Genomic DNA, 144179 nt, shown 5'->3' with positions numbered 1-144179 from the left:
AACTATGTTTGAAAGAGAGCATAGATTTAGTCCTCTTCATTCATTCATTCATTCATTCATTCATTCATTTCTTTAAATTTATTAGTGTATAAATGTGTATGTTTGTGTGTGTGTATATGAAAGTGTGTATGCACCCATGTATTTGAGGGTACACTGGTTAGTTATATAAAGCAAGACCATGATTTTAATGAATAATCAAAGATTATTAAATGCATCATTTAACAATAATACCTTTTGATACATATTTTTGTCTCCTCTGTGAAACTCTAACATAATTCAATAGATACTAAATAATTTATATTTGCTTGTTCCATATGGATCTCAGAGCTGTGGTGAATACTTCTACTGTGGAAGTTGTTTTCTGCTTCTGACCTGTTTTCTAGCTTATGTACTTATCTATTTGGTCTTAGGGTTTCCCTTCCTGATTGTTGTGAAAAGACACTGTGACCAAGGCAACTCGTATAAAGGCAAACATTTAACTGAGGCTGGCATTCAGTTTCAGAAGCTCAGTCCAATATCATCAAAGTAGGAAGCATGGCGTCATACAGGCAGACATGGTGCTGGAGAAGGAGCTGAGGATTCTGCATTTTCATCCAGAGGCAGACAGGAAGAGACTCACTTCTTCAGCCATCCAGGAAAAGGCTCTTTTCTGTACTGAGCAGAACTTGAACACCAGGAGACCTCAGAGTCCACCTATACAGTGACATCCTTCCTCTGACAAAGCTACACCTCGAATAGTGCCACTTCCCATGAGCCATGTCTATTCAAACCACCATACACTCTCTCTGAAGAACAGAGGTTCTCTCAGTGGTAATTAGATCCTTATTTTATGCTCCAGTTTCCTCCAGGTCTCCCTGGCCTTGTCTATTGTTGCTCAGGGCTGAGTAAGATACATGGCCTTTCAGGGTTCACTTTTCTCCCTTATAGTCAAGGTAGAAATGCGCCTGCTGAGGAAATATTTGTCTAGGCAGGAACACAGGATGGCAAAGCTGGATGTTCTTCAGAGTTTAAGGAAGTGAGTTCCAGGACAGCCAGAGCTGCACATGAAATCCTGTCTTAAAACAACAACAACAACAAAACAACAAAAATCAAAATCAAAGCCAAACCTAAACAAAAAAACAAAAACAAAAACTGAAAAAATATTACATCATTTCCCCTTCCTGGTCTTCAATTCTATCTTCCTTCCCATGTCTGGCACTCCTTCCCCCAAATTAAGGGCATCCTCTACTTTAACCATTTTATTACATATACAAATCAAAATGAATATGTATAAGTGAATTATGCTTAGACACTGCAGTGTTGCCTGCTTCTTTATGGTTTTTAAGCTGACCATGTTTGATAACCAATCAGGGGCCTCGGTCCATTACAGCACTAATTCTCTTTTAGTTGCACTAATTGACTGTAACTCTTCATCTAGGTGTGGAACCCCATTAGATTTCTCAGATCTACATTAGCATTTCAACGCTTGTTGGGACAACTCAGATTTTCTTAGGCAGTCACGTTGTAATTTCGTGGATATGGTTTAGATTTTATATATAGCCAAAAAAAAAAACCAAAGCAAAATTACTATTCTTCTGACTCTTATAATCTTTCTACCTCTTGTACACTCTTCATTGATCATTACTTTTATTCACTGGTGCTAGGCAACACACAAGAAATTGTTCTCTATGTTCTGATCAGCTGTGGCTTTCTGTAATGGTTTGATGCTACTGAGGAAAGAAACCTCTGTGTTGATAGGTGAGGTCTGTACTTACTTGTGGGTGGAAGATAAACATTTAGAATTCAGTTAGGAATTAATTAAGGGAAAAGACAACATATGTTCTCTAGTATCCATGAGTCTAGCCACATGAAATAGGCTAGGTGTACTGTACCAGCAGTTTCCCCAGGCTTACTAGGTCTTCATTCCGGATTTATGTTCATTTAACAGAATTACGATGGTGGAGTCTATACTAGACTTGCAACTGTTCTGTGTGTAACTTCTCAGTGTGATAATGGGAATCAGTGTGTTTTTCACCTTGGAGAAGTGGCCTCACATTAAAACACTCTGTTTAGCTACCCTCATTATGTTCATGGCAGTTTGGATGATTGACTGTATCTCGCTAGGCTAATCATTAGGTAGCTTTTACAGTTTACACAGGGTATGACTGATCACTCTTTGGCTCATCCAGGAGTGTGTACAACGCCTCACACAACTGCCAATGCTAGCCAATGGGGGTAAGGTTTCCAGGTCCATACCAGCTTGGCTTCTCTATTTTCTGTGACTGAAATCTGTGCTGTCTTCAGAAACACGATATTGCCTTCAAGCTCTGGAAAGTAACAGGAGCATGAGTAATAGTCTGTCATGTTTGGGGATCTTTGAGGCTTCACTGACCAACGATTCCAAAAGATGTAACCCACTTCTAGGTCTATGCTTTTTATTTGTTAGTGTCTGGCATTTTCTAGGGATATTGGCTGATTAATAGATATTGATTTTCAGTTAGATAGCAAGAATAATTTCCAGTGTCCTCTTGCTTGCAGAGTGGCTGTAGTTAAAAATAATGTGTATCTTAAAGCAGGTAGACCAGAGGATATTAAATGTTGCCGACTAGGAGAAGTGCCGACTAAGTGTTTCAGGCAATGATTCAGGCATTTGTCTTCATTTAATCAGAGCACACAGCATCTATCTTCACCAAAACTTCACATCATTCTGTGCCAGTCCGAACAGTCACAACACATCAACTAAAAAAAGAACGTTAAAATAAGAAATTAATTTGAAGAACTAGCAGCTTATGGATGAATGTCTGCTAGAATTCATAACTAGAGGCTGGAGACATGGCTCAGCAGGGTAATACTTTTGCCACATGTTCTGGTTAGCGTCAAACTGACAGTCCAGAATCACCTGGGAAGACCATTTCGATGAGAGATTATCTGCATTAGTTTGGACCTCAGGCATGTCTTTGTAAGGGGGATTCTTTATTAAATTAATGCTGTGAGAAGACATAACACACTGCAGGTAGCATCATTACTTAGGAAGGGGAAATTTTAAATTTTATAAGGAACTATAGCAATCACAGTCAGGCAAGAATCAGGTATTTGCTTCCCTATTTGTGCCTGTCTTTCTTGGTCGCTGTCTCTCTGCCTCCTCTCTCTCTCTCTCTCTCTCTCTCTCTCTCTCTCTCTCTCTCTCTCTCTCTCTCTCCTCCTCCTCCTCCTCCTCCTCCTCCTCTCTCTCCTCTCTCTCTCTCTCTCTCTCTCTCCTCCTCCTCCTCCTCCTCCTCCTCTCTCTCCTCTCTCTTTCTCTCTCTCTCTCTCTCTCTCTCTCTGTACTTTATTGCAGATGTTATATAACTAATTTTTAAATAAGTATGAAGCTAAAGTTTGCCACAAACCATTTTATCCATTCCCATGCAGACCTTAGCACTAAGAACGAAAAGAAACAGTAAATAAAATTATCTCCTACATTTTAACAGACTAACACAAAACCTTTCTCCCATGCTTTGTTTTTCATCATATATTTCACCACAGAAAGAAACTGAAACCATAATGTCACAGAAGGCTGATGCTCTGGAACCTGTTCTGACCCTGGAAGCTGTTGTGAAAGGATTCATACAACATCTGGATTTGTCATTTGACTTTCACATGCAAACTCTATTCACACACACACACACACACACACACACACACACACACACACTTAGTAAACAGAATGCTTAAAAGTTATTGTATCACATTTTTATTTTTCGTGTTACAATTACATTTATACTTCCACTTTCTGCCTTTCAAACTCTCCCATGTTCCCCTTCTTGATTGCTTTCAAATCTGTGGCTTCTCTTTTATTTAATTGTTTCTGCATGTATGCATGTAAATGTATAAAATATATTCTCAAACAGAATCTGCTCAGTTTGTACGGTCTTGCTTGTATATCTGTTTTCAGAACTGATAATTTGGTAATAGAGCGCCCACTGCTCTTCTCTTCCATGGAGAAGACTGTACCTCCCACTTTCCTTTCTGAGTGTCAGAAGCTGCACTCATAAAACTAATTTTTCAATAAATATGAAGCTAAAGTTTGCTACAAACCATTTTATTCATTCCCATGCAGACATTAGTACTATGAACTAAAAGAAACAGTAAAAAAGAAATATTAGTTCTTACATTTTAATGCATTGTATGTTGGAATGTATGAATATGTAATTTGATTATACAAAAATGAAAAGTAGTACTGCTTTCTTATGCTTAAGCCTTGTATTTTCTTTCACTATCCCATCATGCATACAATCAGAAGCCCATTCAGTAATTTGTACAGTTAAATTAATTTCATTATTGGAGAGATACCATAAATATAATTGTGCTGGGGGAAAGATTACCTACCTGTCTTGGCTGTCTGAACAACTTCCTAGTGACTTCTGGTTTCCAATAAATCAACAACCTTCCATGATAAGGTTCCCCCTTCTTAATCATTTGAACTGTCACTCTTGAGCAAAATATGATGACTTTTCAATTTGAAAATTGTCAGTAGGCTTTCTTTAGACTTAGTCAAGTGTAAATCCACCTATTACCCTCAATTTTATGGGAATATATTTTCTTGGGAAATTAAATGATAACCTAAGAATTACACTGTTGAAAGGCTCTTGACTGCTTTCTGATGAAAATTAATTCAAGCATCACTGACCTAGCTTGTGTTGTTATCTTCAATCCCCCTATAATTGCTTACATATGAACAGCTTATTTGCACAGTTACGCAAGTTAGGAGATTAGAAAAACAGTATAAACATTTAGAATAAGGCCTTTTAAAATGTCATTTGTTATGCATGAGCAAGTAATCACACTGAATAACAAACTTCAGTGACTTCTGAGGAATTTTGGTACATTTTTATTTATCAAGAAAATAGATACTACTGTAAACATGCGAAATGGCCTCTGCTCTCCTGACTTCAAGCAGAGAATATTATAATCTTGAAAAATAGCATAATAATACCAAGGAAATAAATCAATCTAGATTTAGGAAAGTCCCAGGAAATTGTGGTTAAATAATTAAATCTAAATCGATGCTTTGTTGCACAAACATGTTATTTTTAAAATTACTAATTCTCAAAATAAGGAATATAAATTCAGAAAAAGCAAAATAATTGAATATAAAGATAAATTATTCAACTGTGATAAATGTACTATTATATAGAGACATTCTTAATAGTGTTAGAATAATATTAATGTATTTAAATGTAAAAGTATTGTAACTTGCCATTTATTAAAGAATATTTATTAAGCACATATGCAATAACACACATATTTTTGTATGTATGTTGTATAAAATGTTATTATTTACTTAAGACTTTTCTATCTATAAAACATATTTAGATAGCTATGAAGATGCTTCTATTTCTCCCGATTAAGAGACTGCTTCATAGTGAAACAGCCTATTCCAAAGTTAAGCACTAGAACTATAAGCCAGGAAAACAAAGTACCACAAATATTCGTTTTTTTAAAAATATATTTAAAGAGTAACCTTCATATCCTAATGAACATCCTACCAATGTTTCTCATGACTTGCCTTGGGAAAACGTAGATGGAATGTGCTTTCACAGCGAAAATCTACTCACATGCTGTTTCATGCAGATGCTCACACAGATGGAAAGGAAGATTTATTGCGTGCTCTGGCCAAGCAGCGCAGACATTACTGTCTTACAGATGAGTAGGCATCCATAACAAACAAGTTGCAGCCTTGTATTTCCATGTAGCCGGTAATGAAAAACCATCTGTCCGCCACAGCGATTTGTCAAGACTACACCCCAGCATACCATTCCATTTTACAATGTTTAACAATGAAACGACAGTGCTACTTACAAGATTGCTTTACTTGTCTGATGAGTTTGAAATAAATACTGGCACAAATAACTTAGCAAAACCAATTAAATAAATGATAAATATTGTGGTTACTTGTGGGAAAAACAGGGGAAACATAATGCCTCCTTTTGCTCCAAATGTAAATAAGGTAATCTTAGATAAGATCTTCTCACAATCCAACATATTTCCAGAATTTTTAAAGGTTGTTTATTTATGTGTGTGTTTGTGTTTGAGTTTATGCAGTGTGGGAAAGCACACTGTCTCTGTGCACCTGTGGCAAATCTCTCCTAGCTGGAGCTGCACACATTTCCAGAATGCCTTGGCTTCTCATTTGGCTGCTGAGATGGGAGTTCCAATCCTCATGACTGTGTAACAAGTACTTCTGCCTACTGGTCCACCTCTCCAGATTCTTTTCAGAGTGATATTAAGTTCATTGAAACACAAGTAGGAAGAATTCACACACATTCTCTCTCACCTTTTCCTTACGTTTCACTGTTCTAACTTCTTGTATTGCCATGGTGTGTTTAATTGATACACAATTGGCATGTTCTTATAAGTACCATCTATAACTTGTATACTCTAGTCTTATAAATATCTTATTTCTACAAATATCTACAAAAGCATGTCATATAACTGCAATTTCTGTGTCATAGAACACACCATCTCAAAAATTTCTTAGAGGGTCACTAGTGTACTTCATACCACTCGCTTGAATATTCTCTACAAACTTTCTCCTCCTTTACTTACAGATACCCTTGGCAAACACTGATATTTTTACTGCCTCTAAAGCAGAAGAGCACATATTCTTTGTATTAATTACTTCAATATTCCAATAATAAAAGTCCATGAATGAGGCAACTTAAGGGAGCAAGTATTCATTCATAAGAAACATGAGAAAGTATGTTTTCAAATGGAGGTTGCATAATACTCTGGAAGGCCAGGGAAAAGTTGTCCAGAGAAGGCTCCTTAGAGGCCATATTTTCAGCTACAATCCGGAATCGGGTAAGACTGTAAACACTGAAAGCCCGAATCAAAGACATTCTTTTTCCAGCAAGGAAGAACCTGTATCACCTATTTTTCAAAGGTCTAATCCTGTGAAAGACAAATCACAGAACAATAGGATGGTTTTATTCAAAAGTTGAGTTGGAGAGATGATGTATAGTTCAAATCACAGAAATCATATGCAACAATAATAAACAACAAAATCCCTTATCACATTTCTAAAAAATTCTTAAAATTTTCCTCTCCCAGAATCTAAGCCCAAACTCAAGGAGCCCATTCCCCTAAGTCTTTATCTTGACACAGGCATGCCTTTGGACAGTTCACGACGCACCTCCGACAGGCACAGTGTACTCTTAGTCGATACTCAAGGTAATGACACAAAATGTAGGGAAGGTAGACATTTAAAATAAGAAACACAATGGATTTCTCTTTATTTTTTCTTTTCTTAAAACTTTATTTTTGTACAAGAAAGATAATTGAGGAAGAAGTTAGAAAGTATACTGCTCTATTACCGACCTCACCAGCCATGGGTAGTTGGTTTATAGGTTTATAGGACTGGAAATGAGTTTCCTCCTAGAAAGGGACCCTTAAGTCTAATTAGATGGCTGTTGGTTAAAGATAATATTGCCTCTACCCAACCTTTACAGATATCTTAATATTCTGGTCATTGTTGTGGTTTGAATGCTCTGTAGAGTTAATCTTGGTTTTGTTTATTGTTTGTTTGTGGCTTTGTTTTTATGACATCTAACAAGAGATCCAATATTATTATCAGGTATTTTCTACTTTTGAATCATATTGTTAGATTTTTGAGAATTCCTTAGACTGTATTTTACCACATCTGTCTCCTCCTACAACTCCTTCCAGTTGCAAACCCTATTCTCTACCTATTCAACATTGAGTCCTATTGGTGTTTTGTATTCAATTTATAAGAAACCATAGTTTCAAACAAAACTGATTCTTCCTCCTTCGGAAGCATAAGTTGCCAGTACCTTGTCCAGTGAGATTCAGATGACTCGCTCCTTTCCTTCAGCATGCTAAAGTTTGGTCTAGCTTCAGCTTGCACAGGACTTGTGCACACTGTTACAAGTGCATGAGTTCATATGTTCAACTTCACTGCCTTTTCAAGAAAATCCAATACCTGTGTCATTCACACACTCTGGCTGTTACCTTCTTCTGTCACTCTTTATTTTCTTTTGTGATATATTGTACTTTGGCTTATTTCTAGTCATGTCTAAATATCCCTGGCCTTGTATAAGACACATTAACTTTTCATTGTCAAGATCAAAGCATCACAGTGGTTATCGGCTAAGGTTAGATATCTAGGAATACGATATATCTGATGCATAGGCACACACATAGTAGATTTGTTGACAATGAAAAGTTAATGTGTCATACACAAAGCCATATATTCTTCATCTTTTACTCTCTCTCTTAAATTTCTATGCAAATATACACTACAAAATGCATGTTGAGCAAGTTAAAGCTTCCATCAACCTTCATTTCTGAAGGACTTAATGAAATATTACAGTCCTATGTAGAAATAAACACCCATTAAGCTATTTATAGCAGCAAATGGCAATGTGTGTAGGTTTTCTTTCTGTTTTCAGGGTAAATGACTATCATAAGGATGAAATTCCTAATTCATAACAAATAGTTAATTTAAAATTATTTTCATACAGAATCAGTAATATGCTTATACACTGTGGTTTGAACCAGTTACGAATCCTGTTTCATCTCATAATCTATCATACCTCTATGAAAAAAGTACACTAGGGGTCATAATTTTTATCTCTCAGGACATGGATCAATTGCGCTTACATTTCATATATATACGTTTCTTACATTTTGTAATAAAAGTTTAACTACAAGTATGTGAGTTTCTGATATTTGTGTATTTATAATGAATTACCACAGCTCACGAACCACAGAATTTATAGTCAATATATGCGATAGTAGTTCAGGTTTATTGAGATACCCATCCCAAACCAAAAAAGCCAGCTCATATCTAGGCAAATGTTGTGGGGCACTACTTATTTTATGCATGTATTCTGAACTAACAACATGTTGTTGGCACATGCATTTCCTTGCAGAGCTATATATCCAATAATTTAATAATCATAAGATTAGAATATTGAAATGGTAGACAATGGGAGAGTCAAACAAAATGAAGGGCATTTGATAAAGCCTTTGGGAAAGGTTCCCTTCTTATAACCTAGGTAAAAAGCATTAAGGCAAGTTTGAAGGGATACACAGCATATAGCTAGATAATCACAGCCCTGGATGCAATAGGGAACTAAGCATCAATCTCGGTGGTAGATGTAATATAACTCAGAAGGAACTGTTGGTTAAGGGCCTCTACGACAACATAGGCCATTGCTATTTCTCCTAGTTGCCTACTAGAGTTCGATGATGTTAGATTTTTGTTGCTACGATAAAACACTCACTGATGAAAGCCTTTGTTTTACTACAGGTTACATTCATCTTGCAGAGAAGTCAGGACAAGGAGTATCATAAACATACTCAAATTGGCCTGGAAGCTTGAGATCCAGCTTTGTTCTCCATATCTCCCTCTGTAGAACACTGGTGTGTGATGACTCACCTCCCAGAAGACTCATGCTAATCACATGCTAATCACAGCAGTCTTCCAGCCTTAGCTAAGGAGTATTTATTGTTCCAGTAAAGGATGGATATAAAGGATTCACTTTGTGGATTAAGGCCTCTTATTAATCACAACTGACACCTCAGCTTTTGTTGACCAGAAACCACAGATTCTCAATTCAAAATACCACATGAATGTCCCCAGTGTCACCTGTTTCCTATTACACCTTCCCAAGCCAAGCCTTAATCCCTGTGTTTCTTGTAACACCCATACAAAACACAGAACAAGTCCCACAGCACAACCTTGAATAATAATAGCTCTTCCAGCACCAAGTTCCAAATACTTCTACAATACTCCCCCAAACACAGTCAGTTCTCCCACAGCACTAGCCCCATTCGCTGGTACCACTCTCTGTTCTACTTTGCTTTCCATTGCTGTAATAAACATGCAGATGAAAGGCAATTCAGGAAGAAAGTTTATTTAATCTTATATTTTACAGTCTATCATTAATTGAAACCCAAACAGATACTCAATCAGGGCATTCAAGGGCTGGAACTCAAGCAAGTCATTTACTCAAGTGAAACAAACTCTAGCTTTTCTTTTTCATTTCACTAATAAAAAAACTGAAAAGATAAAATGTTTTATAAATGAAGCTTTAGAAAATTTGGTTTATGGATAAATAACAAAATAACAACCAGGAAAAATTATCAAAGATTTCTTCTGTCAGAAAAAAATAAGATTCACTTGTCTGCTGACATTGTTTTAAGAATGTTTGGGGTCATATGTACAACAATGCCAAGCAACCAGAGCTTCCAGGGACTAAGCCACTACCTAAAGACTATACATGGACTGATCCTGGACTCTGACCTCATAGGTAGCAATGAATATCCTAGTAAGAGCACCAGTGGAAGGGGAAGCCCTGGGTCCTGCTAAGACTGAACCCCCTGTGAACTAGACTGTTGGGGGGAGGGCGGCAATGGGGGGAGGGTTGGGAGGGGAACACCCATAAGGAAGGGGAGGGAGGAGGGGGATGTTTGCCCGGATACTGGGAAAGGGAATAACACTCGAAATGTATATAAGAAATACTCAAGTTAATAAAAAAAAAAAGAATGTTTGGGGTCAATTGGGGAGGGTCTGTTTTGGTTTTGAATGAAAGTTCAGCAAAAATAACATGGGCAGTAAACAAAGCAAGTCCTTGTTTATCCAAATCATGATTCTTTTGCAAACTGAGAATTCACGTTAGTAGGCAACGGTCCCAGGCTGTTTCCATAACCTCCCAATAAATGAATGCGAAGGTTATGCACTGACAAGCACGCCTGCCTCACAGTCTCACTATGCCTTCCAATCTCTCCGCTACCCTTGACTGTTCCTTTCCACCATTTTTCTTTTGTTAAACTAAAAAAAATAACATTTCATTCATTAAAATGTCTTATATGTTTTTCACTTATATGTCTACGTATAATATAAAAAAGTTCACACTGTTTCCTTTCAATCTCTGTGACCATATTTAAAATCGAAAAGAACATAAATAACTTGCGTAATACAGAACAGAATATAATAAAAGATGATCTTTTCTAAAAGGTGAGAGAATGGCAAGTGTTATGCACAAATAAGTTATTATACCCAAGATGTACATACACACACACACACACACACACACACACACATGCACACAATATATGGTGCTAAATGGCGGTAAAAGATCTTTGAAAAGTATGCTCGCCATGCTCTAATCTGTTTCTTTGTCACACAGGCTCAGAATGACAACAAAAAGCTAAGCATTCGGCTTCACCAGATCTTTTCCTGGATGAACTTAGATTTTCTTTTCTGCATTGACAAATGTCTATATACCCTAACAAAAAAGGATCAATACTTTAAGATTGCCTGTTTTTAAAGTGGAAGAGGCTTGCAAAGTAACACAGGAGTAAATCATCAAGCAATAAATACATAAAGGCTATTCATTACCATAAGAATTTAAACTATAAAGCATTAACCTTACAATGTTCATAACAGTATATTGATCCTTTAGATTAAATGCCTAGCTTCCTTCAAGAGGCCCATAAATAAAGTGACTTTAAAGTCTTACCATATCAGTATTTGTTTAGTTATATTGATTAGTTGTCATTGTATAGTTCTTAACACAAGTTAGCATACTTGAAATTGTATTTTAGTTTGAGATTTAAAGTTACCTTTGGGCTAATTTGAAGAATTGTCTTTATGGTATGCAGAAAGATGCCTCTCTACTTTCTAAAATAATTACAATTTATGGGTTTTTATATTTAAATGATGTAAATATATGTATCATGAGAACTATTGTCAATGTGTTACATTATATTGATATTTAGTCTACTTAAATTATTCCACATGATACATGTTTTTATGGTTGTATACTATAAGTCATTAAGAAACTGCCATGCTTTGTATGATGAATACAGCCCAAGGATACCACATGGGATAGTTGTATGGATTGTGAGCCTATTCCTGAAGATCATTGTCATCTGTTATAGTGATTTGTAATAGAGAGAAGAATGATTTTCGACCTCTGACAGAAGAGCAGTTTCGGTTAAAATTATGATTTCTGTCCCAATATGGTCACTTAAGCCTTGGACTTGTACTCCTTTTGTTTTTCAGGAAAACAGTCTGGATTTTTAGTCACATTGATTTTCTATTACAAAATTAGCTGTATTGAGCTTTGCTAGATTCTGACAGGTTAATAAAAGAGTTATATGATCCATTCTTTACATAAAGTAAAATGAAAATTTGGTAGACCAAGACTATGAAAAAACTTGACAATTAGTCAAATATCATATTTTGTAATTATACAAGAGGTGTACAGGCTATAATCCATACAATCACAGAGGTCAGGTATATCGGAAGGGAACAGACTTGGGTGGAGGTTGTATCTCCCTAAGAAGTGGAAAAATAATAGTTATAGAATGATGGAGTTGAGGAGGACTGAACTGAGAAGATCAAATAGAGAGCAGGGGAAAGAGTGAAGCAAAAAGAGACTATGAGAGACAGATAAAACTGAAGGCCATTTGATTGGTTATGTGTAACACTAATACAGAGATGCATATTAAAATATATATGAAGGTGATCTATATGAAATCACCAAATAATGGAAAAGACAGAACACCAACTGAACTTTTTTAATCAACAAATAAAAACTGAAGTTCCTAAAACGGGTTACATCTAATCCCGTTGTTGGCCAAAGGCATTTCGTGGGAACCCCCAAATAAGCCATAGTTTGCCAAGGCTATTGGCTGCTCTCCATAAACCTCTTGCAAAGCACTATGGCTGAAGAAACATCTACACAATTCACTGAACAGGAAGAAGTTGAGTTGACTCTTTCCTAGAGTTTTGATCCATAGAGACAAGTATTCATGGTACTGGAAGAGACACTGCATATTATCAAAAGAGAAAAGTAAAACCAACCCAGCTACTAATACGTCCATCCACAATGGTGTCCTGTCTGTAATATGTGTTAGTACAATAATGACACAAAGCTTGTGAGAGCAGTCATTCAGTATCAGACTGAGTTTAAGGCTTGAATGGACAAGCACTAGGGACTAAATACCCCAAAGAACTAGAAAAACTGTGGGGAACACTTCTAGAATTAACTTTGGCTGACTACTTGCTTGTGATTAATCATGAATGAGTCTGCTGACTTTTTGTTTGTTTGTTTTAGTTAAGACATGCCTTTTATCCAGCCAAGTTCCTCTGCTTCTGCATAAGTCCTTGGGTGACTGTCTATGCCTGAAGAAAATGGCTTTGGTCAAACATAAATACTGTGTACCATAAACTCACTGCATAAGCACTTGTGGTCATTCAACTTTCTGGAACTGGCCACACTTTCTGTTCTTTGCCTCTAAAAGGCACTGAGGAAATACACTCAACTCTGGCATGGTATTAACCAGTAGCCCTCCCTTATTCGTCTATTGTATCTTCTTTCTGTCTCTTCTACAATCATCCTCACTCCCAACATCATGGTTCTTGCATTGACTGACTAGCAGGTTCTAACAGCAAACCAAGTACTACTGCTATTCTAAAGAAATATAGCAATAACATAACTTCTAAGGATATTCTGCTATACTTATAGATCAGTGTCTTGCTTGGCTATCCTTAGAGAATCTTTTCTTCTGCAGTAGATGGGAACAAATACTGAGACCCATACTGGACAATGTGCAAAGAATGAGAGACCTTGAAATGGCCAGTCTTACAAGATATTTCCCCACTATTCCTCTCTTCAGGGCCCTTCAGGGACCAGAGTATTCTACAAAGGGGGTGGGGGGACTCAAAAGATTATTACAGCCAGAGAAGATGGAAACATAAACTTATAAGCAGGACTGTCACATTGTCTAGTAACTCATAGATGCAGCATGCACAGGGCTTGCATAAGTCTGAGACAGATGGAGTCCAGTGTGGATGAAACTATTCAGTCTAGAGGCTTGTTAACCCCTGTTGTTAGGGCCACTAACGATGTTCTGGGAACACTAAACTATTCTTAACAGTGAGGAGGCAGGGGAAGATGCTGAGTGCTAACAACATTAAAAATGAAAGATCACAGATGTCTTGCTGGATCTGTAAATAAGGAGTCACTCCGCAACGTAAATCACTCTGCAGAAGCTTGTTCAGAGATCAGACAAGGGAAAGAATGGCAGCAAGATCTAAAAGCATGTGTGCTTCCTTAAATGATCCATCAGCATAAATGTGAACTGACCGAAGAAAAGCAAACCATTTCACGTTATTTAGCCCTAATTTGGATGTCTCTTTTCTTTCTCCATGCTATTATTTAGCTCCTACTCAAGAAAAAAGAAAGAGAGAAAGAGAGAAAGAAAGAAAGAAAGAGAGAGAGAGAGAGAGAAAGAAAGAAAGAAAGAAAGAAAGAAAGAAAGAAAGAAGGAAGGAGGGAGTGAAGGAGGGAGGAAGCACCTATATTACAGTTTAACTGTGTCTCTTTCTTAAATAGTTCTGAGGAACCATATTGAACACACACTTCCTTCCTGACTTCCAAGAACAAAGCAACTGATACTTCATGGATGTGCAAAGTTAATCCTTATAGACAAATGCACTTCAGAACACTTGAAAATGATAAAGATATAATCCCATGTGGAAAAGTGAAATGTTTAAATTATTTTTCCATGTTTCTATTATAGATACTTTGATACAATATGTTCTGAGTATGGTTATCCTCCCCCAACTCTTCCCATACCCTTCCTACCTCCCTTCCCATCCAAATACACACACACACACACACACACACACACACACACACACACACACACACACACACACCCTTTCCTTCTATCCTTAGAAAACAAATAGTCATCTAGAAAATAGTAATAAAATAAAATGAAAAATAAGAGAAAACCAAAACATACACACAGACAGAAAAAAAGCACAGTGGAAAAACAGTGAAAGAAAAAACAGAAAAACACAAACAGATGCCGTGACATATACCTTCTCACATCCCACCAACCCCATGAAAACACAAAACAGAGGCATAATATGTGCTCAAGTAGTCTATAAGATAAAAATGAGAAAAAAATTCCCCAACAAGCATGAGATGAAGAATCTCAAGAGTGGTATTTGCTACTGAGTTTGTTTGTTTGTTTGTTTTCCTTATGTTTTTATTGAATTGGGTATTTCTTATTTACATTTCGAATGATTCTATTTCCCGGTTTCCTGTCCATCATCCCCCTAGCCCCTTCCTCTCCCCTTCATTATGGGTTTCCCCTCCACACCCCTACCCCCCATTACTGCCCCCAACGCAACAATCCCCTACACTGGAGATCCAACCATGGCAGGACCAGGGGGCTCCCCTTACATAGGTACCCCAACAAGGCTTTTCACTGCTACCTATGCAGTTGGAGCCCAGAGTCTGTCCATATATAGCCTTTGGGTAGTGCTTTAGTCCCTGAAAGCTCTGGTTGGTTGGCATTGTTGTTCTTATGAGGTCACAAGCCTTTTCAGCTCTTTCAGTCCTTTCTCTAATTCCTCCAACGGGAGTCCTGTTTTTAGTTCAGTGGTTTGCTGCTGGCATTTGCCTCTGTATTTGACATGCTCTGGCTGTGTCTCTTAGGAGAAATCCATATCCGGTTCCTGTCAGCATGCACTTCTTAGCTTCAAACATCCTGTCTAGTTTTAGTGGCTGTATATTACGGGCCACATGTGGGGCAGGCTCTGAATGGCCATTCCTTCAGTCTCTGCTCTAAACTTTGCCTCCCTATATCCTCCTATGGATATTTTTGTTCCCCTTTTAAAGAAGGAGTGAAGCATGTGCATTTTGGTCCTCCTTGAGTTTCATGTAGTCTGTGCATATTGGGTAATTTGAGCGTTTGGGCTAATATCCACTTATCAATGAGTGCATACCATGTGTGTTTTTTTGTGATTGGGTTACCTCACTCACAGTATTTTCCAGTTCCAACCATTTGCCTATGGATTTCATAAAGGCATTGTTTTTGATAGCTGAGTAATATTCCATTGTGTAGATGTACCACATTTTCTGTATCCATTCCTCTGTTGAAGAGCATCTGGGTACTTTCCAGCTTCTGGCTGTTATAAATAGGGCTGCTATGAACATAGTGGAACATGTGTCTTTGTTATATGTTGGGGTATCTTTTGGGTATATGCCCAAGAGAGGTATAGCTGGATCCTCAGGTAGTTCAATGTCCAATTTTCTGAGGAACCTCCAGACTGATTTCCAGAATTGTTTTACCAGTCTGCAATCCCACCAACAATGGAGGTGTGTTCCTCTTTCTCCACATCCTCGCCAGCATTTGTTGTCACCTGAGTTTTTGATCTTAGCCATTCTCACTGGTGTGTGGTGAAATCTCAGGGTTGTTTTGATTTGCATTTCCCTTATGACTAAAGATGTTGAACATTTCTTTAGGTGTTTCACAGCCATTCAGCATTCCTCCTGTTTGTTGATTCTTGATCTCAGAGCATAAGCCATTGTTGTTCTGTTCAGGAAATTCTCTCCAGTACCCATGTGTTCAAGACTCTTCCCCACTTTTTTTTTTTTTGGTTCTTTTTGTTTTCGGAGCTGGGGACCGAACCCAGGGCCTTGTGCTTCCTAGGTAAGTGCTCTACCACTGAGCTAAATCCCCAGCCCCCCCACTTTTTGTTCTATTAGTTTGATTGAATCTGGTTTGATTTGGAGGTCCTTGATCCACTTAGACTTAAACTTTGTACAGGGCAATAAGAATGGATCGATCTGCATTCTTCTACATGTTGACCTCCACTTGAACCAGCACTATTTGCTGAAAATGCTCTTTTTTCCATTGGATAGTTTAGACTCCTTTGTCAAAAATCAAGTGAGCATAGGTATGTGGGTTCATTTCTGGGTCTTCAATTCTATTCCACTGGTCTATCTGCTTCTCTCTGCACCAATACCATGCACTTTTTATCACTATTGTTCTGAAATACTGCTTGAGGTCAGGGATGGTGATTCCCCCAGAAGTCTTTTCATTGTTGAGGATAGTTTTAGCTATCCTGGGTTTTTTGTTATTCCAGATGAATTTGCAAATTGCTCTTTCAAACTCTATGAAGAATTGGATTGGAATTTTGATGGGGATTGCATTGAATCTGTATATTGCTTTTGGTAAAATGGCCATTTTACTGTATTAATAGTGCCAATCCATGAGCATGGGAGATCTTTCCATCTTCTGAGATCTTCTTCAATTTCTTTCTTCAGAGACTTGAAGTTCTTAACATACAGATCTTTACTTGCCTGATTAAAGTCACACCGAGGTACTTTATATTATTTGGGACTATTATGAAGGGTGTCATTTCCCTAATTTCTCAGCCTGTTTCTCTTTTGTGTAGAGGAAGGCTACTGATTTATTTGAGTTAATTTTATACCCAGCCACTTTGCTGAAGTTGTTTATCAGCTTTAGTAGTTCTCTGGTGGAATTTTGGGGGTCACTTATGTTTACTATCATATCATCTGCAAATAGTGATATTTTTCCTTCCTCCTTTCCAATTTGTATCCCTTTGACCTTTGGTTGTCTGATTGCTCTGGCTAGGACTTTGAGAACTATATTTAGTTAAGTAGGGAGAGAGTGGGCAGCCTTTCCTAGTCCCTGATTTTAGTGGGATTACATCAAGTTTCTCGCGATTTAGTTTCATGTTAGCTACTGGTTTGCTGTATATGGCTTTTACTATATTTAGGTATGGGCCTTGAATTTCTGTTTTTTCTAGGACTTTTATCATGAAAGGGTATTGAATTTTGTCAAACGGTTTCTCACAATCTAATGAAATCATATGGTTTTTTTCTTTCAGTTTGTATATATAGTGGATTACATTGATGGTTTTCTGTATATGAAATCATCCCAGCATCCCTGGAATAAAGCCTACTTGATCATGATGGATGATTGTTTTGATGTGCTCTTGGATTCGGTTTGCCAGAATTTTATTGAATATTTTTGCGTCGATATTCATAAGGGAAATTGGTCTGAATTGGCTCTTTCTTTGTTGGGTCTTTTTGTGGTTTAGATAGAAGAGAAATTGTGGCTTCATAGAAAGAATTCGGTAGTGCTCCATCTGTTTCAATTTTATGGAATAGTTTGGATAGTATTGGTGTGAGGTCTTCTATGAAGGTCTGATAAAATTCTGCACTGAACCCATCTGGACATGGGCTCTTTTTGGTTGGGAGACTTCTAATGACAGCTTCTATTTCTTTAGGAATTATGGGGTTGTTTAAATGGGCTATCTGTTCCTGATTTAACTTTGGTACCTGGTATTTCTCTAGAAAATTGTCCATTTCCTCCAGTTTTTCAACTTTTGTTGAATATAAGCTTTTATAGTAGGATCTGATGATTTTTTTGAATTTCCTCTGATTCTGTAGTTATGTCTCCCTTTTCATTTCTGATTTTATTAATTTGGCCATACCCTCTGTGCCCTCTGGTTAGTCTGGCTAAGGGTTTATCTATCTTATTGATTTTCTCAAAGAACCAACTTTTGCTTCTATTGATTCTTACTATTGTCCTTTTTGTTTCTATTTGGTTGATTTCAGCTCTGAGTTTGATTATTTCCTACCTTCTACTCCTCTAGGTGTATTTATTTATTTTGTTCTTGAGCTTTTATTTGTGCTGTCAACCTGCTGATGTATGTTCTCTCCGGTTTCTTTCTGCAGGCATTAGAGCTATGAGCTTTCCTCTTAGCACAGCTTTCATTGTGTCCCATAAGTTTAGGTACGTTGTACCTTCATTTTCATTAAATTCTAAGAAGTCTTGAATTTCTTTCTTTATTTCTTCCTTGACCAAATTATCATTGAGTAGAGCATTGTTCACCTTCCATGTATAGGTGGGTGTTCTTTCCTTATTGTTGTTATTGAAGACCAGCCTTAGTCTGTGGTTGTCTGATAGGATGCATGGGATTATTTCTATCTTTCTATATCTGTTGAGGCCTGTTTTGTGACTGATTATATGGTCAATTTTGGAGAAGATACCATGAGGTGGTGAGTAGAAGGTATATCCTTTTGTTTTAGAATGGAAAGTTCTATAATAATCCATTAAGTCCATTTGGTTCAAAACTTTTTAGTCTCTCTATGTCTCTGTTTAATTTCTGTTTCCATCATCTGTCCATTGATGAGAGTGGGGTGTTAAAATTTCCTACTATTATTGTGTGAGGTATAATGTGTGCTTTGAGCATTAGTAAGGTTTCCTTTATGTATGTAGGTGCCTTTGTATTTGGAGCATAGATATTTAGGATTGAGAGTTCATCTTGGTGGATTTTTTTCCTTTGATGAATATAAAGTGTCCTTTCCTTATCTTTTTTGATGACTTTTAGTTGAAAGTCCATTTCATTTGATATTAGAATGGCTACTCCAGCTTGCTTCTTCAGACCATTTGATTGGAAAGTGGTTTTCCAGCCTTTTACCCTGAGGTAGTGTCTAACTTTGTCTCTGAGGTGTGTTTCCTGTAGGCAGCAAAATGCTGGGTCCTCTTTGTGTATCTTTGTGTTAATCTGTGCCATTATATTGGGAATTGAGTACATTGATGTTGAGAGATATTAAGGAATAGTGATTGTTGCTTCCTGATATTTTTGTATTTGGAGGTGGGATTATGTTTGTCGGCTTCTTTTTGTTTTGTTGCAAGGAGATTACTTTCTTGCTTTTTCTAGGGTGTAGCTTACATCCTTGTGTTGGGTTTTGCCATTTATTATCCTTTTTAGGGCTGGATTTGTAGAACGATATTCTGTAAATTTGTTTCTGTTCTGTATCTTGGTTTCTCCCTCAATGTTAATCGATTGTTTTGCTGTATATAGTAGCCTGTGCTGGCATCTGTGTTCTCTTAGGGTCTGTATGAAATCTGTCCAGGATCTTCTGGCTTTCATAGTCTCTGGTGAGAAGTCTGGTGTAATTCTTATATGTCTGCCGTTATATGTTACTTGACCTTTTTCCCTTACTGCTTTTAATATTCTTTCTTTCTTTTGTGCATTTGGTTTTTGACTATTATGTGTCAGGAGGAGTTTCTTTTCTGGTCCAATCTATTTGGAGTTCTGTAGGCTTCTTATGTATTTATGGGCATCTCTTTCTTTAGGTAGGGAAGTTTTCTTCTAAGATTTTTTAAGATATTTACTGGCCTTTTAAGTTGGGAGTCTTTACTCTCTTTTATACCTATTAGCCCTAGGTTTGATCTTCTCATTTTGTTCTGGATTTCCTGTATGTTTTGGTCTAGGAGCTTTTGGGTTTTACATTACCTTTGACAGTTGTGTCAATGTTTTCTATGGTATCTTCTGCTCCTGAGATTCTCTTTTCTATCTCTTGTATTCTGTTGGTGATGCTTGCATCTGTGACTCCTGATCTCTTCCCTAAGTTTTCTATCTCCAGGGTTGTTTCCCTTTGTGCTTTCTTTATTGTTTCTATTTCCAATTTTGACTCCGGGATGGTTTTGTTCATTTCCTCTTCCTGTTTGGTTGTTTTATCCAGTAGGTTTGTTTTTTTTATTAACTTGAGTATTTCTTATATACATTTCGAGTGTTATTCCCTTTCCCGATTTCCGGGCAAACATCCCCGACCCCCTCCCCTTCCTTATTGGTGTTCCCCTCCCAACCTTCCCCCCATTGCCGACCTCCCCCCAACAGTCTAGTTCACTGGGGGTTCAGTCTTAGCAGAATCCAGGGCTTCCCCTTCCACTGGTCCACTTACTAGGATATTCATTGCTACCTATGAGGTCAGAGTCCAGGGTCAGTCCATGTATAGTCTTTAGGTAGTGGCTTAGTCCCTGGAAGCTCTGGTTGCTTGGCATTGTTGTACATATGGGGTCTCGAGCCCCTTCAAGCTCTTCCAGTTCTTTCTCTGATTCCTTCAATGGGGGTCCTTTTCTCAGTTCAGTGGTTTGCTGCTGGCATTCGCCTCTGTATTTGCTGTATTCTGGCTGTGTCTCTCAGGAGCGATCTACATCCGGCTCCTGTCGGTCTGCACTTCTTTGCTTCATCCATCTTGTCTAATTGGGTGGCTGTATATGTATGGGCCACATGTGGGGCAGGCTCTGAATGGGTGTTCCTTCAGTCTCTGTTTTAATCTTTGCCTCTCTCTTCCCTGCCAAGGGTATTCTTGTTCCCCTTTTAAAGAAGGAGTGAAGCATTCACATTTTGATCATCCGTCTTGAGTTTCATATGTTCTAGGCATCTAGGGTAATTCAAGCATTTGGGCTAACAGCCACTTATCCATGAGTGCATACCATGTATGTCTTTCTGTGATTGGATTAGCTCACTCAGGATGATATTTTCCAGTTCCAACCATTTGCCTACTAATTTCATAAAGTCGTTGTTTTTGATAGCTGAGTAATATTCCATTGTGTAGATGTACCACATTTTCTGTATCCATTCCTCTGTTGAAGGGCATCTGGGTTCTTTACAGCTTCTGGCTATTATAAATAAGGCTGTGATGAACATAGTGGAGCACGTGTCTTTTTTATATGTTGGGGCACCTTTTGGGTATATGCCCAAGAGAGGTATAGCTGGATCCTCAGGCAGTTCAATGTCCAATTTTCTGAGGAACCTCCAGACTGATTTCCAGAATGGCTGTACCAGTCTGCAATCCCACCAACAATGGAGGAGTGTTCCTCTTTCTCCACATCCTTGCCAGCATCTGCTGTCACCTGAGTTTTTGATCTTAGCCATTCTCACTGGTGTGAGGTGAAATCTCAGGGTTGTTTTGATTTGCATTCCCCTTATGACTAAAGATGTTGAACATTTCTTTAGGTGTTTCTCAGCCATTTGGCATTCCTCAGCTGTGAATTGTTTGTTTAGCTCTGAACCCCATTTTTTTTATTATTAACTTGAGTATTTCTTATATACATTTCGAGTGTTATTCCCTTTCCCAGTTTCCGGGCAAACATCCCCCTTCCCCCTCCCCTTTCTTATCGGTGTTCCCCTCCCCACCCTCCCCCCATTGTCCCCCTCCCCCCAACAGTCTAGTTCACTGGGGGTTCAGTCTTAGCAGGACCCAGGGCTTCCCCTTCCACTGGTGCTCTTACTAGGATATTCATTGCTACCTATGAGGTCAGAGTCCAGGGTCAGTCCATGTATAGTCTTTAGGTAGTGGCTTAGTCCCTGGAAGCTCTGGTTGCTTGGCATTGTTGTACATATGGGGTCTCGAGCCCCTTCAAGCTCTTCCAGTTCTTTCTCTGATTCCTTCAACGGGGGTCCTATTTTCAGTTCAGTGGTTTGCTGCTGGTATTCGCCTCTGTATTTGCTGTATTCTGGCTGTGTCTCTCAGGAGCGATCTACATCCGGCTCCTGTCGGTCTGCACTTCTTTGCTTCATCAATCTTGTCTAATTGGGTGGCTGTACATGTATGGGCCACATGTGGGGCAGGCTCTGAATGGGTGTTCCTTCAGTCTCTGTTTTAATCTTTGCCTCTCTCTTCCCTGCCAAGGGTATTCTTGTTCCCCTTTTAAAGAAGGAGTGAACCATTCACATTTGGATCATCTGTCTTGAGTTTCATTTGTTCTAGGCATTTAGGGTAATTCAAGCATTTGGGCTAATAGCCACTTATCAGTGAGTGCATACCATGTATGTCTTTCTGTCTGAACCCCATTTTTAATAGGGTTATTTGACTCCCAGCGGTCTAACTTCTTGAGTTCTTTGTATATTTTGGATATCAGGCCTCTATCCATTGTAGGATTGGTAAAGATCTTTTCCCAATCTGTCGGTTGCCGTTTTGTCCTAACCACAGTGTCCTTTGCCTTACAGAAGCTTTGCAGTTTTATGAGATCCCATTTGTCGATTCTTGATCTTAGAGCATAAGCCATTGGTGTTTTGTTCAGGAAATATTTTCCAGTGCCCATGTGTTCCAGATGCTTCCCTAGTTTTTCTTCTATTAGTTTGAGTGTGTCTGGTTTGATGTGGAGGTCCTTGATCCACTTGGACTTAAGCTTTGTACAGGGTGATAAGCATGGATCAATCTGCATTCTTCTACATGTTGACCTCCAGTTGAACCAGCACCATTTGCTGAAAATGCTATCTTTTTTCCGTTGGATGGTGTTGGCTCCTTTGTCAAAAATCAAGTGACCATAGGTGTGTGGGTTCATTTCTGGGTCTTCAATTCTATTCCATTGGTCTATCTGTCTGTCTCTGTACCAATACCATGCAGTTTTTTTTTTTTTGCATTTTTTTTCTTTTCTTTTTTTTTTTTTATTAACTTGAGTATTTCTTATATACATTTCGAGTGTTATTCCCTTTCCAAGTTTCCGGGCAAACATCCCCCTCCCCCCTCCCCTTCCTTATGGGTGTTCCCCTCCCAACCCTCCCCCCATTGCCGCCCTCCCCCCATAGACTAGTTCACTGGGGGTTCAGTCTTAGCAGGACCCAGGGCTTCCCCTTCCACTGGTGCTCTTACTAGGATATTCATTGCTACCTATGGGGTCAGAGTCCAGGGTCAGTCCATGTATAGCCTTTAGGTAGTGGCTTAGTCCCTGGAAGCTCTGGTTGCTTGGCATTGTTGTACTTTTGGGGTCTCGAGCCCCTTCAAGCTCTTCCAGTTCTTTCTCTGATTCCTTCAATAGGGGACCTATTCTCAGTTCAGTGGTTTGCTGCTGGCATTCGCCTCTATATTTGCTGTATTCTGGCTGTGTCTCTCAGGAGCGATCTACATCCGGCTCCTGTCGGTCTGCACTTCTTTGCTTCATCCATCTTGTCTAATTGGGTGGCTGTATATGTATGGGCCACATGTGGGGCAGGCTCTGAATGGGTGTTCCTTCAGTCTCTGTTTTAATCTTTGCCTCTCCCTTCCCTGCCAAGGGTATTCTTTTTCCTCATTTAAAGAAGGAGTGAAGCATTCACATTTTGATCATCCGTCTTGAGTTTCGTTTGTTCTAGGGATCTAGGGTAATTCAAGCATTTGGGCTAATAGCCACTTATCAATGAGTACATACCATGTATGTCTTTCTGTGATTGGGTTAGCTCACTCAGGATGATATTTTCCAGTTCCAACCATTTGCCTACGAATTTCATAAACTCGTTGTTTTTGATAGCTGAGTAATATTCCATTGTGTAGATGTACCACATTTTCTGTATCCATTCCTCTGTTGAAGGGCATCTGGGTTCTTTCCATTTTCTGGCTATTATAAATAAGGCTGCGATGAACATAGTGGAGCACGTGTCTCTTTTATATGTTGAGGCATCTTTTGGGTATATGCCCAAGAGAGGTATAGCTGGATCCTCAGGCAGTTCAATGTCCAATTTTCTGAGGAACCTCCAGACTGATTTCCAGAATGGTTTTACCAGTCTGCAATCCCGCCAACAATGGAGGAGTGTTCCTCTTTCTCCACATCCTCGCCAGCATCTGCTGTCACCTGAGTTTTTGATCTTAGCCATTCTCACTGGTGTGAGGTGAAATCTCAGGGTTGTTTTGATTTGCATTTCCCTTATGACTAAAGATGTTGAACATTTCTTTAGGTGTTTCTCAGCCATTCGGCATTCCTCAGCCGTGAATTCTTTGTTTAGCTCTGAACCCCATTTTTTAATAGGGTTATTTGTTTCCCTGCGGTCTAACTTCTTGAGTTCTTTGTATATTTTGGATATAAGGCCTCTATCTGTTGTAGGATTGGTAAAGATCTTTTCCCAATCTGTTGGTTGCCGTTTTGTCCTAACCACAGTGTCCTTTGCCTTACAGAAGCTTTGCAGTTTTATGAGATCCCATTTGTCGATTATTGATCTTAGAGCATAAGCCATTGGTGTTTTGTTCAGGAAATTTTTTCCAGTGCCCATGTGTTCCAGATGCTTCCCTAGTTTTTCTTCTATTAGTTTGAGTGTGTCTAGTTTGATGTGGAGGTCCTTGATCCACTTGGACTTAACCTTTGTACAGGGTGATAAGCATGGATCAATCTGCATTCTTCTACATGTTGCCCAACAGTTGAACCAGCACCATTTGCTGAAAATGCTATCTTTTTTCCATTGGATGGTTTTGGCTCCTTTGTCAAAAATCAAGTGACCATAGGTGTGTGGGTTCATTTCTGGGTCTTCAATTCTATTCCATTGGTCTATCTCTCTGTCTCTGTACCAATACCATGCAGTTTTTATCACTATTGCTCTGTAATACTGCTTGAGTTCAGGGATAGTGATTCCCCCTGAAGTCCTTTTATTGTTGAGGATAGCTTTAGCTATCCTGGGTTTTTTGTTATTCCAGATGAATTTGCAAATTGTTCTGTCTAACTCTTTGAAGAATTGGATTGGTATTTTGATGGGGATTGCATTGAATCTGTAGATCGCTTTTGGTAAAATGGCCATTTTTACTATATTAATCCTGCCAATCCATGAGCATGGGAGATCTTTCCATCTTCTGAGGTCTTCTTCAATTTCTTTCTTCAGTGTCTTGAAGTTCTTATTGTACAGATCTTTTACTTGCTTGGTTAAAGTCACACCAAGGTACTTTATATTATGTGGGTCTATTATGAAGGGTGTCGTTTCCCAAATTTCTTTCTCGCCTAGTTTCTCTTTTGTGTAGAGGAAGGCTACTGTTTTATTTGAGTTAATTTTATACCCAGCCACTTTGCTGAAGTTGTTTATCAGCTTTAGTAGTTCTCTGGTGGAACTTTTGGGATCACTTAAATATACTATCATATCATCTGCAAATAGTGATATTTTGACTTCTTCTTTTCTGATCTGTATCCCCTTGACCTCCTTTTGTTGTCTGATTGCTCTGGCTAGAACTTCAAGAACTATATTGAATAAGTAGGGAGAGAGTGGGCAGCCTTGTCTAGTCCCTGATTTTAGTGGGATTGCTTCAAGTTTCTCTCCATTTAGTTTAATGTTAGCAACCGGCTTTTATTATGTTTAGGTATGGGCCTTGAAGTCCTATTCTTTCTAGGACTTTTATCATGATGGGGTGTTGAATTTTCTCAAATGCTTTCTCAGCATCTAATGAAATGATCATGTGGTTTTGTTCTTTCAGTTTGTTTATATAATGGACCACGTTGATGGTTTTCCGTATATTAAACCATCCCTGCATGCCTGGGATGAAGCCTACTTGATCATGGTGGATGATCGTTTTGATGTGCTCTTGGATTCGGTTTGCCAGAATTTTATTGAGTATTTTTGCGTTGATATTCATAAGGGAAATTGGTCTGAAGTTCTCTTTCTTTGTTGGGTCTTTGTGTGGTTTAGGTATAAGAGTAATTGTGGCTTCATAGAAGGAATTCGGTAGTGCTCCATCTGTTTCAATTTTGTGGAATAGTTTGGATAATATTGATATGAGGGCTTCTATGAAGGTCTGATAGAATTCTGCACTAAACCCATCTGGACCTGGGCTCTTTTTGGTTGGGAGACCTTTAATGACTGCTTCTATTTCCTTAGGAGTTATGGGGTTGTTTAACTGGTTTATCTGTTCCTGATTTAACTTCGGTACCTGGTATCTGTCTAGGAAATTGTCCATTTCCTGAAGATTTTCAAGTTTTGTTGAATATAGGCTTTTATAGTAAGATCTGATGATTTTTTGAATTTCCTCTGAATCTGTAGTTATGTCTCCCTTTTCATTTCTGATTTTGTTAATTTGGACATACTCTCTGTGTCCTCTCATTAGTCTGGCTAAGGGTTTATCTATCTTGTTGATTTTCTCAAAGAACCAACTTTTGGTTCTGTTGATTCTTTCTATGGTCCTTTTTGTTTCTACTTGGTTGATTTCAGCTCTGAGTTTGATTATTTTCTGCCTTCTATTCCTCCTGGGTGTATTTGCTTCTTTTTGTTCTAGAGCTTTTAGGTGTGCTGTCAAGCTGCTGACATATGCTCTCTCTTGTTTCTTTCTGCAGGCACTCAGCGCTATGAGTTTTCCTCTTAGCACAGCTTTCATTGTGTCCCATAAGTTTGGGTATGTTGTACCTTCATTTTCATTAAATTCTAAAAAGTTTTTAATTTCTTTCTTTATTTCTTCCTTGACCAGGTTATCATTGAATAGAGCATTGTTCAATTTCCTCGTATATGTGGGCATTCTTCCCTTATTGTTATTGAAGACCAGTTGTAGGCTGTGGTGGTCTGATAGCACGCATGGGATTATTTCTATCTTTCTGTACCTGTTGAGGCCCGTTTTTTGACCTATTATATGGTCAATTTTGGCGAAAGTACCATGAGGAGCTGAGAAGAAGGTATATCCTTTTGCTTTAGGATAGAATGTTCTATAAATATCTGTTCAGTCCATTTGGCTCATGACTTCTCTTAGTCTGTCTATGTCTCTGTTTAATTTCTGTTTCCATGATCTGTCCATTGATGAGAGTGGGGTGTTGAACTCTCCTACTATTATTGTGTGATGTGCAATGTGTGTTTTGAGCTTTAGTAAGGTTTCTTTTACGTATGTAGGTGCCCTTGTATTTGGGGCATAGATATTTAGGATTGAGAGTTCATCTTGGTGGATTTTTCCTTTGATGAATATGAAGTGTCTTTCCTTACCTTTTTTGATGACTTTTAGTTGAAAATTGATTTTATTTGATATTAGAATGGCTACTCCAGCTTGCTTCTTCTGACCATTTGCTTGGAAAGTTGTTTTCCAGCCTTTCACTCTGAGGTAGTGTCTGCCTTTGTCTCTGAGGTGTGTTTCCTGTAGGCAGCAGAATGCAGGGTCCTCGTTGCGTATCCAGTTTGTTAATCTATGTCTTTTTATTGGGGAGTTGAGGCCATTGATGTTGTGAGATATTAAGGAATAATGATTATTGCTTACTGTTATATTCATATTTGGATGTGAGTTTATGTTTGTGTGCTTTTCTTCTCTTTGTTTTGTTGCCAAAACGATTAGTTTCTTGCTTCTTCTAGGGTATAGCTTGCCTCCTTATGTTGGGCTTTACCATTTATTATCCTTTGTAGTGCTGGATTTGTAGAAAGATATTGTGTAAATTTGGTTTTGTCATGGAATATCTTGGTTTCTCCATCTACGTTAATTGAGAGTTTTGCAGGATACAGTAACCTGGGCTGGCATTTGTGTTCTCTTAGGGTCTGTGTACCATCTCTCCAGGATCTTCTGGCTTTCATAGTCTCTGGCAAAAAGTCTGGTGTGATTCTGATAGGTCTGCCTTTATATGTTACTTGATCTTTTCCCCTTACTGCTGTTAATATTCTTTCTTTATTTTGTGCATTTGGTATTTTGACTATTATGTGACAGGAGGAGTTTCTTTTCTGGTCCAATCCATTTGGAGTTCTGTAGGCTTCTTGTATGCCTATGGGTATCTCTTTTTTCAGGTTAGGGAAGTTTTCTTCTATGATTTTGTTGACGATATTTACTGGTCCTTTGAGCTGGGAGTCTTCACTCTCTTCTATACCTATTATCCTTAGGTTTGATCTTCTCATTGAGTCCTGGATTTCCTGTATGTTTTGGACCAGTAGCTTTTTCCGCTTTACATTATCTTTGACAGTGGAGTCAATGATTTCTATGGAATCTTCTGCTCCTGAGATTCTCTCTTCCATCTCTTGTATTCTGTTGGTGAAGCTCGTATCTACAGCTCCTTATCTCTTCTTTTGGTTTTCTATATCCAGGCTTGTTTCCATGTGTTCTTTCTTGATTGCTTCTATTTCCATTTTTAATTCCTTCAGCTGTTTGATTGTGTTTTCCTGGAATTCTTTCAGGGATTTTTGTGACTCCTCTCTATGGGCTTCTACTTGTTTATTTATGATTTCCTGGAATTCTTTCAGGGGTTTTTGCGATTCCTCTCTGTAGGCTTCTACTTGTTCTCTAAGGGAGTTCTTCACGTCTTTCTTGAAGTCCTCCAGCATCATGATCAAATATGATTTTGAAACTAGATCTTGCTTTTCTGGTGTGTTTGGATGCTCCATGTTTGTTTTGATGGGAGAATTGGGCTCCGATGGTGCCATGTAGTCTTGGTTTCTGTTGCTTGGGTTCCTGGGCTTGCCTCTCGCCATCAGATTATCTCTAGTGTTGCTTTGTTCTGCTATTTCTGACAGTGGCTAGACTGTCCTATAAGCCTGTGTGTCAGGAGTGCTGTAGACCTGTTTTCCTGTTTTCTTTCAGCCTCTTATGGGGATAGAGTGTTCTGCTTTCGGGCATGTAGTTTTTCCTCTGTACAGGTCTTCAGCTGTTCCTGTTGGCCTGTGTCTTGAGTTCACCTGGCAGGTCACTTGCAGCAGAAAAGTTGGTCTTACCTGTGGTCCCAAGGCTCAAGTTTGCTCGCGGGCTGCTGCCCACGAGCTCTCTGTGGCAGCAGCAACCAGGAAGATCTGCGCCACCGTTTCCAGGAGCTTCAGTGCACCAGGGTTCCAGATGGCATTTGGTGTTTTCCTCTGGAGTCCGAGATGTGTGCAGAGTGCAGTCTCTGCTGGTTTCCCAGGCATGTCTGCCTCTCTGAAGGTGTAGCTCTCCCTCCCATGGGATTTGGGTGCAGAGAACTGTTTATCCGGTCTGTTCCTTCAGGTTCCGGCGGTGTCTCAGGTGCAGGGGTCCTGCCGCTCCTGGGCCCTCCCCCACGGGAACCCGGAGGCCTTATACAGTTTCCTCTTGGGCCAGGGATGTGGGCAGGGGTGGGCAGTGTTGGTGGTCTCTTCCACTCTGCAGCCTCAGGAGTGCCCACCTGACCAGGAGGTGAGGTCTCTCTCCCACGGGGTCTGGGAGCAGAGAGCTGCTGCGGGCTGGGATCCGCGGGTGTGGGACTCTTGGTAAACACAGGGAGTGCCCCGTCCTAGAGTAATTCTGCCTCTGTATGTCCCGAGTTCACCAGGCAGGTCACTTGCAGCAGAAATGTTGGTCTTACCTGTGCCCCAAGGCTCAAGTTTGCTCGCGGCGTGCTGCCCACGAGCTCTCTGCGGTGGCAGCAAACTTTCCAGTAGTTCTTTAAGGGATTTTTTAATTTCCTTTTTAAGAGCTTCTAGTTGTTTACTTGTGTTGTTCTGTATTTCCTTAAGGGACTTATTTAGGACCTTCTTAAAGTCCTCCATCATCATGATAAAATGTGATTTTAAATCTAGATCTTGGATATCCACTGTTTGCTTTGGTGGGAGAACTGGGCTCTGATGATGCCAAGTAGTCTTGATTTCTTTTGTTTGCCTCTTGGCATCAGGTTGTGTCTGGTGTTAGCATGTCTTGCTGTTTCTGATGGTGGCTTTACCTTCCTGTGGGCCTGTGTGTCAGCACTCCTGTAGACCTATTTTTCTATTTTCTTTCAGCCAATTATGGGAACAGAGTGTTCTGCTCTCAGGCATGTAGTTGCTCCTGCAGCTGACTTTCAACTCTCTTTGAGGGCAGCAACCTGAAGGGTCCTGCCCCTACTTCTCCTAGGTCCCTGTGCGCAGGGGGCACCGGTGGCACAAGGCATTTTCCTCTTGAGTAGGGAATGTGGGCAGAGAGTAGTTTCCTCTGGTTTCACAGGAGTGTCCACACTTCTGAGGGTCTAGCTCTCCCTGAGACAGGATTTGTATGCAGGGAGCTCTTTGACTGGTTCAGTTCAGATCTGGGAGCAAATCTAGACTGCGGGGCTCCTGCAGCTGACTGCTCCTATATTCCTGTGTCCAGAGGCATTATGCAGTTTCCTCTTGGGCCAGGGATGTGAGCAAAATGAGTAAAAGTGTCAGTCTGTCCTGCCCTGAAGTCTCAGAATTGTCTGCACTTCTGGGTGTTCAGCTCTCTCTAACAGGGGATTTGAGAGCAGGGATCTGTGGGCGGGGATCAGAGAAGTTTGGGCCACAGCCAAAAACTGAAAGTGCTTGGTCCCTGAGGACTTCTGCATTTTTGTGTCCTAAGTCCACCAGGCAGGTCACTTGGAGCAAAAATGTTGGCCTTACCTCTGCTCTCAGGCTGGCTTTTAGCCACTATTGAGTTTATTATGTATTAGCTGTATATTGCTGGGCATTGGGGTCTTCCCCTAAAAGTGGTTGTATCCACCATTCTGGAAATCAGTCTGGAGGTTCCTCAGAAAATTGGACATTCCACTACCTGAGGACCCAGCCATACCTCTCCTGGGCATATACCCAAAAGATGCTCCAACATACAATGAAGACACATGCTCCACTATGTTCATAGCAGCCTTATTTATAATAGCCAGAAGCTGGAAAGAACCCAGATGCCCTTCAACAAAGGAATGGATACAGAAAATGTGGTACATCTACATAATGTAATACTATTCCGCTATCAAAAACAATGACTTTATGAAATTCATAGGCAAATGGATAGAACTGGAAAATATCATCCTGAGTGAGGTAACCCAATCACAGAAAAACACACATGGTATGCACTCATTGATAAGTAGATATCAGTCCAAATGCTCGAATTACCCTAGATGCACAGAACACATTAACTCAAGAAGAATGACCAAAATGCGAATGCTTCACTCCTTCTTTTAAAGGGGAACAAGAATACTCTTGGGAGGGAATAGGGAGGCAAAGTTTAGAATAGAGGCTGAAGGAATGTCCATTCAGAGCATGCCCCACATGTGGCCCATACATATACAGATAAGATGGATGAAGCAAAGAAGTGCAGGCTGACAGGAACCATATGTAGATCTCTCCTGAGAGACACAGCCAGAATATGGCAAATACACAAGCGAATACACAGGTTTGCCAGCAGCAAACCACTGAACTGAGAATGGGACCCCCATTGAAGGAACCAGAGAAAGGACTGAAAGAGCTTGAAGGGGCTTGAGGCCCCATATGAACAACAATGCCAACCAACCAGAGCTTCCAGGGACTAAGCCACTACCTAAAGACTATACATGGACTGACCCTGAGTTCCAACTGCATAGGTAGCAAAGAATAGCCTCATAAGGGCACCAGTGGAAGGGGAAGCCCTTGGTCCTGCCAAGACTGAACCTCCAGTGAAAGTGGCTGTTGGGGGGAGGGTGGCAATGGGGGAAGGATGGGGAGGGGAACACCCATATACAAGGGGAGGGGCTGGGGGATGTTGGCCCGGGAACAGGGAAAGGGAATAACATTTGAAATGTAAATAAGAAATACTCAAGTTAATAAAGATGGGAAAAAAAGTGGTTGTATCCACAGTGACATTTTCAGCTGAAGATAGCTTCTAGGTTAGGGGTGTCTGCTTGTGTCTACTTCTCTCAGTGCTGAGACCTGGCACTGACCTGTGTAGGTCCTGTACATCTTACCACAGTCTTGAAGAGTTCATACATGTGACAGTTTTTTGCTCTGTAGAAGGCTATGTTTCTTCAGAGTCTTTTGTCATCTCTGTCTCTTATGATCTTTCGGCCTCTTGTCCTTAGGGATCTCTGAACCACAAAGGAGGGATTTGATATAGACCTCTCATTTAAGACTAAGTGTTCCTAGGCTCCCCTTTCTCTATACATTGTCAGTGACCTCTGTATTTGTTCCCATCTTCTGCAGAAGGAAGCTTCTCTGATGATGGCTGAGAAAGTCACTGAACTACAAGTGAACGAATGGGGATGTTGTTAGGAGTCATTATTTCACTATAGCGGAGCATAGTATTTGGTTTTTCTTAGTTCCCTAATTTACCTAGTCTTAGTTTCTTATAAATATGATCTAATTTTGTACCCTGATCTTGAGAAACTACTTTGCATTTCTGTTAAGCCTACAGAGTTACTAAAAATTGGATTAAATACAGGCAGAATGTGTGGTAGTGATGGATAAGAAGGGGTGGTATAAAGCTACTTCCTAGATAGAGAGAAGGTTGAGCTTTACAGGCTAGAAAAAGACAAATAGTTTCCCTGCTAGAAATTTTGTTATGACACACAGCAAACAGAAGATCTATTAGTCTTCTCCTTTCCCAAACTGTAAGTGCTTTATCTGTTATAATTCATAAATTATGTAGTGATTTGTTACAGCCAAAATATAATTTGGAATTCTTTCACTATTAATACATTGAATTTATAGTTCATATTTTAACCAAACACATGGGTAAAGAGAAAGAAAGAGGCAAGTCTGTAACACCACCTTAGCAAATTTTTCATTGGTGGAAACAAACAGTAAAGAGTTTGCAACATGGTCAGTTATTGCTTGTCCTATATCAAGAAGTATCTTTTCGATGTCTCCTAATCATAGCCTGCTATCCTTATAGACTGGAGCATAATTGTCATCCAGCAGAGGCTTCATTCAGTAGCCAAACAATAGAGGCTCACGAAGATTGAAGCAAGAATCAGAAGCCCTATATGGTTCTCAGATAGATTCTCCATGCATGTTGTGGTTGTATAGCCTTGTGCTCTTATTGGACTCCTAGCAGTCAGAATGAAAGCTGTTTGGGGGACCCTGTTCCTTTTACTAGGTTGTCTGACCCTGCCTTTATGATGGTTTGTGCTTAATCTTATTGTAACTTTTCATTACTTGTTTGGATGACATTTCTGCCAGGGCTGCTTTTTTGTGAAGGGAAACTGAAGAGGAAATGTCTGGTTGTGTCAAGTGATGCAGACGCATATGATGTTTTGTTGAAGCAGACTCATATGTTTTGGGGAAGCAAGACCCTTGATAGGACATGTGGTGATTGGAGGGAGCCTAAGTAGCTCATAACAGGCAGTGATGGAGTGCTTGCACTGCTGGCCATGCAGTACTTAGTTGGTCTCACATCCTTTGCTGATATTCACTTTATTGAGAGAGGCATGACAGGGAACTTCTTAAGTTTCAGCTGGTTCTGGTCGCTCCCACTGGTTGCTCCTCCTGGCTCCTGAAGAATCAGCAGAGGCTCTTTCTGCTGGGACACACCGTCACTGCTGGTTCATGTTTGGTGACTCTTGTGAACTGGACTGTTGGTATCTTGACACTACTGAATTAGGCTGCTGGTATCCTGTCAAGGAAGGCTAGAATTGTCCCAAAGAACTACTTTTAACCAGGTCCACATCCCTTGTCCTATTTACCATCTTTTCTTTCCTACCTCTGGACAGTGGATTGGAAGAGGGGGTCAAACCCTTATTAAAGTAGGTTTTAAAAACTATAACCCTACAGGAAACAGAGGAGGAAGGGCAGAGAGGAGGTGGAAAGATTTGGAGGAGCGCAGAGGGGAAAATGTAGTCAGGATGGAATATACGAGAGAATATAATATATATATATATATATATACATATGAAGTATTATTTCTAACATTCCTATAAGAGGCTGTGATGACACAATTTAAAAATGGAATTTGGGTTAATGTAAAAGAAGATTTGGGGAATGGTGGAGAAATGGCTCAGTGTTGAAGAACACTAGCTGATCTTGCAGAGGTCCTGATTTCAATTCCCAGAAAACACATGGTCGCTCACAACTATTTGTAATTGGCTCTGAAGCCCTTTTCTGCTGCATCTGAAGACAACAATAATGTACTCATGTACATAAAATTAATTGATTAATTTTAAAAAGAAGTTTTGAAAATAACATCCACAAATATACATTTCAAATTTATTAATAACTAATATTAGACATACCTGTGTGCGTACTGTATGTGCACGTGCATGTATTTGGTGGATGTGTATAGCGTGTGCACTTGTGTGTTTATATGTATGTGTGTATGTGTATATGTGTGTGTATGTGTGTGGGGGTGAACATGCCTTTATGTAAGCTTGTTTATTGAGTCCAGATGTAGACAGTATGTTTATATTTCATTGTGTTAAGTGGTTAGCTAGAATGGCTGTTTAGTTGGTGACAGTCCCGTGCAACTATGCTTAAGGTTTTTAAATGGATGTTAGGGACCTAACCCACGTCCTCACGGTGTGCAGCAGGTGTTTTACCAATTGAACCACACATTCCTCTTTGATCTCTTTCATGATATGCATATTTGAGTTTTTACTGTGATACTGTTACTCGGTCAATTATCATTCTTATAAGATTTCATTTTGTTTCTCGTGTTATTTTTTTCATTTTTTTTTGGTTCTAGTATATTTGTCTATTTTCTTTGGCTGTTTCTCTTGTAAAGAGAGAAAGAAATGGCACAGAGTTAGGGAGTAGGAGGTAGGGAATATTAGGAGAGGTTAGGTAGGGGAGATCATAAGCAAACTGCATCATGTGAAAAAGTTCAATAATGATATATAATCAAATTATTTAAGTGAAGATATATAAATATATTGTCCCTGATTAAGCCAGTTTTATATTCAACAATGCCAACATACTAACGACTTTAGACAATAAAAAGCTACAGATTTATTTCAAAGGTATATTTTTACAAAAACAATTGCTAGGTTTATGTAATACAAAACCAATTATTTGCCAAAACATTACAGCAAATCAAGAATATGTGTATTTGTGGTAGTAATATAATATTCTGATTTGAAATTTATATTTAAGGCAGAGCCATGTAGAATTTGAACCATAATAGAAGAATGTCTGTATGTCTCTATAATTTATTGCTGTAAACTGAACTTGTGTCTTTTTAATGAAAGCAGAGACTGGCTTGCTATTTGTCATAAATCTTTTAAGTCCTCCTGTGCATTAATATTTTATGGCTATAATTAATTTTTGTTTGGGGTTGTGTGCATATCTATAAGAATAGTTGATTTTGCCTGCCACAAATCTTATAAAAGCAAATGAATGTATTTACATGAAGGTGGATTCGACAACCACTTATGAGTAGCAGATGGACTGAGAATTAACTGTCTGCCATCATATTCCCAACAAAAAGCATTCTGCCAAATTTAAGGTAAATTGATGAAACTTGTTCAGCGAAGGGAGACAGTGTCATTAAAGTTTGGCTGGTGTTATTTGTCACCCACTGAAGGATATGTTTAGAATTTTATTTTGCTGTCACATGCCATCTTGAGAGAAAATATAACCAAGACAATAACAAAAATGCTTTTATTCGCACTTCTATCAAAATATCTTTGTTTCGTAGGCTGTTGCTCTTCCATACCTGAACGTGTGCAAATATATTGAATGACATATATTTATGCTTCCTGCATTTTAAAGATATTTTATTGCTCTGATTAAAAACTAAGTAACTGCAGTTAAACTAAACTGCAGTTAAGAAGAATATCAGGATTTAACACTCATGGCACATGGGAGTACAGGTTGCTGTCAGGCTGCTTCTTCAATAAGTGTCTGCCTTATTCTCTGAAAAAAATGTCTCTCTCTGAATCTGTAGTTATCAAATCATCTACAATAGCTAGTATGCATGTTCCGTGAATCCTCCTTCTCTGTTCCTTTTGCATTAGAAATGTTTGATAATAATTTTTTGCCTGGAAACAAGGCATCAACAACTGGCAACATATTAATATGGTTAACAATTTAAATTTTGAGCCATCTGCTCTATCTGTATGAGCAGTGTTCTTTTAACAAATTGATTTATGAGGTTAGTATTGGAATATTGTATATTATTTTAATAACACTTATTGAAATTAATTTTCAGTAACAATGGTTTGAAAGGTTCTAAAACAAATTTTGTATTTCAAAATTCACAAAATATAAGTTCATCTGTGTAAAAAGGAGAAAATTTACATACAAACGTTGACCTCTAAAACTCTTTGTTCAGAGAAACAAATGGTGCGTCTACCACTCATTTATTTTATAGTATAACTTGATAAATAACACATACATTATCCTGTTATTTTCCTATGCATTTATCACTTGGTCAAGGTAAAGAAAATTTAGGATTAAACATGTAAAATCGCAGGAAAATATTATAATAGCTATTAAGTGGTCAATTGATTGACATTCTTTTATATATGTATTCATGTATATAATTACATATATAATTTTAAATTTTATATTATATTTATTAAAAGTTTTATTTTATTTCAATCTGTGATTTTAGACCAGAGACTTCTAAAGACAAATGTAAGATGTCCACAGTATATAAATATCGAATTAATAGATTCTTCAAATAACTGCCAATGATATAATCATTCACAACCAGTCATAAGTAAGTAAAGACAAAATAAAATCATTGCAGTCACCTTCTGCTGTCAAATCTCCAGCTTGTCTGCTCCTCCTTGACACCACAGCCTGAAGGCATACCAGGAGTTCTACTGTACATAGGGCAAGTGGTAAGGGACCCTCCTGAAGGCCCACAGCTGCTGGGAGCCCAGTGGACTTGGGACTCAGAAACCCACAAAACCCTCACCCTCTGAATTTCACTCCCCTTCCGAACAGCACCTTCTGTCTGGGTAGATCAACATCTTGTCTGCTGCCCAGATGACACCGCCGCCTGAGGGCATCCAGGACTTCCTTTGCATACAAGGTAATTGGGCAAATGACACTTGAAGATCTCTCAGGGGCTATGCTGCACGCAGGCCATCTGACTCAACAGAAAGCCTCCCTAGCATTCTATGGCACACAGGGAAATAAGAACCACAGTCCATAGACCTCCCCAGAGAACAGCTACACACAGGGCAACAGCTTGACTGTTCCCCTGAAGACCCAACAGTTTGAAGGCCCCACAGGAGGTCTGCTACACCCAGGGTCACAGGACTACCAGGAGACCTGAAGCAACTCAGGGACAAAAGAGGCAGGCTTCAGACAGAGTCACCCAGACCATCAAACACCAGGGATAACCAGACGGTGAGAGGCAAGCACAAGATCATCAGCAATAGAAGCTAATATATCTTTGCATCATCAAAACTCAGTTCTCCCACCTCACCAAGCCCTGGATATACAAACACACCTGAAAATTAAGAAGCTGACCTAATATGATATTTCACGAAGACAATAGAGGTCCTTTAAGGAGGATATAAAAACTCACTGGAAGAAATACAGGAAAACACAGGTAAACAGGTAGAAGCCCTTATAGAAATAAATGCCTTAAAGAAATAGAGGAAAACAGGAACAGGTGAAGGAATTAAAATAAGTGGTCTAAGATTTAAAAGTAGAAGTAGAAACAATAAAGAAAACACAAATGTAGGCAACCCTGGAAATGGAAACCTAGGAAAGAAGGAATTACAGCATCACCAACAGAATACAAGAGGTAGAAGAGAGAATGTCAGGTATAGAAGATACCTTAGAAGATATTGCAACAACTGTCAAAGAAAAAATCAAAATATAAGAAACTCCTAACCCCAAATATCCAGGAAATCCAGGAAATAATGAAAAGACCAAACCTAAAACTAGTAGGAAAAGAGGCAAACAAAGATTCCCAGCTTAAAGGACCCAAAAATATCTTCAACAAAATCCTAGAAGATAACCTCCCCAACCTAAAGAAAGAGATGACCATAAATGTACAAGAAGCCTAGAGAACACCAAATAAATTGGACCAGAAAAGAAAATCCTCTTGTTACTTAATAATGCTAAACACTAAATTAATAAACATTAAATGCACAGAACAAAGAAAGAATATTAAAAGCTGCAAGGGAAAAGGGCCCAGTAACATATAAAGGAAGACCTATCAGAAATACACTAGACTTCTCAACAGAGACACTAAAAGCCAGAAGAAAGCTGGACATAGGTCATGCAGACCCTAAAAACACAGAAATGCCAGCCAAGGCTACTATACCTAGCAAAACCCTAAATTAACATGATGGAGAAACCAAAATATTCCTGGAAAAAACCAAATTCAAACAGTATCTATCTATCAACCCAGCCCTACAGAGGATTCTAGAAGGAAAACTCTAACACAAGGAGGGCATTTGAAGTTTTAGCTAGAGCAATCAGACAACAAAAGGAGTTCAAAGGGATACAAATTGGCAAAGAAGAAGTAAGGGTATCACTATTTACAGATGATATAATAGTATATATAACTGACCCCCAAAATTCTACCAGAGAACTTCCACATCTGACAAACAACTTCATTAAAGTGGCTGGATATAAAATTGACTCAAATAAATCAGTAACTGTTCTTTGATACAAATGGTAAATGGACTGAGAAAGAAATCAGGGAAACAATACCCTTCACAACAGTCACAAATAACACAAGATATCTTGATGTAACTCAAGTCTCTCAAGAAGGAAATCGAAGAAGAGCTCAGAAAATTGAGAGATCTCCCATGATTGGCAGAATTAACATAGTAAAAATTGCCATCTTACCGAAAGCAATCTATAGATTCAACACAATCTTTTTTCAAAATCCCAACATGATTCTTCAAAATCATGAAAGGAGCAATACTCAAATTCATCTGGAAAGGAAAAAACCCAGAAAAGCGAAAACAATTCTTATCAGCAAAAAAATTTCTAGGAGAATCACCATCCCTGATCTCAAGCTATACTACAGACCAATAGTCATAAAAACTGCACGGTATTGGTACAAAGACAGACAGGTTGATCAATGGAATAAAATTGAAGACCCAGAAATAAAGCCACACACTTACAGACACTTGATCTTTGACAAAGAAGCCAAAAATATACAGTGGAAAAAAAGAAAGCATTTTTCAACAAATGGTGCTGGTCTAACTGGCAGTCTGCATGTAGAAAAATAAATATAGACCCATATTTGTCACCTTTCACAAAGCTCAAGTCCAAGTGGATCAAAAACATAACATAAAACCAGATACACTGAATCTAATAGAAGAGAAAGTGGGAAAGAGCATTGAACTCATTGGCACAGGAGGAAATTTCCTAAATAAAATCCCAATGGCTCATGTTCTAAGAGCAATAATAGATAAATGGGACCTCATGAACCTGGAAAGCTTCTGTAATGCAAAAACATAGGCAACATGACAAATCAGCAACCAACACATTGGCAAAAAAAAAAAATCACTAACCCCACATGTGTTAGAGGGCTACTATCCAAAATATATAAAGAATTCAAGAAGCTAGCCACGAAGAAACCAAACAACCCAATCAAAAGAGAATGGGGCATAGAATGAAACAGGGAATAGAGAATTGACAACAAAGGAATCTCAAATGATTCAGAAGCACTTAAAGAAATGTTCAAAGTCCCTAGTGATGATGGAAATGCAAATCAAAATGATCCTGAGATTTCACCTCACACCAGTGAGAATGGCTAAGATCAAAACCTCAGGTGATAGCACATGTTGCCAAGAATGCGGAGAAAGAGGAACACTGCTCCATTGCTGGTGGGACTGCAAACTGGTACAACCACTCTGGAAGTCAATCTGGAGGTTCCTCAGAAAATTGGAAATAGATCTACATGAAGATTCAGCTATACCACTCTTGAGCATATACCCAAAAGATGCCCTACCCTACCATGGAGCACATGTTCCACTATGTTCATAGTGGCCTTACTTGTTATAACCAGAAGCTGGAAAGAAACCCAGATGTCCCACTACACGAGAATAGATACAGAAAGCATTCATTTACAGTATGTAATGGTATTCATCTATTAAGAATAAGGACAAACTGAGTTTTGCAGGCAAATGGATGCAACTAGAAAATATCATCCTAAGTGAGGTAACTCAGACCAAAAACGACATGCATGGTATGTTCTTACTAATAAATGGATATTAGCCACAAAAAAAGTACAGAATACCCAGGATACAGTCCATAGAACTCAAGTTTAACAAGCCAAAGGGCCAAGGGAGGATGCCTCAATCTGACCCAGGAGGGAGAAGAAAGCAATCATCGAAGGGGAGAAAGGGGGAGGGACCTGGGTAGAAAAGGGGACAGGGAGGGGAAGAGGAGAATTGATCTGATATCGGGTGGGTGTGGGAACAGGACTTAAGCCTGGACGGCCAGTATAAGGAATGGAAATAGGCAACTTTGGGAGGTAGGAGGTGGGTGGATCCTCTAGAATATATGACAGAACTGGGAGGTGAGAGACTCTCAGGACTCAAAAGGTCCTGATGAAATTAAATGAAATGCCCTACAGTGTGGAGAGGGAAGTTTTAGAGTCCACCTCCAGTAAAAACATGGGGCATCAAACGGAGGGACGGGGTTGCCATCCCATTGTCAAAAATTCTGACCCAGAATTGTTCCTGTCTGAAAGTACTGCAGAAACAAAAATGGAGAAGAGCCTGAGGAAAAGGAGGTCTAGTGACTGGCCCAGATTGGGATCCAGCTCAAGGGGAGGCCCAAGACCTCGCAGTATTACTGATGCTATGGTGTGCTTACAGACAGGAGTCCAGCATGGCTGCCATCCAAAAGGCCCACCAATCAGTGCTTCCCAGAAAAGATCTACAAATAGCAAAACGGAGTTGTCACAGTCCTCCCCAGAACCTCATCAAATGACTTCCCATAAAAGGGTTAATTACTAGTGTAAAGTAGGTTTTTTCTACATGTTTTGTAATAACACTTTTAAGGAAATAAATTATTTTTCTTAGGGTCTTGCTATTCCCCTTTTTAACTCCTAAATATTTGTTGAGATTTCTACCCCATTTTTGGTCGTATAGCTCTGAAGTAGAGATGGACACAGAAACTCTACAATTTATTAGTGAGCTGTAGACACTATCTGTGTGGGTTTTGAGGTACTCTAATCCTTTCACCTGTTAAAACCCACAGAAATGTCAGTCATTTGCCAATCTGGTGTCTCTGGGGCGCTTCTGCTCCATCAGCCTGCCCTCAGGGTGCACTTCCCTTGGCCATGTGCTTCTGTCTGGTCCACCCTGTCTAATTGAAGCCTCCTCTCTCTCTCCTCTTTCAAGCCCTCCTCCTCATGCTCTTTCTTGAGACTCCCCACTCAATTCTAAGTTCTGCCTTCCTATCCTTTATGCCCAGTCAAAAGGCCCAGCCTTTTACTGACCAATGACGAATTAATAGGGAGCATTCTTTATAGCACATTGGTTATACATTGTACACATGAGCCCTAACACACATTAACTGCGTTATTTAGAGTTAGCCAGAGAGCTTCTGACATAGACATGGCAGCATCAGATTTCAGCTTATCTTTGATTTATAAAAGCATGACATCCTGAAAACTGGAAGACACAAATAACTGTGCCATTAAAATGTAGAAAATATTATTCAAAAATCTAAATAGGAAAAGATCACTGTTTTATATCATGAGCAATCCTGCGTGGGCTCATGTAGTGTAAATCTTTATTATCTGGGTCAAACTATGTTAATTCTTAAGATAAAGTACAGCTTGTCTTTGCTGTTATATACAAAATATACTGCTAATTTATTTAAAAAGAGAATGTGTGCAAGAATATTTTAAGCACAGGTACATGGTAAGAAAGCTTCACCCTTCTATTTTTCTTTTTGATGTAATCAATCACCTTCAGCTTTTAAATAACGTCTTCTGGTATTTTCCAAACACGAAAAGACAGCTGCACCTGAGTTCACAGACTGTGACAGTGTGCATCATGAAGATATTGCCAGCCCTAACTGGACAACACGAGCAACGTCAAAGGCGGGCATGGAATCCACCACTATTTGAGGGTTTATTGGCATTTAATAGTTCCTGGGATTAGAGTAGTCAGTTTTCTTTAATGATGTAACCCTTGATAGGTTAACTGCTCACCCATGTCCCCGTTTCCAAGAGTAGCTGCTTAAAGCATCCAGACTAGAAATGTAACGAAGGAGTTGAAAGAGAAAATATCTTCACTTGGCAGGGAAGGTATGGAAGCATGCCGAGGGTGGGAGTAGAAGGAACTAGACGATGGAGTACATGTATTTAATAGTTTGTATGAATTTCCCTTTTTTCCTTTTATTGAAATATATTTAAAATCAATTTTCTCATCTTATATATCCTGGTTATGATTTCATAGGACAAAACAAACAAATACAAGGAAAGGAAACCAAGAAAAGACACATGAAACAGTTTTAAATATAAAGACACTGGTTTTCTTTTTTAAAATTTTTTATTGGATATATTTCTTTACATACATTTCAAATGTTATTCCCCTTCCCAGTTTCCTGTCCATAAACCCCCATCCCTTCCCCTCCCCTATATGGTAATTCCCCAATACTGCCCCCCAACATATTCCCCTGCACGGGAGTCCAACCTTGGCAGGACCAAGGGCTTCCCTTTCTACTGGTGCCCCAACAAGGCTATTCTCTGCTACATATGCAGTTGGAGACCTGGGTCAGTCCATGTATAGTCTTTGGGTAGTGGCTTAGTCCCTGGAAGCTCTGGTTGGTTGGCATTGTTGTTCTCATGGGGTTGCAAGCTCCTTCAACTCTTTCAATCCTTCCTCTAATTCTGCCCAAAGTGGTCCTGTTCTCAGTTCAGTGGTTTACTGCTAGCATTGACCTCTGTATTGGACAGGCTCTGGATGTGTCTCTCAGGAGAGATCTATATTCAGTCCCTTTCAACATGCGTTTTTTAGCTTCATCAATCTTATCTAGTTTTGGTGGCTGTATATATATATGGGCCACATGTCCGGCAGGCTCTGAATGGCTGTTCCTTGAGTCGCTGTTATAAACTTTGCTTCCATATCCCCTCATATGGATATTTTTCCCCTTTTAAGGAGTGGGAGCATCCACATTTTGGGCATCCTTCTTCTTGAGCTTCCTGTGGTCTGTGGATTGCATCTTGGGTAATTCAAGCTTTTTGGCTAATATTCACTTATCAGTGAGTGTATAGCATGTGTGTTTTTCTGTGATTGAGTTACCTCACTCAGGATACTTTCTAGTTCATTCCATTTGCCTATAAATTTCATGAAGTCATTGTTTTTGATAGCTGAGTAGTACTCCATTGTGTAGATGTACTACATTTTTTGAATCCATTCCTGTTGAAAGACATCTGGATACTTTCCAGCTTCTGGCTATTATAAATAAGGCTGCTATGAACACAGTGGAGCATGTGTCTTTGTTGTATGTTAGAGCATCTTTTGGGTATATGCCGAGGAGAGGTATAGCTGGGTCCTCAGGTAGTGGAATGTCCAATTTTCTGAGGAACCTCCAGACTGATTTCCAGAGTGGTTGTACCAGTTTGTAAGCCCACCAACAGTGGAGGAGTGTTCCTCTTTCTCCACATCCTCTCCAGCCTCTGCTGTCACCTGAGTTTTTTTTTTTTCTTTTTTTTTTCCGGAGCTGGGGACCGAACCCAGGGCCTTGCGCTTCCTAGGCAAGCGCTGTACCACTGAGCTAAATCCCCAACCCCCTGAGTTTTTTATCTTAGTCATTCTGACTGGTATGAGGTGGAATCTCAGGGGTTTTTGATTTGATTTGCATTGGTTTTCACAGTCATGAATTTCATAAAAACAGCAACTGGAAGCCATAATATGAAATGTACCCCTTGGGGGAGGAGAGAGAGAGAGAGAGAGAGAGAGAGAGAGAGAGAGAGAGAGAGAGAGAGAGAGAGAATTTCATTTTGGGTTAGGGATGGAAGCATGTGTCCAGAACCTCTTTTAGCACTAGGAGCCTATATGGTGCAGGTCCATACAGGCCAATGCATACTGACTCAACCTCTGTGAATGCATATTGCCCAGATCCTATCGATCTAGAGAACCTTGCTTATTGCTTTCCTCCACCCCTTCTGACTCTAACGCTCTTACCCTCTCTCTGCCACCTCTTCTTCAGAGTTCCATGAGCCCTGAGCAGAGGGATTCGAGGTAGTGGTTTAGGACTGAGTGCTCCAAGGTCTCTCACTCTCTGCATACTGTTTTGCTGTGGGTTTCTGTAATTTCCCCATCTGCTGCAGGAGGAAGCTTCTCTGATGATGGCTGAGCAAGTCACTGTTCTATGAAAATAATGAATGTCTTTAAGAACAATCTTATTGCTTTGTACTTTTTTTTTTTGTAGACCAGTAGGGTTTTACCCAAGTCTCTGGGCTAGACAGTCTCAGGCTCTTGGTCACCAAAGCAGTGTCAGGTATGAGTTCCACTAAGAGTTAATAAACATATTTCCTAAAAGAGCTCTACCGTCATACCATCTAACCTTGTAGTAGATTGTAGTGACTATACACAAAAGGAAATTTATTACTCTACTTAAATAATACACTTTATACTGTTTAGAAAGGTATGAAAATAATAGCCTGTAATATGATTTACTGTGGGTTTAGAGTTAAGAGGAAAGAGTTGAAGCCTGATTACCATACAGGCTAAAAACTGTAAGACCAGGCTTCTCAGGACTCCTTAGTGGCTCTATGACAGTGAGAACTGTGAACCTACATTGGACTTGCAATTATTTCCAACTCTTTATAAACTGTATTTTCATTTCAGTAAATAAAAAATATTAAAATGAAATTTTATAAAAGCATTTAAATTTCTAATTCTCTTGTAAGTAAACTTGATGGTATCAGTTTATTAATAATGCATGCTCATGATTTTATCCCTACATCCTTGAGATGTTGCAAGTAGCAAAAGGGGAAATAAATATTAAGATGAAGCAATAAAAAACAATGTATTAACAGATATTTGAAATAATTACTTAGAGAACAAATATATAACTTAAAATGTTTAGATGAATATTTTATTTCCTAGAAGTTCTATTTTTTGTCTAATGTGTTTTGGATAATATATACACAGATAATTTATGCATATTAGTTTAATCAGTGAATTATTAGCACATATATAATGTGACTTCAGTATCAGTTACAAAGACACCTTCACAGATGCATATTTGGTATGCCAAAAAATTTCAACATTTAAGAAGATAGAAAATAAAATAATATCAATATCCTGGAATATAAAAATAAACTAATGATGAGTTTATTATATGAGCAAACTTCTGTATTTTCAAATGTTTTCCTGGAGCAATAGAAAGCATAGAATCATTAAAAAAAACTAAAGGCAAAAGAGAACAGAAATCCCTGTAGATAAAGGTAACTAGCATGCATATTAAGAAAGAAAAACTAGCCTCATTCAGAGAAACCATCCCTGAAACTAGAACCCCTCACACACAGAAACGAATCTGCCTATATTAGGTAATACTATGTTTCCTAATTTGTTAAGTCCTATTATGTGCAAACGATGCCTTGTCACGGATTATGCAGCCCCTGGGTTCTGAGATTCGGAATAGCTAATCTCAAGATACATCATCCCATTCTGGTCTTTCAAAATTAGAACCACTCCCTTCCCCTGTAGCTTCCTCCTCCCTACAGTGTAAACTTTAGCGTCTCTCACGTACTGCTATACTTTCCTGGGAAAATAAATGAAAATAAATGCTCCCTCAGTATCACCAGAGTCTCGAAAGAGACCTGAAACATGATTCATTCAAACACCATCACCTTCCACTCAGGACAAGCTGGCACCCTTCTAATAAAAGAATGAATTATGGTGAGGACTGTATACTATCCAAAGCACCCTGGCATTCCTAAGAAAGCCTTAATTTGAATCTATCTACCTTACCTAAAGTGAAAAGTCACTGCCCCAAATACAATACTGCACCACCCACACTGTCTCCTGTTTATAAATTCACTCATTGTACAGTACCTTCTGGTAAATAAATTCTGATTACTAACTTATTGCTTCTATAGTCCCTTAAGTTCATTGTCCGAATGGCAATTGCCAACAGGTTGACTCCATTTTTGCCCCTTATACATTGTAACGAAACATTGCAAGTTGAAGTCTCAGATGGCCTTGATTCCCAATGTTAGGTTTCATTATCCCGTTTTCAAATAAAATTTGTTTTTGATGATTTCTCTTCACCATCTTTTTCATTTCCCGGATAGACTTTTACTGGCTTTAAATTTTACCTGAAATTCTGTCCTCAAAAGATAGCACTGCAGGATAAAGGACTTGCCAGCAACCCTGACAAGCTGATTTCAATCACCTCTATCTACACAGTAGGAAAAAAAAACCAACCTTTGAAAACTGTCCTCTGACCTTCAGATACATGCTGACAGTGTCTAAAATACGACAAAAATTATTAAACTATATATTAGGATTTCAAACATAGCAGAGCTACATCTTTGGTAAACCGTCATATTGACTGAGTTGTACGCATCAGTTCTCACAACTACAAACCTGTGTTTTGATCTGATCGGCACATGTCCTCAGTATCATTTCTTTGCGTCTCATTGCAAATTGCCATCACCAGACATCTTACTTGGTCTACTGTCTGCTAACCACTTTTAATTGGAAAGTTCAAACTCTTCCGCTTCAAAGGTCTTCCTCATCCTCTTCATTCTTCATACCCTTTTCTCCCTTCATCTTCTTTCTCTTTAAATGTGAATAAAAATCGGAAGGTGGGATCTCACGTAGGCTTTGTCCTGTGCTGCTTCCGTCTCTCTTCCTTTCTATCCATGTCTAAGTGATCTTGCTTCTTGGAGACTCACTGGCTGCATCTCTATCCTTCCTCGTTTTCCACTTTATTAGTTTGTGAACTTTGGGGTATGGTGTTGTTGAATAAATATAAAAATAAAAAGTATGGTTGTCTTTTATCCCGCTAGGTCCTCAACACAGCGCCCCAAGATACCTGCTAGCTATCTTGGCAGAAACACATCCCAGCCGCACACTTTCCTACACTCAAACCCTCACATAAAAGAACACGCAACACAATAATCTTTGACCCAATTGGTATGATATAATTGCCTACTTAAACATACAAAGCCCGGTACCATCCATCCCTTAGGAACATTGATAACAACCTGTAAATACGCAGAGCAGAATCTTAACATCACCTGCCATCTTGTCCTGCCACGGCTTCTCACCCTCTCTCTCTCCTCTCTCTTCTTCTCTGTGCTAGTCTCCTCCTCTTCCTTCAAACTTCTCTCCCGCCCATCCTTCCTTCTCCTCCAATGACAGGCCTCCTTCTATCCCGTACCTGCCCCTCACCAGTACTTTACGAATTCAATGGGGAAAAGGTTCTAGTGAAGTCACCTGAGTCCTGAGTACTGACTACGCAGCTGTCCTTGGGGCAGTGGAATTAGCATCAAAATACAGATAACTTCAGGGCAAATCACAACACTATGGTTATTGTGTTTATTGCTATAACACCATTATCAAAAACTCAGCCTAGTTTCCCTACTGTCCGTTTTTCAAATGTTTCTGACAAAAACTCAAGCTGGGAAACCCCAAAAGTATATTTTTCTATCCCCATGCAGGGCTGTGGGTGCTGACACAGTAAGTCACACAATCTTCAGAATGGTGACACCATAAAATTCTCGTGTTCGACCTTATGTCTGCCCTCAATATTGTAGGACAATCTTCCACTTTCTACATCAGCAGTCTTTCTCATTTTTTCCCAATGGCTGTTTTAAAAGTTACCTATCATTTTTATAGTTCTGACCTTACAAACTCTTCTCTAACAGGAAGTTAATAGTTTCTGCTACTAAGTTTAAAATATATTCTTATTGACATGGTTAAATCATCTTCTGACACTTATCTTTCATATGTACACAAATTTAGCAATGGAAAGAATTGAAACTTAAATATTTTACTTGTTTCTCTGGTGGAAGAAATTCTACTTCTTATAACTTTGAGTACAAGCTCATTTTTTTCTCCAACAAAAGTAATCACAATGCATGAATCTTGGGTAAAATCTGGGTTTGAAAAATGACATAAACACACTGCTAAAATTAGTAAATTTGCCTGGGGATTGTATTTAATTTGTCACTGACAAATTCAGAGACTGATAATTAATAATTGTTATTTAAGAAAACATTTGTTTACCAAGATGAATGCGTGTACTTTTTATTAAAGGCATATGAATGACTACTGAATCTAGATGAAACTATAATGGTGTTTTTTTTCTATTTTTAGTTTCAAGTTATATTTTTAACCTTTCCGAATTTAATCTAGAAATTAGTCACTCTTGACATGCATATCTTTACCTATTCTGCTCTACCGTTTTCTTTTTAACATAGAATTGTTCATATGTTTATATTTGATATATTACTGCTTTCTATTTCTGTAGGAAGTATAGAATTTAATTTCTATAGAAGGACATAAAAACTTAAAACATTTTAATTTATAGTTTAGAGGCTGACTTTAGGAGAAGCAAGTATTGAAAATGTCTTTTTTGCTGTATCCAATGGAATCTTGTCATCGATTGTGCATCTGTTGTCATAGTAACGGTTATTTGAAGTTTCTCCAGATTTACAAAATCAGAAGTAATGTGTGTGTGTGTGTGTGTGTGTGTGTGTGTGTGTGTGTGTGTTACATGTGATAAAGAGATGAATCTGAAGGCCAAAAAGATTGTAGGGAGTGTGAAGTTTAATATCTTTGAGCCAAGAGTGAAGGCGTGAATGTCAAGGCTGCAGTCAGTCCAGAGACAAAATTCCTTAGTCTTCTGTAGAAGTTGTTCCTTTATTCTTAAGGTCTACTATTTAGTGACTGAGAACATGAGATACACACAGTGTATGAAAACCTCTTTCTTTGCTTGAGTACATTTATGCAAGCATTGAACACATCTAAAAAAATAAAAATGCCTTCTGGCAGTATTAAAATGGGATTTTACTGAACATTAAGTATACATCCCTACACAAGATGACAGATAAAATAACATACAGAACATAAATGCTGGGTTTTGTTATAAAATTATTGTAATTGCTTAGGTTTGAAGGGGCCAGAGGACTTTGTTTTGTGTTGTACACAATAAATTCTAAAGTGCTTAAAATTCCCAACACAGTGTTTTACATTCTATTCTCAGAGAGACGAAATTCCAATTTGCACTTACAACCATAAAATAGTATACTTTCTCTCATTCTTATCAGCATATTTTATTAAAATCAAAATGTTTGGTTGGGTACTTACCTATAATCCCAGAATTCAGATGACTTATTGAGAAAGATTGTGAGTCCAAGACTATTCTGGGTTGTATCATCTCAGGAAACATACAAACAAAAAAAAAAACATGAAATATTTCATCAGTAACGGTAATATTAACCTTAGTTTTCTCATTTATTCAACTATTTCTGTTCCTAAGGTACAAGTTGTTCTAGCATGAGATGAACTGTGAATCTGGGTGGGACTTATATTTCTTTATGCACAAATTTTCATCTTAATCATTTCATGTTACAGTCACAATAAAACCTGTTTTTGCTCTAGGCTGCCTGGTGAAATACTCATTTCAGCTGTTAGTAAGGTCTAGAAACCACCAGAGAAACAAAATTAGCTTACACTCCTCAACATACTTACTGAATGTGAACAGTGATCTTAGTTAAGCCAAATGTCAATGAGTTTTCAAGTGAAGGACATTTCTTTGCAGTTGACACAGAAATAAGAATTTTGAGCAACAAATGTGTAGAGGACCTATATCCAGGCCCTGCAATCTCTTTGGTTGGTGGTTTAGTCTCTGTGAACCCCCACAAGCCTAGGTTAGTTGATTCTGTAGGTCTTTCTTTTCTCTTTTTTTTTTTTCCGGAGCTGAGGACCGAACCCAGGGCCTTGCGCTCACTAGGCAAGTGCTCTACCACTGAGCTAAATCCCCAACCCCGTCTGTAGGTCTTGCTTATGGTTTCCATGACCGCTGAAGTTTGTTCAGTTCTATCCCCAACTCTCATACAAGTCTCCCAGAACACCCCATGATGTTTGGCTATGGGTCTCTGCTTCTGTTTCCATTCACTCTTGAATGTCACCTCTCAGGAGTGAGTTATGCGAGGCTCCTGTTTGTAAGCATAGCAGAGTATCATTAATAGTATCAGAGATTGGCTCACTTACACGGCATGTCTTAAATTGGGCCATTCATTGTTGGCAGTTCCCACGATCTCTGCTCGTCTTTATCCCTATGCATCTTGTAGGCAGGAAAAATTTTGGATTGAAGGTTTTGTGTGTTGATGTCTCCCTCCCTCCGCTGGAAGTCCTGACTGGCTACAGCAGGTGGTCGCTTCAGTCTCCAAATCCCTCCCTGGCAGTAGCTTCAGCTAGGGTCACTCCCATGGATGCTCCCCATCAATCAATCGCCATCCTCACTTCCAGCCTCTTCCACACCCCTCTCCCCATTCATGGTCCCCATCCCCTTTTCCTCCTCACCCTCCTTTCCCACCCATTCCCTCCATTTACCTCCAATGACTATTTTGCTTTCACCTCTGAGTGAAGTTTATACATTCTCCTTTGGGCCCTCCCAAGATAAGATCTTGGCTTTCATGTGGGTCTGCTCATTGGAGGATGAGCCTTTCCCTATCTGGACTTCTTAGCTGGGCCTCAGTCTGAGAGGATGTGTTTACTCCTATTGAGACTGGACGTCCCAAGGTGGAGTGTTATCCAAAGGGGACATCTCCTTCTCTGAAGAGAAGGGGAGGACATAACAGGGGCAGGGTTTTGTAAGGGTGAGAATGGAAGAAGAATTGGGATAGGAGATGTACAGTGATTAAATAAATTGATTAATTAATTAAAAAGAATTTTGAGCAAATTATCATTACATATTGTCAGGTTAGTCTACTCAAATACTGATGCTTAAGTTTTATTTATTAGAAAATTAGTAAAAAAATTAATTCTTCTGTTTAGTTTTAATGAACTGTCCATTGGAATTAAGACTATTGCTTAGAAAACTAATAGTATATGATACAGTGTTTCTACTATGAATGGTAACTGTAAACTGACTGCCTGGTATATTATCCACAGTTACTCTCATGTATTTATTACAGATTACAAATGCTATTTATCAGCCTAATGCTACTTCTCAGTTAGCAAACATCATTGTACAATTGTTACTGAATCTTTCCATTTTTTTAAAACTGTTAAAATGGTCATTGTTTATGTTAAAGTCTAGATAACTGCTACCCATCTGGCCTGCCATTTTGTGCTAGGATTATAAGGAGTCTTTCTCATATGTTGTTATGGCTGTTACTAGGATATTCTGTGTTTTGGTGTTCTTGTAAAGCAATCACAACACAAGTCAGTTAGAACTGCTTTGTATAGTGAGCCACAATAAGCTTGACTCAATCTAACCTCCCTACCGTACATCCTGCACCTGGGGATTAAGTTTTACTGTATTAATAAAGCTTATAAAGATAGCTGTCCCTAAGATGGGCCCCAATAGAAGAGGGACACTTCCAAGGGACTCCTATTTCCTAGGGATTGAGTAAAGTTTAAGATTCCAAGACCTCCCTGGGAACTGATATCCTACATGTCAGAGAAAAGCATACATGTTGGTAAATGACATACTGGGTGGCAAGTTAAGACACGGATGTTAGAAAGGCAAGGTCCCTGCCAGAGTTGAACACCCAACCAGTGGGAGCAGGGTAAGTGTACAACAGAGACACCTTCCTAAGAAAATCCCCTATCCCTAAATCCTGATTGGTGGTTGGAATAACTAGGCATAGATATTTGTGGATTTTAGGTTTAAAATCCCTGTAGGATTTTAATTTCATGTCTTGGTTTGGCTCTGAAATCTGGCTCTGATTGATCAGTCCAGGAGCATATACTCAATAAACTACTCATGTGTGACTGTGATTAGTGTTCCTGTAGCTTGTGGGGTGATTCCTGGACTCCAACAGTTTACTCAAAAGTTCTAGGAAGAAATTGGACAAATGGATTTCATCATAGGTGATGAAATAATCTAAATCTGATATTTCAGTTTTCTGATATTGAGAGTGTTCATCCATCCAACCACCTATTCCCTCCCTTCTCCCCGCCTTAGCATTCCCCTACACAGGGGCATTGAGCCTTCATACAGCAAGGGCCTCTTCTCTCATTGATGACCAATAAAGTCATCCTCTGCCAGATATGTGGCTAGAGCCATGGGTCCCTCCTTGTGTACTCTTTGATTGGTGGTTTAGTCTCTGGGAGTTCTAGGGGGTTCTGGTTGGTTGGTATTGTTGTTTTTCCTATGGAGTTGGAAACCCCTTCAGTCCTTCAGTCCTTTCTCTAACTTCTCCATTGGGGGCCTCTTTTTCAGTCCAATGGTTGATTGAGAGAATCTGACTCTGTGTTTCTCAGGCCCTGGCAGAGCTTCTCAGGAGAAAGCTATATCAGGCTCCTGTCAGCTTGTACTGCTTGGCATCCACAATATTGTCGGTGTTTGGTGAGAGTATATAGGATGGATCCCCAGGTGGGGCCATCTCTGGATGACCTTTCCCTCAGTCTCTGCTCCACACTTTGTCTCTGTATTTTCTCCTCTGAATAATTTGTTCTCCATTCTAATAAGGACTGGAGCATCGACTCTTTGGTCTTTCAACTTCTTGAGCTTCATGTGGTCTGTGGATTGTATTTTGATTATTCTGAGTTCTGAGCTAATAGCTTATCAGTGAGTGCATACCATGTGTGTGCTTTTGTGACTGGGTTACCTCTGGATGATTTTTCTAGTTCCATTTATTTGCCTATGAATTTTATGAAGTCATTGCTTTAAATAACTGAATAGTACTCCATTGTGTAGATGTACCGCATTTTCTGTATCCATTCCTCTGTTGAAGGACATCTGAGTTTTTTCCAGCTTCTGGCTATTACAAATAAGGCTGCTATGAACATAGTGGAGCAAGTGTACTTGTAATATTTTGGAGTGTCTTTTGGGTATATGCCCAGAAGTGGTATAGCTGAGTCCTCAAGTTGTACTCTATCCAATTTTGTGAAGAAGCTTCAGACTGATTTCCAGAGTGGTTGTACCAATTTGTGATCCCATCAACAATGCAGGAGTGTTCATTTATCTCCACATCCTCACCAGAATCTGCTGTCACCTGAGATTTTGATCTTAGCCATTTTGCCTACTGTGAGGTAGAATCTCAGGTTTGTTTTGATTTGCATTTCCCTGATGACAAAGGAGGTTGAACATTTCTTTAGGTACTTCTCAGCCATTCGATGTTCCTCAGGTGAAAATTCTTTGTTTAGCTCTGTCCCCCATTTTTTAAGAGGGTTATTAGATTCTCTGGAGTCTAACTTCATGAGTTCTTTGTATATACTGAATATGAGTTCTCTATCAGATGTAGGATTGGTAAAAATCTTTTTCCAATATTTTGTTTTCCATTTTGTCCTATTGACAATGTCCTTTGCCTTACAGAAGCATTGCAATTTTGTGAGGTCCCATTTCTCGACTCTTAATCTTAGAACATAAGCCATTTGTGTTCTGTTCAGTAAATTCCCCCTGTGCCTATATGTTTGAGGCTTTTCCCATTTTCTCTTCTATTAGTTTCAGTCTATCGGGTTTTCTGTAGCGGTTCTTGATCCACTTGGACTGGAGCTTTGTACAAGGACATAAGAATGGATCAATTTGCATTCTTTTACATAAGGACTTCCAGTTGAATCAGCATCATTTGTTGAAAATGCTATCTTTTTTCTACTGGATGGTTTTAACTCCTTTATCAAATATCAAGTGACCATAGATGTGTGGGTTCATTTCTGGGTCTTCAGTTCTATTCCATTGATCTACCTGCCTGTCTCTGTACCAATACCATAGGGGTTTTTTTATTTTTGTTTTTGTTTTTTATCACTATTGCTCTGTAATACAGCTTGAGGTTAGGGATTGTATTCCCCTAGTAGTTCTTTTACTGTTAAGAATAGTTTTTGCTATCCTGGGTTTTTGGTATTCCCAATGAATCTGCAAATTGCTCTTTGCAACTAACTTTATGAAGAATCGAGTTGGAATTTTGATGAGGATTGCATTGAATCTGTAGATTGCTTTTGGCAAACTGGCCATTTTTACTTTATTAATCCTGCCAGTCCATGAGCATGGGAGATCTTTCTATCTTCTGAGATGTTCTTCAATTTCTTTCTTCAGAGACTTGAATTTCTTGTCATTCAAATCTTTCACTTACTTGGTTAGTTAGAGTCATACCAAGGTATTTTATATTGTTTATAACTATTGTGAAGTGTGTCATTTCCCTAATTTCCTTCAAAACCTGTTTAACCATTGAGTAGAAAAAGGCTAATGATTTGTTTGAGTTAATTTTATACCCATCAGTGTGCTGAAGTTGTTTATCAAGTTTAGGAGTTCTCTGGTGGAATTTTTGGGGTCACTTAAGTATACTACCATATCATCTGCAAACAGTGATATTTTGACTTCTTCCTTTCCAATTTGTATCCTTTTGACATCCTTTTGTTGTCTGATTGCTCTGGCTAGAACTTCAAGTACTGTATTGAACAGTTAGGGAGAGAGTGGGCAGCCTTGTCTAGTCCCTGATTTTAGTGGGATTGCTTCAAGTTTCTCTCCATTAAGTTTGATGTTGGATACTGGTTTGCTATATATTGCTTTTAATATGGTTAGGTACGGGCCTTGAATTCCTGATCTTTCCAAGTCTTTTATCAGTAAGGGATGTTGAAATTTGTCAAATGCTTTCACAGCATCTAATGAGATGATCAAGCGGGTTTTTTTTCTATGAGTTTATTTATATAGTGAATTGCGTTGATGAATTTCCATATATTGAACTATCTCTGCATCTCTGGGATGAAGACTACTTGATAGTGATAGATGATAATTTTAATGTGTTCTCAGATTTGGTTTGTGAGAATTTTACTGAGTATTTTTGCATCAATATTCATAAGGGAAATTGGTCTGAAGTTCTCTTTGTTGGGTCTTTATGTGGTTTAGGTATAAGTGTAATTGTAGCTTCATGGAATGCATTGGGTAATGTTCCTTCTGTTTCTATATTATGGAATAATTTAATGAGTATTGGTATTAGGTCTTCTTTCAAGGTCTGACAGAATTCTGCACTAAACCCATCTGGTCCTGGGATTTTTCTGGTTGGGAAGTTTTTAAAACTGCTTCTATTTCTTTAGGCATTATGGGACTATTTAGTTGGTTTATCTGACCCTGATTTAACTTTGGTACCTGGTATCTGTCTAGAAAATTGTCCATTTTATCCAGATTTTCCAGTTTTGTTGAATATACGCTTTTCTAGCAGGAACTGATGATTTTTTTGAATTTCCTCAGTTTCTATTGTTATATCTCCCTTTTCATTTCTCGTTTTATTAATTTGGATACTGTCCCTGTGCCCTCTGGTTAGTCTGGCTAAGGGTTTATCTATCTTATTGACTTTTTTCATAGAATCTGCTCCTGGTTTTGTTGATTCTTTTTGTTTCTACTTGGTTGATTTCAGCGCTGAGTTTGATTATTCCCTGCCCTCTACTCCTCTTCGGTGTATTTGCTTCTTGTTGTTCTAGATCTTTCAGGTGTGCTGTCAAGCTGCTGATGTATGTTCTCTCCAGTTTCTTTTTGGAGGCACTCAGAGCTATGAGTTTTCCTCTTAGCACTGCTTTTATTGTGTCCCATAAGTTCAGGTTCATTTTCATTAATTTCTAAAAAGTCTTTAATTTATTCCTTGATCAAGTTATCATTGAGTAGAGCATTGTTCACCTGCCATGTGTATGTGGCCTTTTTGTTGTTTTTGTTATTGAAGACCAGCCATATTCCATGGTGATCTGATAGGATGCATGGGATGATTTCAATCTTCTTCTATCTGTTGAGGCCCATTTTGTGACCAAGTATATCCTGTAGCTATCTGTCAAATCCATTTGGTTCATAACTTCTGTTAGTTTCACTGTGTCTCTGCTCAGTTTCTTTTTCCACGATCTGTCTATTGGTGAGAGTGGGGTGTTGACATCTATTATTGTGTGTGGTGCAATATATGCTTTGTGCTTTAACAAGGTTTCTTTTATGAATGCAGATGTCCTTGCGTTTGGAGTATAGACATTCAAAATAGAGAGTTCATCTTGGTAGATTTTTCCTTTGATGAGTATGAAGTGCCCTTCCTTATCCTTTTGATAACTTTTGGTTGAAAGTTGATTTTATTCGATATAAGAATGGCTACTCCAGTTTGTTTCTTGGAACCATTGGCTTGGAAAACTTTTTTTCCAGCATTTTACTCTAAGGTAGTTTCTGTCTTTGACACTGAGGGGTGTTTCCTATAAGCTGTAAAATGTTGGGTCCTGTTTACTTATCCAGTCTGTTAGACTATGTCTTTTTATTGAGGAATTGAGTCCATTGATGTTAAGAGATATTAAAGAGTAGTGATTATTGTTTCTTGTTATTTTTGTTGTTAAAGATAGAATTATGTTTCTGTGACTATCTTCTTTTGTGTTTGTTGCAAGAAGATTATTTTCTTGCTTTTCCTAGGGTGTAGTTTTCCTCCTTGTGTTGGAGTTTTCCATCTATTATCCTTTGTTGGGCTGGGTTTGTGTTAAGGTATTGTATAAATTTGTGTTTGTCATGGAATATTTTGATTTCTCCATCTATTGTGATTGAGAGTTTTGCCTGTTATTGTAGCCTTGGCTGACATTTGTGTTCTCTTAGGATCTGTATGACATCTGTCCAGGATCTTCTAGCTTTCATGGTCTCTGTTGAAAAGTCTGGTGCAATTCTGATAGGTCTGCCTTTATATGTTACTTGACCTTTTTTTCCCACATGGCTTTTAATATTCTTTCTTTGTTTTGTGCATTTGGTTTTTTGACTATTATGTGATGGGAGGTACTTCTTTTCTGGTCCAATCTCTTTGGAATTCTATAAGCTTCTTGTATGTTTATGCACATTTCTTTTGTTAAGTTATGGAAGCTTTCTTCTATAATTTTATTGAAGATATTTACTGACCCTTTAATTTGGGAATCTTTGCTCTCTTCTATATCTATTTTTCTTAGGTTCAGTCTTCTCCTTGTGTCCTGGATGTTTTGGGTTAGGAGGATTTTTGCTCTTTTTTTTTGATTGTTATGTCAATATTTTCTATGATAACTTCTGCTCCTGAGATTCTATGTTCTATCTCTTGTATTCTGTTGGTGATACTTGCATCTATGATTCCTGATCTATTCCCTAGGTTTTCTATCTTCATGGTTGTTTCTTTTTGTAGTTTCTTTATTGTTTCTATTTCCATTTTTAGATCCTGGATGGTTTTATTTAATTCCTTTACTTTTGGGTTATGTGCTCCTGTATTTCTTTAAGGGAATCATTCATGTATTTCTTAAAGTCATCTATCATCATCATGAGATACGATTTTAACCTGAATCTTGCTTTTCAGGTGTTATGGGATATTCAGGACTTGCTGTAGTGGTAGAATTGGGTTCTGATGATGCCAAGTTGCCTTGGTTTCTGTTGCTTATGTTCTTGTGTTTGCCTCTAGTTATCTGGTTATCTATAGTGCCTGTCCTAGCTGTCTCTGACTGTAGCCTGTTCTTGTGATCCTGGTTGTGTCAGAATTCCTCTGAGTCCAGGTGTCTTTTGATCCTGTGATTCTGGGATCCTGTGTGTATCAGGGCTCCTGGGAGTCAAGCTGCCTCTGAGATACTGAAGTCCTGGTGTGACCAAGCTCCTGAAGTACTGTTGTGTCAAAACTCCTGAGAGTCAAGCTTTCTCTGGGTGTTGCAGGAGTGACTGGGGGAAACTAGAGCCCTGAGTTTGCTCTGGACACAGATACAAGCTTGAAGGAAACTACCTCTGGAAGGACAGGGCTTTCTGTTTCCCTAGTTCCTATGTGTGTCCTGGTTATGCTGGGTGTTGGGGAAGATGTTGTGGCCTTAACTGTGACCTTAAGTGTGTCAGAGCTCCAGTGTTCTTGGGTCTGTCTGATTCCTTGGGATTCGAGCTCCCTCTATGATCCTGCGCTCCTGTGCTCCTGTGCTCCTGGGCCTGTAAGAGTCACTGTAATCCTGTGTTCCTGTGTTCCTGTGATCCTGCGATCCTGTGATCCTTTGATCCTGGGTATGTTAGAGCACCTGTGTGACGGGGCTTTCTCTGGGGGTTGTGGGAATGGGTGTGAAACCAGCACCCAAGGTCTGCTAAGGGCACAAGTTCAGACTGGAAGGGACCAGAATCACTTGCTGGGTGGGGATTCCTGGGGACCTAGTTAATCCAGGTGTTGGGAAACATGTTATGTCCTCCTCACCTGTTATCTTGAGTATTTTGGAGCACTTGGGTGACAGTTTTCCTCCCAAGTGATCTTTTCTAATGAGTCATCTTTCTAGCCCTGTGAAAGGCATATTTAATTAATGCTAGTAAATCTATTAAAACATGGGCTCTCTATATTATATTTCCTAAATTCTTTTTTTCTCATGGTAGAAAAATTATTCTAAATGTTTATGTATCCTAATTATGTATCTAGTTAAGATCCTGGATTATGAATCTAATACACCACAGCAGATTCTTATAAAAAGAATGATAGGAAAGTATTTTTAGATTATAATGATATAGTTGGCTATTAAAGTTTGCTTAGTTTCATTTTCTTTTTCTATTGGTTATTTTAGTTATTTACATTTTAAGTGTTATCCCCCTTCCTGGTTTCACCTCTCCAAATCCCCTATCTCATTCCCTGTCTCCTCTGCTTCTCTGGGGGGTGCTCTCCCACCTACCCACCCACTCCCTCTTCACTGCCTTAGTATTCCCCCATGTTGTGACATCGAGCCTACATAGAAACAAGGGCCTCCCCTCTCACTAATACCAGACAATGCCATCCTCTGCTACATATGCAGCTGGAGCCATGAGTCCCTCCATGTGTACTCTTTGGTTGGTGGTTTAGTCTCTGGGAGCTCTGGGGGCAGTGGTTGGTTGATATTTTCGTTCTTTATATGGGGTTGTAAACTCTTCAGCTCCTTTAGTCCTTTTCCTACCTCACTCCATTGGGGTCCCTGTGCTCATTCTGATGGTTAGCTGCAAGTATCAGCCTCTGTATTGGTCAGGCTCTGGTGGAGCCTCTCAGGGGACTGTTATATCAGCTCCTGTCAGCAAGTACTTCTACATATCAGCAACAGTGTCTGGGTTTGGTGTCAGCAGATGGATGGGTCCCTAGGTGTGGCAGTCTCTGGATGGCCTTTCCTTCAGTCTCTGCACCACTCTTTGTCCCTGCATTTTCTTTAGACAGGACCAATTCTGGGTTAATATTTTTGAGATGGGAGGGTGACTCCACCCCTCAACCAGGTCTGTGCCATGCCTAACCTCTGAATATGGTCTCGACAGGTTCTTTCTCTCCTTTGTTAAGCATTTCAGCTAAAGTCATCCCCATTGGTTTGAAGCCTCTCACTTTGCTGTCATCTAGGACATCCTAGTGACTACCCCAAGTTCCCCCTCCCCCACTGCTACATAACTCCATTCAATTTCCTGACCCTCTGTAATTCTCCCCATCTCTTCCCATACCTGATCCTGTCCCCCTTTTCGTCTCCCCCTCCTCTCTACCTCTACCTCCTGTGAGTATTTTGTTCCCCTTCAAAGTAGTACTGAAGCATCCACACTTTGGTCTTCCTTCTTCTTGAGCTTCATAGGGTCTGTGAGTTGGGAAGTGAGTTGTAGAGAAATTTTAATTCAGCAACATGGCTGCTCTGTTAAGGGATCCTCCAAAGATATGATCCACCTGAAATACCACTCCTTTAATTATTCTGGCTTCTGTAAACACTTTTAATCCTCTGACTTAAATGCAAACACACTTTTAGCACACACCTTTAATCCAAAAAAATGACATCTACTTGAGAGGCAGAAAGCCAGACAGCTACTCTTTTTCTTAATTATGGAAATATTTTATACACAAGGAAAATAATGTATATTACATCATTTAATTTCTAAATGCTGTAGGTCTTCACCTTCCCCATAAAGCTATAAAAATTATACTTTCAGCTATATCAAAATTGTTATTTGTATTAATATTGCTGAAAACCTGACTAGAAATGAAAACTTTTACTATACAGAATATTTTAAATAATCTTCCTAGTAACAGAAATGCTTTTTTAAATGTAGAATAGGCTGTAGAGTTTAAATATAACATGAAAGGCATTTTATAACTAGGAAAATACAGCATTTAAGGTTACTAGAATAAAATCAAAATTTGGTTGCATATATGATTCCTACAAGATGGAATTCAGTGAACCCATTTAAAATAAAAGTAACACTATTATTTTTTGGGGCATGAAAATTTAAGCATAGGAAAATTAGGTTTTCTCTCTTATATCAACTTTTTTCATAAAATGGAAAATCAATTACAGTTAAGGCTCATGTACAGATAAAAGGGAAAACAATCTTATTTATAATTAAACTTTTCTAACAGGAAGGTCAGGAATATATGTATATTTAATTTTTTGCAAGTCTTTCTGCTTCTTATATAAAATGCTCTTCCTGGATGAATAAATAGAACTATAAAATTATTGCACATCTTGTCAGTTCTAAAATGAACTGAATGATTAGCTATCCATTTCATCACTCTATGTTTTGGAACTATATTTTATCAATTGTATATACTATGGATGGGCATCCTATTTACAAGTATGCTGTGTTGATAATTATTATATCCATGTACAGTAGAGAAGTTGATGTCTACCTTTCTGTTGCCTTAAAACTGGGTTTGACACCATTATGCTACAACACTGGCTTACTAGATTTCATTTGGCAGTGTTCCTTCCCTTTACCCTTTGTGGAATGCATTAAAAAAGACTTGTATTAGATCTTCATTGAAAGTATGATAAAATTTAGCAATGGATCAATCTAGTTCTGGGCTTCTCATTTTTTACAAACTATGAGAGTCTCAATTTCAAATACTTGTGATGGCTCTTCTTACATTATTTGAATATTCTGTATTAATTTAGGAGGTCCTGTGTCCTTAAAAATACATTTGGTCCTTCTAGGTTTTCCAGTTTATTGCAAGGTACATTTTCAAAGTATAATCTAAAAATGTTTAGTGCATTAGTGTCTATTTCAAAAGCATACTTCACTTTCTAATTTTATTAAACTTGGCATTATCTATCATTCTGTTTGAAATTTGGCTAATAGTTTATCAATGTTTTTCATTTCTTCAAAGAACCATACCTTTGATTTTGATTACTCTCCTTTTAGTGTCTACTTATTAATTACTTTGTTAATCATTATTATTTCTTCCCTTTTATTGAATTTTGGGTGAACCACTTTCTTGTTTCTCTAGAACAATGATCAATGATGTGAATAACTAGGTTATTTGAGTCCCCTCTTATTAGTGCTTATAGCTGTATCCTATCTCCTTACCACTGAGACGACAGTGTCCCAGGGGTCCAGACAGGTTATATTCTCATTTCACTTGACTCACATAACACTTACTTTACAACTCTTTTTGGACTTTCAGGATATTTTCCCCTATCTTTGTACTACTATGTCATCATGATCATACAGCATACAAGAAATCTTCTCATTTTTATATTTATGAAGGGCCTGGGATGGGATCAGTTTTCAAATGACTTTGACATGCCATCTGTTAGGTCTAAACTTCAGTTAGGAAAAACAAAAACAAAAACAAAAAACGGCCAAAGCAATCTTCAGGAGGAAGAATACAGTTGGAGCCATCATGATACCTCAACTCTGGTTACACTAGAGAGCTACTGTGAAAACATAGTCCGAACCTGGCATAAGAAACAGACCAATTCAATCAAATAAAGGATATGAAAATAAACCAAATTATAGCTATTTTTTAGGAAGCTTTCAAAAAATATTCAATGAGGAAAAAATAGCACATTCAACAAATGATGTTAGCGAAACTGGATATTCACCTACAAAGAATTAAATTAGAAACATGTCTTTATCCATGTGTGACTTTCAATTTAAAATAGACCCAGACCTTAAAGCACAAATGCTCAACTGCTACAGGAATACATAAGAAATATTCCAAAGATATTGGGGTAGACGTGAGCTTTCTAGAGAGAACACTAAGAGCAGTAACTCACCTTCATTGTCAATAGATGGCACCACATGAACTCAAAGCATGTCTGCACAGCACGTGAAAACTATCAGCAGAGCCAACAGATAGCTGACAGAATGGGAGAGTATCTTTGCCATCTGTACTTCAGACATGGGGCTAACATCCAAGATCTACAAACAACTGCAAAATTCAACCTGAAGGAAAGATACTGCCCACTTTTAAATGGACCAGTGAAATGAACAGATCCTTCTTAAGAAGGATCAAGAATTGCCAATAACTGTTTTATTATTATTATGCCTGAATACAGCCTTCTCCCTGCATGTATGCCTGCAGGCCAGAGGAGGGCACCAGATCTTAATATAGATGGTTCTGAACCATGTGGGTGCTGGGAATTGAACTCAGGACAAAGAAAACTAGCCCGAGCTCTTAACCTCTGAGCCATCTCTCCAGCCCTGCCAATAGCTGTTTTTAAGGGTTAAACAATATAATCATCAAGGGAATTTGAATTAATATGACTTTGCGATATCACCTTACTACACTGAGAATGGCCAGGCTATCAGCATCACTGCATGACTACCTCAAGACAAATGTAGAAGAAGCAGAGCCAGAGGAACTCTTAGTCACTTATGGAGACAGCACAAATGAGATTTACTTTTACTTGCTTATTTACGTGTGTTTGTCTATAGTGGGATTGTACATGTGTGTGCCATGCTTTTAAAAGCAAGAGGAAAACCTAGGATCCCCTGGAGCTAAAGTTGCAGGTGCTTATTAACAAAACAACAGCCTGGTGACCAATGCAACAAATTGTAAGACTTTTGTCCTCATGTTTAGCATGTTTTTACACACTAAAAGCAAATCAAGTGAGTAAATAAACAGAATTACAAAAACAAAATCTGCTGTATTAACTTAAGAAATATGTATGTTTATATATATATATATACATACAAACAGATAGATATAAAGATATAGATATAAATATGTGTTGATAGGATCAATATATTTTTAGAATTGTTAAGATCTGTTCTGACTTTTCAACACTAATTATTTTGGAATTTTTTACACAATCCTAACTCATGGGCATCTGACGTGCTAGTATTTCTTAATTCAGCATTGTTTTACATAAGGTGATGAGGTGCTAACTCTCCCTTGAATGTTATAATAGTAAATTGATTTTCAAAATATTTCTAGAAAAATGCAGTGCCTTCTTTATAGGTGAAAATATCAGGACACAGGTAATTCATTTATTTTGCACATATGTTTGTTAATCTGACAGGATTCAGGAATGTATGGCATGATGATGCTGGGCACAGTTTAGCTTAAATGTGACTCACATTGACGACAAGCAAAACAAAATCAAAACTCCTCAAAACATAGCAAGAAGCAGACTGAATTGATTCAGACAGAAATCACTCAGGAAAAGAAGTAGGATGTTTATGATTGCCTAATGAGTTTTTGCAGAAGTGTTTTATCTACTTATGTTTATTACATCTGCATGTTTGTACATTTCTTTATTTATCATAATTGAATGTTTAACCTTCTTAATTTTGTTTAACAGGAATTTACCTTTCTCCTAATTTGCACTTCTATTGATATATTTTATTATTAGCTTCTAATTGGTTTTATGTTTTCACTGCTATGAAAATCATTAGAATAATCACATTATTTTGCTCTCAGGAGAAAGAATTTAAATTTAATTAGAGGTCACTGCAGTCCCTGATTGAATTAATTAACTACATCAAGCCTTTGGAGGGTAAGCATATTCTTAGTGTGAAAAATAAGCATGGGCCACATCTCTAAGCCCTGCATTATAATGAATAGCTTGAAATTAGAATTCCATGTTTATGTACTCCTTTCAGCATGATAGTCTACGCAAAGATTGAAGAACACATGTGAACAGTGTGTCCTGTTCTATGAACATTGTCATCTTTTCCAAAGGCAAGCAAACTTACCAGCTTGAAAGGAGACGTGATTTTTAAAGCACACCAGGAATTTGTAAGAAAACTGCCCCAGCTTAAGTAATTCTACCACTCATTATACAACTAATGAGTGTATAACTTTCAAATGTCATTTTAACTCCTTCAACTCAGTTAACTGAGTTTAAAGGAAAGATGTTCATGTAATAGTTGAGCTAACCTGAGCTCACTGTACTTTTCGACATTACTACTTCCTTGAAACAATATACAAATACAATGTTGTTTTATTGCTTTTAGACCTGAGTATCTGAAGTTTTCTTAAGTTTTAGAAATGTGTTTAAGTTTCAGAAGTTTCTGAATACTAAAGAAATAGTGTTTCTTAGTAAATATATATAAATATATAAGCTATCAATCAACCAACCAATCAGAGAGGAGCTTATCAATTTTAGTTTCAACTAGCATTAATTTTATAAAAATATTTTTCAAAAGCAAGAACCATATAGTAGGTGTTGATCTCATACTCCCTTGAAATAAAGGATTAAAATTTCAAAAAGTCAAATTATTTTTGGCAAAAATAAAATAAAAGGATTAATTAACAACTCATTTCATCTTAAATACTTTGCCCCAACATAAGGTAATTTGTAAAAGTAGGAGAACATCTAACATTTATTTATCTATTTTAAATTTTTAGTATTCTAAAAAACATTTAATAAATATTTTTCTATTTGAACTTAAACAAATTTCTAAAACTTAAGAAAACTTCAGATACTCAGGTCTAAAAGCGATAAAACAACATAATCTCAACAATACTAGAGAAACGAAAGAGTATATCAACACTCTTAGACAACATATTATAAAAACGGGATTGCTCGAACTTACTTTTCATCTTATTCACACATTATGGTTCCATTATTTCAGGAGATTGCAAGAAGTCGGTCGTATCGTCATGCTCCATCTAGTATTTTTCTGTTTCAATCAAATCTGTAGCAACTGCCTGCACTTCAACCCTACAGTCCTCCACAGCTTCCGTGAAACTTGAAACGTCTCACCAACAACAACCTGACCCCACACTGTCCCCCATTCCACCCTTGTAAGAACAATATTTCCAAATCTCCCACTGAACCCAGAACATTCCTGACATATCTCCAATGATGACATTGAAGATGAGTATTAATGTTTTTCTGTCCTGATTCACCAGATGAGTGCTTTGTGAGCTGTGTATTGTTGGTTTGGGCTTTGTTTTGTGTAATTGTTCATTTTTATTTGTTTGTTTGCTTGTTTGTTTTTTAGTGGATTTTTCATAAGTAATAAAGCATGCAAGTCTAAATTACATCTTGTATACATGCTGTGAGGATGAATGGCTTGTATCTAGGTATGAACACAATATACATCTGGCTGCACAACATGCATCATTTTTCTTGGGTGACTAGGAAAGTGATCAATGGGCAGGAGTAGTTTTAAACTTCACTCTTTTTGAGTGTTGTTTCTCAAAAGGTGATGTAACTACGTACTAAATCGTGTTAGGAACAGGTACCCAATATCCAGGTTACGTACCTGAAGCCCTTCTCATGTTAAAAGCAAAGGTACAAAGCTGGTCTTTTGTTTAATTCAGTTTAGCATCACTGTGACAAAGACCCAAGTTAATCAACTCACAGAAAGGATTTATTTGGGTCATAGTTTCAGAGATTTAAGTCACTGATTAATGCCATTATTTCTTCCTGTGTATGTAGAGAAACATCCTGAAGGCAAGGTTTACATTGCAGATTCTTGTAGAATGTAGACAGAGCAGAAAGAAGGAGCCATCCAGGACAGTATATGCCCTAAATAATTCATTTCCACCAACTAGTACTCCTTTCCAAATACTCCGTAGACATTATGAATTAGGATAGCACAAATTCAGCACCCCACTACATTCTGAGATTGACTCTTTCAAGTGAGGATATTTAGAGAAACTGATCATATGCAAACCAGTCTGTAATCGGGTGTCAGCTGAGCTTACCCCAGGAAACAACTAATTGTCAGAAAAATAAAACAAATATAATAAAATAAAAAACAGAAACAAACAAACAGAAAACCCCAAACAAACGAGAATTCAAGAAAGACAGAGTAAATGTAGCACTTTACTAAACCCTGTCCAGAATAGGAAGAAACAAACAGATTAGGGAGTCCTCTGAAGACCTCTGAGTTAGCCATTATAGGACATAAAGGTCTTTCCATCATATTTATGATCTCACCTACATGTTTGTTTCTGGCAGGTCTGTTCCCACCCTTCCCTGGAGAAAGGAAACAGTTGTCTTCTTAGGAAGCTTGTCTCTGCTCTGCATGACTACAAATTCCTTTTTGACTTGCTCTCGACTCTTTTTTTTTTTTTATTAACTTGAGTATTTCTTATATACATTTCAAGTGTTATTCCCTTTCCCGGTTTCCGGGCAAACATCCCCCTCCCCCCTCCCCTTCCTTATGGGTGTTCCCCTCCCAACCCTCCCCCCATTGCCGCCCTCCCCCCATAGTCTAGTTCACTGGGGGTTCAGTCTTAGCAGGACCCAGGGCTTCCCCTTCCACTGGTGCTCTTACTAGGATATTCATTGCTACCTATGGGGTCAGAGTCCAGGGTCAGTCCATGTATAGTCTATAGGTAGTGGCTTAGTCCCTGGAAGCTCTGGTTGCTTGACATTGTTGTACATATGGGGTCTCGAGCCCCTTCAAGCTCTTTCAGTCCTTTCTCTGATTCCTTCAACGGGGGACCTATTCTCAGTTCAGTGGTTTGCTGCTGGCATTCGCCTCTGTATTTGCTGTATTCTGGCTGTGTCTCTCAGGAGCGATCTACATCCGGCTCCTGTCGGTCTGCACTTCTTTGCTTCATCCATCTTGTCTAATTGGGTGGCTGTATATGTATGGGCCACATGTGGGGCAGGCTCCGAATGGGTGTTCCTTCAGTCTCTGTTTTAATCTTTGCCTCTCCCTTCCCTGCCAAGGGTATTCTTTTTCCTCATTTAAAGAAGGAGTGAAGCATTCACATTTTGATCATCCATCTTGAGTTTCGTTTGTTCTAGGGATCTAGGGTAATTCAAGCATTTGGGCTAAAAGCCACTTATCAATGAGTGCATACCATGTATGTCTTTCTGTGATTGGGTTAGCTCACTCAGGATGATATTTTCCAGTTCCAACCATTTGCCTACGAATTTCATAAACTCGTTGTTTTTGATAGCTGAGTAATATTCCATTGTGTAGATGTACCACATTTTCTGTATCCATTCCTCTGTTGAAGGGCATCTGGGTTCTTTCCATTTTCTGGCTATTATAAATAAGGCTGCGATGAACATAGTGGAGCACGTGTCTCTTTTATATGTTGAGGCATCTTTTGGGTATATGCCCAAGAGAGGTATAGCTGGATCCTCAGGCAGTTCAATGTCCAATTTTCTGAGGAACCTCCAGACTGATTTCCAGAATGGTTTTACCAGTCTGCAATCCCACCAACAATGGAGGAGTGTTCCTCTTTCTCCACATCCTCGCCAGCATCTGCTGTCACCTGAGTTTTTGATCATAGCCAATCGCACTGGTGTGAGGTGAAATCTCAGGGTTGTTTTGATTTGCATTTCCCTTATGACTAAAGATGTTGAACATTTCTTTAGGTGTTTCTCAGCCATTCGGCATTCCTCAGCTGTGAATTCTTTGTTTAGCTCTGAACCCCATTTTTTAATAGGGTTATTTGTTTCCCTGCGGTCTAACTTCTTGAGTTCTTTGTATATTTTGGATATAAGGCCTCTATCTGTTGTAGGATTGGTAAAGATCTTTTCCCAATCTGTTGGTTGCCGTTTTGTCCTAACCACCGTGTCCTTTGCCTTACAGAAGCTTTGCAGTTTTATGAGATCCCATTTGTCGATTCTTGATCTTAGAGCATAAGCCATTGGTGTTTTGTTCAGGAAATTTTTTCCAGTGCCCATGTGTTCCAGATGCTTCCCTAGTTTTTCTTCTATTAGTTTGAGTGTGTCTGGTTTGATGTGGAGGTACTTGATCCACTTGGACTTAAGCTTTGTACAGGGTGATAAGCATGGATCGATCTGCATTCTTCTACATGTTGCCCTCCAGTTGAACCAGCACCATTTGCTGAAAATGCTATCTTTTTTCCATTGGATGGTTTTGGCTCCTTTGTCAAAAATCAAGTGACCATAGGTGTGTGGGTTCATTTCTGGGTCTTCATTTCTATTCCATTGGTCTATCTGTCTGTCTCTGTACCAATACCATGCAGTTTTTACCACTATTGCTCTGTAATACTGCTTGAGTTCAGGGATAGTGATTCCCCCTGAAGTCCTTTTATTGTTGAGGATAGCTTTAGCTATCCTGGGTTTTTTGTTATTCCAGATGAATTTGCAAATTGTTCTGTCTAACTCTTTGAAGAATTGGATTGGTATTTTGATGGGGATTGCATTGAATCTGTAGATTGCTTTTGGTAAAATGGCCATTTTTACTATATTAATCATGCCAATCCATGAGCATGGGAGATCTTTCCATCTTCTGAGGTCTTCAATTTCTTTCCTCAGTGTCTTGAAGTTCTTATTGTACAGATCTTTTACTTGCTTGGTTAAAGTCACACCGAGGTACTTTATATTATTTGGGTCTATTATGAAGGGTGTCGTTTCTCTAATTTCTTTCTCGGCTTGTTTCTCTTTTGTATAGAGGAAGGCAACTGATTTATTTGAGTTAATTTTATACCCAGCCACTTTGCTGAAGTTGTTTATCAGCTTTAGTAGTTCTCTGGTGGAACTTTTGGGATCACTTAAGTATACTATCATGTCATCTGCAAATAGTGATATTTTGACTTCTTCTTTTCCGATCTGTATCCCCTTGATCTCCTTTTGTTGTCTGATTGCTCTGGTTAGAACTTCAAGAACTATATTGAATAAGTAGGGAGAGAGTGGGCAGCCTTGTCTAGTCCCTGATTTTAGTGGGATTGCTTCAAGTTTCTCTCCATTTAGTTTAATGTTAGAAACTGGTTTGCTGTATATGGCTTTTACTATGTTTAGGTATGGGCCTTGAATTCCTATTCTTTCCAGGACTTTTATCATGAAGGGGTGTTGAATTTTGTCAAATGCTTTCTCAGCATCTAATGAAATGATCATGTGGTTCTGTTCTTTCAGTTTGTTTATATAATGGATCACGTTGATGGTTTTCCGTATATTAAACCATCCCTGCATGCCTGGGATGAAGCCTACTTGATCATGGTGGATGATTGTTTTGATGTGCTCTTGGATTCGGTTTGCCAGAATTTTATTGAGTATTTTTGCGTCGATATTCATAAGGGAAATTGGTCTGAAGTTCTCTTTCTTTGTTGTGTCTTTGTGTGGTTTAGGTATAAGAGTAATTGTGGCTTCGTAGAAGGAATTCGGTATTGCTCCATCTGTTTCAATTTTGTGGAATAGTTTGGATAATATTGGTATGAGGTCTTCTATGAAGGTTTGATAGAATTCTGCACTAAACCCGTCTGGACCTGGGCTCTTTTTGGTTGGGAGACCTTTAATGACTGCTTCTATTTCCTTAGGAGTTATGGGGTTGTTTAACTGGTTTATCTGTTCCTGATTTAACTTCGATACCTGGTATCTGTCTAGGAAATTGTCCATTTCCTGAAGATTTTCAAGTTTTGTTGAATATAAGTTTTTATAGTAAGATCTGATGATTTTTTGAATTTCCTCTGAATCTGTTGTTATGTCTCCCTTTTCATTTCTGATTTTGTTAATTTGGACGCACTCTCTGTGTCCTCTCGTTAGTCTGGCTAAGGGTTTATCTATCTTGTTGATTTTCTCAAAGAACCAACTTTTGGTTCTGTTGATTCTTTCTATGGTCCTTTTTGTTTCTACTTGGTTGATTTCAGCTCTGAGTTTGATTATTTCCTGCCTTCTACTCCTCCTGGGTGTATTTGCTTCTTTTTGTTCTAGAGCTTTTAGGTGTGCTGTCAAGCTGCTGACATATGTTCTTTCCTGTTTCTTTCTGCAGGCACTCAGCGCTATGAGTTTTCCTCTTAGCACAGCTTTCATTGTGTCCCATAAGTTTGGGTATGTTGTATCTTCATTTTCATTAAATTCTAAAAAGTTTTTAATTTCTTTCTTTATTTCTTCCTTGACCAGGTTATCATTGAGTAGAGCATTGTTCAATTTCCATGTATATGTGGGCATTCTTCCCTTATTGTTATTGAAGACCAGTTTTAGGCCGTGGTGGTCCGATAGCACGCATGGGATTATTTCTATCTTTCTGTACCTGTTGAGGCCCGTTTTTTGACCAATTATATGGTCAATTTTGGAGAAAGTACCATGAGGAGCTGAGAAGAAGGTATATCCTTTTGCTTTAGGATAGAATGTTCTATAAATATCCGTTAAGTCCATTTGGCTCATGACTTCTCTTAGTCTGTCGACATCACTGTTTAATTTCTGTTTCCATGATGTGTCCATTGATGAGAGTGGGGTGTTGAAATCTCCCACTATTATTGTGTGAGGTGCAATGTGTGTTCTGAGCTTTAGTAAGGTTTCTTTTACGTATGTAGGTGCCCTTGTATTTGGGGCATAGATATTTAGGATTGAGAGTTCATCTTGGTGGATTTTTCCTTTGATGAATATGAAGTGTCCTTCCTTATCTTTTTTGATGACTTTTAGTTGGAAATTGATTTTATTTGATATTAGAATGGCTACTCCAGCTTGCTTCTTCTGACCATTTGCTTGGAAAGTTGTTTTCTAGTCTTTCACTCTGAGGTAGTGTCTGACTTTGTCTCTGAGGTTTGTTTCCTGTAGGCAGCAGAATGCAGGGTCCTCGTTGCGTATCCAGTTTGTTAATCTATTTCTTTTTATTGGGGAGTTGAGGCCATTGATATTGAGAGATATTAAGGAATAGTGATTATTGCTTCCCGTTATATTCATATTTGGATGTGAGGTTATGTTTGTGTGCTTTCATTCTCTTTGTTTTGTTGCCAAGACGATTAGTTTCTTGCTTCTTCTAGGGTATAGCTTGCCTCCTTATGTTGGGCTTTACCATTTATTATCCTTTGTAGTGCTGGACTTGTAGAAAGATATTGTGTAAATTTGGTTTTGTCATGGAATATCTTGGTTTCTCCATCTATGTTAATTGAGAGTTTTGCTGGATACAGTAACCTGGGCTGGCATTTGTGTTCTCTTAGGGTCTGTATGACATCAGTCCAGGATCTTCTGGCCTTCATAGTTTCTGGCGAGAAGTCTGGTGTGATTCTGATAGGTCTCTCTTTATATGTTACTTGACCTTTTTCCCTTACTGCTTTTAATATTCTTTCTTTATTTTGTGTGTTTGGTGTTTTGACAATTATGTGACGGGAGGTGTTTCTTTTCTGGTCCAATCTATTTGGAGTTCTGTAGCCTTCTTGCATGTCTATGGGTATCTCTTTTTTTAGGTTAGGGAAGTTTTCTTCTATGATTTTGTTGAAGATATTTACTGGTCCTTTGAACTGGGAGTCTTCACTCTCTTCTATACCTATTATCCTTAGGTTTGATCTTCTCATTGAGTCCTGGATTTCCTGTATGTTTTGGACCAGTAGCTTTTTCTGCTTTACATTATCTTTGACAGTTGAGTCAATGATTTCTATGGAATCTTCTGCTCCTGAGATTCTCTCTTCCATCTCTTGTATTCTGTTGGTGAAGCTTGTATCTATAGCTCCTTGTCTCTTCTTTTGGTTCTATATCCAGGGTTGTTTCCATGTGTTCTTTCTTGATTGCTTCTATTTCCATTTTTAATTCCTTCAACTGTTTGATTGTGTTTTCCTGGAATTCTTTCAGGGATTTTTGTGTCTCCTCTCTATGGGCTTCTACTTGTTTATTTATGTTTTCCTGGAATTCTTTCAGGGATTTTTGTGTCTCCTCTCTATGGGCTTCTACTTGTTTATTTATGTTTTCCTGGAATTCTTTCAGGCATTTTTGCGATTCTTTCAGGCATTTTTGCGATTCCTCTCTGTAGGCTTCTACTTGTTCTCTAAGGGAGTTCTTCACGTCTTTCTTGAAGTCCTCCAGCATCATGATCAAAAATGATTTTGGAACTAGATCTTGCTTTTCTGGTGTGTTTGGATATTCCATGTTTGTTTTGATGGGAGAATTGGGCTCCGATGGTGCCATGTAGTCTTGGTTTCTGTTGCTTGGGTTTCTGTGCTTGCCTCTCGCCATCAGATTATCTCTAGTGTTACTTTGTTCTGCTATTTCTGACAGTGGCTAGACTGTCCTATAAGCCTGTGTGTCAGGAGTGCTGTAGACCTGTTTTCCTCTCTTTCAATCAGTTATGGGGACAGAGTGTTCTGCTTTCCGGTGTGTGGTTTTTCCTCTCTACAGGTCTTCAGCTGTTCCTGTGGGTCTGTGTCTTGAGTTCACCAGGCAGCTTTCTTGCAGCAGAAAAGTTGGTCTTACCTGTGGTCCCAAGGCTCAAGTTCGCTCGTGGGGTGCTGCCCACGGGCTCTCTGCAGTGGCAGCAACCAGGAAGACCTGTGCCGCCGTTTCCGGGAGCTTCAGTGCACCAGGGTTCCAGATGGTCTTTGGCTTTTTCCTCTGGCGTCCGAGATGTGTGTGCAGAGAGCAGTCTCTTCTGGTTTCCCAGGCTTGTCTGCCTCTCTGAAGGTTCAGCTCTCCCTCCCACGGGATTTGGGTGCAGAGAACTGTTTATCTGGTCTGTTTCCTTCTGGTTCTGGTGGTGTCTCAGGCACAGGGGTCCTGCCGCTCCTGGGCCCTCCCCCACGGGAGCCCAGAGGTTTTATACAGTTTCCTCTTGGGCCAGGGATGTGGGCAGGGGTGAGCAGTGTTGGTGGTCTCTTCCGCTCTGCAGCCTCAGGAGTGCCCACCTGACCAGGCGGTTGGGTCTCTCTCTCACAGGGTCTGGGGGCAGAGAGCTGCTGTGGGCCGGGATCCGCGGGTGTGGGACTTCCGGTAAACACAGAACGTGCCCGGTCCTAGAGGAATTCTGCTTCCCTGTGTCCCAAGCTCACCAGGCAGCTTTCTTGCAGCAGAAAAGTTGGTCTTACCTGTGGTCCCGGGGCTCAAGTTCGCTCGTGGGGTCCTGCCCACAGGCTCTCTGCAGTGGCAGCAACCAGGAAGCTCGACTCTTTTTTTTTTGTATGTTATTGTAGTTTTTCTGGGAAGTCAGTCAGTTCCATGAGTTTATATACTTACTCTCTGTTGCATGATATTTGATCACACTATGAACTCCAAGATTGTGCTATTTACTGGGAAAAAGAAAAACTATTTCAAGACATGGTAAGGGTCAGCTATTAGCACACACCTTTAATACCTATGGCTGGAATACAGACACACCCATGGTATACATGTTTAATTAATTCTGAACAATGAAGGTAAAGTTAATTTGTTGAAGGAAGCATTCACGTTTGAATGTCATGATTAATTAAGCGTCAGACAAAATGAGAAGTCAGAGAGTGACTTGACATAATAGGACATACCCAACTATTAAGAGAACAAAGGGAAAGGGGAAGCTACTTAATAGAGCCCAGATGAAGAAGAAGGAAATTTTATCATCACAGTTATAGAGAGACCGGTGGCAGATAGAACAAGCTAGAGAACAAGTGAAGACAGAAGGAGCCAAGGAATGAGAGGAATGTACTGCCACAGTAAGTATGAGGCAGAGGAATTCAGGAGAAGTAAAGAGGAGCCAGATTGAATCAGTCAGCTTGGAGAGGAGTTGGAGCCAGAGCAATTGAGTTGAATCAGCCAGCCAGAGTTCAGAAAGAACAAGGAAGGGCTGAGTTTATTAAGCAGCAAGTCTTAGAGGCTAAAAACATTCTATGAAACTTTCACAACTAGGCCTCAGTTAGGAGATAGAGGCAGTAAGCCTCAGAGATGGCAACCACCCAGGTGGATAAAAGCTACATTTACAACTGAAAGAGCTACTTTGAAAAGAAAATCCCCTGTTGAGGTAAAATTTAAAAAAAAAAGGCTTCTTTTATCCTGCACTAGTTCTGGCACTGGCACCGTAGTGCCATGTGACATCTGTTGGATATTTTCATCTCAGTCAGCAAAGCTTCTCAACCACTTAACTCCATCCCACCTCACACTGCCAATGGCTACTCTCTGAGCCTGGCAACAATCTCTCTACCCATCTAGTTCCGAAGGCAGGTTGCCACCGTGTCAGACATACACATCCCAATTCTGTGGTGGCCCAGTGTCTCTAGCCACCACACACTCTCTTGAACTCAATTAAATTGCCACATGAAAGAACACAAAACAAATAACCTCTTATCTAATTGATAAGATATAATTGCCCACCCTAATAAGATACAGTTTGCTTATCTAGATATAAAAATAACCCTATATACATCCATTCCTTAAGAATATTCAAAACAACCTGTAAATGTGCAGAGAGGAATCTTAACATCCGCCTCCATGTTCTCTTGGTTGCCTCTCCTCCCTCTCTCCAGTCTCTACCTCCTCTTTAAAGCTTTTCTCCTGCACATCTTTCCTTCTTGTTCAGTCACAGGTCTCATTCTATCTTGTACCTGCCTTCACCTGTATAATAAAGTCATCCTACAATCCCCTATACATATTTTGATCTCCTACTATACAATAACTTCCTATGAATAAGTTAACATATCATTTTGAGACACTTAACATAGTTTAAATATATATCTCAGAGTGCTGAGATAACACACTGAGCAGGGCAGAGTCCAAAAGCTCATTCTTCTTCTGAAGGACTAAAGTAGACTCTTCAGTTTTGTTCTATTTGATGAGACGCTAAATTCATATAACTAATTTATCAACTCATATACAACAGTATTAGAGGTACAAGACAAACATATCCACTTAGTAGGATGGATTGTTTTTAAGCAAGAACAATGCCTTGCAAAGAAAACACTAAATATTAAAACATCTGGCCCAATATTTATGACATACTAGAGCTATGGAGACTCTCAGATCTTGGGCCACTCTGACTACTGTCTTATTTGTTGCACCATACATGGTCAAGCAGGACACCATTGCTTCCTATCCAAGCCTATTTATAATGAGCACTGTTCATTAGTTCACTCATCTACCTCCCTGTGTACTCCATTACAATTTCTGCTTAAGGCACTCAACCTTACTACTTATCAGCCTGTCAGAAGCTGCTTGCAAAGCATCCTACCTATTATCCCAATGATCCCCTAGTAATGTGGGAGGAAGTTGTCTTAATATCATGGTTTTTTTTTTACAGTATGCTTATTGGAAGACTATCATCACATAGATAATACCATCACATTTCCACATTTTATCTGAAGCCTCGGAACATCTTAGTGGCTGAATGCTGGGTGACTTTGCTACCCTGTGTGCATCTCAGGGATTCTGCAGAAGAGGACTGGTATATGAAACCATTTTTTGTTTGTTTGTTTGTTTGTTTGTTTTCAGTTCTGTGTCTCTGAACCTTTGATGAGAATATGCCTGTGGGGTCTTACAGAGCTATGGACTTGTGAGCTGTCTTTCAGTCACACTTCAGATTGCCCAGTGCAAAACATTTTATCAAGGTTAGTATGGGACCTATCTGTGGACACATCTGAGCATTGCAGCTTTCTCTAGCCTGCTCCTACAAGTTCCTCTAAACTCAGTGCATAAACGTATTCCAAAAGTTTCTCCAATGTCAAGTATAGATGCGGTCAACAGGCTAACTTTTTCTTCTAATATTATGAGCTAATTTACTACAATTACAAAGAACTGTGAAATTAACTTATGTGGACAAAGGATGAATACATGCTCGCACATACACACACACACACACACACAGATGTTTTGGTTTATGGCATCTAAGGGGATACAAGATGGCAATATTAAGGAGCACACAATAGTATGTAGTAGCTCATACTATGTAGTAGGATATGAAAAATTACATATTTTAAAGAGATAAGCTTAAATTATTGATTAACAGAAAAAATTATAAAAAAGTGTTATAATTGTTAAGCCCTATTTGTTTCCAAATGAAATTTTAAAAATCAAACTCTTGAAAAGTTCCAGTGGTTGCATGTAGATTATAGTAGTATATTGCTACCAAATAAAAATGCTGCAACATAGTGATGACATGATATTTAATAAGACTGGCAACAGTGAATGCCTTTTAAAAAATTATTTGCAAATTGTAGTTGATATTTTATTCAAGAAAAAAACCCAAAGGCTAATTTTTTGCTATACTATATTTTCAAATATTTTATTAATTTAACTGGCAAGGAGGTAAACTGTAGCCCCATCTTCTCAGCCTTATTCAAGACTAGTAAGCCAACCTCATTGCATAATCTACTACAAAGAAAATGAAACAGATGTTTTGAAATGACTGCATATTTAAATCACTAATCATAAAGAGGCAGTCACCTTCATTTTCATGGTTATCGTTGTAATATTACTTTTCCAAATGTCATTAGCAAGATCATCTGTCAAAGAGACAGAAAAAGCAAAAATCACATCTATTCCGTCTGAACTCATTAGCATTTCAGTAAATGGTTGCTATGTACCACGGCTCAGTTGTGCAGCTGACTTTCATCCAGAGAAATGGTGCCCATCTGTTTGGGCCTATTTGAAATAGGATCACTGAAGCAAAAGAATTTATAATTGCAAATATTAACTAAATTCAATATGAGTTTTCCACTACATTGATCAAATTAGAGAACTCTTATGCAAATGTGAATGTTCCTGTGCAGAGTTTTCCTTCTAGAGTAGATGTTGTGTAAATATACACTAACTTACTGGGAAACTAGAATAAAGAGTAGATTTATTATGGTTAATTGGTCTTATATATGAATACAAATGTTGTGTCTATTCTATTTTCATTGGACATTTTATTTATTTACGTTTCAAATGTTATCCCTTTTTTCGGTTTCCTCTCTGGAAAGCCGTCATCCCATATCCTCTCCCCCTGCTTCTATGAGGGTACTCCCCCACCCACAAACCCAGCCACTCCTGCCTCCCGCCCTGGTGTTCCTCTAAACTAGGGTATTGAGCCTTCATAGGACCAAGGGCTTTTCCTCCCATTGATGTCCAATATGCCCATCCTCTGCTACATATGCACCTGGAGCCATGAGTTCCTCCATGTGTACTCTTTCCTTGGTGGTTTAGTCCCTGAAAGCTCTGAGGAGGGAAGGTAGTCTGAATGGTTGATATTGTTGTTCTTCGTATGAGGTTGCAAACCCGCTCAGGTCCTTCAGTCCTTCCTCTAATTCCTTCATTGGGGACACTTTGCTCAGTCCAATGGTTGGCTGCAAGCATCAACCTCTGTATTTGTCAGGCTCTAGCAGAGCCTCTCAGGGAGACGGTTGTACAAGGCTCCTGTGAGCAAGCACTTCTGGGCATCTGCAATAGAGTCTGGGCTTGCTGTATATGGAATGGATCCCCCAAGTGGGGCAGTTTGGGATGGCCTTTCCTTCAGTCTTTGCTCCGCATTTTGTCTCTGTATTTCCTCTTTGACTATTTTGTTCCCCCTTCTAAGGACTGGAGCATCTATACTTTAGTCTTCTTTGTGAGTTTCGCATGGTCTGTGAATTGTATAAATTGTATAAATTCAATAAATGGTTCTGGTTCAAATGGTGGTCAGCTTGTAGAAGAATGCAAATCAATCCATTCTTATATCCTTATACAAAGATCAAGTGCAACTGGGTCCACATAAAACCAGATACACTGAAACTAATAGAAGAGAAAGTGGGGAAGAGCCTCAAACGCATGGGCACAGGAGAAAATTTTCTGAACAAAACAACAATGGCTTATGCTCTAAGATCAACAATATACAAATGGGACATCATAAACTTGCAAAGCTTCTGTAAGGAAAACAATACTGTCAATAGGACAAAACAATAACCGACAGATTGGGGAAAGATCTTTATCAATCCTACATCTGATAGAAGGCTGATATCCAATATATAGAAAGAACTCGAGAAGGTAAACTCCAGAGAACCAAATAACCCTATTAAAAATGGGGTACAGAGCTAAACAAAGAATTCTCAACTGAAGAATACGGAATGGCTGAGAAGCACCTAAAGAAATGTTCAACATCCTTAGTCATCTGGGAAATGCAAATCAAAACAACCCTGAGATTCTCCCTCACTCCAGTCAGAATGGCTAAGATCAAAAACTCAGGTGACAGCAGATACTGGCAAGGATGTGGAGAAAGAGGAACACTCCTCCATTGTTAGTGGGATTGCAAGCTGGTACCACCACCCTGGAAATCAGTCTGGAGGTTCCTCAGAAAATTGGACATAGTACTACCTGAGACCCAGCTATACCACTCGTGGGCACATATAACAAGGACGCACATGTTCCACTTTGCTCATATCAACCTTATTTATAATAGCCAGAAGCTGGAAAGAACCCAGATGCTCTTCAACAGAGGCATGGATACAGAAAATGTGGTACATCTACACAATGGAGTACTACTCAGCTATTAAAAACAATGACTTCATGAAATTCTTGGGCAAATGGATGGATCTAGAAAATATCAACCTGAGTGAGGTAACCCAGTCACAAAAGAACACACATGGTGTTCACTCACTGATATTAGTCTAAAAGCTCGGAACACAGAAGATACAATTCACATGTCTATTCTTCTAAGTAGGTAAAATTGTGATCAAGTTCATTTCACTTTCCTTGATGTTCTCATAACAAATCACATTGAAACTGTACCAAGCACAGTATCGGAGAACTTCCCAAGTCACAACGGGATGCTCTGAAATTCTAATAAAACAGTAACGGATATGCTTGTTTCTGTTTAATTTCACTTTTTATTTTAAATTAAAGTGTCAATATTGTTAAGGTTCAATGAAAAAGTATTAAAATATGAGCATTGTGTTTTGCATTTGTCTATCTTGTGTCTCACTTTGTGTTACTATATTGACAAATGCAGAAAGCCATGCTATAAGACACACATTAGCATTTGCTCACAGTTACACAGATATCTTTCATAGGATTTCCCCTGAATTTTCATGGCTTCACAATCTCAATGTTGCTCACCTTCACTGAACCCCTAAACAACTTTGAAATAAGGGACTATTGGGGGCCAGCTTCAGCAGTGAGCAGGTTCCAGAGAGGATGAAAGGGTAAGGTGAGGGGAAGATTGAGCAGACACCAAGACATGGGTGCTTTGCAACTCAGACTGACTGGTAATCAAAAAAAATTCTCTATTTATACAGACTTCAAAAACACCCATGATTTTCAAAAACACCCATATCATTTTGTCCTGGGCATATTTTTTCATATGCCCAGGCTTAAATCTTAAATATAGATTGAATACATTTTATTATCATTGAGCCCATTCCTAAAATTCTACAAATCACTTCAGCTTAAGCAAGCATATAGTACAGCAGCCTGTTTTTAGCTTTTTGCCTTCTCAGTCTTAGGAACCGTTGTAGCTGTCATTCAACTTTTATTGTATTTATGTTCTCGTAAGACTTTGTTTATTAAAAGAATTCCTTTGTTCCTAAATTAATTGCTATTATAGCAACCTGGTATAAACAAATCTTTCAAAGAATGAAAAATCCTAATATCATATTCTTCTTATATTCTTTTGTATTGTTCTTATACCACCTATCCATGCTGTTAGAGTATCCCAATAATTTTAGCTTTCATTGATGCATTCTTACTAGGGCTTAGTGTGTATAGTCTTTTATGTTAGGTTATACTTTTAAGAAATTCTACGTGTGCTATGGAAGGAGTTCTGTGCTTTGATCTGCTGTCATTTCTCCTGTCCTGCTGAACCTTGTCAGCCTCCACTGAGTTCATTCCACTCTAATTATTTTGCTTCATGAGTTTGCTTTGGGGCAGAAAACAATCTCCAATTTCCAGGTAGGGTCAACTGAGGTTACTTCCTTGAAAGCAAGAAGTAGTACATTCAGAACTTTCTCAGGGGAATACAGAAACATCTTTCTCCAAAAAATCATGGGTGAATCATTATGTTAGTAACACCCCAAGAATGCAACATGCAGACTCAGACTAGAAGTAGAGAGCATCAGGTCAATGATCAGAGCATGCGGTTCAGCTCGGCAGGTCCTTTGTCAAATGTGCTGGCTTTTTGACTATTCCCCTAGGAAAAGGCTGTGCCAAGGAACCACACAAATATCTAAGACACATATTCAGTCATTAGAAATTGCAGGCTATAATGAAATCTATCCAAAGATTTTTAAAAACTAACGAATGTGATAAAAATAAATGAACTGCAGAAAGTTTGTTTCAGGGTAAAATAAAGGAAAAGTCCAGGACTTAGATATTTTGTAAGAAATGTTATTGTTTTAGGGATTCTTTATTTTAGTTAACTTTTCCTGAGAATGTAATCTACAGAAACATCAGAGGTAAATATATATTCTGCCATTATATTTTTAGTTATTTTTAAACATATAATTGTGTTTCTTTATTGATTGATTCATCTTATCCTTAGAGGGAGCACCATCAGCCCAGATGCTGTGGCTTAATTCAGACCGTATATTTATAAAGGGGTTATATGTATTATAGGGAAAGTTTCTGGTAAATAGTTAATAGTACAAATCATTGTGGCTTTCTTAGACATTCTTAATGTTATTTTATCCACTGTCTGTATTCTTCCATATTTATCTTCCACCAGCTTCCTTAAAAAGTCCCCAGTTTTGTAATCAAGTACTTCCCTGCTTCTGTATTTCTGTACCTTGCCTTCTCTATAGAGTACACCCTTCCCATTCCCCTGATCAGATCCGTTGGATCATGTTAATCTCTTCTTTATAGGTGCACAGTTCTTCTACCCTTACCTCTGTTCTCAAGCTCTCTTTCTGTATAGGTATATAATCAGGCATTGAATGTCCTGAAAAAAAATCTTTGTTTATCGATTAATCCTTTTCTTTCCAACCGCAACCCAGTTCCATTTCTGTACTGCTTAACAAGTTGGTAAATGCTCAATGGTATAAATTGTATCTCATATTTTATAATGTCTTTACCTCTTTGGACTCATTGAAGGCAGTATGTGAAATAACCCAGTCAGTGAAATTTTGATTGGCACATGTCATTTGTGTTTTGTGTTTTATTTCCTTTAGTAATTTAATGAATATAAAGGAGAGAAGAGGAAAAGAGAAGGAAGTGGATGAGAAGACAAGAGTTCAAAGGAGCAGGAGATGAGAGACTGATGACTCATTGCAATGAATATTTGCAAATGAAGGTGTGTGGACAGAAGGATATACTGTGGGACACACCAGGACATAGTACAGATTCCATAATGAGATGTTATTTATGCTTTTGGGTTATTGGTGGTGGTGGTGGTAGTTGTTTGTGTTTTATTTTCAAGGGGAAGATACAAGGCTGAAGGGTGGATATAAAGGGACTGGGAGATGAGTGGATCTGGAGTGCATGATGTAAAACTCACAGGAACAATTTAAAGTTGAAAGAAGAAAAAATACACAGTACTGAAAATAAATTATAGATAATACAATGTCTAAATATCTAATTCTTATAAATTATGATTATAAGTATTTTTGAAATAGTCACACTATCCAAAGCAATATGAGCATCTGATAGAATGCCAATAGGATTCTTAACAGATGTAAAGAGAAAAATTATAAAATTTGATTGAACCACACAAAAGTCCTAATAGTTTAGTCCTTGTGGTAAGGGTATAAAACAGAGACAGAAAGAGACATTATAACACCTGACTTTAAAGAACAGTGCAAAGCTCTAATGATAACAAATTATGGTGCTGGAATAAAGATTGCCACATAGACAAATGGAAAGGACTTTTAGTGTAGAAATTAATACAGACATACGCAGACATCTGACTAGTGACACAGATAGCATGAACAGGAACATTCTCTTCATTAGTAGGAGAGAGGAAATAATTTGTTCAATTGAGGAAACTGAATGTAGACATGATCCCTATTTCTACATATAAAATACATATAAAACTCTGATGAACATGGATGAGCTCATAAGGAAGCACATGAAACCTTGAAAATAATAGTAAAATCATATTAGGGTGGGGTTGGGAAATCATTAAGGCTCCTTGAGACAGGAAATAATTTTTATTCAATTCCTCAAACCACAGTTAATCAAATCGACAGCTCTTTACCATAGTTCGAAAAGTTTCTAGCTAACAAACACCCACAAACCAAACAAAAGATGCATAAAAGACTGATGAGAAAGAGAGACCCATATTTTTGGATGAACTGAGAAGAAATGCTGATGTTATAGAGAAAGTGTAGGTTTCTTTGTGCTTTCCCTTGACTCCATGACTACATCTACTGCAGCACTATTTACAGTGGCCACAGTGCAGAATCAACTGGGCTGTACATCAATATGAAATGGGTATGAAGTGTTAGGAGTGTAGACAATGGAACCACGAAACTGTCGTCTATAATGACATACGTTAAGTGAAATATACAAACACAGGAAGAAAAAAAACACCTTTCCATTTGTGGAAGTTAAATCATGGATAGCATAGTATTAGAAAGCACAACCAAACCAAGGGAAAAAGAGGAAATGAATAGACAGGAACCATCAAACACTTGGGGATGGGTAAATCTTAACAGAACATTAGGATCCTCATAGACTACATCAATTAACTGTATATTTTATATTTCACTTTATGATTATGTATATGGAACATGGGGTGCATGAGTAACATGCCACATATGTAGCTGTCAGAGAATAATTTACAGTGTACGTTCTCTTCTTCCAGCCTGTGGGTCCCAGGAACTAAAATCAGGTTCTTGGGTTTTACCCACTGAACAGTCTCTCCAGTTATATGCTAAAGGAATGCTGGTGGAGAAGAGAATAGTCTTCCATAGAGAGATGGACACTAACTGGTTTATAATATCAAATGATTACCCTTCAAAACGTATACACAGGTAATATTGTATAGTTTGAGTGGGTTAGATTTATATATTTAGGAATATATATGTATATATCTGTATGTATATAATGACAATTAATGAAAATAGAGGCTCTGTGTTTGGAAGAGAGCAAGAAGTGGTATATGGGACAACTTGGTGGAAGGAAAGGGAAAGGAGAAAGTATGTAATTATATAATAATCTTAAAATTAAAATAACTAAGAAAATACAAGATATGAAAATATAACATAAACAAAACAACAAAAACAAACGAGACGAATCTCAAGGTTCTCATCAGGGAGAACTCTTAACAATACAGGGAGCATAGACAAAAATTTCTCTGATTTTTCATGATAGATTTTAAACATGTTTTTGACTTGTGCCTATAAATAAGAATCAATATTATATGTCTATTAGAAATCAAACAAAACTAAACAAAAATAAACCACCAACAACAACAAAACAAACAAAACACAGAGGATCACGTGGTTAGCTGACTGGTAGACTACTTGCCAGTTTTGGATTCAATACTAACATGAAGAAAAAGAAACAGAACAAGAGGCTGAAAAGCAATTCTTAAAATCACTTTTAGAGTGTAACTGTTTCCTTTTTAGTAAGGAAGTGAAAAGGAAGAGATGCACTAGTGGAAAGGTCATCATACGCATGTATGGACATTTCATAAAGGAATATTACTTGGAACAATTATAGTAAACTGACAAAACTATAACCAAACAAACATGCTTAAACAAATTGTAAAAGTCAAATGATACATATCCATTATAAATTTAAGACAAGTAAAGGGAAATATGAATCCCACAAGAACAGTGTTGTAAGGCAATCAACTTCTATAACAACCCCAGCTTAACTGGATCTGCCTGTGTGCCCATCCGTTGGGTCTTTGTCTAGGAGGTCAGCCTCAGGCACCTTGTTCCAGAGGCTCCAGCTTAGGCCAGTAAGAATAAGCACCAACCAACTGTCCACAAGGCCTATGAGGTATGCCACGTCAGTCAAAACAAGGCCCCAGAGCTTTCCTCTAACAGTTATAAGTGTTATATGGACATATAACATACAGTTATATGTCCATATAACATACAGATAAGGAAACTAAAAAATTACATAGATTGAATTTTAAATGTTTAAAAATAATTTATAAACACTTAATCATTAAACGCAGTGTTTCGTCTTTTTTTTAATGTCTGTGTAGGCTTTTATTTTTAACAAGATTTCTCTTTTGAGGAGGAAGGGGAAATGATTGTGAATATTTATAGCAACCATGGCCTTCTCAGGCATAACTAAGGTTGGTTTAGATTGTTTCTTTATGAAAAATTTTTTCTTTCATGCTCAATATGGTTACTTCTCCCACATTGCAACTATGAATTTTCTTTCTCTTACTGCAGAATATTGGGATTTGTTATAAATCCTGGGTTTATAGCCAGAAGTTTAATGTCTCCATACACACAAAAGTAGAAACACATAATACATGTCACCCTAATTTACAAGCCCACCAGCAATTCTAACCATCTTCTTTCAGAAATTGGAGAGATTGGCAGAACAGAGACGTACATTTCAGCCTTATCAGATTAAATAATCATTGTGGTAGGTTCTGGAAAATGGAAGCAGATTTAAATCTTGAAATTAAATTACCTTGCATTGATTTTATTGGATTGTATTTTGAGAGCTGACCTAGATTTCTACTAACTAATGCAGTACAGAACTGCTCTTCTTTTAACAAAATATTGAGTGTATTTACATAAAATATACTTTGGAAATGCAGTATGGGAAATATTTATTAAATATAACTCTTTAAAAGTTATTTATGCTTGTAGAAGTCAGATTATTTATTCATTTGTTTTAACTTATTGGTTCTTTGTGAATTTCACATTGCACACCCCAGTTCTGCTCATGTCCCCCTCCCCTTGTGCCCATCTTCTACCCTTGCAACCTCCAGTCTAACAGAGAGAAAGAAAGTTTCATTGTACGACCTTTTTCTTACACTTTATTTGCAAATTTTCATTGCAACAACTTGGTCTAGTATGAGGCCTCTTGCTTCTGTGACTCTATCAATACTGGATCCTCACTGGGACTCCTCTCTGATATCCTCTTGTCAGCTCTTCCAAGCTCACTCCCTCAGAGTTGACTTACCCATGTCCCTGCCATGAGGGTCAACTTTACTGTGATGTCCAAGTGAGGCAAAGGGTCTGCTCTCCCACGTACTGCCACAGGTGAGGGGCAGAGGCAACCACCCAACTCTCCTGTCCACCACCAGTGCAAAGGGCAAAATGGATGGGAGGCTACTCTAACCAATGCCACTGTGGGTCAGACAAGTGGTTCGGCCAGTTCTCCTATGCCCATACCCTCAGGGTTAAATTACCTACAAAGTCCATAACCAGAATCAACTCTATACTATGCTTCCCAATGAGGTATAAGGCTCATTCTTCCAAATGCCACAGTAGGTAGGGGGCAGGGACAACTCTCCTGCTTTGCTGACCTTGGGACCAACTCTTCTGCCTGCCATAGGTGGCAAGCGGTTAGGGGTTGGACATCTTTCCCTCACTCTTCTTACCCTAAGGCAGGCAAGTGACAGGACCAGATCCTCCAATGGTCATATCCTTGGGGCCAGCTCACCCAGACTTGGTTCATGTGCAATTCCTACAAAGTGTAGGTCCTGCTCTCCTGAGTACTGCAGCTGCCTAGGGATAGGGTCTGCTCTCCTATTACGCCCACAGAGTCAGCTCTCCAAGGATGCTTAGGTGAGGAATGAGGGCAGTTCTTCAAAGCCCTCAGATATCAGCATATGCCTGGGCAGCAGCATAGACCAAAAACATCTGCCTGGCCTTTGATGGTTACAGACCCTGCTGATGCAGTCTATGGACCATGATGACACCCAGTGGTAGCACAGGCTAGGATCCCACCACTGCCTTAGGTGCTATCACTGGCTACTCATGTTATTCTATCCCTCACTGCCCGTGAGTCTCCAGTTCTGCCTCTCTTCATCATGCCCCACCCTTCTCTTTCTCTTTCTTTTCTATTTCTCTGTCACATACTTGCTATTCTCAGTGACTCCCAGGGTGGTTCCCAGGGTCTCTGAGTTTCTGGGGCCATATCAGGAATAGTCTGCACGAGCGTCATACCCAACTGTACATTATTACTCGGTGTCACCCCACATCCACTCCCCCTTCAGGATAGCCAGTCTTGCCGTGCACTGAGCTGGGCTGGAGAGAGGGAGGGAGGGATGTTTAACCAGGTGTGGGTGAGACCATTTCAGTCATCAATGAGAGTGCAGGCAAACCTAGGGATAGCATCCAAGAACTAGCAGAAACGGGAATATTTATGTCCCTGGTGTGATGGCCAGGCTCTCTGAGGCAAGGTTTGTGTGATCATGTACCATTGGCCAGGGCAATGGTGTTGGAAAATGCTTCATCTGAATATTCAGGAACTGTAAGTTGGGGGAGGGGAGGAGGGGAAGCTTATGAGGTCAAACATTGGATGGAGCCTGATAACTGTCAAGGCAATCAATTCTTACTCAGCTTGGTAGGGTAGCCTGCTTTATGACACCAGGTTGGCTGAGGAGAGGGAATTGACTTCTCCCATCCTCATATTTGAGCCTTCCATCCTTCTTCCTTCATAATCCTGAGCCTTTATGGTCCCACAGCTCTGGACAGGGGTCACCTTGGGCATGGTGTTTCTCCCCAGGCCTTTGAAGTACCAGAGCAGACTGATGGTCATCTGGGGCTTACTCCTTACTCAGGCTGCCTGCCTGATCCCAGGTCTGCTTTGGGCTCACTTCCACCCACAGCCCATGGTCCCAGGAGGGGTTCTTTAGTCTCCAGCTCTCTCTATACCCTGGGATCCTGTTCAGGCATGAGCAGCACTAGACTGGAGGTTGTCACAGGGTAGCTACGTGTTTGGGACCCCTGGAGTGGTCTGGTGTTCCTCCCAGGCTTGCTTTTTCAGGAAAGGTTAGGCTGCTAAACATTCAGATGTTTACAGGTCAGAACACTGAGGGTAGACATAGCCTTTCTCCACTCTGCCACATACTGACTCATGTGACAGACGTGAGAGACATGATCCAACACAGCAGCCACACTTGCGAAGCCTTTATGGGTAGGTCAGATTATTTACTTTTAAATGGAGAACTTCATATATGCGTACTAATGCATAGACTCACAATTGCATACAAAAAATTTCAAAATGACAAATATTGTTTCAATGCAATATCCATCGAAAGGAACAAAAGCAAGTGTTACCATTTTTTTTGACACAGGTGAACTCTTACGAGTCCCTATAAGAAAGTGAAAATATTTGTCCAGATGTGATGAATATAAATATGTATTTCGATTTTGTCTTTCAAGTAGATGAAAAGCCTGAACCTTTTTACTGCAATGGTAACCTTTTCTTTATCTTTTGTGAAGTATAAGTTGACACACAAATTTGTCTAGGACTATAACATATTCAGAATGATGCAAGATATCTTATAAGTGATGGATGTTTCAGAACAAGTGACTTCTGACACTGCACAGTGTTTTTAGTGCAGGGGGATGAGAGTAGATGACAGAAAATTGACAAGGAGAACAGAAAAGATGCTGGGAACAGCTGACTTGTGGAGTCAAATAAAATTCTAAATTTCTAAAAGTGGCTTGTAGCAGGACAGGTTGCTGCTCTAAACAGTAGTTTTCATGTGATACTTAGAAGCTGGGAGTGTGAATGCCCACTCTCCAGTGTTCTCCTAGATCATGGCGTCAGTGTCTAGTGTCAGGGTCAAGAGAGCCATGCGACTGTAGGGAAAGGAAGGAAACTGTCTTATCAGTGACAGTGAAACCCTAGAGTTCATAGCATCAAACTCAATTAAACTCAAGTTCCATGGCTTAGTTCTATATGTAGATCTTTGGACTAGCATGCTCTAAGCCATGAGTTCTATTCCCAGCACTGCGTATAACCTGTCACTAATCCCAGCACAGCATAGGTGAAAGCAGGGGACTAGAAGCTCATTTTAGGTTGGTACCTATATTTCCTTAGGTGTAGGTATAGCTAATGCTACTAATTTGAGTACATATCAGTTCAAAAGATTGTATGTACATAGAATAATAAATGAATGGATGAAGCAATACGGAAAGCATTTTGGCAAAAAGTTAGGAGTTTTATTCAATATTGTATAAACTTGGGTCTAATGACTTTGGTACCAATCATAATGGATAATTTGTCATGGAGGCATACTTTCACTCAGTGATGTGTAAGGCTGTTTGCTTTATTTTGATAACCTTTCTAACATGTTAGCAAGCTCACGTTGACCTGAATGACACGGTCATAATACAAGACACTTCCTAAACATGAATATGAAAGTGACAGTTTTGCTTTTAAAATTTGCATTTTAATAAGTTTGTGTGTGGTGGGGGAGACACTGAGTATATCTTCACATGTATGTGGAGGTCAGATGACAACATAAAAGAATTGATTCTCTCCTTAAACACGTGAGTGCCAGTCATTAAACTAAGATCATCAGTCCTGGCCAAAAAGTGGAGCCATCTTTCTTGTCAGAGAAGGTATAATTTATAGACTTAATCAGTAACAGGATATGCTTGGTTCTTGAAAGATTAAGGGCAACCTCATTCTCTATCATACAATAAGTATACCAAGTAAATGTAAACCCAAAGCCATCACATGAAAAGTAAAAAATGCTATAGTAAGTCACTATGATTAGTAATAACCACAGAACTCACATCTACTCTTTGTATGATAGCCTGATAAGCTTGGGGTTTATACGCCCTTTAATAGGAAGGGATAAGCTATCAAATGAAGATTCTAAAGACAGGACATTACTAGCTAGAGAAGATGGCCTCTTCAGTTTCCATATTGCCAACAGCTGTGAGCCACCACTCAGGTCACTCCCTTTGATTCTTGGATGCCTCCCTTACCTAGTTTCTGTCTCATCCTGGAGATGCCCTTCACCTCCCCACCCCTGTCAGTTGCAGGTTTCTATTAATGGCCATCTGGCCATCTCTCCTGTCCCTCCCCACACCTGAGCCTGAATCCCCCCATTCCCCTCTCTATTCCCTCCCCCACCCAGTTCCCTCCCTCCATCTGTCCCTTATGACTATTTTATTCCCTCTCCTAAGTGAGATTCAAGCACACTCTTTCATGCCTTCCTTCTTGTTTAGCTTCTTTGGGTCTGTGGAGTGCAACATGGGTATCCTGTATTTTATGGCTAATATCCACTTATAAGTGAATACATACCATACATGTTCTCTTGGGACTGGGTTACCTCACTCAGAATGATATTCTCAATTTCCACACATTTGCCTGCAAAATTCATGATGTCTTTCTTTTTAATAGCTGAATAGTATTCCATTGTGTAAATGTACAACAATTTCTTTATTCATTCTTCAATTGAGGGGCATCTAGATTGTTTCCAATTTCTGGCAATTATAAATAAATCTGTTATAAACATAGTGGAGCAAGTGTCTTTGTGGGATGGTGGGGCATCTTTTGGGTCTATGCCCAGGAGTGGTATAGCTAGGTCTTTAGATAAAACTATTCACAGTTTTCTGAGAAAACACCAAATTGACTTCCAGAGTGGTTGTACCAGTCAGCACTCCCAACAGCAATGGAGGAGTGTTCCTGTCTCTCCACATCTTCCCCAGCATGTTCTATGTCTTGAGTTTTGGGGTTTTGTTTGTTTGTTTGTAGTCTTGGAGTTGTTTTGATTTGCATTTTCTTGATGACTCATCATTTTGAACATTTTTTAAAGTTCTTCTTGGCCATTCAAGATTCTTCTCTTGAAAATTTAATTTTTTTGGTCCTCTTTTTTGTAATTAGTCATTTTATTTGTTTATATTTCAAATGATATCTCCCTTCCAGATTACCCCTCCACAATCCCCCCATCCCATCTATCCTCTATCCCCTCCCCTTTGCCTTTGTGAGGGTGCTCCTCCACCCACTCACCCACTGCCACCTCACTACTCTAGCATCCCCCTATACTGGGACAAAAAGCCTTCACAGGACCTTTGATGTTAGATAAGGCCATCCTCTGCTACATACGCAGCTGGAGCCACGGGTCCCTCCATGTGTGCTGTTTGGTTAGTGGTTTAGACTTTGGGAGCTCTGGGGGGTCTAGTTGGCTGCTATTGCTCTTCTTATGGGGTTGTAATCTCCTTGAGTTCCTTCAGTCCTTTCCCTAGCTCTGACACTGGGGTCCCTGGGCTCAGTCTGATGGTTGGCTGTATCTGCAATTCTCTGTTTAGTTCTATACCCCATTTTTAATTGGTCTTTTTGACTTGGTGGTATTTAACTTTTTGAGATTTTTTAAAAATAAATTTTGGATATTAGCTCTCTGACCAATGTATGGTTGGTGACCATCCTTTCCCAATAACGCAGGGATGGGGGATGGAGCAGAGACCAAGTGAATGGCCAAACAATAATCTGCCCAACTTGAGACCCATCCCATGGACAAGCACCAATCCGACACTTTTAATAATAGTATGCTATGTTTGCAGACAGGTGTCTATCATGGCTGTCCTCTGGGAGGCTCCACCCAGCAGCTGACTCAGACAGATGCAGACAGCCACAGGCAAACATTGGATGAAGTTTGGGGACTCTTGTAGAAGAATGGGAGGAAGGATTGTGGGTCCAAAGTGGATAAGAACTCTACAGGAAGGCCAACTAAGTCAACTAACCTGGACATTTGGGGCTCTCAGAGACTGAATCACCAACCAAAGAACACAGTGAAACTAGACCTAGGGCCTCCTGCACATACATATACAGCAGACATGCAATTTGGTCTCCATGTGGGTCTCAGATAACTGGAGCAGAGGACTATCCTGAAAGCTTTTTTTCTTTTTATGTGGGCTATGTTCTTCTAGCTAGGATGCTTTGTCTGGGCTTACAGAGACTTGATGTTCCAGGGTGGGGCCTTGATGACCAGGGGCAGGTGGCACCTGTTCAGAGTAGAAGTGGAGGGTGAGAGGGCAAGGATTCTGGGAGGGGGTGACCAAGAGGAGGTGACCAGGAAGGGGAAGGTGAGAAGGATGTCAAATAAATAAGTAATAAATAAATAAATAAATACTAAAACAGAAAAAAATGGCACTTGTCCTAGATCAGCACTTGGTGATAAAGACACAGCTGTGTACAGGCAGATGTGAGAGTACTACCAAGAACTGTCACGCCGTGAAAAAGTGAAGTAGACCTAACTCTTTAAAGTAAAAATAGAGCTTTTTCTCTAAACTGTAAGAAAAGTCTCACTCTATCCCTAAGGGATATCTTTCTTTATGTAAGTTTATTTTAAAAAAAATCCTAGAAGCCAGAAGAAAGTGAAAGCCATTTTACAAATAAAAACCAAACACAGAAGCACTCAGCTCAGAATGGTGTGCCATTCAGAATGTATGAGAACAGACTTCAGCAAGGATCAGCAAGGCACTCCCACTCAAGGGAAAACAGAATTGTCATTTGGCAACTGTCTTTCAGAAAGACTGCAGGAAATGACCTGAATGAGAAGGTAAGACAGAGGGAATTGAAGCAGCAGTAAGAAAGCAGTATCCCATAGAGCAAAAATACAAACAAATAGTAATGTGCTCTATTTTCAATTTTTATAATTTAAAACAAATGCTATTGAAAAGCACTGTAATGTAACTGTGAATGTGTTGGCAGGTGTGTTTGCGACGTTGCACAATTATATTAAAACAGGACATTCTAAACGGTTGTGAGGAAAGGAGAGGCCGGGCTTCAGCAGCTCACTTGTAGTGGCGGGTGACTGCAGCAAGGGCCATGTTGGGTGCGAGGTGTCGGCCATAGTGTCAGCCATGTTTTTATGTACAGCTTCCTAATCACACACACAGCGGACTGTCTATGTAACACATCAAAGAGCAGGAAAGGAGGAAAGTTTAAAACAGTTAAAAAAAATTGAAAACAGTTAAAAAAGGAAGTAAGGGAAGTAAGCATTTCCATCAATATGAGATTAACGCAAGGATAACAAAAGGCTGGAGCTGGCAATAAGATCCTAAGCAAGTCAATTACATACTATTTATAAAAACATTCATTTAAAACACGATATAAAGAGGTTCTAAGTTTCAGAAGGGTTTGTAGCATAAATATGAATGAAACTCATGCTCGCAACATGATATAAAGTAGACATAAGGAAAACAAAATTCGCAGTAGAGACGAAGGTTAAAAGGTGGAAAACAGTGAGCGAGCAAGAGAGAGACAGAGAGAGAGAGAGAGAGAGAGAGAGAGAGAGAGAGAGAGAGAGAGACAGACAGAGAGAGAGAGAGAGAGAGAGAGAGAGAGAGAGAGAGAGAGGTGGGGGGAAGGAGGGAGGGAGGAAAGGAGGGAGGGAGGGAGGGAGGGAGGGAGACCAGACGGGACGGACCGTGCACAGGGATAGACGAGCAGTGCAAATGTCCGGTGCCAGCAGTACCATTCGTTCCTCTTCTCCCTCAGCAGCCTGTGCTTTGCATCTCAATGAAAGTTCATCAGTAGAGAGTTCCCTGGTTTTCTCAACATTTATTTCTCTATGTTGTGCAGATGAAGCATGTAGTGTCTTCAGCAACAAGGATTTGACTATATGCTTATGTGAGGTAAGCAAGAGTAATGGTAACAGACTGACTTGTTATTCGAGTCTCTGGGGCCACCCTTACCAATAACTCACAGCGCAGTAAAAATTGACAGCATAAAAACCTGAACTCCATTACGGTATATGTTCTCATATTGTAATTCACATAAAATAAAAGGCAGTGTCAGAAGCTTGAAGGCTGGTTACAAATAAATAGACTCATTAATTTTGTTGTAGTATTGATCGTATACTTGAATGTGTCCTTAATGGGGATGGGATAATGCTGAACCAGTGCTTAAGAGCACTACTTTCTTTTCCAGAGAACCTGGGTTCATTGTCCCTGGGACTCACAGGCCTGCTCACTGCCCCTCAGTATCTCCAGTTCAAGGAGGATCTGCTGCCCTCCTCTGGCCAGTATGAGCACTGCAGACAAACAGTACAGATGTACATGCAGCCCAAACACCCCATACACACAAATAAATAAATAAAATTGTCTTAAAATTTAAAATATTAAAAGTATGTTCTTGGCATCCTGAGATGACTATTCAAAGGTTCACATATGACGTTGTGTGTAAGGCAGTTTTGTCAAAATGGGATGAGGACGATGCATAAAGGTAAAAGCACAAAGTTCTGGCTTAAAATCGGTACATTTTGATTTTTTGTGTTTTATGGTTTTTTTTCTTTTAGAGTTTTAAATGTTATTTTACATTTAAATTGCCACCCCTTTCTGTTTTCCCCTATGGGTACTCCCATGTACCTCCCACATTGCTTTTGAAGTGATTACCTCTTTTATTTATTAGTGTGTGTGTGTGTGTGTGTGTGTGTGTGTGTGTGTGTGTGTGTGTGTGTTGCACAAAGACATGGCAAGAAGAGAATCTTGTATGTATATATGTGTGTGAAAGTAACCTTTATTTGCCTGATGTAATTGTCATCTCAGAGGCACATTGACTTTGTCTGCTAACCTAGGCCTGGTTCTGGAAGCTTCTCACCTCTGTACAATCTTACCTAGGCCTAAAATGTTTTCAGCCTCTGAGACTTGTTGCTTAATAGGCTTCCTTGTTCTTTCTGAACTCTGGCTGGCTGATTCCACTCAGCTGTTCTGCTCAACCTCCTCTCCAAGGTAACTAATTCAACCTGGCTCTTCTTAGCTTCCCCTGAATGGCCCTGCTTAGCCTCATACTAATTTTGGCAATGTTTTCTAATATTCTGGCCCCTCATTCTCTGGCTTGTTCTGTGTCTAGTTTGTACTCTCTCTGCAACCTGTCTCTGTAAAACTGTCCCCTCTTCTTTGTACTGCTGTCTCTTAAGTCACCTCTATTTCCTCACTGTTCTCTTGAGAGTTGGGCGTATCCTATTCTGTCAAATCTTTCTCCGTTTTATCCATTTGCTGTCATTCAGTTGACCTCACTTTCAAATATTGGTTCCTCCTTCTACAAACTAACTTTACCCTCACTGTTTGGGATTAAAGGTATGTACTAAGGGTGTGCTTGTATTCCAGCCAGAGGGATTAATGATGTATACTAAGGACTGAGCCACACCACAAATAGAAAGAGGGGCCTTCAGTAAATAACACAATTTTGGGGTTCGTGGTTTGATCATGTAACATGGGTGAGTGCATAGCTTCAGAAGTGAGACTTCCAGGGAAGTGTTACAAAGTAACATCATACAACTAGAAGGTGCCAGGGAGCAAACATACAGGAATACAGAAATGGAGCTATTCATGAAAAGTGTGTAATATTTAAACAACCGAAGAACTATAACACATGCAAAGAATTAAAATTTTCAGGAGATGACATCATCAGGAGATGACATCATTAGGAGACAACATCATCAGGAGACGACATCATTATCATCATTAGTGTTGCCCTGACATCTTCCCTGCTCTGCTTCACAGGCTGTACGTGACAAAGATTCTCGTGGGGGAAGATAAATCAGTGAGAATTCTCTTTCCATCACGCATTTATATTTCCCTGTTATGGTGGCAGAACACATTTTTACAGGAAAGCCACCCGAGGGCTGGACTGGCAGCTGCCACCTCCATACTTTGCACGTTGCCTATGGGAGGTGTACAATGCCCTGGAAACCAGCAGCTCTGCCCTTTCCCTTTGGGAAAATGTCCTTCCCACCGATAGATGTGTCCTAGGAAAACAAACTCTGTACAGTGGTACACAGGAGCCCAGCCTCGGACTGTGTGAATGGAATCATGGAAGGCCACTGTAAACTAATGGAAATGGTATTGGCAACATTGTTCATTCCAAACAAACCGTGCTTGGAATTTTATCCAATTCATATTTTCTATGCTATGTGAGCAAAATTGAAGTGAAAATTGAAAAATTAAAATGATTAATTTGATATACCTAAAGAGGACTATTTCGTTTTTGTTTTCTGAACAGGAGACTTTTCAGATAAGCACTCTTTTCTAAAGACTAAGTGTCTAGTAGTTTGTTGGTAAATGTAAATTTTGTAAATAAAATGATTTCTTTTAAACTTTACAGTAAAACAAGACAGTTTAGCTTTCATCACCAGTAAGAAGGGGAAAATTTGTACTGCAATGCATGTAAGCTTCGGAAACTAAGCTCGGGATATATTAATAAAATAAAACAATTCTATTATCAGGCTTTGACCTCTGCATTATTAATTCATAGCCAAATGTGACATTTATCTGAATATATGTGTTTTTACAAATAAAATGGTCTTTACACAGTATCATACCATGATCTGAAGTCTTGGTCTAGAATTTGCAATCTGTATTGAAGATATTGGCTAACATGACAAAATGCGGTTTCCGTATGATTTATGTCCGTATATTTTAATATATTTCTGTATTATTTGTAGTTTATTACTCAAATTTTTTGTTTTATTTAGATGGCAAAGGACAAATGTCATAAGGCAAATGACTCTGATGGAGAATTTGCTTTATGTGATACTGCACTTTTAAAGTTCTAGGACATGTGTTGTTCTCCCTGAATCTAAGAGTATATGATATCTGAGCTACTCAATTAGAGAAAAACATGCTCACAGCATTTGAGTAGCATTAGTGTTGAACAGGAAGTAAATTACAGATTTCTCTGTGATGGTGATCTGGATAAGCAGTGGTGACCAAGGTTACAAAACCAAGCTTTGAAGGTAATGTCAGTGTTACAAGTGCCTTAACTCATCAACAAATAAATCCGTCAACATATACTTAAATTTTGGCAATTCCATAAGGATAAACAGTTATTTTTGTATATTCTTCCACAGACTCTTGGTCCTGTGCTTTATGAATATATTTGGAAACCCATTTGTTTCGTTATAAAGATTAGGAAAATTATGAATGCAGGGAGACTATAACTTGTTATTATAGTGGTATAAAGAGCTGCAAAGAAGTGTTCCTGGAACTCTGTATAAATTAGATCTTATGAATACATATTTCTGAAATAGAAGAAAATGTAAATGGCTTATATGAAAATATAAAAAATACAACTATAATTGTCCAAACTACATGTCACCCATGGCAGTTTGAAACTGTGTCTGTCTGTGTAAGTAAATACAATTCTGGTGTGAATCATTAGGCTTCTAGATTTTTGTACTTTTATTATGCTGGTGTAGTGGAGCTTTGATATTAGTCATCGGCAAATATTGATTCTACTTTAAATAATTTTATCCTGTGCTTGATACTTCCTCAACAATATGACTAGCCATTAAAACTTTTACAGTGTCATACTAGTGTGATGAACACCAATGTTGCATTGTGTCTCATTTTGATATGTTCAAGTGTCTTTTACTTCCCAGTTACTGACAACAGAAGGTCTTCTGAGTCATGAATGTTGAACATTGCATCAAATTTTTATGTAAGGGCTTGAAAAGTTGTTACTAAAACTACATTCTGTATACAGAATATGACTCTATAATAATAATAACATTCTTTGAGATCATACCTAAATTTAGTTTAATTATTTAAGGTCAGATAGTTACTTTTGTATAAGTTCAATTTCAGAGTATGTGTATGATACTATTCTGGAATGCAAATATGAATCATGGCAAACATTTTGTAATAATATAGCCAGTAAATTTAAAATCTATTAATTCAAGTAAAATATAGTTTTTAAAACAGTAAAAATATGACTAATATGTTATTCGGCGTTGCTGATATATTTTTGTCATAAATTAAAATAATAGACTTTGTTAATGTGATATATTAGTTGTGAAGGTGCTACTTCTGTAATTCCAGCACTCTTGATGCTGAGTCAGGAGAATTGCCACAAGTAAGTTCCAGCCATCCTGCCATGCTCATTCAAACTCTGTCTCAAACAGCAATGAGAAACCCATCTATAGGACCTTTTTTAAAGGTGGAAGAGAATAAAGGTCTTGCATGACAATCATGACAGCATCTCCTGAAACACTAAGTGAAGTGGCTTCACTGTCAAACACAATGAGATGCTCAATGTAATAATTCTAGAGAGAGATAGCCAAGCAAGCCATCTCTGCTCCGAGAGCCTTTCTGAAGGCTGTGAGCCTGGGGTCCAAGCATCTCTGGCTGCTGTCTCGTCCACACGCTGCCAAGGTGCATTTCCGGGACTTAACTGCGATCTACAAAGAAGCTATCTGTATTTCTGAGAAGACCTGAGCTATGTGATCTGTTCATTTGGCATGGAAGAATTTGAAATTTATAGACTGCTGCCCAACCATTTCTTGGTTGTGTTGAATTTGTCAGTGGCTACAGAATAGGAAACTGCCTGCTTCCCTTCCTCCTATGAGGTTTGTTTGTTTTGATTCCAATGATATAAATGTGAGAAAGACAGATGAGCAGGAGAAAATATCACGTCTATAACCCGCACTGGTTAGGCAGAAACAGGTAGATCACACTCTTGCTGACCAGTTAGACTGACCTCCTGGTAAGCTCCAGGATCACTTAGAAACTGCCTCAAAATGTAAACTTGGGAAATTAGACACAGTGGAGGATGCTACATCGACATAGAATAAACGTAATAGAACTCGACAATTTGGCTTTTGGTCTGTAGATACTTATGTGCATGGACATGTGTACCTGTGTGTACACACATAGACACACACACATTCACTCACTCACATGCACACATATGCTGGCGACAACATGCTAGTGGGCTGCTTCTGTTTTTAAACTGCATTTTGCTCGGATAAATAAATTTGTGTATTTACCCAATATGTGTGGGATTAAGTCTGTGGTCAAGGTGGTCAGTTCTGAAAGCTGAAAAACTTGATAGTAATTTTTTTTAATATAAATGATCTCATAATGTCTTTCATGTACTGGTATTAGGGGGGATATTCATTGATTAAGATAATTTAGAATAAAGTAGTTATAAGGAGATACTTCATGTCCAAAGGAAAGCCATTTAATAACTGGATAATGCTAATATTTCAAAGTAGAATACCTAAGAACAAGCTGAAACTGACGTGTGGTAATGAACGACTAACCACAAAGTGGATATTGGAGGTAGAAATGTAGATACTGATTGTGAATTATTCAAAAATGTTTTATTTTTAAATAAAAGTGAATTTATTCTATTGGAGAATGTCATGTAAAATGTAATTATTTTAGTTATGGGTGAGGGATTTATGGAAGCTCTCTGCTACTGTTTCCCTTCTCGCCCTCTATCACAGAGGGTGGCAGTTTCTTTCACATCCAGTTGAAAATGGACTTGAGGGTACTTCTAGCCCCATTGCTTACATCACACACATTTGCCAGTCACACTTTTTCTGGAGACACACATTCCACACACAGCTCTAATCTGCTTTAGGACTAACGGGTGAGAAGGTGAAGTTTTAAGGACATGGTTTTTGATTAGGCGTTCTTAAAAAAAATTCACTGCGAAAAGAGAGAAAGAAAATCTTCTGAAAAGAGATTCTTCAGGCAAAATGATTCTGATTCTAAGGTTTTCTCCAGATTTCTACAACTTAGAGATTTGCAGTTAGGTGACAATCATTCCTAGCTTTTAGGTAGGAGATAATTACTTCAATTTATAAAATACAATGGCTCTCCAGGGGTAGAAAATTATTTGCTTCCAGCCAGACAGAGGCCAAGAAGAAACCAGTGAAGTACAAGGGCAGAGAAGAGAATCAGAAAAGCTGAGTTTATAACTGTACATAATTAGCGTTATAACAGATTTTTATTTATACATTATTAGTAGTTTTCTGGCAGATTGACTATGACATTTTAACCACAGAGTTCCTTTATTTGTCCTGAACAAGAACATTAATTGCTATGACAGTTTTATTTTCTTAGGTATTAATTTGACTTTTCCCCCTAAAGATCAAATTCCATTCAATTATTCTATTCTATCATGGCCTAACCACCTTTCTAAACTTTTCGTTTCTAAAATGAAAAAACTGTGACTTTACTTTTTTTTATTGACTCACATTTAAAATCCACCCTCAGGTGTGCTATTTTACTAATTATAGTCATTAGCGTTCTTTCCAGTGCTCTATCAATCACCCTTTAATAGGATCTCCCCCTCATTTTGCCTGCTACCTCCTGTTCTTCCATTAGGCAGACACAGTAACAAAAATATTGCTGACATAGGAACAACCTGAGCTATGATTATCCTGCCCAGTTCTCCTGGGAAAAGACCACTCAGGCTCCTTTTACTTATTTTTTTATTTTCTAGTTTTTAAATTGAAAATGTATTTTTTCACAATATATTACGATTATGTTTTTTCCCCTGTCAAAAATCCTCTGAGATCCTCCAAAACTTTCATCTGAATCCTCACCTTTTCTGTCCCTCCTTAAGGGAGAAAAATACTAACAGGCATCTAAAGAATAACTCCGAAATAAAATTAGACAAAGCAAAAAAAAAAATCAGAATAGGGAAAAAAACTAGATGGCAAGGTGGAAAGAAAATCCACAAGGAACACTTATGAATACAGAGACACAGACATTTCCACACACAGGAATCAAAAGAAAAATGCAGAAAACCACAAGAAGCCATAGTATACAAAAGACTTACAATGTTTAAAAAAATAAGCAAATAAATAAATAGATAGATCGATGGACAAATGGACTGACAGATAGACGGACGGATGGACGGCTCTTTCTAACATTCTGAGTTAAGGAACCTCAAAAGATGCCATAGAGTTTGTTTTGTGTTAGCCATCTATTGTTGGGTGTTGGGCATGTGGCCTGCCATTAAGAGTAGTTTGTATCGATCTGCATTCTTCTACATGCTGACTTCCAGTTGAACCAGCACCATTTGCTGAAAATGCTATCTTTTTTCCATTGGATGGTTTTGGCTCCTTTGTCAAAAATTAAGTGCCCATAGGTGTCTGGGTTCATTTCTGGGTCTTCAATTCTATTCCACTGGTCTACCTGTCTGTCTCTGTACCAATACCATGCAGTTTTTATCACTATTGCTCTGTAATACTGCTTGAGTTCAGGGATAGTGATTTCCCCCGGAAGTCCTTTTATTGTTGAGGATAGTTTTAGCTATCCTGGGTTTTTTGTTATTCCAGATGAATTTGCAAATTGTTCTGTCTAACTCTATGAAGAATTGGGTTGGGATTTTAATGGGGATTGCATTGAATCTGTAGATCGCTTTTGGTAAAATGACCAATTTTACTATATTAATCCTGCCAATCCATGAGCATGGGAGATCTTTCCATCTTCTGAGATCTTCTTTAATTTCTTTCTTCAGAGGCTTGAAGTTCTTATGCATAGGTAGCAATGAATAGCCTAGTAAGAGCACCAGTGGAAGGGGAAGCCCTTGGTCTTGCCAAGACTGAACCCCCAGTGAACGTGATTGTTGGGGGTAGGGCAGTAATGGGGAGAGGATGGGGAGGGGAACACACATATAGAAGGGGAGGGGGAGGGCTTAGGGGGATGTTGTCCTGGAAACCGGGAAAGGGAATAACAATTGAAATGTAAATTAGAAATACCCAAGTTAATAAAGATGGAGGAAAAAAAATAAAGATGAATCTCTAACAATCAAAAAAAAAAAGAGTAGTTTGTATCTTCGTTGCATCTCCCTCAAGGAAAACTAATTTTTCATTTGCAAGTGGTTATCAGTTGGAGATAGCTTCCGGTTTAAGGACAAGAGAGTTCTGCCTACTGCCCTTCTCAAGGCTAGGACCCCATTGGGACACGCCTGTGCGGGCTCTATGCATGCTGACACAGTCTCGGCGAGTTAATATGAGTGACAGTCCGACCACGTTTACAATTCTTTGCTTCCGAGGTGTCCTTTGTTCCTTCTGGCTCTTTAAGACTTTCTGCCTTCTCTTCCCCAAGGTTCTGTAATCCATGAGAGGAGAAAAATGATAGAAACGAACCAGTTAGGATTGCGGGTTCCTAGGTCTCCCACATTGTCTGGCAGTGAGTCTCCGTCTCTGTTCCCATCTACTGAAGGAGGAAGCTTCAGGATGGCGGCCGAGCGAGGCACTGACCTATACCTACAGCAGAATGTCAATACGAGTCATCTTCTGGCTATTTTCCTTCAGCAAAGCAGTATTATTTGGTTCTCTCCTAGGTCCCTGGCCTATTTAGTTTTGTGTTCGTGAGCACCAAGCAGTGTCAAAGATGGGTTCTAATCCATGGACTGGGCCTTATTTATAATAGGTCACCTTTGAAGACTAATTTGGAGCAGTGTTGGTGTTTGCCTTTCTGCTGCGGTAGAATACAGAGTATATTCCGGTACAAGAAGATTGCCATGTGTCATGTTCACCCTTCTTTAAACACATTCAATATTTTTTCTACTTTTTGCAAATTCTCTTTGATATTATGCATTTTGATTCTTATTAAAAATACTCTGGAAATAAACTCAAATAACATTCAGAAATTTAAAGAAACTATAAAACACCAGATTTATGAATGATAATTGTAGAAGGAAAAGAAGCCCAGGCCATAAGACCATTAGATACTTCAAAAATAAAATCAGAGAAGATAATTTTCACAAATTAAAGAAAGGTTATCTATCAAATCAAATATAGAAAACATAAACATGAAGCTAGAAAAGAAACACCTCGTGTCAGATAATGTTTTAAATAATAAATCTTCAGAAAAAAAGGATATTAAATGGTGTGAGTCAGAAAGACCAATTAACATATAAATTCTGAGAATTTCAAACACCACAGTGGCCTGGATAAATGTTCCACAAGGTCTGAAAGGCCACAGACGCTATTCCGTACCATTATATGTAACAAAGGTACCAGCCCTGATCAGTTGAGAAATAGAGCGTCCATGAGAAAAGTAAGTTGTATTTTCCACTAAGTCAGATCTACAGAGATTACGGGAAAGAATACTTTGGTTTGAAAAGGCCCAAGTTACTAAAATCGAACTCTAATAACCAACTCACTCACTGCTGATAGGTACAGAAGACTGTCAGAAGACTCACTGTGGACATCTGTAACTATTTTTTGAAAGCACCCATAAATAGACCTACCACGAGCTCAGCTATGTCACTCTTGGCATTCTTGCAAAGAGCTCCATGCCTACTATCCTATAGTAATACAGTGACAACTTACCTATGCTTATTGCTGCTTAGTCACGAGAGCCAGAGGACAGAAACAGGTCATCTATCCATTAATCAATGAAAGGTAATGAAAATGTGGTATGCCTGTATATAATGACCTAGTAAATAGAGAAAGGAACTATGAAGGCTACTGCTAAATGTGTCACTGTACCCAAGCCTAAGAGTGAAGAAATCGAGATACAGTCAGGTAAGCATCATGTCTTCTTTCATTTATTCTAGCTTTCACTCTTTAATTTTGATGTCTCGTTTGGAATACAGCTCCCGCTCACACTGTTAAGAATTCCACAAGAAAATCAAGCCACACAACTCTAACACACATACAGAGGGCCTAAGTAAGTCCTATGCAGGTTTTCTGGTTGGCAGTTCAATCCCTAGGAGCCCTTATATGCCCAGGCTAGTTGAATTTGTAATTTTTCTTGTGGTGTCCCCACTGGTTCCTTCAATCTTCCCCCCTTGTCCTCTGCAGGATTTGGAGCTTTGGCTAATGTTTGGCTTTGTGTCTCTGCATCTGTTTCCATCAGTTGCTGGATAGAAAATGATTCCTAATGATATTTTCCTATATTCATAGATTGGTGCCTAGCCCAATTGTCATCAGGCAGGGACTTGTTAAAGGGTGTGTATGTGTGTGTTTGTGTGTGTGTGTGTGTGTGTGTGTGTGTGTGTGTGTGTGCGTGTGTGTGTGTAGCACTTGGAAACTCATCCAATTCCAGTGACAGAAGAAATGTGCTGCACCTGATGGTGGTAGGTGATGATGTAAGCTGCTGGCACTTTGTCACCGAAGGGCAAGCTGGTGGAACACTGGGTTATAATATGTCTGGAGTAGATTTGAAAGGCATCTCAAGCACATCAAAGGATAAAACACTGTGGATATCAACCCAGAGAGGAAAGGTGATGTGTGTCGTTCGTTTGCCCGTGTGTGTATAAAGTGAATGCCTGCCACCTTGTCCATGTAGAGAAGAGATGGCAATATGAAGGAGACCCAAAGGAACAAAGAGACTCAAGGCCTCTCTTTCCAGGAACATGTGATGTTTACTTTCTGCATTTTTCACTACTTAAAATGTTTATTTGATAACAACATGAAGAAAACACTCTAGTATAAAAGCCAATCCTACATTGTCATGTAAATTAATTCTAATAGTATCATGTGATAGGATCTCAACTCCTTTACTTGGAAGTTTCATCCTATAATAGCTGTGACAATGCACGTGTATACATTTGCGCTCAATTAGAGTTAGTCCTTACTTAAAAATTGGAAGAGCAAAACAAAAAAAAAAATCTTTTTGTTTTTTCGGTCTTAATGTTCTCCTTTATTTTTTATTGGATATTTGATTTACTTACATTTCAAATGTTATCCCCTTTCCCAGTTTCCCCCCTGGAAACTGCCTTTCCCATCCTCCCTCCCTCTGCTTCTATAAGGGTGCACTCCCTCCCACCCATTCACTCCCACCTCCCAGGTCTGAAACTCCCCTACACTGGGGCATCAAGCCTTTCCAAGACCAGGGGCTTCTCCTCCCATTGATGTCCTACAAGACCATCCTCTCCTACATATGTAATTGGAGCCATGGGGCTCCTCAATGTGTACTCTTTGGTTGGTGATTTAGTCCCTGGAAGTTCTGGGTGTTTCGGTAGGTTGGTATTGTTGTTCTTCCTATGGGGTTGCAAACCCTTTCAGCTCATTTAGTCCTTTTTTCAACTCCTCCATTGGGGTCCCATGCTCAGTCCAATGGTTGGCTGCAGGCATCTACCTCTGTATTTAAAATCGGGAGTTACCCTGGGATTTAGTTTTGAAAGATAAATGCAGGCTCTTTATCTCTCACTCTCATTGTAAAAATGAAAAATAAAAATGAAAAAAACAAGGAAAACACAACAAAAATCAGAAGTTGAGTATGTACTAGGGAAGTGGGAAGGATCTGGGAAATCTAGGGGAGGGGATAGACTATGATCCCAATGCATTACATGAAAATATTTTCAAATAAATGATAATATTTAATCAAAATGAAACCATCCAGGTATATTTAATCTAGTGATTAGTCATTGTGAATATCTTATTCAGTAAGATCTGTGTAAAACTTTTGGAGATAAATGTAATTTATCACCGTAGAAGAGATATTTTATTATATTACTTGAAAGAAATAACAATGCATGTAAAATAAACAATAACCATGTATATGTAAGCATTTATGTTTATATATTTATGAAAAAAATCATAGTTTGAAAAATAAGTCATCTGTTTTACCCAGCACGAGCCTTTGGTTTTAGTAACTGACTTACTGAGTAAATATCCCCACGAGGTCAGCGGATTACATAAACTCATAACATCAAACTCTTGATGGTCAGAATCATCTGCAGTATGTCAATTGCTTTGATTTTTTAATTATGTTTGTAATATTTGGTTTTTAAGTTATGCAAGTCTCAAATACTGACAGGCACAGTGGGGAAACACAAATGAGTTTAAAAGACTGTATTTACCTACGCATGTGGCTGTGTGTGGGGCAAGTCCCTTTTGAGACAGGAACTGGGATGTTTTATCATCCTTCAGCAAAATGAAATACAATGTGAAGATGTTGAGCTGTGACGTAGCTCTTTCAAATACATTTTATGATTTGTAAAATATTTTATAGGGAACTGTATACTTGTTACTAAAATATTAACAAATCCTGAATATGTATCCTAGATAAAATATTGATTGTGAAAACCTGTTTATTATGTAGAAACAATCAAGTTGAAAGTTTTTCAACTTGTCGAGTACAAGGGTCTACTCCACACTGTATCAACAAACTTCCCCACTGAGATCAAGGAATTCACTGCATTGAACTATAGGACTAAAAAACTGCTGTCAATAAGGAATGATCAAGCTCGGTACTATTCCCTGCAGCTCTTGAAATTCTGCTAACACATGGCAGTATAATTAATTATATTCATTAAGTTCCCCCAAAGGATGCTTGGGTTTCTTTAAATTTAAGTACTACTAATGTGAGGTGGAATCTCAGGGTTGTTTTGATTTGCATTTCCCCCATGACTAAAGATGTTGAACATTTCTTTAGGTGTTTCTCAGCCATTCGGCATTCCTCAGCTATGAATTCTTTGTTTAGCTCTGAACCCCATTTTTAATAGGGTTATTTGTCTCCCTGCAGTCTAACTTCATGAGTTCTTTATGTATTTTGGATATAAGCCCTCTGTCAGTTGTAGGATTGGTAAAGATCTTTTCCCAATCTGTTGGTTGTTGTTTTGTCCAAACAACAGTGTCCTTTACCTTACAGAAGCTTTGCAGTTTTATGAGATCCCATTTGTCGATTCTTGATCTTAGAGCATAAGTCATTGGTGTTTTGTTCAGGAAATTTTCTCCAATGCCCATGTGTTCAAGATTCTTCCCAACTTTTTCTTCTATTAGTTTGAGTGTATCTGGTTTGATGTGGAGGTCCTTGATCCACTTGGACTTAAGCTTTGTACGGGGTGATAAGCATGGATCGATCTGCATTCTTCTACATGCTGACCTCCAGTTGAACCAGCACCATTTGCTGAAAATGCTATCTTTTTTCCATTGGATGGTGTTGGCTCCTTTGTCAAAAATCAAGTGACCATAGGTGTGTGGGTTCATTTCTGGGTCTTCAATTCTATTCCACTGGTCTATCTGTCTGTCTCTGTACCAATACCATGCAGTTTTTATCACTATTGCTCTGTAATACTGCTTGAGTTCAGGGATAGTGATGCCCCTGGAAGTCCTTTTATTGTTGAGGATAGTTTTAGCTATCCTGGGTTTTTTGTTACTCCAAATGAATTTGCAAATTGTTCTGTCTAACTCTCTGAAGAATTGGATTGGTATTTTGATGGGGATTGCATTGAATCTGTAGATCGCTTTTGGTAAAATGACCATTGTTACTATGTTAATCCTGCCAATCCTTGAGCATGGGAGATCTTTCCATCTTCTGAAGGTCTTCAATTTCTTTCTTCAGAGGCTTGAAGTTCTTATCATACAGATCTTTGAATTGCTTGGTTAAAATCACACAGATGTATTTTATATTATTTGGGACTATTTTGAAGGGTGTCATTTCCCTATTTCTTTCTCGGCTTGTTTCTCTTTTGTGTAGAGGAAGGCTACTGATTTATTTGAGTTAATTTTATATCAAAACAACCCTGAAATTCTACCTCACACTAGTACGAATGGCTAAGATCAAAAACGCCGGAACAGCAGATGCTGGGAGGATGTGGAGAAAGAGGAACACTCCTCCATTGTTGGTGGGATTGCAGACTGGTACAACCATTCTGGAAATCAGTCTGGAGGTTCTGCAGAAAATTGGACATTGAACTACCTGAGGACCCAGCTATACATCTCTTGGGCATATACTTAAAGATACCCCAACATACTACAAAGAAACATGCTCCACTATATTCATAGCAGCCGTATTTATAATAGGCAGAAGCTGGAAAAAACTCAGATGCCTTTCAACAGAGGAATGAATACAGAAAACGTGGTACATCTACACAATGGAATACTACTCAGCTATCAAAAACAATGACTATGAAATTCATAGGCAAATGGATAGAACTGGAAAATATCATCCTGAGTGAGCTAACCCAATCACAGAAAAACATACATGGTATGCATCCGTTGATAAGTGGATATTAGCCTAAATGCTCAAATTACCTTAAATTCACAGAACACATGAAACTCAAGAAGGATGACCAAAATGCTTCACTCCTTCTTTAAAAGGGGAACAAGAATACCCTTGGGAGGGAATAGGGAGGCAAAGTTTAGAACAGAGGCTGAAGGAAAGCCCATTCAGAGCCTGCCCCACATGTGGCCCATACATATACAGCCACCAAACTAGATAAGATGGATGAAGCAAAGAAGTGCGGGCTGACAGGAACTGGATGTAGATGTCTTCTGAGAGACACAGCCAGAATAAGGCCAATACATAGGTGAATGCCAGCAGCAAACCACTGAACTGAGAACAGGACCCCAATTGAAGGATTCAGAGAAAGGACTGGAAGAGCTTGAAGGGGCTTGAGACCCCATAAAACAATAATGCCAACCAACCAGAGCTTCCAGGGACTAAGCCACTACCCAAAGACTATACATGGACTGACCCTGGACTCTGACCTCATAGGTAGCAATGAATAGCCTAGTAAGAGCACCAGTCGAAGGGGAAGCCTTTGGTCCTGCCAAGACTGAACCCCCAGTGAACGAGATTGTTGGGGGGAGGGCGGTAATGGGGGGAGGATGGGGAGGGGAACACCCATATAGAAGGGGAGAGGGAGGGGCTAGGGGGATGTTGGCCCAGAAACCGGGAAGGGGAATAACAATTGAAATGTAAATAAGAAATACTCAAGTTAATAAAGACGGAGAGAAAAAAAAAGTACTACTAATACAATGCAACTTTTCTTAAATTTCTAGATATTTATCTATGATTATTTGAATGAGATGTCCCTGTGGTGGTTAGGATAAGAATGCACCCCCCCCCAAGTTTGTATATTTGAATGCTCAGGATGTGGCATCATTTGAAACAATTAGGAGATATGGCCTTGTTGGAGGAAATGTGTCACTGGGCATGGGATTTAGTGGCCCTCTGTTCCTGCTGTCTGTGGATCTGGATGTACAATTCTCTGCTTTCCCTCCAGCCCCATATCTTCCTGCCTATTTGGTTACCTGTTACCATGTCTCCTGTTATGCTGATAATGGATTAAGCCTTTGAGAGGGTAAGCAATCCCTAATTAAATGCTTTCCTTCTTAGGAGTTTCCCTGGTCCTGGTGTCTCTTCTCAGCAATAGAATATTGACTAAGACAGTTCCTCATAGTTTCAGCTATTTGAATATTTATTCCCAGGGAATGTCATGTTGTTGGAGTAAGAGCATCTCTGGGAAGAGACTTTGTTGTCCAAAATCCAGGTGTCATTCCCAGTTTGTTTTCTATTTCAGCATGTGGTTCAGCATGTGAGTTCTGAGCTCTTAGCTTCCATCTCTAGGTTTTATGACTCTCTGTCACCACGCGTCCCTGACTTGAGGAGAGTGGACTCTTATCTCTCTGGAACAAAGAACTCAAAATTAATTCTTTCTTCTGTTAGGTGCCTTGTTAATGGTTATTTCATGATACCAATAAAAATAACTAAAAATATCTATGACAGATGATTACACTATATTTAGCAAACCATTTCATGACTTTCGCTTTACAGAATAAAAAAGCATGGTGTACTTTCCAAATACCCTACACTTTCAATATTTTCATTAACTATCTTTAAAAATAGCAAATCTTTGAGGTAATTAAGACAGTTTTTAAATAAGGTGCAATCTCACCACTTAGAATTTTAGATACCAACGCTTTTTAGCATTGTTATTCATTTTTAATTAAGAAACACAACTATATTTTAACAACTGCTCTTGGATTTTATTAGTTTTCAAGTTATTAAAATTAATTTTCATTAGCATACTTCAAAATTTTTCAGCCAAACTTGTGAATTCATAATTATAATTCCAGCTCCTTGAGAGATTGAGGCAAGATCACATGAGTTCAGAAGTATTGAGCTGCCTTGTACCAAGCTGATCTCTTGACCACACTAGTTTGGGCATTAATATGGTAGTGATCTCTGTATGATTAGGAAAAACCATGCTGCCTTAAGTGAGGTAAACAGTTCCAGGTTAAAAAAAAATCCTTATAGATGAGTATAGAGGAAAAAATCTAAACAATGTACAGCTGAATTCTTTGTGCCAAAAGACATATAATTTGCGCAATCAAATAAAATATATCTGGTACAGAAACAGCAACCCGAGTCTTGATTTGATATCAACTTACATTCCTGAAATTTGAATGGGCCAAAGAGAAGAATGAATGGAAATGTGCTGGCAGCAACGTGCATGGCATTTTCAAGTTCTCGCTTACAGCACTAAAGTTTATATTTCTACTAGCTTATAAGCGAATCTATCCCAATTCTACATTCTGAGATTGGGGAATTAGTCATAGATGTGTGTCAAGAAACCACTCTTCCAACTGTAAGTCAGAATTGCATCAAGGTCTATTAATAATCTGACACACATAAGTCCCTACAGTGAATGGAGAGCCACATGCGTTTTGGAGATCTGTGGGATCAAACCAATTCAATATTAGTTTCTGATGAGATCCCAAAGCTCTGATTGCTCCCTTTCCATGTGGAGTCATGCTTGCAATAGAATATGGATCGCTTTGAAAGCAAGAGGGAAAACCTCGGTGAGGTAGGAGAGGGCTATCACTATGAAACATGGTCTCTCCTTCATTCAACAGGTGCTGAGTTCATAAACTGTCATACATTTGGACATTCTTGAGGAAATTCTAGAATTTTATCTTCATTACTCTGAAATTTTTCAGGGCCTGTCTTTTCACAGCCTCCAAGTAACACATCTTATTATCAATGGTACAGACTCCTGTAAGCTTAAAAATGGGAAAAAGGAAGGAAAGTAAATGGAATTAGAAAATAAAAAGCAAGCACATGTATGCTAATATTTAGAAAAGTAGACATCAAGACAAAACTACTAAGTGATGATGAGGAATGCTTCATATAGAGAAATCTATCAGAATGATATTAGAATTCTGCACATGTACATACCATGCACAGGTGGACCTAAATCATAAAAGAGATGCTGTTAAGTACTATTTAATTTAAAACCATAAATTAATCTCAATACAATACTACTATATACACACACACACACACACACACACACACACACACACACACACACCCGGACAAAAATAGAGAAGCACTGGAGTTAAACGACAATATAAATAAAGTGTGTGGGGTTGGGGATTTGGCTCAGTGGTAGAGCCTTTGCCTAGGAAGCGCAAGGTCCTGGGTTCAATCCCCAGCCCCGAAAAAAAAAAAGAAAAGGAAAAAAAATAAATAAAATGTGTGTGGCAGATATTTATAGAACATGTCACCCAAGTGTTAAAAAAAGCACACAATGTACTTAGGCCATAGAACTTTCGCTCCAAAGGACCTCATATTAGAATGCAAAGCAACTCTCAAACATAAAAAATAATTTCAATAACATCATGTATTCTACTTGAGCACAATGCAATAAAGTCAGATATTAACCACAGTAGAAGGTACAGAAGTGCAAAAACCCATGCAAACTAGGTGACTAGGTGATAATTGGATCAAGGAAGCAACACCCAGGAGGAAAATCATGTAAAACTTTTTCATCTATTAAAATTATCATGTGCATTTTGTCTTTGTTATTTATAGTATTTATTGCATTTTTATGTATGTAAGTTAAACAAATCTTGCATTTCCAGGATAAAATCAACTTATCATGGAGGATGATCTTGACACATATTTACTTTGCTATTATTTTGGTGTTAATATTGCTATTATTTTGGTATTATGTCAATGTTTATCATTTGTAGGGTTGCTTTTAAACATTATTTTTAATACTAATTTTTTGTTTGTGTGCTTTGCTTGAGTATTAAAGTAATACTGATTTAGTACAATGGGTTTGGAAGTGATCCTGCTATTTATAATTTTTGGAAGACTTTATGAAAGGTTTTTTTTTTTTTGTAGTTCTTGGGAAGTCTGGTACAATTCTGCAAATCCATCTGTGTCTGAACATTTTTTAGTGAGAAAGCTTTTTATTATTGTTTCAATGTCCTATTTTGTTATAAATCTCTTTAAATTGTTGGTCTCTTCTTAGTTTGGGAGTTAAGATGAATTAAGAAATTCATCTATATCTTTTAGATTTTCCAACAGGCTTTTAAAATATTCCCTTATAATATTATATTCTGTATTTCTTTGGTGTCTGTTTCCTAGATAATTTGAGTCTGTTTTTACTTAACTGGGAACAAAACATTCAAATATATGAGCCTATGGAGGCTTTGTCTTTTAAACCACCATAGTATGTGTGTACGTGACTCAGTGTAGAAAACTTCCCTGTGTTGCTGAGTCAAATGTACATACTTTGGCATTTAGGTAGAATGTTCTGTAGATAACTGTTCTGTTCATTTGATATAAATACCACTTAATTTTGAGGTTTTTATATGTAATTTTGTCCAGAATACCTTTCTATTGTAAAGAAACAAAGTGCGTGTTGAAGTATCTTACTATTATGGGGTTTATGTTCATCTGTATATGCTTAACACAGCTAATTTTTTTATGAAATTCGTTGCAGCTGCATTTGGCGAATATATATTCAGCATTGTCACATTTTTAAGACTAACCCATCCTTCGTTTAGAATGATGTGCCCATTTCGTCTCTTCTGACTACTTTTTATTTTGTGTATATGTGGTTACATATTAAGAAGGTATTGCCTTCTTGCTGCCACTGAAATAATGAGGTTGCTTAGAATGTTATAATAAGAAACATGTAACTTGAAAACTTAAGAGATGAGGGAAGAAGAAAGCAACAGAAACATCTGCAACTATCAGTGGGTAGAAGAAAAAAATTCCACAGTTTAGTGCATCGCAGGAAGGGAGCGATTGGCCATGACAAATGATACAGAAAGGACAAAGCAGGTGACTCATCAGAACTGGCAGATGGAGTAACAATACAGAGGTCATTGACAGCTATCAGAGGAACAGTATATGTGGAAAGATGGAAATGCTTATATAAAAGGCAGTGACAAGCAGAAAGGACCTGAGTATTCAAATAGGTCAAGTGTCATGTAGGAATCACGCAGATGTCACTGATATAATAAACCTGAAACTCAGCAGACATAGGAATTGACTCAAGACATTCTTCATCCAGACAGAGTAAGAATGCTCTAAGGGAAGTCAGAGAGATTTGTAAAATGACAGAGATCCAACCAGCCAGCACATGCTGAAGCGTCATGGGATTTATATGCAAGGAGTACTATAGCCCCTGACCAAAAGCCATAGCTCAGATGACTGCAATATCAAATGATCAAATTCAGTTCAAAATTTGACTGATCTGAATGGTGTTACTAAACTTATGAAGACCAGTGGATAAGTGCATGGAGTCACACACATGCTCTTTGAAGAGACTCAAGACCTGTCTCACAGATCCCCTCAACCTTTGCAGTGTGATTCTTCACAGTTTAAGGGCACGGTTGCCCCTCAGCTATACCACGGAAGCAAAAACTGAAAATCCCTACCAAAAAGGCAGGTGCACCTCACATGCGTCTGATTAAGGAAATGCCATTAGACACCAAAGGTGCACACAATTTTAAGTTGCTTGGTATCAGCAGAATCAACGCTAGATTAGGATGACATGCTGAGAAGGATTAATAAAAGTCAGCAAAAAGGACTCTGTAATAAATCCGGCATATTTATCTAGAGTTACAAATATATAACTTGTCTCCTTTGATAGGGATGAACAGCCCTAAAATTATCAACATGAGTTATTGTTCATAAAAGCAGTAGTGTATTAAGGATTAACTCACACAACTTAGAACAAACAAACCAGAACACATCCTGTTGTATTTATAAAAGATATATAAAGAAAGAGGGGATATGTTCTGTGGAGGTCTGGGGAAAGGAGGTGCCTCAGCAGGCCCATGCTGAGACATCCCTTCTCTCGGAGGGACCAGCCACAGGAGGGTATAGTATAGAATAGAGTTTATTCAGAGCATGGGGAGGGGAGTTAAGAGGGTAGTAAGGCAGAGAGAGAGAGAGAGAGAGAGAGAGAGAGAGAGAGAGAGAGAGAGAGAGAGAGAGAGAGAGGTAGAAGAGGAGAGGAGGAGAGGGGAAGAGGAGGAGAGAAGTAGAGGCCAGCCATGAGCACATGGAGAGAAGGGGGAAGGGGAATGAGGAGAGAAGGGACAAAGGAGCAAGAAGGGAGAGCAAGAGGAAGAAGGACAAGAGCAAGAGAGTGAGGAGGGGGCAAGCAGCCCCTTTTATAGTGTCAGGCATACCTGGCTATTGCCAGGTAACTGTGAGGTGGAGAATGCTAACACCTCCTGAAACCAATAAAATGCCAAGGATATAAAGGCACCTGTATCAAAGCAAAACATGCTCAGTGTAGCCTTGAATGCAGTCTCTCAATGGGATTGACTTTCTCTTTCTTCTATCCTTAGAGTCTACAGCAGATGGCAATCAACCACTGAGATCTGAGGACTCTGTAGTGCTTCTGTTTTTTTTTTTAATGAATTTATTTATTTATCTAAAAATGTATATAAGTGTCCTATTTGCATGTAAAATGTATATCCTGTGTGTCTTGGTGCACACACAGGCAAGAAAAAAAAGTACCAGATCCACTGGAATTGGAGTTCAGATGGTTGTGAACCACCATGTTGGTACTAGGGTTTGGACTCATGTCCGCCACAAAAGCTAGAAGCACTTTAAACCACCAAGCCATCTCTCCAGGCCCTTCAGAGATTTTCACAGGAAATAATGCTGCCTTTGCTGATGTTGCCTCTGAATGTTAAAGTTGTTAGGTGTTAAACGTTTCCGAGGATTTGCTTCTTCACTCAGTTTTGGCTTTCCTTTCCCATGAATAAGGAAAATAGAAACTTCCTGTAGCTCAATACCTGCATAGAAGAAAACTAGATTAATATTTACTGAAATGTTTAATTGTCTTAAAATATCACCATTTTTCTTTGCCAATATTGATTTTTAAAAGCAAAAGTCAGAGTCAGTAGAAAGAAGGGTGGGTTTTTTTTTTGCTTGCTTGTTTGTTTGTTTGTTTTGCTTTTGTTTTTGGAATTATTTGTTCACTATGTTACATAAAACAAAGTATTGTGACACTTGTAAAATGGAGCATCAGACAGTAAATTAAAGTGAGAACATTGAAAGAAACACTCTGCCATATTTTCTTTTCCTAATAATCCTTACCAGGAGAAGCAGGGCTACAAGAAGGCTTTATAATCCTAAGTAAAAGCAGGACTTCCCTCCTGCATCCCTCTTCCCCTCCTCCATCATCTGCAGTCACCCTTTTTCCTGCTTTTTAGTTTTTCTTTTCCACTTTCCTTCTTCTGTGGCATCTCTGTGGAGTGTTGAGACTAATTCTTTAAAATGTGAAAACGCATAGCATCTTTGTGTGAATGAATAAAACCGAGAAAGAAAACATATTTGAAAACCATAATAATTAGATTTAAAAGTAACATTGTAAACACAAATGTTTGTGGAACTTCTTTAATGCCAACCCCTAAATCTGGATCTTAATGTATTAAATGAAAACTGGTGCCATATGGCCCCCAGTCGAGGGATGGGGCCACTCACCCACCTCAAAATTTTCAACCCAGAAGGAAAGACAGGGACAAAATGGAACAGAGACCGAGGATGGGCCATCCGGTGACTGCCTCACCTAGGGATCCATTCTGTGTGCAGACACCAAACACTGTTGCTGTTGCCAAAAGGTGCTTGCTGACAGGAACCTGATGTGGCTGTTCCTTGGGAGGTTCTGCCAGCAACTGACCAAGGCAGATGTGGATGTTTGGAGCCAACCATCAGACCGAGCTCAGGGACACCCGACGCGGGACCTGGCAGAAGTACTAGAAGAGCGAAGTGGGGGATGGCAACCCCATAGGAAGGACAATGTCGGCTGGCCAGACCACCCAGTACTCCAAAGGACTAGACCACCAACCATGGAGTGTATAGGGAAGGATCCATGGGTCCAGATACATATATGTAACAGAGGATTGCCTTGTCTGATATCAATGGGAGGGTAGGTCGTTTGTCCTGTGGAGGTTTGATGCCCCAGTATAGAAGGATGCTCAAGGGGTGGGGCAGGAGAGGGTGGGTAGGTGAGGGAGCACCCTCATAGAGGCAAAGGAGAAGGGGGAGAGGGAGGATGTGGGGTGGGGATTTTCGGGAGGAGTAACTGGGAAGGGGGATATTATTTGAGATGTAAACTAATGGAATGATTAATAAAAAAAAGTGGTGCCAAGTCTTCCACTAAAATATACGTTTATGAAGAGTATTCATTATAGGCTGCACTGTATTAATGTTTTGTCTTGTAATGGCCTTGACCTGTATCCTTGTAGAATTTACTCCATTTTTCATGCTTTGACTTCTTTAGGGATCAAGCATGTATCAGTGCACTGTCTGAATAGTTAGGCATTACTTTGTTATTTTCCTTTTCTACACTTATAATGTGGGTGGCTTTGTATCCAGAAGGACCCAGCATATTCTAAATATGTAGAAGTATAAATTTACTCAGGAGAATACTGAGACATGCTGAGTCATAGGAGACACAGAGGGATATAGGAGACACACAGGACTTAGCAAACACACTGAGATAGGTGTCACAGCCCAAGGACTCTCGGAGAGTTAATACACTGAAGACATTGAGCGTAGGGTACTCGTGTCATCTTACATAAGTTGCTACTTACTGAGAGGGTGCTGAGTTATTTCATGTTCTCTACTATTTCTACATGGGGCCTCAGAGCAGTTTCTTTTAGAAGTTACTGTAGAGCCCAGAATTCCTCGGTTTCCTGATCTATTGTAATTATAAGCAAATGACACTAGGTTTGATTTGCACTTATTCTTAAATTGTAGTTTTCTACTCCATATATTCAAAATAATATTTCTGTATTATTTATTAAGGCAAGGTATTTGTTTTAATATATTTCCATATTTATTATAATGCATTTCCTATATATTATTTATTTTATTAGCATAGCAATAAATTGTATGAGTTGAACACTAAAAAAACATAACATTAAAGTTATTTTTAAAGCAGAAAAAGGAGTAAATTTAAGAGTTGTTCTATAGAAATCTAAGAGGAAATTTTAATACAAATTCAAGTGGTGTCTCTCCTATCACATAGTTACATGAATACTGATAGCATCCCTGTCTTGTCACAGTGGCACACTCTGCCCAGTTCTATATAGCCTCACAGAAGTGGCTCTGTTAGCAAAGTCATAGCACACGTTCATAATTTCATGGCAATGGTATATAATAATATGTCGTAGTGTTTAAGAATCAATCTATCACCATAGTGCTAGATTTTATACCACACAGCACATATACATTATCAAGTCTGGTAGTGGTCTCAGAGATTAAAGCTCTGTACCTCTTTTTTTATAATGAGAGATCATGGAATAAGCAAAAGTCGGATCATCAATTATTAGAAAGGAATATTTTCACAGGTTTATGAAATGAATCATCTAAACATCTTCTTCACCCATCTCTTAATCATATCAGCAAATTGGATGCTGTGTCTTGTAGTTAATGGAAAGTTACTGACTTTGTTTGTTTGTTTGTTTGTTTGTTTGTTTGTTGCATGAGCTCTGGACATTTAAAACAGTTACAAAGTTTTAACCTTTGAGAACTCTTCTGATTTCATAATACACATGCAATGTCTGATACAAAATCTAGCACTGGGAGGACAGACTGATTTGGTCAGGTTGTGAATGAACAGAGGATTTAACACATCACAGCTCCACAGCCTTCTCAGTTACCAGAGGAAAAAAATGAATATTTTCAACAAATGCTGCTATCAAGAATATTTTTATCAATAATAACTAAAATGTAGTATATAAACCAATCTTACCTGCCAAATCAAATGTATTTCTTTTAGTTTGTTTATTGGAAAGGCTGAAAAGAAATCACTCCAGCTGCACAGAGATTTCTATCTATAGGGCTATAGTAAAGACCCATAAATTCTCTGACAGTGGCATCTGGAAGAGTTCAAGACAAAACCTTGTGTAATATACAATCCGTATGGCACTCTCTTGGAAATAAGACTTCAGGTGGAATCAGAATATATTCCACCTGTTCATGCAAAGAGTACTCAATTAATCTTCCTCAAACGCTAATGGTATATAGAAGCTAGAGGAAAAATGTATGCAGTTTCATCTGCTTTCGTATTTAATCACTCTCATCTGTCTTTTCTTCTATATTATACTCATATTTTAATGTGCAACACAAACTTTATATCCACTAAATTTTACATTCTATCCTTCACGGAGTCATTCATTATTTTTGTGAATTAACTATAGTAGGTTAAAATATTGGAAACTTGGAATGCTGGAGATCTTTATTGTTTATTTTATTTTTAATGATCAGATTATCTGAGATCCCAGGAAAAATACAGTGAGACACAAACAAACACAGATAAATATCCAGGCATATTCATATATGTATATTTACTATATGTAACAAAATAAGACAACTTAGATTTTATATACTTGCAAATACATGAAGCTTGACGATGTACATTTATGGAATGAATGTAATATTATGGAAGATATTAAGATAAATAAATGTAATATTATGGAACATTATACTTAATTTTGGAATCATAAAAATTGCTTCATATAAAACAACAAGGATATTACCTGTCATCTTTGACATGCAGTTTGTGACTTTTACTAACTTTTTTACTTAACTTCATGGCCTCTTCAGGTAATCAATTATTAGTTTAAAATAAACATAAAATAAACTTATTATGTAATATTTAACAAATTGTTTCTAAATGTAGATCATTTAATAACTCCATTCTCAGTTTAGTTTTATTAAATTTAACAGACCACAAATATGTGAAGCAAGTGATAGGACTCATCATTAAATAATCTGTTCAAATCTACTCAGGCAAAAATATATATGAAAGACATAAAATATTTCCAGATTATTCTACAAGGTTCTAAAATGTACTCTTTAAGAGCAGTACAATTTATTTGAAAGAAAATAAAATGTATTTTGTTGCAATTTATTAAATACATTTTAAGAAATGAATGCAATAGAAACATATTGGAAGGTAAGAAAACTGTGAAGCTTACATTTACATAAATTATAAGAACAAGTTACTATTAGAGCAAGCCAAACCAAATTGGCCGTAACTATTAGAGCAGAGGAATGAATATACAAGAAAAGTTAAAAAATCCAAAGCTTTTGTTCTAGAAAACTCCATGGGTACATTTCAAAGTGGTGGTATGTCTCCTCTCCCCTCCGTGAAGAAGAGGAGGGGAGAGGAGACTTTTTGGACTTTTATATAGGTTATCAAATCAATTCCATTTGAACCTGTAAAGATGGCTTAGCACTTAATGAGGATCTGGTTTGGGTTCCCACACCCACAAGGAAGTTCACGATTGTCTGTAGCTCCCATTACAGCGTAAGGATAGCCCTGTCCAGCTCCTGAGAGACACTGACAGATATGCAGGAAAGACATTTGTACATACACAAAATTGAAAATAATTTTAACATATACCGATATACACGAAGGAAAATATTTGCACAAATTACTAAAACAATTTTAACAGTCTTATTTACTTACTAAAGTCAACCAATTGAGAGTGTTGAGAAAACGTATATTAATTTGCCTAGTATGGAAATTTTAAGATTATTCAACTTTTCCAGTCCATTAATAACCACTTTAATGAATTGTGTCTCTATACTTAATCAATCTCCCATGAGTTTGGTGTTGTACATATTCGATTTCTTTGATTTAGACAGCTCTTAAACATCTTATTAAAAATTATAAGGATATTTTCCTAATTTTATCTTACGAACAGACAATTTTTTTTGTAAAAATGATCACGGTTTCTTTGTATCGATTTTGCCGTCTTATTTTCACTGCATTGTTTTCATAATTTCAGCCCTTTGGAGACTTTAAAGCACACCTCTGTCCTCAACTGGAAACTGCCAGATCTTCCCTATGTGGATGTTCCTGGTTCCCTTTCCTTATCTAATAGTTATGATAGGAAATTTCTTTTATTAAAAACGATTTATTTTGATTAGTCTTTTTAATGTGTGTGCCTCTGTGTGAAATAGTGACCACAGAGTCTTGAAAAATGCATCGTGTCTTCTGGATGTGAACCCATAGATATGGGTACTTCTGTATGGACAGCTGTAGATGCTAGGAACTTAACCAAAGTTCTCTTAAGGAGTGGCCAGTGCTCATGACTCTTGAATCACCCTTCCTGCTTTAAGAAATAGCTTCTCTTTAGAGAAACTCTATTATTAACTTTTCTCCAACTCATGGGTTTTATTTTTCATAATAAAAAAGTTTATGTAAAATTAGAAACTGATAAATTCTTTGACTCAAAAATAAGACTGAGTAGTAACATTATTTCTATATCCTACATGTTTGAAAACAAATAATATTAATTATGGTGTTGTACAAATAAGGTAGTGGGTTAAATACATTTAATAAAAATGTTCCCACATGCACCACTACACTAGAGTGCAATCAATAGAAACCGTTTTGTAAACAATATATTCTCTCTGGTCCTTTACTATGTTTATATGTATAAAATGAAAATTCTTAGTTAAGTTAGGTACTAAACAGAAGTATTTGTTGGTTAGTTAGGACTTCCATAAGTTCTGGCACTGACATATGCTATGAAGGTAGAAAGTTGTGCCTATAAAGAAGTGAGAATTCTGGGCACGTACTTACACCAAGTTCATTACACCAAATGTTTTGCTTTAATCATTAGTTAGAAGTAGTTTTAATAATGCATGAAAAGAAAACAGCTCATCAAAATGTTTTGTTTGGCTTAAATTTATTTGCAGTGTAATGTTGACTTGTTGAAAGCTAATTGCACATAATTGTCCAATATTCACAGATGTTAAGACCCTAGGGAACTGTAACCCAATCGACATTCTAATGATGATGTTAAATTCTACATAAATACATTCTCATTTTTTACATAATATAAAAAAATCACTAGTCATTTGATCACAGCACAAATATTTGCTAAAACACTTTGTGTTCTAAACCAACACAATTCGGGGCAATTAAGACATGGTGCTCACAATGACGTGTAACTCTAGTTCCATGAATAGGTCACCCTCTTCTGGCCTCCATGGACACTGCATAAATGTGGAACACAGGCACCCCAAACACCTAAAACACCTAAAATAATGAAATAAAATTAAAAAATCAAGGGTAACAATGTGTAAAAATGTGCACATACGTATAGAATGTATTCATTTCTGTATGTTCAAATCTTTCAATTCAAAACCCCATTGTCATAATCAATACAATGTACATATTCTCAATGATATCTGTAATATTCAGACAGAGTGGATATAGTTCAAGCATCCGTTGACTAGCAAGTACTATGTGTTTTTCAATGTGTTGATGTTTTAAAATTCTTAAGTAGGTTATAGTTCCTTTAGAGAATTCTAAAAACTAGCATTTCATGAGACACTTATAAAATACTGAAAAATGTCACTGGCTAAGACAACAAGTTCCCCTTCGCTTACAACTGGTCCTGGATTCATGTCCCCTTCAATCAAGAGACAACACTGTGTCCTTTGAACATATATTGGGTTCAGTCTGTGCTGCCCATATGCTCAGAGAGCAGTGGCCTTCCTCTCCAGTGTATTCAACCTCTCAGGGGCACAGTCTTATAGAAAACTGACTTTCCCTTTTCTATCACCTATTATTTGCCAAAATTCCTTATCCGTGGGTGGGATTTCATTTCTATCTCTGCTCTCCATGGTGGCGTTTGATCTGGACTGAGCTTCTAAAGTACACGCTGTCACAATCACTATGAGTTCATATGTGCAGCCATCTTAATGTTTTGAGAAAAGATTGTTTGCTTCATTCATTCACTTCTAGCTCTTATAGTCTTTTTGCCCTGTCATTCACGATGGTTTCCAAGCCTTGGCAGGGCAGTCATGGTAGATATGTTTCATTCTGCTTGAAGTATGTTTTCTCAATTTCCTTCCTATATATACAGAAATTCTTGTTTTACATAGAACAGAACTAGATGCTAATACAGGGATAATTCATTTCTTTCTGTACCCAGTGATAGCTCCCATAACTTACTGCTATCTTCTTCTATCCTATGCTCTGAGGCCATGTGAGAAATTATGGCAGAAACATGAAAAAGTCTGGAAGCGAATGAGCAGTATCATTGCTCCTCATTCCATACTGAATAGGAAGCTGAATTTCCTGAGCACTGGATGGGATGATGGGCATAGATACTGGTAGAATATAAACATGCAGACATACACTCTGGGAGGATGATAGGAAACATCTTTAAAAAGACACTACTCTACATGCCTCATGGGCGTTTTGAAAAATACAATTGCAATCCTGATAAAATAAATACTTTTTCTTTATTTCTTTCAATTCCCAGAATCTTTTCCTTAAGTGTATACTTCAAGCACTCTTAAAAACTGTGCTGCTGTTCCACAGGGCTCCATGTTCTCCTTATGCTTGCCTCCTTGTGAAGTCTTGATGATTGATGGTTGATGTATGTGGTCAAATGAAGACAATTCTTGGTCAAAGCATTAGGCATATAGATCAATTGATTTTTCTTCTACGTTCTAAAATGAAACGTTCCATTGTTGCAAAGTGTCCGAGACAAAACACTTCATCTGGGTCCATTCACATTTCTAGTTCTCCTTCACATCAGACGGAAGTTGGTATAGACTGTACCACTCTTGCTGTGTATTACTTGAAAGAAATCATTGCTGGTAGATAACAGCTCTTGGTAATAAGCCATTCAATGCAGTCATGTAATAGAGACTGATGAATCAAATCATGAGGACCAAGGCTGCTAGAATTGCACTATTGTTCTGAAGCTCAATGTTAACATAAATTGAGCAGTGTTTGCCTGTATTCTTTGGAGCACTTCCTCCAAATCTTATCAACCTGTACCATTTCTGTCACAAGGTGATTGCCTATAGCATCCTACATGGAATTTGTTATGTGATCAACTCTTAACACCTCTCAGAGTTCCATTTCATTGTGTTGAATACCTTGGATTCAGTGATCTTCTCTTTGTGTAAAATTCTTTGAGGACAAAGCACATTGATAGGGATTTTTCATTTTTAGTTCTATAATTGTAATTTTTGCTTTACACTGAAGGATCTGAAATTACTACAATGATATGAAACTGTCTTTTATTAAATAGATTAAGCCAAGCAACCCTTATGAAGCAATTATGCAGGATAAAGACTTTTTATCCTCATTTTGTATTACATTAAACTGAGATTTGTAAATATAGGTAAAAATTTGAGATGCTTTTTTAAGAAAATAGGTATTGATATTTTGATGACAAGGGAAGTGACACCCAGCTATTCAGTGTTGCTTCTGATATAGGTACATGTAGTAAGATATTTAAGTGCATAGCATAGGTACTTAAATTATTCAACTATCTATATAAGCACATATTGTCTCTATTAGTGGTGTATTCCTCCCTATGTCCGAGTGAGCCAGCTTAATAATCAGCTCGCTGTTCTCAGTCTGGTATCTGGGAGACACTCCATACCCTATTTTTCATCTTTATTAATTTCGCTATCATTTTTTCTTTTTTCTTTTTTTTATTAACTTGAGTATTTCTTATATACATTTCGAGTGTTATTCCCTTTCCCGGTTTCCGGGCAAACATCCCCCTCCCCCCTCCCCTTCCGTATGGGTGTTCCCCTCCCAACCCTCCCCCCATTACCGCCCTCCCCCCATAGACTAGTTCACTGGGGGTTCAGTCTTAGCAGGACCCAGGGCTTCCCCTTCCACTGGTGCTCTTACTAGGATATTCATTGCTACGTATGGGGTCAGAGTCCAGGGTCAGTCCATGTATAGTCTTTAGGTAGTGGCTTAGTCTCTGGAAGCTCTGGTTGCTTGGCATTGTTGTACTTTTGGGGTCTCGAGCCCCTTCAAGCTCTTCCAGTTCTTTCTCTGATTCCTTCAATAGGGGACCTATTCTCAGTTCAGTGGTTTGCTGCTGGCATTCGCCTCTGTATTTGCTGTATTCTGGCTGTGTCTCTCAGGAGCGATCTACATCCGGCTCCTGTCGGTCTGCACTTCTTTGCTTCATCCATCTTGTCTAATTGGGTGGCTGTATATGTATGGGCCACATGTGGGGCAGGCTCTGAATGGGTGTTCCTTCAGTCTCTGTTTTAATCTTTGCCTCTCCTTTCCCTGCCAAGGGTATTCTTTTTCCTCATTTAAAGAAGGAGTGAAGCATTCACATTTTGATCATCCGTCTTGAGTTTCATTTGTTCTAGGCATCTAGGGTAATTCAAGCATTTGGGCTAATAGCCACTTATCAATGAGTGCATACCATGTATGTCTTTCTGTGATTGGGTTAGCTCACTCAGGATGATATTTTCCAGTTCCAACCATTTGCCTACGAATTTCATAAAGTCGTTGTTTTTGATAGCTGAGTAATATTCCATTGTGTAGATGTACCACATTTTCTGTATCCATTCCTCTGTTGAAGGGCATCTGGGTTCTTTCCATTTTCTGGCTATTATAAATAAGGCTGCGATGAACATAGTGGAGCACGTGTCTCTTTTATATGTTGAGGCATCTTTTGGGTATATGCCCAAGAGAGGTATAGCTGGATCCTCAGGCAGTTCAATGTCCAATTTTCTGAGGAACCTCCAGACTGATTTCCAGAATGGTTTTACCAGTCTGCAATCCCACCAACAATGGAGGAGTGTTCCTCTTTCTCCACATCCTCGCCAGCATCTGCTGTCCCCTGAGTTTTTGATCTTAGCCAATCGCACTGGTGTGAGGTGAAATCTCAGGGTTGTTTTGATTTGCCTTTCCCTTATGACTAAAGATGTTGAACATTTCTTTAGGTGTTTCTCAGCCATTCGGCATTCCTCAGCTGTGAATTCTTTGTTTAGCTCTGAACCCCATTTTTTAATAGGGTTATTTGTTTCCCTGCGGTCTAACTTCTTGAGTTCTTTGTATATTTTGGATATAAGGCCTCTATCTGTTGTAGGATTGGTAAAGATCTTTTCCCAATCTGTTGGTTGCCGTTTTGTCCTAACCACAGTGTCCTTTGCCTTACAGAAGCTTTGCAGTTTTATGAGATCCCATTTGTCGATTCTTGATCTTAGAGCATAAGCCATTGGTGTTTTGTTCAGGAAATTTTTTCCAGTGCCCATGTGTTCCAGATGCTTCCCTAGTTTTTCTTCTATTAGTTTGAGTGTGTCTGGTTTGATGTGGAGGTCCTTGATCCACTTGGACTTAAGCTTTGTACAGGGTGATAAGCATAGATCGATCTGCATTCTTCTACATGTTGCCCTCCAGTTGAACCAGCACCATTTGCTGAAAATGCTATCTTTTTTCCATTGGATGGTTTTGGCTCCTTTGTCAAAAATCAAGTGACCATAGGTGTGTGGGTTCATTTCTGGGTCTTCAATTCTATTCCATTGGTCTCTCTGTCTGTCTCTGTACCAATACCATGCAGTTTTTATCACTATTGCTCTGTAATACTGCTTGAGTTCAGGGATAGTGATTCCCCCTGAAGTCCTTTTATTGTTGAGGATAGCTTTAGCTATCCTGGGTTTTTTGTTATTCCAGATGAATTTGCAAATTGTTCTGTCTAACTCTTTGAAGAATTGGATTGGTATTTTGATGGGGATTGCATTGAATCTGTAGATTGCTTTTGGTAAAATGGCCATTTTTACTATATTAATCCTGCCAATCCATGAGCATGGGAGATCTTTCCATCTTCTGAGGTCTTCTTCAATTTCTTTCCTCAGTGTCTTGAAGTTCTTATTGTACAGATCTTTTACTTGCTTGGTTAAAGTCACACCGAGGTACTTTATATTATTTGGGTCTATTATGAAGGGTGTCGTTTCCCTAATTTCTTTCTCGGCTTGTTTCTCTTTTGTATAGAGGAAGGCAACTGATTTATTTGAGTTAATTTTATACCCAGCCACTTTGCTGAAGTTGTTTATCAGCTTTAGTAGTTCTCTGGTGGAACTTTTGGGATCACTTAAATATACTATCATGTCATCTGCAAATAGTGATATTTTGACCTCTTCTTTTCCGATCTGTATCCCTTTGATCTCCTTTTGTTGTCTGATTGCTCTGGCTAGAACTTCAAGAACTATATTGAATAAGTAGGGAGAGAGTGGGCAGCCTGTCAACCTCTTGTTTTCGACACAATTCTTTGTTGTTTTTAAATTTATATTTAATTTATTTTTTACACTCCTGATTTTATCCCCCTCCCAGTCCACTCTGACTGTTTCACATTCCATACCTCTTCCTCCCATCTCCACAAGGATGTCCTCACTCCTCAAACCTCACCCCTCACAAGACCTCCTCACTCCCTTGGGCCTCCAGTTTCTTGAGGCTTAGGTGCATCGTCTCTGAGTCCAGTCCGGGCAGTCCTCTGCTGTGTATGTATTGGGGACCTCATATCAGCTGGTGTATGCTGTCTGGCTGGTGATCCAGTGTCTGAGAGATCTTGCCAACCCAATTCTTAATGTTTGTAAGGTTCTGCTAGCATATGGTAATAGCCTCTATGGCATCATCTGGTTCTAATCTAGTCTTTCTTCAAAATACTCTTAATAATGACTTGTATTCAATTGAGGACTAAATATTATAAGACATTCATGACCAGAAAGGCATCTGTATTTCAAGGTTATTAAATGGCGAGATACAACTAAAGAAACAATTGTGGCACTGTGTTTGACCGCATGTCTTGGAGGCAACCAATAAAGTCTAATAGGAGTTAAGAATCATTCAAAAGGTGGGAAATAATGCCTGAAACTGGAAACTTACCCAGCTCCCCAAGTCTAGTGAGGTAATGGGTCTTGGAGCACTGACTGCTTCCTCTTATCTAAATCATCCTAATTGTTAACTGCAGCCTACAATTTCTCCAGTATGGATATGATTCCATACTGGTCATTGTTCTGGTTCCTAGGTGTCACAACTACATAGGACTATTGATTCTTTCCCTATCATATGAGCTTCCATTGCAACTCTTTCTCTTTTTTTGAGACTATGAAAACTAAACTGCAGAACAGAAGCCTCCAGGTCAGATCCACTGGGTATGTACAGATTTTCCTTGTCCCTTTCGTGTGATTTTGGCTTGAATCCTGCTCTATCAAGATGACTATGGTTATACGTCCTTGGTTTTAGGTCGTTTCATTTTCTGTCCTTTTCTATACTTCGATGTTCAGTCTATCTTTCTCAGTGAACTGAATTTGTTTACACACACACACACACACGCACACACACACACACACATACACACACACACTCAGAGAGAGAGAGAGAAAGAGAGAGAGAGAGAGAGAGAGAGAGAGAGAGAGAGAGAGAGAGTTGAGTCTGTCATTTACTGCATTCTTCCAATTTGTGTCTTAATTGTAGTGTAAATACTTTGTAATTGGGCATGTTATGCTATTGAAACTTTAGCACAGACTTCTTTATCCACCACAGCATTTGCTGTTATAGCTTTATTAGGATCTCTTTTCATCACCAGTATTCAACCTCCTAGGCAAGCATTTTTCCTTGGAGCCCTCAGGAAGGTGTCGGTCCTATTTTGTGTCAGTGCCACTTGTACATCTTCTGCAATTATGGGCTAGAGTTTCTGACCTGACTTAAACATGGCTAGGCTGGAAGGTCCTTCTTTTGCTTTCTAAGTTAAAGATGTAGCAATTAAAAATATACTGTTTTGTTTGAGAATTATTATATTCCATATGTTTTCTAAATTTATCTTTATTTAGGCACTGAAAACATGCTACAGAAGCTTTTATAAAGTCTCTTTTATTTTCCACTTAGTACTTGGGTAAAGAAAAACATGTATACACAGGTATATTTAGTACTTTCTCAATCTAAACCTTATTTTAGATGCTCCAGTAATGTCCTTTTCCTAAAGGGTTTTCTTTATTGTACATTTTATATTTTATTTTTTTTTTCAAATTATATGAGAAAAATGTGTGTATATGTGTGTGTGTGCACTTGTACCAGCACCAGTCACAATAAATATGTGGCAGGCAGAAGACAATTTGTGGAAAATCCTGTCTCTCCTTCCACTATTTGGATTTAATGGGTCCAACTCAAGTGATTGGGTTTAGGGGCAATCCTGAAGACTTGCACTCTCAGCTGTTGCTTTATTTTTATCATTATCATTATAAGTATTATATATTGATAATGATATAATTATATATCAATATATTAGTAACATAATACAATATAGTAATTTTAATATAATAAATTAATAAAATATTATTTTATGTGTAATATATTATTTATATATTTATTTTATCATATAATTATTTTGTATAAATATATGGTGATTGTCTAAGAATAATAATAAAATAGTATCTAATTTGTTAAACCTTTAAAAGAATACTCTATTTTCATTAATTCATTAAGAATTTCTTTTCTTACAACACATTTTTATCATATGAGCCCTCTCTTCATTGCTTCCAACTCCTCTCAGATCCAACCTTTTCTCCACACTCTACCTGTACCCTTCTCTTCCTTCTTTTATTGTTTTTAGAAGATAATATCTTGAAGCAGCCATCCTGGTCTTTTGGCTCTTACTTTCTTTCAGTATTTTTTCCGAGCATTGCGCATAAGTATTTTATTGTAAATGTATTGATTGGGGACAATTATAATAGCATTTGAATGTATTGGTCCTGTTCTCATGGCCATGAGCATTCCTGGGTACGGGTTAACTGTTCTTCATGTTTGTTAGTAAACTGTCATGCCTCTATTCAGTGTTCCTTCTATGTTTTGTTTCCCTAGCATTTTAACTATAGTATAATAGTGTGAATTTTTTGCTTGTTGTTATATTTATACTCTTGTCTATCGGGAAGAATGAGACATTTTGACCTCAAAACTGTTGAATCTTTAGCGGACCCTGCATTGCAGGCAATCAACTTCAGGACTCTTTTCTGTAAACCCAAATCTGTAGGAGCCTGGCTCTTGGCAAAATAATTACAATAATGAAAAAGAAAAGGAGGAGGAGGAGGAGGAGGAGGAGGAGGAGGAGGAGGAAGAGGAGGAAGAAGAGGAAGTAAAGCAAAATCAAGCATTAAAATTTTAGAATTAATGCCTGAATAGTTGAGGTACAATGTCAGTAAGATCCTAGCCATGTGAAGTTTAGCTTTTTATCCAAACTTGTAATCGGGTCAAAACGGGAGCACCGAGATTATATAGTTGCAAAACGCATGTGTATGTGTGTGTGTGCATGTATGTGGTGTGCAAGTGTGTGTGCATGTCTGTATGCCTGTGTCTCTGTGTGTTTCAGGTTATTAGTACTTTGATTGACTTTTTAGAACATAAGAACAAATTTAAACTAAGAGTATTCTAATGTTCTCATAAGAAACACATCATTTCCTGTAAATTTTATGTGTGAAATCTGAAAACCAATTTTGCTGCACCTTCATCAGTCATGTCTAAATTCGTTCCATAGAGTTAAACTGTATTTACTGTGAAGTTAGTTTAAGTGGTGGGTGTTGTTTATTCTGGGCTAGGCAATTCAATAGCACAAAGAACTGCAGGTGTCTTACTCTCTCTTTATTTAACTGGGATCACATCCAGAGTGAAGGGCTTTTCTGTGCCTTTATATTCTATAACTATTGAATATAAAGATAATGAATGGAAGGGAGAATATGTATCTGAAATGGAATAATCTAATTTAGGGAATAATTTTCTTAAATCTCATAGGTGATATATTAATAAATTTATACACATATCATACTCATAAGCACATAAACTTAGGTTATATTCATTAAAATTGGATATCATCAAAATATAATTTTTTGAAAGCATTATGATTTAAAAAGATGAACTTTACAAAAACTTTGTTATACTAATGCAAAATAGTAAAAGGAGACTGTTTTTTTAAACTTTCTTTTATCGGATATTTTTTATTAAATTTCAAATATTACTTCCTCTCCCAGTTTCCTGTCCATCCCCCTCTCCTTCTATAAGGGTGTTGTTAGTATTATGTCTAAGCTCCACCCCCACAGTTACCTGGCAACAGCCAGTTTTGCCTGACACTATAAAAGGGGCTGCTTGCCCCCTCCTCACTCTTGCTCTTGTTCTCTTGTTCTTCCCCTCTTCCCCTTTGTCCCGTCTCTCCCCATTCCTTCCACTTGCTCATGGCCAGCCTCTAGGCCTCTTTTCTTCTTGTCTCTCTTCCTTGTCTTGTCCTTTCATTAAACCTTCTATGTGGATCCGTGTTGGCCTGGTGTGGTTTGTCCAGACATGAGCCAAGATTTCCATTCCAACAGTTATTCCCCCTCCAAAATATTCCCCTACACTGGAGGGTCCAGCCATGGCAGGACCAAGGGCTTCTTCTCCCATTGGTGCCCAACAGGGCCACCCTCTGATACATATGAAGCTGGAGCCATGGGGCTGTCCATGTGTAGTCTTTGGGTAGTGGTTTAGTCCCTGGAAGGTCTGGTTGGTAGGTATTTTTGTTTTTATGAAGTTGCAAACCCCTTCAGCATCTTCAGTCCTTTCTCTAATTCCTCCAATGGGGACCACATTCTCAGTTCAATGGTTTGATGCTAGCATTCGCCTCTATATTTGTCATGCTCTGGCTGAGCCTAGCAGGAGACAGCTATATCAGGCTCCTGTCAGCATGCGTTTCATGGTTTCATCAATATTGGGTAGTTTTGGTGGCTGTATATATATATAGTGGCTATCTATCTATCTATCTATCTATCTATCTATCTATCTATCTATCTATCTATCTATGCTGAATTCCCAGGTGGGGAAGTCTCTGAATTCCTTCATCTCTACTCCAAATTTTGTCTCCATAATCCCCTTATGAATGTTTTTGTTACCTCTTTTAAAAATGACTAAAGCATCCACACTTTGGTCATCCTTCTTTTTGAGCTTCAAGTGATCTGTGGATTGTATCTTGGGTAATACAAGCTTTTGGGCTACTATCCACTGTCAGTGAGTGCATACCATGTGTGCTTTTCTATCATTGGGGTACCTCACTCAGGATGATATTTTCTAGTTCAATGCATTTGTCTATGAATTTCATGATATCCTTGTTTTTGATAGCTGAGTAGTACTCCATTGTGTAGATGTACCACATTTTCTGTATCCATTACTCTGTTGAAGGGCATCTGGGTTCTTTCCAGCTTCTGGCTATTATAAATAAGGCTGCTATGAACATAGTGGAGCATTTGTTTTTGTTGTATGTTGGAGCATCTTTTGGGTATATGCCCAGGAGTGGTATAGCTGGGTCTCAAGGCGGTGCAATGTTCAAATTTCTGACTCCAGACTGTTTTCCAGAGTGGTTGTACCAGTTTGCAATCCCACCAACAATGAACGAGTGTTCCTCTCTCTCCACATCCTTGCCAGTGTCTGTTGTCTCCTGAGTTTTTGATCTTAGCCATTCTGACTGGTGTGAGGTAGAATCTCAGGGTTGTTTTGATTTGCACTTCCCTGATGACTAAGGATGTTGAACATTTCTTTAGGTGCTTCTCAGCCATTCAATATTCCTCAGCTGAGAATTTTTTGTTTAGCTTTGTACCCCACTTTTTAATAGGGCTATTTGGCTCTCTGATGTTTAACTTATTGAATTCTTTGTATATATTGAATATTAACCCTCTATCAGATGTAGGATTGGTAAAGATCTTTTTCTAATCTGTTGGTTGTCATTTTGTCCTAATGACAGTGTCATTTGCTTTACAGAAAATTTTATGAGGTGCCATTCGTCGATTGCTGATCTTAGAGAATAAGAATTTTCATGTATTGAAACTTCTATTATTTGTACATTAACTTGGCAATATAATAGCATACATTTTTCAATATTAAGTAACAAATTATTTTTATATTCTAAATAAATTACATTTTCTCAAAGTACTCATTGTCAGTATGTCCTATATTGATGCTTCCTTATGTTACAAAGGTAATTAAATTCTGACATTTAATCAAAATATAGTTGATTATCTTGTAAAACTGTAATATATCTTTTTTGATGTATTTTGCACATCATAATTTTGTTATAAATGATTAATATTTTTAATTAATATAAGTTGTGTAGATTTTACAATTTGTTAATAGTAAGTAATTTAACAAATTTACAAAATTTTGCCAATTTAGAATCCTGCAGTGTTATGTTATCCCTGCTTATGTGTTCTGATCCTCAGCTAACTTGGTTATGAAATTGTGTTTCTATTAAGGTTACTTTATATTTTAGTCTAACTGCATAAGGTTAAAAGGTGAACTTTACATTTGGTTGCTTATGATTTTGATGCTAAGCAGATGAAGATGGACTGCCAAGGGACACTGTGCATCGGAAAATGATAAATGGCTCATTTGGAATTCTGTAGGCACAGTAGTGCCAGGCCCGCTGAGGGACGTGGGAGCCTACTCTTTTTAGAAAGAGGTTTTATTGATTACTGAAAGACAAGGCACATTCTAATCATTTCCACACACTGTATTGCCCTAAGGAACAAAAATGCATTAAGTAAGGATGATAAACTTTGTTGAAAAGCTAGCTGCTTAATCGTTTCTTGATTTACAGCCAACTGACACTTTAGAAGATCAAAAAGGGACTTTAAGGGATATCAAATTTAACTTGTTTAGTTTTAATTGCTAACGTGCTGGTCCTGCTAAGGTGTAAGTGTGCATACAACTAAATTATTTTTTCCCAGATAGAGTTTTGATGTTTATTTTGAGCTTTTGCCCCAGAATATATTTTAATTATCCCAATATTTACTTTTTATTATTTAAACTGTCTTTTCTACAAAAAGTTATTTATTGAAAGAAATGTCTTATTATTTAGTATGTTTTATTGACCATGTTTTAAAAAACTCCATGTGGATTTAGAGTTTGAACACATAGTTTGAATACATTTTTCAGTGTACCTGTATACATACACACACACACACACACGCACGCGCGCGCGCGCACGAACACAAACAAATAAACACATAGGGCTATCCACAGGCACACACACAGATGCACAGGTATAGACACATTCATCACCACACACACACACACACACACACACACACACACACACACACACACACACACCCTGACTCATGTTATTGGTAGATCTATTGTGGTTCTGCATTCCTTAGGGGTATCTAGGCTCTGCTACTCTCACTGGGTAGGAAAAGATCAAGCAGGTCTCAGTTTGGCAGTAAATTCTGGAAAGAAGGTATTCTGTAAGGATTTCAATGCTATAGCTCTTTTAAATAATATTGAGAGAAACAGTTCTCTTCGACAATATTTAGTTAAAGTTTACTGGGGGTGGACAAGGGCTATATATGAACCTTGGAGAGTGGGAAGGGGCTTTCAGGGTGAATGTAGGTCATTGGCTGGAGTTTTAACATACTGAGAATGCCTCATTGGTATAGAAAAGCATTCCAGGAACCCCAGGTACTTTACTGGGCAGGTTCTTATCTGGAGAGAGAAAATTGCACTTGTAATTTTGCCAAGAACTATGTGACCTTCCTCAGGTAGAAGATGTGGAAGTCATGCTCCCAGATCAGGAAGAAAAGAGGAAACCCGACTAAGACACGTGAGTCCTCCAGCTTGAACCGAGCTCAGGATAGCTGTCTGGACAGGGTAGACGACAACCTTAGTAGCTGGGTCTAACAATCTATGGGTGCAGAGACCTCTATGATTTAAGTGGACTAATATGTATATTTAAAAAATACTTCATACATTCCAATAACAACTATTTCTTTTGATAACTGTAATAAGTGTTTCACCCATGCAAAATAAACTCATGTCACTAAGATCCAAAGCAATTGAACAAACCTTAGATAATTAAATTTTTGTGGATTTATGGAACAAAATTTATGCATATAACACATTTATATTGGTGTGTTATGTTGGAATTATGAAATCATAAAAAAGATATCATATTGAAATTCCTTGTTGTTAATGAACTAATGATTTGAGAATCTACTTAACTTCTCCAAGTCTCAGTTTCACATTTGTAATATGAAAATAAATACAAACTACATCATAGGGGAAAATAAGACTATTATATTAGCATATTTTAGTAGATGTTGAAAGATCCCCAAAGGGAGACCCTCACTCAAGTCTTGGGAAGTTGCGGACCCCAGATACACGAGAGACCAATCTTGATGCAATGAGCAGAGGTGAGGTTTATTACGGAGAGCTCTGGGTGGACACGTATCCCACGCAGGAAACAGAGGTGTCGACTCTGAGTGGCTGGGAGAAGGGCTATTTAAAGGAAGAAGACACAAGCCCCAGGAGATGAGGGGATGTCAAAAGGAAATACCAAAAATGTCACAAGGGAAAACTCTCAAAGTCACAGGATTGTTCTTAAGACTCTAGGGTTTAAATCAGGGGGAAGGTCAAGCCCTCATTCTCCTGAGAACAGATCTTGATTCCTGTCCTTTAGGGTAAATGTTTGTCAGAGTTGACGAAGCATCTGCATCTGATACACATCTGGTTAGGCTTCGGGCCCCGGTTTCCTGGAATACTATCTGCAGGGCACAATGGCTGGAACATTACTCACGTCCAGTGACATCCGGAGGGTCAGTGAGTCTGCAGCAGTCCTCCTGCATTTTTAACCATCTGTCTTCCTGTGAGTCAGATCCTGTTGCTAAGTGTTGAGCTAGTTTAAAACTCTATCTCTCAATGTAACTAGTCTATATCAGTGTATTTAAACACGTTTCAGAAATGTACAGACTTGCGTGTAATTGCTAGCAATTTTTCAATGCATGTGAGTTGTTAGAATTCAAGGATGTCTCATTGTATGAATAACTTGAAGTCATTAAGATAATAAAAAATGTAATCTGAATATGGATTGTAAATCCTTTTCCGGTGTAATATTTTATCATATGGATTGTACTGTTAACTCAAAATAAGGTTCAGCAGGTAAGATGCTTGATGTTCTTCCTGTGGACCAGAGTTTAGCTCCCCCCACACACATCATATAGCTCACAATTACCTGTAACTATAGCTGCAAGGAATCCATTGTCCTTGTAAGGATTATATGGGCATCTGAATGTGCACACGTGTGTACACACACACACACACACACACACACACACACACACACACACACAGACGTAGAAAATGGTAATAAAATTTAAAAAATAAAAAAGAAGCAAAAGGAAAGTTGATAGAAGAATTTAACTGAGATTTTCTTGGTGTAACTGAGCTTCGTATTGAGTAAAAACATTTGGCTCAGTAGATTTGCACACTGGTCCTCATCAACCACTTCGCTTTCTCTCTAAAGACCAAGGATGTTTAAGGTCTTTTACTTGTGCTTCAAATATGAAGGGATATTCAGTTCCTGCTTTGGTAGGATTGTTGAGACAGGATTTAGAGACATATTGCCCTGGCTGATTATCGATTTTGTTTTTATGTTGGCTTGGTGGCTTCTTCAATTGAAAGGATTGTAATTATATGTGCTGATATTAGGTCTTATCTTTGTTGGATGAGTGCTTTGTTCCTTGGTTTCTGTTTCCTCTCTGGTTCTTAGAACACTGTAGTGGCTATGTGTTGCCTGCAGGACAATCGTCTGAGACCTTCACAAGTGTGGCAACTTGTGGTTCCAAGTGAAATACGTTTCTGGGTATAGGGATGTGAGAATTAGGAATGGGAAAGGACCAGGGTGGGGACTTGGAAAGAGTGAGAAAAGGAGGGTGTTTCATCAGGTTTTGCTTAGTGGTCCCCTGGGAAAGAGAGGAGATCACTGAGTGATGGAAAAGCACAAAGGAAGGTCTGCTAGAGAACTGGAGATGAGACTTGGGGGGACTTGACTTGGAGGAATGGAAGGAGTCATGAGGATCTGCAGTTAGTACATCGTCTTCCCTGGCAAAAATGATCTCTGGGTACCAAAGGAGTTTAGAGGCTGAGATAAAGCAAGGAGTTGGGGGAAAGAATTGAGGAGAGGAAGATCCGTGGGATCAAATGGAAATAGGGACAGGTCGGGGCAGGGGTGCAGCAGGATTTCTTTTGCAGAACTGGCACAAGACTGGGGATTTGATTTGGAGGGAGAGAAGGGAAAGTGAAGGTGTGCAGTTAACCCATCTGCTTCCCTGGCTGAGTCCTGTGTGTTTGCCTCCTTGGCAGGAGTGACCTCTGGGTTCCCAAGAAACAAAAAGTATAGCCCAGGTTCCTGCTACCTCCATCCTCCTGCCTCTATATCCTTCAGCAAATCATAATGGTTTACAACTACACAATTGGCCTCATCAATTGCTTTGATTATATAAGCTGAATACTGTGGACTAAACATGTAAGAAAGATTTAACTACAACTTATCTCATGAAATGTTCAAGATATCAGCAATTCAGAAACAATTGCTTTCTGTTTAAAAAATATTCATTTTTGATTGTGTGCCTCCCAATTCATCAATATATTGTCAAGTAACTTTTCCAAACATTTTCATTGGCCTTTTGTCCAACACTCTAGCACTCAAGCTCACAAACACATCCCACCCCCACCTCCATCGCCATCTATCATTGTGACAACTATTGAGCTAGCTCAGAGACCCATAAAAAGCTGCATTAGAAATGAAAAAAAAAAACTCAGAAGAAAAATGTTGAAAATGAAAACTTTCCATCATTTTTACACAGCCTCTCTACCTGAGTTTTCATGCTTTAAGAGAAAAGAAGGAAAAAAATAAAGAGGCACCATGAGACATGAGATGTGGATAGTCACCCTTTCAGCTCAAAAAACTCCCCTGTCCACAAAGATGGTTTTAAATGTTTAAGTTTACTTCACTATTATCATGATGTTTATATAACATAGCATATTGCCTGATTTCTTCTGTGATTTGTTGGTATTCAGAGTCCACGCCATTCTCTCCTGATGTGACTTCTGAGCCCACAAGCTTCAAAGCACACGCAAGAGCTTTGTTTTATCAAAAGAAAGAGAATGTTTCCATAGTTTGTCTCTCTGTGTGTTTGCGTCCTTTATTTTTTATTTTTTATTTTGTATTTTTGTTGTTGTTGTTGTTGTTGTTTTTGTTCATTTGTTGGTTGGACTCATCCTTAGTGAGGTAACCCAGACCCATAAAGGCACACATGGTATGCATTCACTTATAAGTGGATATGAGCCACAAGGTACAGGATAGCCATGGTACAATTCACAGACCCGAAGACACTAAGTAAAAAGGAGGGCCCAAGACTGTGGATACTTGAGTTTCACCCACAAGAGGAAATAAAATAAACATCAGGAGTGGCTAGAGAGAGGGAATTAGATAGTAGGCCAGGCAGGGAGGGGAATTGGACTGAGGATCAGTGAGAGGACTGGGAGAGAAAAGGGAAATCAGTGGGGGGTGGGGGGACATCTCTGAGGCAAGCCTGAGACCTGGGACTGAGGAGGCTCCTGGGAGAATAGGCAGGTGGCCCTATTTGAGATTTCTAGCAGCAGAGGATATGGAGGTTGAAGTGGCCACCTCCTGTAGCCAAGCAGGACTTCTAGTGGACAGAGGTGTTGTGGATAGACCAGTACTGCTTGTATTTTGATGCTAATTCCGCTTCCCCAAGAGGGGCTTCCTGGGACAAGGCGTGAATCACTAGTCAGATGACTTCCTGTGACCCTTTCCCTAATGAATAAAGATTTCAAAGAACCAAACACTGGGCAGGAGTAGGCGGGACTTCCGGGTTAGAGAGGGATAGAGGAGAGGCAAAGAGGAGAAGCCGGAAAAGTACTTGCTTTTAGACGGAGACAGCCCGCGTGGAGGCCAAAATGTAGGTAGGGGAAGCCTGTTGGGATCGGCTACTGATGTTAACTTAAAATGACTTACAAATTAGGATGCTAGTTGTTGAGCCCAGCGATTATGTTACCTGTTGATTCTAAACTAAGTTTAAGTGGTGTTTTCCTTCCTGCAGGGTTCTAGAGAGAGCAGTATGGCAGCAAAGTGTGGGTTTGCGAGAAGTGCTAACCAACCGTGCGAATTGGGAAGCTTGGGACTGGCATGACAGGGACTCATCATGGGAACTTAGCAAGTCAGGTGGCGATATTTCAGAGCTACCAGGTCAGAGAGTCTGCAGAGAAGAAACAGGCTGGCTTGCCTGCCTGTGCCTTGCCAGCAGTAGCGTGGGATTCAGTTTTTCATATTTCACGCAACAGGGAGAGGGACACAAACCCACCCACCCACAAAACCGTCAATCCCAAATTTGCCCTGCCTACAAGAAGTGCAGGGATAAAGATGGAGGAGAGCTGCCAGCCTAGAATACCGTACCAATTTACCTATCTGCCAACACTGAGGGAGAAAGAAAAATCTCCACGCTAAAAGCAGGCTGCTCAGAAGTTGGGGGGGGGGAGGGGGGGACAAACAAATTTGTCAAACTGCATACAAAGAAAAACACAAGGCAAATCTTTGAGATATAAAATCTCACTAATTGTTAGAACTTTTAACAGCTTATTCAAACTACTTATTTTTCCTAAACACAGATAATATCTATTATAAAGCTAACTGTTAAGCCAAATTTGCATTGAACAGTAATAATTCTTATTGTGATCAAATTCCAGTTAGGAAATACAGAACTTTTATGAAAATCACGGATAAGAAAAAAAAAATCTTTCTAAGCTTATCACACTCATTTTGTAATATGTATATATTTATTCAAATGTATGCATTGACTTTATATAAGGCATGGTATCAAATGCACAGCGAAGGAAGGTTTAATTTACCACATTTCATAAGTACAGTCCCTTGGGGATCCTACTTTGTAATTATAGAACTTGTTCCCCTCGTAACGGTTTCCTACATAGCTGGTTTATAAGTTTTCTTTTTATAATGGAACACATTTTAGTATTCAGAAACACCAGGAGTTGTAATTACAGCACAGAGATAAATTGTTTGCTCTACATGCATGAAGCACTAGAGTTTCATCCCAGCACTCCCAAAAACAAAACAATGAAACAAAACTTCAAATCAATCAAGCAAATAAACAACTTACAAAGGGGCTAGGGAGAGGACTCAGTAAAGATCTCATACTGTTCTTGCAGAGAACCAGAGTTTAGTTCCCAGCTCACATTTTTTTTTTTTTAGGTTTGTTTGTTTTCTATTTTGTTCTGTTTTGATTTTCCAGTTCACATGTTTTAAGTAGAGCACAGATATTTTGTAATTACAGCTCAGGCTTTTTATTCCCCTATACTCAGTGAACAATTGCAAATTTGTACAAACCTCCCCACAGACACCAGAACCGCACATAATCCCAATAAATTTAATTCTTTAAAACATACCGTAACAGTTTCACGTCAATCTCCGAGATGCTAACAGGAGTAGAACCTTTAGTTTATACTGTTGGTGGAGTCACTGGACTACTCTGACCAGACATTCAAATGGAGTTTTCTCATTCCAGTACTGGAGTCTTTGTTAGTCTTTGGTTCTTGTAGGGAGCAATGTTGACCTAAATAGCATAACTCATAACTTTCTGAAAACATGCATACCCATATGCACTATATTTTATAACTATACATACATTTATAAATATGTATTTCAAAAATGGAATTTTCATTTAGGACCCCTAGTTCTTATCGAGCTAAACTTGTAGTTTTAGAAAAAAAAAATACTATTGTTAAAGTCAAGTATAAGATGATTTCCTCGGTTTACTCATACTCATTTCACAATATATGTATATTACACATGTGTCCTTGCTTGAATCAGGTAAAATTTCTGGTAAATGTAAAACATTATGTTTCCATGAGGCTTTATCAAAAGAATGTCTCATTATCTGTTCCTTGTTCCTCCTCCTCCCTTGACCATCCTATCTTGTCCCTAGTTGGACACACCCACATTCCATTTTCCATTTATGCCACATGTACTCTGCTATTTTTCAGAGAAGGTTAGATACTGCTAATAAGTATCTAGAGTCCAGACTACCCAGAGAATAATGTCCACCTCCTGGTCCCTCTTCGTCCTCCAGACTGACAAGCCATGTGCTCCAACGGGAAATCAAACAGAAACATGGAAAGTCAAATAGAAGAGCTTCTGTTCTCACCTGGAGGCATCTTACTCCATATCCTGCTCTAGAGAAACTGGCTCATCTCAGTTTATTGCTGTTCTATTCAAATTGATAGGAAAAGGAATCAGACTAGATGCCCATCGTCTCTTGAATGACCATTGGACAGATGGTCAGTTGACAAAATAAAATGTTATTCAGCAATTAAGAGATAAAGCTATAAAATTTACAAGTAAACAGATGGAGCTGAAGGAAGCAGTCATTCACAGTGGGGCAACACAGATACTGACAGAAGAATATTACATGTTTTCTTTCATATTTAGACATTAGCCTTGAATCATTTGGTATACCCATGAAGGTTAGGAAATAACTGAATTTCATGGAGAAGAGTTTCAAAGTTAAGGAAATCAAACTCACTAATTTGAAGGATTGAAAGTGAATAACAAAACCGAAAGGGTTAAAGTTTGATAGCAGAGGAAAGGGGATAGGACAGAGTATGGGGAGGGACAGTAACACTAATGGGCTTTCCAGAAAGACATTATATGGAAACCTATCACTGTAGACACTTCCATATTTATGGAATATTAGGTAGCACATTTGGTCTTTCAAATGAGAAAAAAACAAGAAAATAGGAATGTAGGGAATGAGAAGGGTGAGTGGATGAATTTGATAAAACAGTTTGCCTGATATAGGGTAATGCCTCCAGATGAGAGGAGAAAGAAACTTTTCTGTTTGGCATTCCTTGTTTCTGTTTGTCTTTCCATCAGGGGATATTATTTGTCAGTTAAAATGAGTTATTCTATAATATGGCAGCAATATCTCTTTTAAATACCAAAGGTTAACAAATTAAAAGCTAATGGCTGACATATTTCAGAGCTGTTGGCCAGTGTGTGTATACATATGCATATTCATATATAAAATATTGACGTATATATATGCCAACATGCATGTAATTTTACATATACATATATATGCCATTTTAGATTTTGGATTTTTAGATTTACATATATAGTTTATATTCATACATCTATGTTCTTATAGATAGATATAAATAGATATCTAGAAATAGATGATAGGTAGGTAGATAGATAGATAGCATTAAAATGGGTTACTCTATAACATGGCAGTGATATCTTTTCTAAATACCAGTAGCTCACAAATTAAAAGCCAAATGACAAATTAAAGTTGAAGTGTTTGGAATGGCTGACTTATTTCAGAGTTGTTAGCCAGTGAGGTCCAGTAGTCCCTCGATAACTGCATGATAATGCCATTTCCCTTGGCTACACCCCAGAGCTTGACTCTCAGACTTTATTGATAAAGTCACAATATACTTCTGTCATAGACAGTGGAGAAATGGAGCTGAGACAGACCTGAAAGTGTCATTACTACTGTCTGGCTTTCACAGTGCAGATGAAGCTGTGTAAGCTACCAGAGGAAAAAGTAATCATTTATCATACTAAGCTATGAACCCTGGTAACTTCAATAATTATTGGCCTAGAAAGACATTCTCACTGATGGGATCAGGGCATGAACATTCTGAGAGTGACCAATACCTTTCTTACTGGATCTAAATCCTGTTTCATAATATGAAACTCATATCTGGCACCATTATTGTGACAAGAAACTATGCTAGATATGTCATAGTCTCTAGTGAAAAACCTACTATTGTTATGCTGTTAAATAGACATAGTATCAAGCTGATTCCTAGTGATTTATAATTATATCCTCATATCAATGCACTTCTCAGCTCACATCTGAGAAGCTTTTATTTACAGTTGATGGTGACTGATACAGAGCCACAACTGGCCAACCTGCAGAGAATGAGACTGTGAAGGGCTCAGTCTCATTTATTCCTCACTCCCATCCCCACCTCCAGGCTCAGGAACCTTTGTATAGGAGGGAACAGAATGTATCCAAGACACAGAGTTGATGAGTGGTTATAAGGAAACAGTTATGTTTTGAATATACCAGGGCAGCTACACATATGAAATAGCATCAGTTCCACCAGCTTGCATTCTACCTGTCCAAGCACAAAACCTCAACATAGAAAGGGAAGTCGAGCAAACATCCTACCCCTAGCTGTGGAACTACCGTTAATTGTTAACTGCTTGGGATAGAGATGCAGTTTTCTGGAAGAGTGAAGACACTGCCAAGATTACCACACTCCAGTGGAAAACCACACACCCAGGAGTATTGGGCAGCATAAATGGATCTTTAGGGATAAATGGAGGGGAGCACAGGTATGTATTATACAATGACAGGGGTGGATATGGAAAGAGTAGGGGGAGTAGATGAGTTTCATTAAAACATTTGCCTCAAACTTTCACCAAAATCTATAAAGTCTTGAAAGAATAATATGCAGAAAGTTTATCTTTAATATGCTTCTGGTTGAAATGTAAATTTGTGAAGTTACTTTGAAAACCATGAGTTTTCTCAAGAATAAATATATGTGTGTGTGTGTATACATATATATATATATACATATATATATATATATTATATGATGTGATTCAGATAAGCACATCCTAATTTCCTACTTGTATGTAGGAAGAATACACCTGTAGAGCAGGAAGTACCCTTTGTTAATTTTAGCACTGTCCAGGAAAGACAAGTAATAGGATCTGGTTAAGTACCCATAAAGATGAATGAATAAAGGGAAATATAATACATTTATAAAGGAGAAAAATGTATTTATCAGAAAGAATGAAATTATTTAATATGCAGGAAAATGAATGGAAACTAGGAGAAATATGACAGAGTCAATAAAGCAAGTGTTCTGTGTTTTCTCCCATGTGAGAAGCCAAGAAATAGAAAAAGAAAGTATATTTTCACAGAGGCAGGTGCTATTGGAAAGATGGGACAGTAAGGAAGTGTATAATACAGAGAAATTATGATCAATGGCCGTGACATATTTGAATGAACATGTTTTAATGACACTAGTAATTATGTCTTAGTATAAATATTTTCTAGTCTAATGTCTCTGTGATTATGAGAATGCTATTGAGGGAAAACCATGTGCTTTCTAGAAATCCTCAGTGAGTCATCTTTTTTTTTTCTTTTTTTTTGTTCAGAGCTGGGGACCGAACCCAGGGCCTTGCGCTTGCTAGGCAAGCGCTCTACCACTGAGCTAAATCCCCAACCCAGTGAGTCATCTTTTATCATTGAAACCTGATATCAAATAAGTATGATTTGTTTCTGGGGTGATCGAACACATTCATGCTGTGTTTATGATCAGAGATAAGATTATAACCTGATAAACTTTACATGGATGAGAATATATGATTAATAACCTTCTCATGGCATGAGAAACAGCTATCTGCACAGTCCAATACTAAAGTACTACTCGCCCATTACCAAAGAAAAAGTAGATGGTAAAAATTGTCTTAGTAATGTTACTATCCTGCTTTATCTGAAATTAACCATTGTTCTAGATTTACAGTTATGCTCACACAGGAATATTTGTCACATCTTAGTGACTTTTCCAGTTATGCGTGTGCATGTATGTGTGAGTTTGCATGAGGATGTCTCTTTGTGTGTACGGGTTTTGAACACATTCCATAAAACACAACTCATAAAATGAACATAAAATGAAATGAAAATGATGTCTTATGACAATATTTTCCAGGTGACAGCTAATTATTAATCATGTGTCCAAGAGTATTAACAAATCATTTTAAGATTTTAAGATAGGTTTGACACAGCAATAGGAAAGTTACGAATGCAGGCATGAAATAAGTGTGTGAACATCTCTGTGTGAGAGAGTCAATCAATGGTCCTTTTCTAATTTTAAATATATACTAGTTTTGTGGTAGTACACAATGTCTCTCTCACTTGGTTTTTTGTGATGATTTTTGGTCCAGGAAACTTTTTAACTCAGAAGCGCGCGTGCACACACACACACACACAAACACACACACACACACATACACACACACACATACACACACACACATTCCTGGATGGGAAAAAACTGACGTGGACTTTGTGAAACTTTTGAGAATGCAAATACTTGAAAGCAGAAAATAGTGACTCTGATTCCCTGTAAATCTTTCTCTGTTTCAGACACAAATGAAAAATTTTGAAAGTTATTTGCAGAATACATGGCACAAAGTTCCAAGGCCTTCTGAAACAATTATCAATGGTGTAATATTGATGGTATAGAAATGGAGTCGAGACAGACCTGGAAGCTTCATTACTACTGGCAGGTGAAGCAATATAAGCTACCACATATGTAATTTCCTTTATCTGTAATACATAAAATGTTTGATTCAATTTTTAAGCATATAATTATTATATCATATAAGACTATTTTAAAATTTTTAAAAAATTGGAAATAGTACTAAATCACAGTTTCTCAAATAAGAAAGTGCTATTTTTAGTATAAAGCTAAAACTTTTGGCTCTAGGCATGAAGCAATGACAAGACGAGATTTTTCATCGCTTTGACAAAAATACATATGGTTCTTCTTTTTAAGGAGTCCTCCCCTACATAACTCACCCCTCAATTTGCCCCCCAACACACAGTACTAGCCCAGTTGTGTAGCCAGTTTTCAGTGCTGACGTAGTATTTGAGGGCATGAAGGAGGTGGAAATAATGTCGGTGACTCTCAGTTCTTTGTATTAAGGGGAAGCTATGGCCATCAGAGCGACTAACTGTACCCTACACAAGTAATTCCTTTCCTACAGCCTTTAGCCAAAAAGAGAGCTCATTGGATCCCTTGATCTTATTGCCAGAAGACCTGTGACAAATGCACAGCTCACAAAATTATAAGACAATTGTTACAGGGGTAATTTAATATGTTGAATTAACTTTTTTACAGAGGCACTAGAAAGTTAACACGCAGATTAAATTTTATTTCTCGTGAGAGAAATCTATACCTTAGCTTCAAATTGTTTATGCAAAAAGTAATGGAATCATCTTCCCTCCAGAAGTCATCTGGGAATGGTGCACAGAATCAGTATGTTCTATAGATAACAAAAGACCACATTTTACAGAACTAAAGCGAATCGTGTGTGCAGATCATCTGCTGACAGTAGCAGGGCTGTGATGACTCTACTTGGCTCACTGGGGTCCTGACAGACATCTCAATCCTGCTTTCAGGGCTGCAGGTTTTGGCAGAAGCTGCAAAAGCAGCTCTGGGTGATTAAACATCTCAGTCTTTCTGTCAGGATCTCTTCTGGGCCATCTCTTATCACCATCATGTTATTTCTCACCACAATTTTCCTTTCCCACAAACAGGCACTATGAACTGTCAATAAAACAGCTTTTGTAACCAAATATTTTGTCTTTCTTCTAGATGGCAACGTGCTTCACGTAACAAGTTAATAAAGCAAAAAGAATATGTCTGAGAACACATAGTTTGACATGTTTTTGAAATCTAAACTCCATTCTGTTTTGCTTACAATCCAGCTTTTGAATTTTCCTATTGGATTCAAAATGTATTTGAAATCTAGGCTAGGAACAGTCTTATGACACCAGCATTCAGCAGGCTAAGTCAGGAGGGTTGCGTTCCAGTACAGGCTAAGTTTACAGTGGGAGACTTAGAGTTCCTTAACTAGTTTGTATATAACGCTCTTGGGTTTTTTTTTGTTTGTTTGTTTGTTTGTTTGTTGTTTTTTTTTTTTTTGGTCCAAATAGGTACTGGAAAGTCAAATGGAAAATTGAGTGGTGTTACTGCTACACAAGACGCTGTCTGTCTATCTCTTTTACTTTTTAATAATGTTATTGTTTTTATATTCCTGTAAGCACGTTTGCGTGGTGTGGCTGGATGTGTCTCTATTATTGCTTTTCTTTATAGCTGCTGAAATCTTTTAATGAATTGATCAATGTCGCCAGGACATTCTTGAGGAAAGCAGTCTTAATTTCTGAGACTCATACCAGGTTATTTATCAAAACCCTAACTTAATGACTCCTCTTAGATATCTATCTTCAACTGACCCCCACCACATAGTCACTTTCAATGTGGTTTTGTGATAGTATAAACTGCACCTAGTTTTACACCATTTTTTTCCTGTGCTGTGGTATTTTCTGAATACTACTGTATTGTCGTGTTTTAATGATCCCCAGGCT

At 38.4% G+C, this 144179-nt stretch overlaps 1 pseudogene; it reads right to left on the bottom strand.

The window, feature by feature from the left end:
• Nucleotides 1-86600: 86600 nt before the first annotated feature.
• LOC120101312 (small nucleolar RNA SNORA17) lies at nucleotides 86601-86753 on the bottom strand (annotated as a pseudogene).
• Nucleotides 86754-144179: the final 57426 nt, after the last annotated feature.

The sequence above is a fragment of the Rattus norvegicus genome, chromosome 2 (assembly GCF_021556685.1).
Source record: "Rattus norvegicus strain SHRSP/BbbUtx chromosome 2, alternate assembly SHRSP_T2T, whole genome shotgun sequence".
In the NCBI taxonomy this organism is placed as follows: Eukaryota; Metazoa; Chordata; class Mammalia; order Rodentia; family Muridae; genus Rattus; species Rattus norvegicus.
Note: the sequence above shows the minus strand (reverse complement) of the source record. Positions and strands in the feature narration are given on the sequence as shown.